A 122,627-nucleotide genomic window follows, 5' to 3' on the forward strand; every position below is an offset into this window, starting at 1 on the left:
TCGTCCCCAAATTTCAGAAGGGTTGTTGTCCTCTTTTTTTTTTTTTTTTTAACATTTTTTTTATTTATTTTTGGGACACAGAGAGACAGCATGAACGGGGGAGGGGCAGAGAGAGAGGGAGACACAGAATCGGAAACAGGCTCCAGGCTCTAAGCCATCAGCCCAGAGCCCGACGCGGGGCTCGAACCCACGGACCGCAAGATCGTGACCTGGCTGAAGTCGGACGCTTAACCGACTGCGCCACCCAGGCGCCCCAGGGTTGTTGTGTTTCAAAGAACATTGTGTCCTTTGCCTGGCCCCGGGGTTGGAAGTGGCTGAATTGAGTCTAACTGCTTTCTCCTGTGGCAGTGTGTGAATTCCTTCCTCTTCCTTCCAGCTTTGCATGGGCTCCTTTGGGGGACAAAGAGGCAGTATTGGCAATGCGACACTGTTGGCTCCTGATGGGCAAGGGTGCAAGATGCACGGGGCCCCAGGGGAGGGCTTCTTCTCCCCTGGCTTCACAGTCTAGAAAGATCCCCCAGGGGATTTTATCTGAGCTGGCAGGAAGATTATAAAATGTGTTGTTTGCTACCTCATTTGGGATTTTTTTTTTTAAGTGCAAAGGAGAAGAAAGATTATTCGAACTACCCAGAAATAACCATTTCCAACCACTTTAATGTAAGTCCTTATAGTCTCTTGTGTTCTCTAAGTAAAGCATGTATTGCAGTTTCTTATACTGGGTAGCTGAGAAATTGGCCTCCCCAAGAGGGTGTGGGTTCTGACGTCTGTGCAGAAGGTCTTGGCATGATCGAAACACGAGGCCCAACACCTCTCCTGCCTTTTTCTTCCTTTGTGTATCATGAACTGGCCCAAGCCAACTATTGGCTGTTTTTGTTTTTGTTTTTGTTTTTCCCTTTTGTTTTGCTAACATAGTGGCAGCCTCCAGCAGTTGAAATTGAATGGGAGTTATATACCTTTATCCCAAGAAATTTGCTATTGGGTGTGCCTTTCCATGGAAATAAGTCCTAGACCAAATTCTGCCCTGTGTTCAAACATCTGCGAATAAGAAGACACCCCTCCCCAACCCCACCCCCGCCGCCCAATGGCCATATACTTTCTTCTCTAGTTTGAGAAGTTCCCACTCTTTGCTCAGGTACAGCCACCAGCACCTGGCCTACGAGATCACTCCAAGGTACACACAACACCGTGTTGAGGGCAAGACTCTGTGTTGAGGAGCAGTGGAACTTTAGACCTTGAATTTTATTGTTGTTTTAGATATAACTTTACATATGACAGTTACAAACTTTACAAACCTTAAGTTTAATCTCCATGAATTTTTACATGTGTATCTATCCATGAAACCACCACCCAAATTAAAGTCCAGAACACTTCCAGTGCCCCAGAAAGTTCCTCCCGTTCCTTCCCAGTCAATATCCCCCTTCTCTAAGGGGGTAACTACTGTCCAGACTTCTTTTTTTTGTTTGTTTTTAATGTTTATTTATTTATTTTTGAGACAGAGAGAGACAGAGCATGAACAGGGGAGGGTCAGAGAGAGAGGGAGACATAGAATCTGAAGCAGGCTCCAGGCTCTGAGCCGTCAGCACAGAGCCCGATGCGGGGCTCGAACTCACGGACCGTGAGATCATGACCTGAGCCGAAGTCGGTCGCTTAACCACCCAGGCGCCCTGTCTGGCCACTTCTATGGCCATAGATTAGTGTTGCCAGTTCTTGAACTTCATATGATGGACACATACAGTTTGTGATCTTTTGAGTCTGGCTTTTTTTTTTTAACTTTTATTATTTATTTTTTAGAGAGAGAGTGCGAGCAGGGGAGAGGCAGAGAGAGAGGGGGACAGAAGACCCAAAGCAGGCTCTGCGCTGACGGCAGTGAGGGGGCTCCAACTCACGAACCGCGAGATCATGACCTGAGCCAAAGTCAGACGCTCAACCGACTAAGCCACCCAGGCGCCCCTTGAGTCTGGCGTCTTTAATTCAACGTTATGCCTCTGAACTCCATCCTTGTTTTGCATGTAGCTGTAGTTTGCTTTGAAGAGTATTCCATTGTACAATTTGTCCGCCCTCCTGCTGGTCTTGGGTTGTTTCCGGTTTGGGGCTCTCACGAATAACACTGCTGTGAACATTCTTGTACATGATGTTTTGTAGACACAGTGCCCATTTCTCCTCAGACTATCCCCAGGAGTGCTAGGTCACGGGGGTTAGCTTTAAGCATTTAGCTCTAGCTTAAAGTTTATGTGTTAAGCCTTAGGAGTTTCTCCCAGTTTCCATTGGCTGCTCTCCCACAGCAGTGTGCGGGGGGGTCCAGCTGCTCCACACCCTGGCCGACACTTAGCACCGTCAGCCCGTGGCTTGGCCCTGGAGGGGTTTGTTGACAGGCTCCCTGAGTTCTATACAGTTCTATATACAGCTGTACTATACCCCTGCTGTACAGCCCTACTTTGCTAGGTCCTTTTCCATCAGGGAACCCATGTCTCAGTGCCACACAGATGCCTGCACCGGCTCTTTGTGAAATAAGGCACCTCTAAGTTCAGAGTAACACAACCCTCCCTGGCCCTCTCCTCATCCCTGGCTACTGGGCTGGGGGGACTGAGCCCAGCCTCGGGCCCCCTCCCCTCTCTTACAGACCCAAGCCTCCAGGGACTGAACTGGTATCGTGTGAATGAAGGAGGTGCGAGCCCGTTTTGATGTCCTTGAGGGGAGGATCGGAATGGGGGTGAAGAGAGCCCATGTGCTGTTAACTGTCCTTCGCGACGCAGAAGCACATTTCAGAGTCATCGAGGATGAAGGCTCAGAAGACCCTGAAGCGACTTCAAAGGAATTGCTCAAATCACCGGTGGGGAGAAGGTCTGAGCTAAGACGGCAGGGTCAGGGAAAGAGACCTGAGGACACCTTGTTTGGAGACAAAAGATTGCAGAGCCAGAATTGACTTGGGCAACTGTCGGAAGGTGGCTCTGTCCTTAGGGGCAAGACAGTGATCTGGTTCTAGGCCTGAGCTGTGGGATGAGGACACAGGCCCCCCTGGCCCGTCCGAGGGGTTTCTGGCTCCAGGTGCGACCCTGGGCACACAGGAAGTTTTTGGCACCCAGAGTCTGGCCAGTGTTCTTCCTGCTCCATCCCTCCACCTTCCCTCACACCCTCCTTTTCCCTCCCACGGGCCCCCACCCCGTTTCTCTGTCTTCAAATTTTATTTTTTAAAGCTTATCCATTTATTTTGAGAGAGAGAGAATCCCACATGGGGCTCGAACCCATGAACCGTGAGATCACGACCTGAGCCAAAACCAGGAGCCAGATGCTCAACCGACTGAGCCACCCAGGTACCCCTCAAATTTTATTACTTTTAATTTAAGTTGGTTTATGTGATTCAAAGTTAAAAAAAAAAAATTCTTTTTCTATTTTTGAGAGGCAGAGAGAGACAGAGGGCAAGTGGGGGAGGGGCAGAGAGAGAGGGAGACTCAGAATCCGAAGCAGGCTCCAGGCTCTGAGCTGTCAGCACAGAGCCCAACGTGGGGCCCGAACTGATGAACCATGAGATCGTGACCTGAGCAGAAGCCGGACGCTCAACTGACTGAGCCACCTAGGCGCCCCGTTTATGTGATTCAAAATTTTAAAAATCCAAGGAAGTTTGTCATTCCTTGTCCCCAGTCTCCCAGTTCCCCTGCCAGAGGCAACCAGTTTTGCCAGTTGCATGTGGAACTTTCCAGACAAACATTAATACCCTTGTCCGTGCACGTGCTGGTGTGGGTCCCTTTGTTATACAAACGGGAGCAAACTGTTCACACTGGCCTAGGCCTTGTTTTAAAAAATTTTTTGTTTTTATTAAATATTGAGCAGATGCAAAAATAGCAGTTATACAATAATATATAAATTAAAAAATCCACCGCACAATAAGCCACCTGGGAACTGCCACCTGTCCTAGACAAAGAAGCAGAACTTCTAACATCTCTGTGGCCATTCCCACCCCGCCTTCTCTTTCCCCAAATACTACTCTGCATGTTATACTTGTCATGCCCTTTTTTTTCCTTTATAGTCCTGCCATATGTTTAAATCAGCACACTGTTTATTTGTTTGTTTATGTGTTCATTCATTTAATTTTTTTTTTTCTTGAGAGAGAGAGAGAGAGAATCTTAAGCTGAGCATGGAGCCCAACTTGGGGTGTGATCCCACAACCCATGACCCAAGCTGAAATCAAGGGTCGGATGCTCAACTGACTGAGCCACCCAGGCACTCCAGCACACGATAAATATTGTGTAGTGACTCACCTTTTTGATTTTGAAGAGAAGGAAGTACATTGCATGCAGCCTTGCACAACTTGCTTTGATACCATCCATGACTATGATCCTGAGATTCAGTTATACTGATATGCATGGCTGTTGGTTCATTTCCTTCATTTCTAAAAATTTTGGGGGGGCACCTGGGTGGCTCAGTCGGTTAAGCGTCCGACTTCAGCTCAGGTCACCATCTCGCGCTCCGTGAGTTCGAGCACCGCATCGGGCTCTGTGCTGACTGCTCAGAGCCTGGAGTCTGCTTCGGATTCTGTGTCTCCCTCTCTCTCTGCCCCTCCCCCGTTCATGCTCTGTCTCTCTCTGTCTCAAAAATAAATAAATGTTTTTAAAAAACAATCTTAAAATTTGTTTTAATGTTTATTCATTTTTAAAAAAAAAATTTTTTTTCAACGTTTATTTATTTTTGGGACAGAGAGAGACAGAGCCTGAACAGGGGAGGGGCAGAGAGAGGGAGACACAGAATCCGAAACAGGCTCCAGGCTCTGAGCCATCAGCCCAGAGCCTGACGCGGGGCTCGAACTCATGGACCGCGAGATCGTGACCTGGCTGAAGTCGGACGCTTAACCGACTGCGCCACCCAGGCGCCCCTTCATTTTTTTTTTTAAGAGAGAGAGAGAGAGACAGCGTGAATAGGGGAGGGGCAGAGAGAGAAGGAGACGCAGAATCCAAAGCTGGCTCCAGACTCTGACCTGTCAGCACAGAGCCTGACACGGGGCTCGAACCCACGAACCGTGAGATCGTCACCCGAGCTGAAGTTGGACGCTTAACCGACTGAGCCCACCCAGGTGCCCCTGCAAGCCGGTTCATTTTCACTCTGTATGAATTCCATTGTGTTCAGATAACGGCATTAAGTTTTCATTGTACTATTTAAGACATTTGGGTTGCTTCCAATTTTTTGCTTCTAGGAACAGTACTGGTGTGAATGTTGTTTATTGTTTCTTTTTTGGTGTGTATGTTTGGGGACCTTGCTGGGGACTTGGGTACAGATCTTCCTTGGGCAATTTGCAGGATCCTAGGGAATGCACCTTGTCAACTTCAGTAGATAATGCCAAGCTGTCTTCCAGAGTGGTTGTATCAATTCACACACTTGCCAACATGCTTAAGAATTCCCTTTGCCCCACTTCCCCGCCAACACTTGGAATTAACAGTTTTGAAAAATTTCCAGACTGATAACGTGTAAAATTATCACTCAGCATGCTTTAAAATTTTATTTCCCTGGGGCACCTGGGTGGCTCAGTCGGTTAAGCACCCAACTCTTGATTTTGGCTCAGGTCGTGATCTTCCGGTTGGTGAGATCGAGGCCCATGCAGGGTTCTGCACTGACAGCAACAGAGCTTGCTTGGGATTCTCTTTCCTTCTCTCTCTGCCCCCCTCCTCCTCTTTCTCTCTCTCTCTCTCTCAAGATAAATAAACAAACTTAAAAAAGATTTCCTGATTATGCACATCACATTTTTTATTTAAAATCTATTTTGGTGACTGTTCCGTATCAGAGCAATGAGAACTTCTTCCTCCTTTCTTGGGCTGGAGAGTGACCTATCAGATGAAAATCTGACTGATTTGACCAATTCCTTATTGAGACACACGGAGTTGGCCACAGTGTTTCCCAGACAATTCCGCAATGAATAGGTGTATGTTGGTGGCAAAGTGTTATCTGTTCGTGGAGGAGTCTGTGTATTTTTCTTACACAGGAACGTCCTGAAATGTTTAGATGAAAATGGAAGACCGTTTTTGCTCACCTCTGGCACTGTCCCTATTTCCAGAAAATTCCCTTCATTCCCTGAGTTCCCCAAGGTGGGAGCCGTCTATGCCCTGTCTTGTTTCATTGCACTGTCTTTTTCCTCAGATGATGATGTTCATCTTCCCCCGCCCTACCCCCCCGCGCCCCGCCCTTCCCTCTGCACCAACCCAGAACCATCTTGTTGGCATCTACACTGCCACCCCCACCACCAGAGAGATTACTCAGGGACAGTCCCTGCCCCAGCATCTCCTTCTTATGACCATCCCTGTCTCAGAATTAGTATTCCTTGACGGGCTGGACTTTGCTCGGCCCTGATGGAGAAGAATAGAAACTAAGAGAGTAGATAGTCTCAAAGGGGTCGGGGCAGCACATACACAGAAACAACCAGCGGGGCTAGGATGGATTCCAATCCAACACCCATCAGCTATGATACCCTGAACAAACCCCCATGTCCCTGAAGCTCACTTCTTTATAGAACGGGGACAGTAACATGTCTCTGGGGCTCAGGGCACCGTGGGGCTGATGTTTACAAAGCACCCCACGGTCAGGCCCCTGTGAGTCATAGCTCTCTTTGTTACCGAGGATACTTCTAATTCAAGGAAGCCATGGTGGTGCTATTTTAGATGCAGATTCTGAGTCTGAAAGTACTTGGAGGAAGGGGGAAATCAGAGGGCCTTCCTGGAGGAGGAGATATTTGTGCTGGATCCATCAAGACAGGCATCATTTAGACAAGTGGGGAAACCTCCCTTGAGGACGAGATCCTTGAAATCCGAAGCGTGGAGAGTGAAGGTGGAAAACGCTTGAGGAGGGGTGAGTGATCTGGGGAGAGACACGGAGTGTAAAAGGTGTGGGACCGAGTGCTGGAGATGTGGCTGGATCTCCATCTTGGAGGCCTCAAGTGGGCAAGCGAGGTCCTAGGGAGGACTCAGGAATCTGAGGTGTACCTACTAGTCAGATGCACGCTGTCATGTTTGAGAATTGCTGTTTTCAACAGAGTAAGGGGCTGCAGAGCAGCGTGAAGGGGTGTGGGGCTCAGTAGAGCTGATCCCTGTTACCAGAGAGCCCAGCAGCCTATCTGCAGGGTTTTCCTCTGGGAGGAAGAATTGTATTGCATTGGACTCAGGACACTCTCCTCGCCTCCCAGCCCCACACACCCTCTGCTTGGACCTGGTAGCCCGGAGGCACAGAGACTCCCTGGGGCTGGGTGCCTGGGGCATTGCATGTACCCTCCAGGAAGTCTGGAAGCTGATCTGGAGAGTGGGAAGCCCTGGCTGGTGAACCGGCTACAGCAACCATTTTCCGTCTGAGTGCTTTAAACTCAGCCCCAGTCTCCCGAGTCCAGGTGGGTTACACCAGGAGGTGTTACCACATTATTATGCCCCTTTCATGCAGGAACGGAGCCTCAAAGAGGTTGAGCGGCTCATGCAAGCTCCCACAACTGGGAAGTGGTGAAGCTAGGATTCATGCCCGGCTCCCTGATTCCACAGCCCACACAGTGTTCCTCACCCCACCCCCTCCCCTGTACATACTGCATTTACAGGGCCTCCAAAATCAAAAAGTGCAGACGAATATACAGTGATACTCCTCTCCCTACCCTTCCTAGAGACAATTAACGGGACCATGGGACTCGTTTCTTATAACTAGTTTTAGCATCTTCTGTGCCGATATAAATAAAAATATTCCATAGATACTCTCCCCTGCTTCTTTGAACAAAAAATGGTAGCATCCTACATACTGCTTTGCACCTAGGTTTTTTTTTTCCTCACTTAGTATTCTCAGCAGTCTTTCTACGTCAGTTCACAGAGAACTTTTCTTTTCTTTTCTTTTTTCTTTTCTTTTTTTCCCTTTCCTTTCCTTTCCATAGGCTCCATGCCCAACATGGGGCTTGAACTCACGTCCCTGAGATCAAGAGTCACATGCTCCACCGACTGAGCCAGGCACCCCTCCTTATCCTGCTTTATAGCCCATATATACAACCCCTGCTCATTTTGGTGGGTATTCAGGGGGCTTCTGAATTCATGCTGCTCTAAATCATTCTGCAGTGAACAGCCTTGAGCTCAGGTCATTTTCCATGAGCAGGAATATCTTTTGGGAGGAGCTCTTGGAGGAGAATTACTGACCACACTCAGCACCACCATTGTATTCTCCCCAATTCTGCTCATAGGCTTAACAATAAAAACACTTCCTCCTGTAACCTGACCCCTCTAGCATTTTCTCCCATAGACTCTGGCTATCTTTTGGGTGCTTCTTGGCAGGGGAAATTCCACGGGCCAAATTCTGAATCTCCGTGCTCAGCGCGCAGGAGGCAGGCACTCAACACAGTGAGCCGCATACACTCCTCCAGAGAGTCACCACTTACCTTCGTGGAACCTTTCCTCAAAGGGGATTGATCGCTCCCCTTTGCAGGTGGGCAAGCTGAGGCTCAGAGACACCAGGCGTGCCCTTGGGTGCACTCGGCTGGGGCTGGGGCCTCGGAGGCTGAGGAGGAACTAAAACCCAGGGCTCCTCACGCCCAGCGGACTCCCTGACCTTGGCCCACACTGCCTCCCAGCGGCTCTCAATGAGTGGAAGAAGGACCCATGTCTCAGCTCTGATCTCTGGCTGGTTTTCCATGCAGAGAAATAGGAAGGATGCGGGGCCTTCCAGGCCTGCTTTTATTTGCTTGTTTATTTGCCAACAGAGATGAGAAAGAGCAGAATATCTAGCCAACATTTTTTTTAGTCCTCCCACACTCCAGGCTAATCTCTCTGCATATATCCGCTCATTTACTTCTCAGAGGCGGAAGGGGTAGGTGCTGTTATGACCCCCCGCTGTCCGATGCGGTGAACTGAGGATGAGTGAGGAGCGGGGCTGGGATTTAACACCGGGCAGAACCCAAATTCTTCACTCCCCTACACCAGGGCCTCTCAGTCAACGGCTTTCCATAGATGACACTCCTAAGTTATCATTATAATTGCATTATTGCATTATTGCATTATTGCATCATTGCATTATTGCAAGTTTCTGTTGGAATGGTGGCTGCCTCCTTGGTATTTCAGGAGAAGCAAGAAGACCCCTCACGCCTGAAAAAGAAAACACCTTCCATCAGCTTAGGGCTGCTTTCGATGGCACGAGTAGAGCTCTGTCTTAGGCTGACAACTTGGATCCTGGACGAAACAAGACTCTCCCAGGTACTTCCCCACCCTTTAATGCTCAGGCCTGCCTTTCGTGACAGAAACAGCTCTCTCCCTTCCTGTAGGTCTTATAAAAGCAACAGAGGACTTCCCGAAATGTAACATTAAATTGCACTGGTAAATATGTCCTTATAAGCTCTGCCACTCACCGCTATCAGTTTAATGGATTACCTGAGGGTCTTAGCTCCCCGCTTACTGTCCTCTCTCCACTGGTCCTGCCACCGTGCTCGGTGCTTTCGTCTGTCATCCACTGATGTCCTGGCCTCCCCGTTCCCTGATTTCCTCTCCTGCAATGGCTCAGCTACTCGGCCCCAAGGTCAAGCCCTGCGCCCTCCGAAGATCCCATGTTCAAATTTCTTCCTAGCTCCTTCCTTCAAGCCTTCGGCTCCACGGGCCCCACAGTCACTGACTCACTACCTTTTCACTGTCCCCTTCAAGCCCCGCCTCTCCTCCTTTCCCAGCCTCAACTCCCCAGTTAGTCACTACGGCTTTTTCTTTCTTGCCTACACCTCTCACATCTCAAGCTTGCTAGATCCTAGTCACTCTGCAAAATCCCCACCCAGTTAAATCCAGGTCTCCTGCCCCATGGTCCTGGGTTCTCTGCTACTGCTATGTCACATGCAGTCACTTGCCCAGCTGTCCTTACCCCTAAAAGAGCCAGAGAAAATGTTTTGTCTATGCCACACTCAAGGCTCAGATGAAAAATGCTGTCTGTGGGGGCGCCTGGGTGGCTCAGTTGGTTAAGCATCTGACTTCGGCTCAGGTCATGATCTCACGGTCCGTGAGTTCGAGCCCCGCGTCGGGCTCTGTGCTGACAGCTCGGAGCCTGGAGCCTGCTTCAGATTCTGTGTCTCCCTCTCTCTGACCCTCCCCTGTTCATGCTCTGTCTCTCTCTGTCTCAAAAATAAATAAACATTAAAAAAAAAAAAAAAGAAAAAGAAAAAAAAGAAAAAGGCTGTCTGTGGAAGAGACTGAAGGGTCCTACGGGCCTCCATCAAATGTGAACACAGTGCTCCCTGTGGGGCAGACTCACGGTCCTTGGCTCTCAGGCCACAATCTCTCATCTCACCCCCACAACAACCCCCCCCCCCCCAGGTAGGCACTATCATAATATACCCCCATTGCATGGAGAGGGAGACTGAGACGCAAGGAGGTTACACAGCAATACACTTGGGAAGTGTCAGAGGCTAAATCCAACCCTTGTGTGATTCAAGAGCCTATGCCCATAACCTTCACTCTCCAGGGTCTTAAATGTCACAGCCAAATGACTTTTCAATTCCAGCAAACTCTTCCCCCCACAGTTGTGAGTCCTGTGGGCAAAAGGAACTTGACCTTCCTGAAACAGGGCGTGGTGCGGGTAACACGGGCATTGCTGGTTAAGTCACCTGCCGGCTGCACTTTCAGCCCTGAGTCAGAAGGGGAAGTAGACCAGGAAAGGGGACCGACACCTACCGCGTGCCATTTTGTGCCGGGGGCTTTCTGTACACGAGCCCCGCTTGGTGGGTTCCCACAGCTAGTCCATGGTGGAAGGGGGATTTGAATCAGATACATTCTACTCTATCAAGAGGCTTCCCAAGGCTGTGTTATAGACACAGACGTATTTACACACCCCAAGGAAGGCATTTCTGGGCCATGAGCTTGGAGTCTGAAGTGATCTCAGGAAGTCCCAGCTGAAGCTCTGAACTTCTCCTTTCTCTTACGACTTGAGAAACAGAAAATAGTGTGCAGACTAGAGTCTCAGATGGGTCACTGATACCTTTCCACTGAGATGGGTAAAGGAGTTTGGACCAACTCATCACCAGGTTTTTTGATTCCAAAAAGGAAACAACTTGTTCTGATTTGCCCAACCCTAAGTCCAATAGTTATTTTTTTAACTGAATTGTCAACGGGATCCCAAGTTTGGCAGTTCGTCTTTTTAAAGATCAGTGAATCCATGAGATTTCTAAATAGAGGCAGCGCACTGTGGCAGAGGGAAACTGCGAGTCAGGTCAGGACTCCTGGGGCCTGGACCCGGCTCTGCCCTGGGCTTGCTGGGTGACCTTGAGCAGGTTACCTGCCATCTCTGGGCTTTGGCACCATGAAAATAAAGGGCTTAGTTCTAATGAGCTCTCCAGTGCCCTCTAGACCTAAAGCTCTAGGGTGGGAACACGGGCTCTAGACTTAGACACTGGAGTTCAAGCCCCTATGTTATCACTTATTAGCTGGTAAGTGAACAGGTTGGACAGGTTGTTTAACTACCCTGGGATACAATTGCTTCATATGTAAAACAGATTGATCAGAACTTTGTCATGAGGTTGCAAAGACTGAATTAGAAAATTCATGTAACTCGTTTGGCCTAGGGGCCGGCATGAACAGAAGATGCACTCAGACTGGTTTGGCACAACAGTGATGGAGTTTCTTTCTGGGTGGTGAAAAATCAACAAAGAGCCAGATCATGAAAATCTGAAATTCCACCAGTAAACATTTGTTGAGCACAGATTTTGCACTGGTGGCAAACCCTTTCGGGTGTCTGCCCGCAGAGACTGGAAATCTAGGGACTCTTTATCTTGGCCTTCCTTGAGGCTTGGGGTGGCCATGTGATCCATGGTTTTGCTGTGAAACATCCGCTCCTGGGTGGCTTCTGGGAAAGCTTTTGTGCCTTGAGATAAAGGACAGTCACCAGAGGAGAGTCCCCTCCTCCCCGCCCCCCCTTCTATGTTTTCTCACCTTAACTGTGAATACATTACGCGGAGCAGTGGCAGCGGTCTTGTGACCCTGAGGCACAGTCACAAGGAGAAAAAGCCAATAAGCCGAGCATGTCCTGGCATAAGGCTGGAAAGAGCTTGGGTGCAGAGAAACCAACCACGGCAGCTGCTGGCTGTTAGACTCGTCACTGTGTGAACGCACGAGCGCTGTTTATTTAAGCTGCTGTCAGCGGGGCTTTCTGTTCCTTATAGCTGAGCCCAACCTATCTAATATATCATTCAGCAAACATTTATTAAGTTTCGACTAGCTCTAGGCCCCATTCGAGGTATTAGGTTTACAGGGAGGGAGAAGACCTCTTTAAGGTTTTACAGCCTATTCGAGCAGACAGCCAAATTTTTTGACTGTTTGTTTTTAATGCAATAAAAATGTGAGAGGTGGTACAGTGGGAGTCTTTATATGTTAGCATGAGGGCATGGCGGAAGAACTTGCTTCCTTTCTAGACTGTAAATGCTTTTGGAACAGATGCAGTACTTTGTGTTTCTTCCCAACGCACCTCCAGCACCTTGCCTAGTATGTAATCAATGCTCAATAAATATTTGCTGAATGTGGTAACTGGTAGTGCTATTTACCCTGCACAGAGGATGATCTCACTTTTATCCCCTTTTGAAGTTAGGTGTGGCTGTATGACCTGCTTTAGCCAATAAAATGTGAACAGAATCGATACATGTTGATTGTAGGCAGAAGCAGGTGAGAGCTGGTGTGGATCTCTGTGCTCTATTTGCCCCCAACTGCTGCCCATGGCCATTGAAAATGAACCTGATTCATCAATGGATGAATCATTAACTGAATGAATGAATGAATGAATGAATGAATGATGGCAGTGTTGGAAATGGATTAAAGGGGTGGGAGACCCAGGCAGGGATTTTGAGACAGATACTATTGAGTCCCTGCCCTCATAGAAGCTAACTCTTCAGCCTACTCTCTTCCAAACTCACTGTAGAGTTTGAAAATGCCACATGTGGGCCGCCTGGGTGGCTCAGCCAGTTAAGCGTCCAAATTTGGCTCAGGTCATGATGTCGTGGCTTGTGAATTCGAGCCCTGCGTTGGGCTCTGTGCTGACAGCTCAGAGCCTGGAGCCTGCTTCGGATTCTGTCTGTCTGTCTCTCTCTTCCTACTCCCCACCATCCCCCCCCCCCCCCCGGAAATCTCTCTCTCTCTTTCTCTCTCTCACTCTCTCAAAAATAAATAAAGATTAAAAACAAATTTTTAATGGGGAGCCTAGGTGGCTCAGTTGGTTGAGTGTCCGACTTCAGCTCAGGTCATGATCTCGCAGTTTATGGGTTTGAGCTCCGCGTCCAGCTCTGTGCTGACAGCTCGTAGCCTGGAGTCTGCTTTGGGTTCTGTGTCTCCCCACCCCCCCCCCGCCCCGCCCCCCACCTCTCTCACTGCCCCTCCCCCGCTCGTGCTCTGTCTCTCAAAAATGAATAAACATTTTTTTAAAAAAAGATGAAAATGGCACATGATGGCCTTCCCAGCCTCCCCTGCAGCTGAGGCATGGATGTGTGACTCAATGCTGGCCAGTGGACCCTGAGGGAGCATCTTCTGGAGGGCTTTCTGGAAAGGGGTTTTCTCCCAAACAAAAAGAACAGACTTTCCTCATGATTTAAGCCACTCTGCATTGCATTTTCTGTTACTTGCAGCCAAGAGCAAGCTAAATGATATGGCACCGTTAGCCACAGGACTGAAGGAGTCCACCTGAGAGATTTAAGGAGGCGCAGGGTGCAGGCCTTGGTTGAAGGAATAGAAAGAGAGCTCAGGGAAGCTAGGAGGTAGGATCAATAGGACTCAGTGATTGGGTGCAGGGGTTGGGCTGCAGGCTGTGCGAAATAAAAGGAGTCTGAAAACCCAGTGGCTGATGTCAAGGATCCCAGTGGAGGAGACACGTGCTGTGTGCTGAAGGCGTTGTGAATATACTTTGAATGTAAGTATCATTTAAAATATGGCTACTTGGGGGCGCCTGGGTGGCTCAGTCGGTTAAGCATCTGACTTTGGCTCAGGTCATGATCTCACGGTCCGCGAGTTCGAGCCCCGCGTTGGGCTCTGTGCTGACAGCTCAGAGCCTGGAGCCTGTTTCAGATTCTGTGTCTCCCTCTCTCTCTGCCCCTCCCCTGTTCATGCTCTGTCTCTCTCTGTCTCAAAAATAAATAAACGTTAAAAAAAATTTAAAAAAATAAAATGAAATATGGCTTCTTGGGTGGGAGGGAGGGGAAAGTGGGTGACGGGCACTGATCATAAAAAATCAAAATAAATAAATAAATAAAATGTGGCTACTTAGCATCATTAGGTGGATACACGGTAGGTCATTTAACTATTGTCTTACTCTCAGTTGTTATGAATTTCCAATGCTTGAATATTCAACATAGCGCTGTGGTGAGTTCTTCCGGCCAGAGTTTTTCCTCTGACTTAAGATTATGAGGATAAGTTTCCAGAGATGGAATAACTCATTCAAAGAAGTGAGTTGGAAGCAGTGGACCTCACCCAAGACACAACTGCTATGATTTTTGGTAAATAGCCAAATTGCTTTCCAAAATGGCGCTATGATTCTGAATAGTCAAATTGCTTTTGCAAATTGGTAGAACCAAAATGCTTCTATGATTGCACGAGAGAATGTGTTTAATGTTAAAGTTGCGAGAATGGATTGCCTGACTCAGGAAGAACTGAGTATGTGTGGTGGCTGTTTTCACCTTGGAAGCTGAGCCCTCGCCACTGCTTTTTTCATCTTAGGATCCTTACAGTCAGGGTATGCTGCTCTGATCCTGAGTTCATCTGGTCTGGATACGGGGCTTACGTTGTAAATATTGCTAACTGAGCTAGAAGGCAAAATATTTCCTCTAAAGAACAAAACCGTGGGGCGCCTGGGTGGCTCAGTCAGTTAAGCATCTGACTTCAGCTGAGGTCATGATCTCACGGTCCGTGGGTTTGAGCCCCGCTTCGTGCTTTGTGCTGACAGCTCAGAGCCTGGAGACCGCTTCAGATTCTGTGTCTCCCTCTGTCTCTCCCCCTCCTCTGCTCATGCTCTGTCCCTCCCTCTCTCTCAAAAATAAATAAACATTAAAAAATTAAAAAAAAAAACAACAAAATCGCACCCCTTGGTCAAACAGCTAAACAAAGTAACCGTTAAATAGCCAAGCAAATAATCCAACATCATCAATTGTTAAAAAAACAACAACAACAACAACAAAAAAAAAACCCTCTGAGGTGTAAACAATACTTAAGTTTCATGAGAAATAAATGCTTCTGTTCTTTTCTCACAAGTCCTGAATTATTTTCAATCACAGCTTAATAACATCTTGGCCTTGATCCTCTAATTGATTAGAATGGGCCATTCCAACTGGAGTGGAGTTTAAAAGTCCTTGCTAGGCTGGTGTAAGCACCCGTCTGGCTTTCTAGACCTGGAATCTGTTACCCTGGCTATTCAGCCTTGGGCTCAAGAACCCCCACGGGGGCTTGAGTCCTCTCTGAAGCCTGGCTAAGCAGACAGGAAAGGCTATGCGAACTGGGTTGTCGTATTTTTCCTCCTAAGGGGCAGGACAGCCCTGGGCATTGAGAGAGGAGTACAATTGTAGCAGAGACTGGAAGGGATGTCCGAAGGGGTGGAAGGGACTGACCACCCAGTCTAGTTGGACATCAAATGTCTGCATTATCAAAAACCATGACAGCATCTGAATAATGAATTGGCCACCTTTACCCCCAGGATAGGACTAGTGAAACTCAATATAATAAATATCACTTTATTACTCTGAGCCTCATTTTCTTTTCTGTAAACAGGGGTTTAAAAAAACCTCCAACTCAGCATTGATGTGAAAGCCAAATGAGATGATTATCTGAAGGTCTCTGAAAGCAGATTAAGAAATTAACTAATTACTATGTTTTGTTTTCATTAATGATAACGCAGCTAACATCTATACTGCAACGTATTGTCTGTAGTAGTTCTTCTCAAACTTCGGTGTGTGTATGAATCATCTGGAAGTCTTGTTTAAATGCAGATCTTAGGGGCACCTGTGTGGCTCAGGCCATCCGACTCTTGATTTCAACTCAGGTCATGATCTCAGGGTCGTGGGATGGAGCCCTGTGTCAGGCTCCACCCTGAGCATGGAGCCTGCTTAGATTTCTCTCACTCTCCCTCTGCTTTTCTCCCCTGCTGTGCTCTTTCTAAAAAATAAAAGTAATAAAAAATAAATGCCGATCTTCGATTCAGTGAGTCTGGGGTATGAGATGCTGCTGCTGCTGGTTCACACACCGCATTTTCGGTAACGAGGGTTTGCGGTAATTTGCAAACGTGACATTTTCTAATAGAACATTCCAGACAGGCACACCTGGGTGGCTCAGTCGGTTAAGCATCCAACTTCGGCTCAAATCATGATCTCACGGTTGGTGGATTTGATCTCCCGTCAGGCTCTGTGCTGACAGCTCAGAGCCTGGAGCCTGCTTCGGATTGCATGTCTCCCTCTCCCTCTGCCCCTCCCCCACTTGCACTCTGTCTCTCAAAAATAAATAAACATTAAAAATTTTTTGAAAAAAAGAAGAAGAAGAAGATTCCGGGCAGGCTTCAAAATCCTCAGTTTGGACAGTTGTTATGTATTCCCCTTTTTCGTATGATTAAAACAGCCTGCGGCCTCTAACTTCCTACCGGTGATATAATTGAATGGCACAGATTTAGAAGGTAGAAACTAGGGCCGACACAGGACTCACCTAAGTGTGCTTGACATTTCCAAAGATATTAGTTAAAAAACGATGTGGTCACAGACATTTGGTCAACCTTGGCTTAAGCAAAATTAAGCCAAGTTCTTTACTATAGTGTTACAACTTATGATGCTTTCTTTCTCGTCTAAGTAACGTAAAACCCAAATAGAAATTGCTTGTATAAGCACTTTTAATTTTTCTCCCAATACAAGAAATCAGGGAAGGTCCTAGGTTGGTTAATCCAGTGGCTGACTGATATCATTAAGGACCCAGGTCCCGTCCATCTTCTTGCTCTGCCTCGTGTGGCGCACGGGCCCCACCCTTGCGCTAGCTATCCTCTCGACTAGAAGATGACAGTGGTAAAAGAATCATCACCTCTTGATGCAGCCAAAAAATGGGCTGTTTCTTCTTTCAGTCTTTTTCCTTTGGGGTATTTTTCAGTTCTAGAATTTCCATTATGGTCTTTCTATAGTTTCTGTTTCTCTGCCGAGATGTCTAATTTTTCATTTATTGCCGGTCCTTTCCTTTATTTTCTTTTATGTTCTTGGACGTAGTTATAATCGCTGCTTTACAATGCTCATCTGCTAATTCTAACATCTTGGTCATCTTGAGGTTGGTCTCCATTCAGTGAGTTTTCTCTGTCATATGGGCCGCGTTTTCCTGTTTATTCTAACGTCAAGTAACTTTGGATTGTATCCTGAACATTGCAAACGATACGATGCAGACTCCCGATTCCTGTCGCTCTTCTAAAAGGTGTTGCTTTCTGCGTGCGTTTGTTTCGGTAGGCCGTTGGCGTGGCTGAACTCCCACTTTGCAAACACCGTCTCCCCTCTGGTGGATGTGAGTGGATGGACGTCTATCTCAGTGTAGACCTTTTTAGCCTTAACTGCTGCTTGAAGTCTGTCCTGCACAAGTGGGCTTCAGAGAGTTGTGCAGTCTACATACAGAGTTTGGGACTCCCATTTTGTGGCTCCTTCTTTCTAGGATTTCGCTCCTCACTTGCCAGCCATGTGTTCACCAGAACTCTGTCCTCTCGTTTTTCATGCCAGCACAACTGTGGGCTTGTATTCCAGTTTTGACCGCCCCACATGCACCTGATGGGCATTCCCTCATGTAAAAATTTACAAAAAAAAAAAAAAGAAAGAAAAGAAAACAAACCTATCCAGCGCTATCCCCTTCTTACCAGTGTTGATTCCTCCTCATTACCTGTGTGCTTTGATCACTCTTCAGTGACTTCATAGTTGCTTTTTTATAATTTTGTCCTGTGGATGGTTTGTGGTCCCATGGGAGCTGCTCCGTCATCGGATGCGTGACTTTTTTTTTTTTTTAATTTATGTGTAATTGATATGTAACAGTTTCAGGTATACAACATAATAATTAGGATATTTGTATATATTGTAAAATGAGCCCCACAATAAGTCTAGTTAGTATCTGTCACCACACGTGGTTACAAACCTTTTTCTTGCGATGAGAACATTCACGATTTATTCTCTTAGCAACTTTCAAGTATGCAATACAGTATTGACTATAACCACCATGGTGTATATTACATCCCCAGGACTGGAAGTTTATGCCTTTGAGTCCCCTCACGCATTTTGTCCGCTCCACCCCAGCCCTCCATTGCCTCTGGCAACCAGCAATTGGTTCTCTGTGTCTATGAGCTTCCTTGGGTTTTTTGTTTTTGTTTGTTCAGGTTTCACGTGTGAGATCACATGGTATTGTCTTTCTCGGTCTGGCTTCTTTCATTTAGTACACTGCTCTGAAGGTCCATCCATGTTGCGACGGCAAGATTTCATTCCTTTTGTTCCTAACCTGGTGGCACGGATACCTTTTTGAGTCATTGTTTTAATTTTATTTGAACAAATACCCAGCATTGGGATTGTTGGATTGTATTTTTTGTTTTTATTTTTGTGAGGAATCTTCATACTGTTTTCCATGGTGACTGCACTAATTTACATTCCAAAATACGGTACATCAGAGTTCCCTTTTTCCCACACTCTGGCCAACATTTGTTGTTTCTTGTCTTTTTGATAGTAGCCGTTCTAAGAGGTGTGAGATGCTATCTCATTGATGTTTTGATTTGTATTTCCCTGATATTTAGTGATAATTGAGCGCTTCTTCGGAAAATGTCTATTCAGATCCTCTTCCCATTTTTTAAAAAAAATTTTAACGTTTATTTATTATTGAGAGACAGAGAGAGACAGAGCATGAGCAGGGGCGGGGCAGAGAGGGAGAGACACAGCATCCGAAGCAGGCTCCAGGCTCCAAGCTGTCAGCACAGAGCTTGACGCAGGGCTCGAACTCATGAACTGCGAGATCATGACTTGAGCCGAAGTCGGACGCCCAATTGACTGAACCACCCAGGCGCCCCTCCTCTTCCCAATTTTTAATCAGATTATTTGTTTTGCTATGGAGTTGTATGAGTTTTTTAAATATACATTTTAGATATTAACCCCTTAGCAGATTTATGATTTGCAAATATTTTTCCCATTCCATAGGTTGTCTTTTCATTTTGTTGATGGTTTCCTTGGCTGTACAGAAGTTTTTTAGTTTGGAGTAGTCCCAATATTTATTTTTTCCTTTTGTTGCATTTGCTTTTGGTGTCAAATCTAAAAACCCATCACCAAGACCAGTGTCAAGGGTTCAAGTCTTATGTTCATGTCTTTAATCCATTTTGAGTTAATTTGGGGGTATAGTGTAAGATCGGGGTCCAGTTTCATTCTTTTGCATGTGGTTGTCCAGTTTTCCCAGCACCATCTTGAAGGGACTGTCCTTCCCTCATTGTATGTTCTTGGCTCCTTTGTCATAAATTGACTGTATACATTTATTTCTGAGCTCTGTATTCTATTCCTTTGATCTATGTGTCTGTTTTTATGCAAGTGCCATACTGTTTTGAATACTATAGCTTTGTAATATAGTTTGAATCGGGAGCATGATGCCTCCCGCTTTGTTCTTCTTTCACAAGATTACTTTGGCTATTTGGCATCTTCTCTGGTTCCATGTAAATTTCAGGACTGTTTGTTCCATTTCTATGAAAACTGTATTGGATTTCCTGATGAGGATTGTATTGAATCTGTATATTGCTTTTGAGCCACCTAGGCGCCCCAAGATTTTATTTATTTTTAAGAAAAAATTTTTAGTGTTTTTTTTTTTGTTTTTTGGTTTTTTTTTTTGAGAGACAGAGAGCACAAGCAGAGGAGGGGCAGAGAGAAAGGGAGACACAGAATCCAAAGCAGGCTCTGGGCTCTGAGCTGTCAGCACAGAGCCCAACATGGGGCTCGAACCATGAGATCATGACCTGAGCCAAAGTTGGATGCCTGACCGACTGAACCACCTAGGTGCCCCTAAAGACTTTATTTTTAAGTAATCTCTATACCCAATGTGTGCTCGAACTCACAATACCAAGATCAAGAGTCACATGCTCTACCAACTGAGCTAGCCAGGCGCCCCTTTAGGATTTTCTGTTATAATATCATGTCATCCTGGATGCATAATTTTTATTAGTGTCTCTTTAAAAAACAAAGAGGGCTTTCTTAGAATCCCCCAGCGGATTTCTTCTGTCTCATTGGCCACAATTGCGTTCTCCTGCTCTTTCTTAATCCCCCTTGTTCTGGGACTTAGTTGCCCTGAGGGACATGGTTGCCCTGAAGAGGGTAAACAGATTTAGGGTTTGATTAGCTAGGAATAAGGGAAGAATCTCTATTAAGCAGAAAAGCAAAGGAAATTGCCACCCAGGACTTTTCAGAGCCTTTAATATGAAGGTGTGCACCAAGTTCTTATCCCCAATCTCATCTGTGGTATTTCTTTTTTTTTTAATTTTTTTTTCAACGTTTTTTAAAAATTTTTTTTTTCAACATTTTTAATTTATTTTTGGGACAGAGAGAGACAGAGCATGAACGGGGGAGGGGCAGAGAGAGAGGGAGACACAGAATCGGAAACAGGCTCCGGGCTCTGAGCCATCAGCCCAGAGCCCGACGCGGGGCTCGAACTCACGGACCCCGAGATCGTGACCTGGCTGAAGTCAGACGCTTAACCGACTGCGCCACCCAGGCGCCCCTCAACGTTTTTTATTTATTTTTGGGACAGAGAGAAACAGAGCATGAACGGGGGAGGGGCAGAGAGAGAGGGAGACACAGCATCGGAAACAGGCTCCGGGCTCCGAGCCATCAGCCCAGAGCCCGACGCGGGGCTCGAACTCACGGACCGCGAGATCGTGACCTGGCTGAAGTCGGACGCTTAACTGCGCCACCCAGGCGCCCCTCATTTGCGGTATTTCTTACACTTGTCCATTTGATTAAGAAATCCTTTACCCACAGAGCACATATCAGAACTGCGTCCTGTAGGGTAGACTCAGCACACTGGGCTCAAGTGGAAGCAACAGGTTTCCTGGGCCACCTTCTGGTTACGACGCTCCGTGTGCTTCACTGCAATGACAGACTGGGCACTGGGTTTTATCAGCGTTCTCAACTCAACAAATGTTTGTGAACCGTGGCGATGGTTCAGACCAAAACCTCCGAACCGATTGCAGGAATGAACACCCCTGGTGGCAGAGTGAGTGTTTATCAATTTTTGAAGCAAGATTCCTGGAAGGTGGTATCTTGGAAGAAATTCCAGGGAAGTGAGTCTTTCCTTGTAACCACAGCTGAATGGAGGGCCCAGGACTTGGCTCTGATAATTATTTAAACTAAACTAAGCTGAGGAAGGGGTGATTTTCCTGGATTTACCGCTTTGCGGGTTAGCTAACCCCTGCTGCTGGGGAACAGCTCCCTTCAAACCATTGATTGTCCTAAAAAAATGATTTAAAATATGTTTTAAAACACCTCCACAGGGGCGCCTGGGTGGCTCAGTCGGTTAGGTGGCCGACTTCGGCTCAGGTCACGATCTCGCGGTCCGTGAGTTCGAGCCCCGCGTCAGGCTCAGAGCCCGGAGCCTGTTTCGGATTCTGTGTCTCCCTCTCTCTCTGACCCTCCCCCATTCATGCTCTGTCTCTCTCTGTCTCAAAAATACATAAATATTAAAAAAAAAAGCAAAAAAACAAAAAACCTCCACAAACTATTGAAAAGATGATACAAAAATACAAGTCAGGACCATTGTAAAGTAGAAAGATCCCCATCACCTCACCACATAACAGTTTTTGTTGTTACAATCCCTTTCCACACGCCACATTTTTATGTACTGTTTTTCCTTGATTCTAAAATACCATCAATGTTAAGACTTAGCATCCGTTTACTAAAAGCATTTTAGGGAAAAAAAAGAAACCACTGCAAGAACCTATTAAGGATGTCCATTGACCACGAGACTCATTCTGATATCAGGGACTTTAAAATGTAGGGAGCAAAACCCATACCTTAGAATTGAGGAATATAGTAGGAAAAAATTATGGATCTGTTTTACTTTGCTATGTACCATCAAGTGTTTTATTTTACTTCTCTCTCTCTCTCTCTCTCTCTCTCGAAGTAATCTCCACACCCAACGTGGGGCTCGAACTCACAACCCTGAGATCAAGAGTCGTCTGCTCTGCTGATGGAGCCAGCCAGGCACCCCCTAAACTTTTCTTTTTTCTCTTTCTTTCTTTCTTTCCAGCAGGTATTTGAAATTATTTGATTTTTTGAATTGGAAACATTCTCAGATGGCTCAACATTCAGAAGGTACAGAAGAATTGTCAGTGACTTGTCCCCCACTGCTCACCTCTCTGTCCCCTCCCTACCGGCCCTCAGTGTTCTCAGTCTCTTGTGTGTCATTCACAAGCATTTTATGCTTATAATTGAGCGTGAAACCTTATATTCTCTGCCCCTTTTCTGACACAAATGGTAGCTTATTATACTCCCTCTTCTGAGCGTTGCCTTTTCAGTTAACGAAATATCACCAAGATGGATCAACATCATGTGCAGCCTATTTTGTTTTCTTTTGTTTTTCTAAGACTACATCGTAAGCGTAACTCGATCTTTCTGTATAACTGCAGTAATCGTCCTTTTCAACGACTGTGTGGTTTTGTGGGGTGACTGGACCACATTTAATAATAACTCCCTGTTGTCCAACACGCAGATCATTTCTAGTGTCGCTATGACAGGGGACGCGCTGTGACCATTTACTCATTCAACAAGTACTTTGTTGACAGCCATGAATTGTGATCCTCCTGTGTACCCAAGTGCTTTCCCCTAAGGGGCTGACAGGCAAGCAGGTGGAAACAAATAACAGCACAGAACCGTTTCTACTCCCCGGGGAGCCTCTGAGCACCAGTCTAGGTTCCCACATGGGGAGCACAGAGAAGGATGATGGACCCACTCGCTGTGCTGGCCAATGTAAATGGACAAGTTGGCTTACAGTTTACTCATCAGGCTTGTGAACGTGGTTAATGTTCACCCACGACAGACGTGTCTGACAGACATGTGCTGACCCTGTCCTTGCCAGGGCCTCAGCCACGGTGAATTTACAAAGGTGGTAAATAAGGAAAGAAGAACAGAGGTTAACGCTTCATGAGCATTTACTATATGCCAGGGCAACCCCCCCATGGGGGTAAATACAATTATTTTCCCATTTTATAGATAAGAAAACTAAGGCACAGAGATGTGAAGTAACATGTCAGCGGGCAGCGTTGCAGCTGTGATTCGAACCCACAGAGCCCGGGCCCCTCACCAGCTACACTGCTCTGCCCTGAAAGGAGCAGCTGGGTTTAACCCTGGCAGCACTTTTCGTCTTTGTTCTATGACTGCTGACCTGATTCCTTTTCCTTCTTAAATCTCCAGGGTAGGCTCAAGTGCCTTTAATGCTCGTTTGCAGGCTGAGCATTTTCCTACTTTGAGCATGGCTTTTCTTCCTCTCCAGAGAACTGCCTGCCAGGAGCATTGAGCTGGGGGCTCCCCTCCTCCACTGGGGAAAAGGGTGCCTCTTCTCACCCTGCAGCCAAGCAGCGCAAGGTGGCCCAGACCTCGGGACTCAGACAGCCCAAGACTGCAGGGACCTGGGTGGATCCTCCTGCTCAGACCTGCCCCGACCTTCCATTGTCTTTCCTGTGTCCCCTCCCCCCCACATCTCTCAGTGCCCCATCCCCCTCGTCTCTCAGACAACCCCCCTGTCCCCCAGACAGCGGCGGGTCTGAATCTCATCACCCGGCTTGCTCTCTGCTGGGAGCGCTGCCCTTCCGACCCAGCTCCAGAACACATGTAATGAAACTGTCCTGCGGATGCCCAGTCTCCTGCCCCATTTCTAATAATTCAATTTCATCTCCGCTATTGGAACGAGAGGCCCTCTTCACCTCGGAATATTTCAAATGCCAAAACAAATAGCAACTTACAGCAAATGGGACCATCCACAACGATACTGCTTTGTTTACAGGAATGGAAATAACAGTGAAAACAGCACAAAAGATTGGCAATGAAAAATGGGTTTCCTTGCCGCCCTCAAACCCCGGTCCCCCTCCTCCAAAGTAACCACCCTCAGTTTTATTTCTGAAATGTTACATGCGTGCACAGAGAATCTTTTTTTTTTTCTTTTCAACATAAATGATAGCATACTGTTTGGATCCTTGGTTTTTTATTTTCATTTTCCCTACTTACTAATATATCTTGGAGAACTTTCCATATGAGCACATCCAGATCTCCCTTATTCTTTTCTGTGGCTGCAGAGAATTACATTATATGACTGTGCCATAATTCATTTAGCTAGCTTTCTTTCCACTGATGGATATTTAGTTACTTCTAGATTTTTGCTATTACAAATGTTGCTGTATTTAACAACCCTGTGCATATATTTTTGGGGACTCTTGTGAGTATGTCTGTAGGATAAATTTCTACAAGTATTTATTTTAAAATAGATGGTGCCAAATTGCCCACCAGACTGTAGTTTTTCGACGGAGACTGAACCGATAGCTTAGGCTTGATGGTTAAATCATTTAAAATAACCAAGATTCTATTTTATATGGGAAAGCATTTTTATGACTTCAAGCCACAAAAACGTAAATCATAAAGGAAAAAGAATGATACATTTTAAACTTCTGTATTGTAGAGACAGCATAAAAAAATTAAGGGGTGCCTGGGTGGCTTAGTCGGTTAAGCCTCCGACTCTTGGTTTTGGCTCAGGTCATGATCTCATGTTGTCGTGAGTTTGAGCCCCGCATCAGGCTCTGTGCTGACAGTGAGGAACCTGCTTGGGATTCTCTCTCTGTCTCTGTCTCTCTCTCTCTTTCTCTCTCTCTGCCCTTCCCCCACTTGCATTGTCTCTGTTTCTCTCAAAATAAATAAACTTAAAAAAAATTTTTTTAAGTTACAAGTCACAAACTGAGAGAGGCTATTTGCGACGCATTTAATATTAGCTAGTATTCGTACCGACATGTATTCCTTACTGACAAAAGACATATACTGCCCCCACCCCCAAAGGAAAAAGGCTAAGAAAAAGCAATTCAAAGAAGAGGAAACCGGATTGACCAAGGGATGGATGAAACGATGCCCAGCCTCACAAAGAACCAGGAAAATGTCAGGTGAACAATGAGATAGCGTTTCACATCACTCAGATTGGCAATTTTTAAAATTCTGGTAATACAAGGGAAGCAAAGCAATTAGATCTCTTATAAACTCTCAGTGGGAACGTAAATTGGCCCAACCATTCTAGAGAGCAATAGTCTGATTGGAGAAGTGCCCTCTGCATTAACTCTATTTTCTTATTTTGTATATTCTTGTTGCTCTGGCCTGTGTGGCATCCCTGACTGAGGAGAGACTGCCCACGCCCCCAAACCCCCAGGGCTAGCCAATTCGAGGAAACACCTCTCCTATGCCAACAAGCAATCGCAAGCCCACACTCCGACCCACCTTCTCCGTGGGCTCCTATACTCCAGGAGGCAATATTCTCTGCCCTAGTCACCCAGGGCCAGGGACCAGACAGCTAAAAACCACTCCTACGGTCCACAGCCCCTGACATTATTCAAACTAGCCAACCCAAGCTTTTCCTCCCACCTGCCTTGTGTTTCTGGCAGAAAACACAGGAAAGGCTCTGGGCCCTGCCTTCCCCTTATCCCTCTGCTTCCTGACCAAACCCGTTGCTTCCCCAGGTGGGCCTGCATGTGCCCTGGTCTCTGGAAATGTAAGTGCAGCGTCACCCCCCACCCCCGTCCCCCTGCCACCCCAACCACTGGTTCGCTGTCTGTGGTTTCAGTTACCAGTGGTCGACCACGGTCCGGAAGCAGGTGACCGTCCTCCTGACGTATTGCCAGAAAGTCAGTGGTAGCCCGGCGCTGCGTCACAACGCCTGCGCCATTTTCCTCGCGGCATCTCCTCATGTAGGCATCTTGTCATCTCACACCAGCCCAGGAAGAAGGGTGAGCACAGCATAGTAAGATATTTTGAGAGAGAGACCGCATTCACAAAACTTTTATTATGGGATTTTGTTATAATTGTTTTATTATCGTTGTTGTTAATCTCTTACTTACTGTGCCTAATTTATAAGTTAAACCTTGGGGCACCTGGGTGGCGCAGTCGGTTAAGCGTCAGCCAGGTCACGATCTCGCCGTCCGGGAGTTCGAGCCCCGCGTCGGGCTCTGGGCTGATGGCTCAGAGCCTGGAGCCTGTTTCCGATTCTGTGTCTCCCTCTCTCTCTGCCCCTCCCCTGTTCATGCTCTGTCTCTCTCTGTCCCAAAAATAAATAAACGTTGAAAAAAAAAAATAAGTTAAACCTTATCATAGGTACGCACATACAGGAAAAACATAATGCATAGAGGGCTCACTACTATTCAGGGTTTGGCGGATCCACTGGGGGGATCTTGGGGCTCATCGCCACTGTTATGGGGAACCACTGTAATAGAAATCTGCTTTCAATGGCATTGGGATCTCCCATCATCACTCAGTCCCCTCCATAAATTCAGATACACCCATACCAAGACCCGAAAAATTCCCATACCTTACAGAGGGAGATGTACACAAGGGTGACCACTTCAGCATTGCTGTTATAGTGAAGTGTTGGAAATGACCAGAATGTCCGTCAGTAGGAGAATGATAAATATGTTGTCCCACGGTCCCATAATGGGTTACCCAAAAGCAGCGAAATGCAAAAGACGAGAACCGTGTGTTACAACCCGAATGAAAATGGCAAATCGCAGAATAAATCAATGGGTTTGCTTACGTGAAATTTAGAAACATTTATGAAACAACAGTATACATGGTTATAAATCATATTTGTGTAATAGAACTATAAAAACATGGAAGAGAGAGATTCTGTCCAATGTGGGACCTGGTTTCCCGTGGGAAGGAGAGTGGGGCGGGGGGATAAGATTAGGAAAGAGGGGAAGGGTTCAAAAGGAGGTTTCAACTCTATCTGCGATATTTCGTTTCTTGAAAACCAAACAAATATTTGACTGAGATGTGGTGAAATGTTAAGATTGTTCAATACGTCTGGTAGGTCCTTGGATACTTGCTCTTCTATTTTTGGTATTTTATGTTGGAGCTATTTCATAATGGGAAGATATGATTTAGGCTGCATGAATTATCTCAAGGTCATATAAAGGACACCGTGACACCATGCCAGCAAGCTCTGTCCCCAACTCCCTTGTGTCACATTTTTGTCCTCTCTCCCTCAGCCTTAATTTTAAAAATTGCTGACTTTTTAGAAAAGGTGTGAACCTTTGCACCACACAGAGAATACAGCTATAGTCGATCAAGTATCCAGAAATCAAGCCACATGCATCAAAGTGTTAGATGCATGTTTGATGCGTGTTAGAGCCCTGTTTGGTTAATTACCAAGAGCCCCACTTCATTTTCAGGAGGAACACCGGAGAGAAAAATATTCTACTTCTTCTAACAAAAGTCATTGGCGATAAGCAGTTTCTAAAAGGTATTATAAAAATTTCCTGAAAATTTTTAAATTTTTCAGAATTTTCACAAATCGAGATGATTTCATCTATCATAACAAACTACCTTAAAGTATTTCTTCTTGTTTTTACTAAAAACCCATGGCATATTTTATTTGTTCTTTTCAAGATCAAGTTTACATTTTACTGGAAATATTTAATAGCCCTTGCATTAGCCATGAGGTTTTTCGCAGCAACTATCAAATCAACAGTGGCTTAAACATTTGAGATACCCAGTTAGCTGGCATAATAGAAAGGGTACAAAATGGTTGGGGGATAGGTATAGTCAGTCAACAATCTTCTCATGGACTCAGGCTTTTTCTTTCTTTCTCTTTTGCTATCCTCAGTGTGGTAGCTGGCCTCCAGACTGGCCCTCAACAGTTCCCACGTTGGTATTCATATCCCTCCTACACTTTACCAGGGTTATCAATGTGGCCAATAGAATATGATAGAAAGGATGGCATCGCTTCTGAGATTAGGTTATAAAAAGACTACAATCCCCAACGTGAGTTCACACTGTTCTCTTTCTTTCTCTCTCTCTCTCTCTCTCTCTCTCTCACTTTCTTGCATCTCTCACTCTGGGGAAAGCAAACTGTGATCCTGTGAGCAGCCCACTGAAGAGATCCATGTGGCAAGGCATCAAAGCTTTCTATCAATAGCCAGCAAAGAACTGATGCCTACCAACAACCATGAGAGTGTGTTTGGAAGTGGACTCTCCCACCCCAATGACCCTTGAAATGACTGCAACCCTGAGAATCAGTTTAACTACAACCTCATGAGAGACCCTGGGCCAGAACCACTCAAATAAGCCATTTCTGGGTTCCTAATCCTCAGAAGCTATGTACAATCATAAATGTTACTTTAAGAGATTAAGTTTTGAGGTAATTTGTGACACAGCAATAGATAATGAATAAAATCCATGTGTCCACCATGTTTCGCCTGATGGGCACAAGATGGCTGCCACAGCTCCAAACATCACATTCTCACAGGGCAGCATCTCAGACAGGAAAAATGGAGGATGGAGCCAAAGGGGCTTTCTCTCTGTACCTTCTTCCTTCACCAAGGAGGAAAATACTTCCTAGGAGCCACTAGCAGATTTCCCCTTACTTCATATTGACAAGAACAGGATCTCATGATTGTTTCTAGATGCAAGGGTGGGGGAGGGGGGTGGGCAGCGCACCGGGAAATCAAGTATCAGGTCTTTTAGCTGCTTTATAGGGAAGTGGCCAAAGAACAAGTGGCCCGGGAACGACTGTTGTGGAGCAACAACAGTATCTACCAGCCCTGCCCACGGTTGCAATCTGTCTGGTTGTTTTCACCCGGCACCCTTAGCTTTTTCCTTCACACTCTGCGTTCACTGTAAACTGGAAAGTAAGTCTTAATCAGATTCGGGTTAAACATTATCGGCAAGATTATTCACGGGCGATGCTGTGACCTTCATACTCTCTCGCCTCAAGAAACAACCAAGTCTCTTCACTAAAGAAATATTTTACAACATTTAAGCAGAGGGCGGGGCATCATCAGTGAAAGGCTAACTCAGTCTCCCCGCTGCCTTTCTCCCCGAGAGCCATGTCCTGGGTGGCTTCACACATTTTCTACGAATGGGAACTGCAGGTTCTTCCATAAATTCATTTGGGGTCATCTTGACGGGATTGTGTGCGGTAAGCAGTCTCCTCTTCCTGCCTGTGATTGCCCCCGGGGCTGATGAGTCACATGGGCCGTGCTAACTTCGCTCAAAACACCTGAGAGGATTGTGAGCTGACCTGAAAAATGAGGCGCAGAAATGTTGCAGTGGGATCCTTTCTTGACGTCGTCCACTTGGAGTTCTCGGGGCTTTCAGTATAACGTCCGGAACAAGGGGAAACGAGATGAACCTTCCCAGTGGTTTGACTCCGAGGCGCAGGAGAAGATGCGAGAAGCAGTCCGCCGGGGGCAGCACTGGGGGAACACGTTAGCAGCGCCCACGGGGCCTCCTCGTGGGCTATCCTGACTTTCTGGGTTGCCCGTTTGCAGAGAAGCTGTGCTGCACCTGCCGGGGCCTCCATCGTCCCCGGCAGGTAAGTGCCCTCAGCGAAGACGACAGCCCGACCCAACAGCCAGGCCGGGGCGGTCTGGAGCCAGGTGGGGGCTCCTGGTGCGGGCCCCAGCCTTCCCGAGGCCTCGCAGCCTGTGCAGAGCAAGGTGGTCTTGCTTCCTGCTTCCTTGGGGATGGCAACATGATTCTGGAAGGAGACCACCGGCCCGAGATTGTCTTTCTTCAACGGAACCCTGTGCCAACCTCCAAATGCTTACCCTTCTCTCCTGCCTCAATGGCAGGGGTCTCTGCCCCCTCTCCGGAGCCTTCCCTTCCCCCCTCTCCCCCTCCAGCTCCCTCATCGTCTTGTCCTCTCAGACACGTCTTCAAGTGAACTCAGTTTCCCCCGCCCTGTCCCAGTCTCCTCCAGTTAGGCAAAGGCCGCCCTACCCCTCCCGACCCCCAGGCTGAGAACGAGGCATCAGCAGTGACCCCTCTTCACCCAACCAGTCACCTGGTCATGAGAGTCTCTGCAGCGTTGGCTTCATCACCTCGTCTTCCTTCCGCTTCGGCGCTGGCCTGGCCACCAACATCTCTAGGAGGATACAGTGCTGTTCTCCTTCCCCACCCTCCAGGCCTGGTCTCACTGCCCTGTCCGAGCCCACTGCCAGCTCCCGAAGGTCGAGAGTGGATCATGCCTCCCTCTTCAGAGCCCACGTTTCTATTATGTTATCTCCCAGATCCATCTGTTCCAGAAGCCTCCACCCTTACCACCCCTTAATAATAGCAGAGGTACCACGTGCCAGGCATTTTACAGCCGTATCTTTAACCTTTATAGCCACAGCATAGGTACTATCGTCCCTTTCACAGATGAGCAAAACTGAGGCCAGGAGCCTCACACGCAGGTCACGCTCCCTATAAATAGCAGAACTGGGAGGGGGCGCCTGGGTGGCTCAGTCGGCTGAGTGTCCGACTCCGGCTCGGGTCATGATCTCGCTGTTCGTGAGTTCGAGCCCCGCGTCGGGCTCTGTGCTGACCGCTCGGAGCCTGGAGCCCGCTTCGGATTCTGTGTCTCCCTCTCTCTCTGCCCCTCCCCTGCTCGTGCTCTGTCTCTCCCTCTCTCTCAAAAATAAATAACCATAAAAAAAATTAAAAAATAAATAAATAGCAGAACTGGGATTCAACTCGTGTCGGTGTGATCCAAAGCCCTTCATCCTGGGTAACTGCCCTCCATCACGCCCTTTCCGCCTTCTGCGGGGAGTTTGTACTGTTCCTTGCCACTATACCTTCCCTCTTCCTCCCAGTTTCTTCAAATCCCCCCACCCCAGGGGTCCACCGCATGGCTTCTCTGGTGGGTCCAGCCCACGCTACTCACCCTCGGATCTTAACTTCCCTGGCAGGAATCTCAGCTCTGCGCAGTTTGGTCCTTAATTATAGACTGCCGTGTGTGCTTCTCTGGCTGTTTCACGTTGGCTTTGCCTTATTCCCAAGAAGCCTGCGAGTGTCTGAGTTCAAGGATGGTGCTTCTACACACTCCCATCCCCCGGGCCCCCCACACAGAGCTGGGTGCGCAAATACTCAGTGGAGCTGACCTGGTTTTCCAGGAAGGAGGCAGGGTCTCCATGTTCCGAAAGCTGGTTGGACTCCACCTGTCACGTCCCGCCATCCTGCCCACCAGCGGTAAAGCCTCGCGTCCCTCTGTCTGTACTCACGGGCGCACACGTTGTCCCTGTTACAACACACAGTTAATCAAAAGGTCCCTTCCCAGATGGAGGAGACAATTATATATCTGGAACTATCCACCCAAGAGAGAAAACTTCCTCCTAACTGAATCCGGGGTGTTGCCCTCATTGTGGATTCCAGTGTGGATCCGTGGGGCCACGAGTTGGTGGGGGTTCCCTGGGACAGGGGGAAGCACTGACAACGCATCCTAACAGAGTGTGGAGCCGGGCTGAGCGTCGAGTGGGGGACTTGGTGTCTCAATGCTAATTCTGGTCCTACCACTGTATGGTCTTGGGTTGGGGGGAGGGGAGAGATGTGATTTTGCCACTTTGCAGCTTTGTGGTATCCTAGGCAGAGAAATCTGTGGGCTGAGGAAGGGCCCTCCTCTCCGGGCCACATTACACAGCTCCAGAAGGGGCATGACCGATGCTCCCTGGAGCCAACCTTGGTCCCCACGCACCACCTCCTTTGCCCTCTGGGCTCCAAACACCTCTCGGCCCTGACCCCAATGCCCCCCTGTCTGGCCTCCCAAGGCTGTTCATTCTCGGGGCTAAATTTGGCCCTCTCCAACTTATCATCAGAAGAGCACACGGTATGAAGCTCCCATCACTTAGAATGTCTAGATTTCAGGTTGACTTTTTTCCTGTACACTTAGGAGACAGCATGGAAGTCTGGCGCTTGGTGAGAGGGTGCTGAGCGTGAGTGGGTCAGTGCAGGGCTGGAGAGGAAAGGTGGGGAGAGATGCTGAGGTGGTGATGGGTGGGGCCCTGAAGCCTGACTTCTCTTCCTTTACAATTTTGCCCGTGGCCAGTCCTAACACGTGAACAAACACACACGGTCTTGCATAAGAGCAATAAAAACAATTGTGTAACATGCCTTGCGTGGCCCGTAGAGCCTGGAGAAGGAGCCTGGGGAGGGGCGATGCTGTCGGGGGGCACGGGTGGAGTGAGTGGGTCCCCCTCAAAGACCATAGCCAACCTGCCGGCCCTGCCCCTGTCGGGGAGGGGACACCATCCTCTTGGAGGGAGGCCAACACATAATTCCTTTGCTGCCGCAGCGTGTCAGAGACACCCTATGATAACCATCAGTGGAGGTTTTGCAACTCAGTGTGTGAAGCCTCCTGGGCTGAGAGCTGAGCAGTGCCTGCCTCTTTGGGATGGCCCTGGTGGCAGTTGCCGGTCTGCTAGCTGAACGCAGCACGGGACAAGGGCTGAGGAGTCTGTGCCAGAGATGAACCTAGCCACACAATGAAGCCAGAGGCGCGCTCGGAGGTCCAGGACGCCGCTCGCACATTCGGGGTGCCTTCTGCCCCTCGACCTGGGCCCGAGACCTTGTACCAGCCTTTGGGACTGCCTCCCGGAGGAGCCCGACAAGCCCAGGCGGTGGCTGCCTGAGCCGCCCGTGAGTGTCCCAGCCGACCCGGGAGAGACGGCCCCACTCTAGGCTCCGGGCCGGCAGGGGAGCTTGGCCCTGAGTTCCAGTAGGACAGCAGCCAGAGGCAAGCACTGAGGGGCCAAGGAGATGGAAGAACAGGTGTTCAAGGGGGACCCAGACACTCCTCATTCCATCTCCTTCTCCGGCAGTGGGTTTCTCTCCTTCTACCAGGCCGGGGCCGTGGATGCCCTTCGAGACTTGGCCCCCCGGATGCTGGAAACGACCCATCGCTTTGCCGGGACGTCGGCGGGGGCAGTGATAGCGGCCCTGGTCATCTGCGGGATTGAAATGGGTAAGGCCTTGGTTCTGGGTTCCCTGGGGGAACTTCTGAGCCCTTTCGGAGAAGGCGGCATTCAAACAGGGGACCCGAGTGATATGAGAGCACAGGTCGTTTGAAGATGGGGGAAAGAACGTTCCAGGTGGAGGAGCGGCCAGGGGGCCAGGGAGTAGGGGCGAGGAGAAGGGGGTGGGGGTCAAGGCTGGAGAGGCAGGCAGGGGTCAGATGGTGCACCCGTGACGCCACGAACTTGGGACAAACTACTGAATGCTCTGTGCCTCTGTTTCCGCCTCTGTAAGGTGGAAATTCTGTCTCGTACCGAATTCCCAGTGTCATTAAAGGATTAACTGAGCTAGAGGCACCGGTTTATCACAGAGTCTGACACATGGGAACTGCTTGCTTGGTAAGCATCAGCGACCGGCTGGGTTTTTTTAAATGTTTTTATTTATTTTTGAAGGAGAGAGAGAGAGAGAGAGAGAGAGACAGAGCATGAGCGGGGGAGGAGCAGAGAGAGAGGGAGACACAGAATCTGAAACAGGCTCCAGGCTCCGAGCTGGCTCGAACCCACAAACTGCAAGATCATGACCTGAGCCGCAGGCAGATGCTCAACAGACTGAGCCACCCAGGCGCCCTTACCCGGCTGGGGTCTTTAAGGAACCTCACTCAGCTGCTGGGCAGAGTGAGTCGGAGGGGGAAGGGAGACCACCGTTGTGTCTAACGAGGGATGAGCACAGCAGGTGGCTGGGTGATGAGGACAGTATGAATGGGTTCAGGATACACTTTGAAGGTAGAGCCAGTGAGCCTCATAGAAGGCCCAGCTGCATTGTGTGAGGAAAGCAGGCCGGCGGGACTGCCTTCCCCTCCTGGGCGCCTCTGTGCTTGCTGAGAAGTCTGTCTGTCTTCCTTGTAAAGAATAATAGTAACGCCCATCTACTGAGGACCTCTTATGGGCAAATCACTTTTTCTTTCTAGTATTTCACAAGCAATTAACTCTTTCTCACTGCACAAAGCTCGAACAATGCAAAAGTAAATGGAGTTTTGTTTTGTTTTGTTTTGTTTTGTTTTAAGCCTCCCTCCTGTAGCCAGTGCTAAGGGCTCTGCTTAGATCCTTCTAGATCTTTTTTTTTTTTCTCACTTAAAAAATTTTACATCCCAGTATAGTTCACATAGCATGTCACATTAGTTCCAGGAGTACAATACAACAATTCAATAATTCTGTACATGACCCAGGGCTCGTCATGGTAAGTGTGCTCTTTAATCCCCCCCCCCCCACCCTCCTCCCCTCTGGTAACCATCAGTTTGTTCTCTATAGCTAAGAGTCTGTGTTTTGGTTTGTCTCTTTTTCTCCTTGTTTGTCTGTTTTGTTTCTTAAAGTCCACATAGAAGTGAAATCATGGTATTTGTCTGTCTCTGACTGACTTCTTTCGCTTAACATTATACCCTCAAAGTCCATCCATGTCGTTACAAATGGCAAGATTTCCTTCTTTGTTTTGGCTGAGTAATTATCCATTCATCAATAGGTGAACGCTTGGCTGCTTCCATAATTTGGCTATTGTAAAATCACGTAAGTATAGGGGTGCACCTATCTCTCTCGAATTAGTGTTTCCGTATTCTTTGGGTAAATTCCGCAGCCGTGCTATTGCTGGGTCATAGGGTAGTTCTAATTTTTAAGTATTTGAGGAAGCTCCACACTGTTTTCCAGAGTGGCTGCACCAGTTTGCATTCCCACCAACAGTGCCTGAGGGTTCCTTTTTCTGCACATCCTCACCAGCCCTTGTTGTTTCTTATTTTTTTTTTTTTAATTTTTTTTTTCAACGTTTATTTATTTTTGGGACAGAGAGAGACCAGAGCATGAACGGGGGAGGGGCAGAGAGAGAGGGAGTCACAGGATCGGAAACAGGCTCCAGGCTCCGAGCCATCAGCCCAGAGCCCGACGCGGGCTCGAACTCCACGGACCGCGAGATCGTGACCTGGCTGAAGTTGGATGCTTAACCGACTGCGCCACCCCAGGCGCCCCCTGTTTCTTATATTTTTGATTTTAGCCACCCTGACAGGTGAGGTACTATCTCATTGTGGCTTTGATTTGCATTTCCTGAGGATGAGTGAAGTTGAGCATCTTTTCAGGTGTCTCTTGGCCCTTCATCTTTTTTAATGCACAGAGACCTCTTTGCAGTGTCACAGTTAATGTTTCAGTCACCACAAATGGACCCTAGAACAAGCCTTCAAAAAGCGGCGGGGTGAGAGCCCCCACTCCCTCGTCTGATAGTCACAGAATTCCTGCCCTTGGAGACATCCTGCCTCTGGGATTCTGTCCCTTTCTGTGTATCTGTGCCACTCACCTGCTCTGTTGCTCCCACCCTCGTCATATCTTTATTGCAACTTCTTAAATACACCGTCTGGGAGAGTAAGTGGTGTTTCCGTCCTCTGGCATTCAAGGACTTGTCAGAACTCATTCGTTTCAATCAGGAGAGTAGTTCAAGGAGGAGTGAGGTGCATGTGGGACTTACCCTCGCCATTCAGCAGCATGTTTGTGAGGTTTATTATCTCACGGCATTCCAGTCGTCTTCATTCAAGTTAACTGCCGTGTAATTTACTAGCACTTCCTTTATATCAGGCACCGTTCTAAGTCTTTGGCATATCAACCCACTCAGTCGTCACAACAGCCCTCTGAGGTGAAAACTATTATTATCTCCATTTACAGAGGAGGAAACCGAGTCACGGGAAGCTTAACTAACTTGCCTAAGGTGATACAAGCAGTAGATGGTACAGCTGGATTAGAACCCACGCTGACCCAACATCTGCATACTCGTCTTTTTTTTTTCCTTTTTTATTTTCATTGAAGTATAGTTAACACACACTGTTACATTGGTTTCAGGTATAAAACAAAGTGATTTGACAAGTAGAAATACTCTATGATCTGGTATTCCACTACTGACTGTTTACCCAAAGAAAATGGAAATTTCTCTTTTTTTTTTCAATATATGAAATTTATTGTCAAACTGGTTTCCATACAACACCCAGTGCTCATCCCAAAAGGTGCCCTCCTCAATACCCATCAACCCACTCCTCTCCTCCTTCCACCCGCCCATCAACCCTCCGTTTGTTCTCAGTTTTTAAGAGTCTCTTATGCTTTGGCTCTCTCCCTCTCTAACCTCTTTTTTTTTTTCTTCCCCTCCCCCATGGGTTTCTGTTAAGCTTCTCAGGATCCACATAAGAGTGAAACCATATGGTATCTGTATTTCTCTGTATGGCTTATTTCACTTAGCATCACACTCTCCAGTTCCATCCACGTTGCTACAAAGGGGCCATATTTCATTCTTGCTCATCGCCACGTAGTACTCCATTGTGTATATAAACCACAGTTTCATTCATCAGTTGATGGACATTTAGGCTCTTTCCATAATTTGGCTATTGTTGAGAGTGCTGCTATAAACATTGGGGTACAAGTGCCCCTATGCATCAGTACTCCTGTATCCCTTGGGTAAATTCCTAGCAGTGCTATTGCTGGGTCATAGGGTAGGTCTATTTTTAATTTTTTGAGGAACCTCCACACTGTTTTCCAGAGTGACTGCACAAGTTTGCATTCCCACCAACAGTGCAAGAGGGTTCCCGTTTCTCCACATCCTCTCCAGCATCTATAGTCTCCTGATTTGTTCATTTTGGCCACTCTGACTGGCGTGAGGTGATATCTGAGTGTGGTTTTGATTTGTATTTCCCTGGTGAGGAGCGACGTTGAGCATCTTTTCATGTGCCCGTTGGCCATCCGGATGTCTTCTTTAGAGAAGTGTCTATTCATGTTTTCTGCCCATTTCTTCACTGGGTTATTTGTTTTTCGGGTGTGGAGTTTGGTGAGCTCTTTATAGATTTTGGATATTAGCCCTTTGTCCGATATGTCATTTGCAAATATCTTTTCCCATTCCGTTGGTTGCCTTTTAGTTTTGTTGGTTGTTTCCTTTGCTGTGCAGAAGCTTTTTATCTTCATAAGGTCCCAGTAGTTCATTTTTGCTTTTAATTCCCTTGACTTTGGGGATGTGTCAAGTAAGAAACTGCTACGGCTGAGGTCAAAGAGGTCTTTTCCTGCTTTCTCTTCTAGGGTTTTGATGGCTTCCTGTCTCACATTCAGGTCCTTTATCCATTTTGAGTTTATTTTTGTGAATGGTGTGAGAAAGTGGTCTAGTTTCAACCTTCTGCATGTTGCTGTCCAGTTCTCCCAGCACCATTTGTTGAAGAGACTGTCTTTTTTCCATTGGATGTTCTTTCCTGCTTTGTCAAAGATTAGTTGGCCATACGTTTGTGGGTCTAGTTCTGGGGTTTCTATTCTATTCCATTGGTCTATGTGTCTGTTCTTGTGCCAATACCATGCTGTCTTGATGATGACAGCTTTGTAGTAGAGGCTGAAGTCTGGGATTGTGATGCCTCTTGCTTTGGTCTTCTTCAAAATTACTTTGGCTATCTATTCGGGGCCTTTTGTGGTTCCATATGAATTTTAGGGTTGCTTGTTCTAGTTTCGAGAAGAATGCTGGTGCAATTTTGATTGGGATTGCATTGAATGTGTAGATAGCTTTGGGTAGTATTGACATTTTGACAGTATTTATTCTTCCAATCCATGAGCATGGAATGTTTTTCCATTTCTTTGTATCTTCTTCAATTTCCTTCATAAGCTTTCTATAGTTTTCAGCATACAGAGGTTTTACATCTTTGGTTAGATTTATCCCTAGGTATTTTATGCTTCTTGGTGCAATTGTGAATGGGATCAGTTTCTTTATTTGTCTTTCTGTTGCTTCATTATTATGCACACTCATTTTTTAAACCACTATGCTTCTTTTTGTTGTTGTTGTTTTTAAATGTTTATTTTTGAGAGAGAGAGAGAGACAGAAAGAGAGCGAGTGTGGGAGGGGCAGAGAGAGAGGGAGACAGGATCCGAAGGGGGCTCTGCACTGACAGCAGAGAGCCCGACACGGAGCTCAAACTCATTAACCGTGAGATCATGACCCGAGCCAAAGTTGGACATGTAACCGACTGAGCCACACAGGCACCCCAGAAATATGCTTCTTCTTGACAAAGCAACGTCAGGGAGTACAGATGCCGGTTGTGTGGATCCTGGGGTCAGGGAAGTCTGTCTGAGCAGGTCGAATTTGTGCACGGACCTGGAGCCGGTGAGGGAGCCAGCTGTGAGAATATCTGGGGAGAGCATTCAAGAAAGAGAGACAAGGGACTTGTGCAACATCCCATCATCAGTTAGAAGCAGAACAAGAAGGAGAACTCCATTTCCTGAGCATCTTTACCTGAGGACTCCTTTCTTTGAGCATCTTTACCTCTTTCCGTATATATTCCATTAAGAGTATATCATGGCTCACTTAGCCATTCCATTGATGGAACAGTCAAGTTTGTGTTATAAACACGTCAGTGAACACCCTTCTTCGTGTCTCTCATGCCCACATCGAATGTTTCTCTAGGACACGCATTCCCATTAACGTTACCAGACTTGACTAAATCATTCTCCAGCAGCATGTGCGAGTTCTAAGTTTCCCACAATGTCGTCAATTCCTGGTATTGTCAGACCTCAAAGTTTTAAGTCAATCTGATGCATGTGAAAATATATCACATTTTATTTTGCTCATTTAATTGTCATATCCTGATTGGTCGTAATGTTAAGCATCTCTGTGTATTTCCTGCCCACTTGTGTGCCCTCTTCTGTGACTTACCTGCCTGCTTGTGAGCTTTTCCTGTTTGTTTGTTTTTTTTTCCTACCATCATCTTGTTCTCTTTAACTTGCAGTCGATGTTCTCTGCACAGTCAGCACACGAATTCATGTGCCAGTTAGACATTACAGCCCTTTTATTCCACTCCGTGGCGTGTCTTTTTATTTTAGGATGTCTTTTGTCGTTCAGAAAATGTCACTTTTAACACAAATGTTTCAAACTTTGCCTCTTATAATTTCTGTTTTAATATCTTTACTTTGTTACAATGGTTTCTTCTACATTTCCTCTCAAAAGTTCTGAAGGTTTTTGCTCTTTCGTTAATCCATTAAAAAAAATCCTTAATTCTATTTTGTGGCTGGTTTGAGGGAGAAATCAAAGTTTCTCATTGTTTCGCCGTGGGAGAACCAATTTCTCCACACCATTTACAGTCAACCCTCTTCACACTGGTTTGAGATGCTGCCTCTGGCTTACTCAAGCTTCGGACTCTCAAGAGTCTGTCCCTGGCGTCTCTCTTCTCTCCCACTGGTGAATTTGTGCATTGCTGCCTACATCTCACTGTTTTCATCACTGTAGCCTTATTATATATGGCAACGCCTCTCCTCCTCTGCTCCTCTTCCGATTTCTTCTTCAAATATTGCCTCTGTTATTCTTGACCCCGCTTTTCCCCTTGCGAAAACCTCTGTTGGGATTTTAACTGAAATTATATCTTCCCATTTGTAAATATAGTCTCTCTCTATTTCTTCTGGCCTTTAATGCCATTCAATAAGGATTGTGTATGTCTTTATTGAATTTATTAGTTTTTGTTTCTGTGAAATACGGGTTCTTTCTTCCTATGGCATTTTCTAATCTAATTGATTATTGCTGATATAAAGGAAGGTTGACTGTTTTGACATATTGAGCTGGTTTTGAGCAACCGTGCGAACATTCTTAATAGTTCCAAAAGTCTGTTGGTAGATGATTTCATATTTTAGGTACAAATAATCACTGTATCACCATGTAACCGGAGGTTTGTCTCTCTTTATTTATTTACTTTTTGTGTGTGTGTGTGAGTTTATTTTTGAGACAGGGAGAGAGAACACGAGCAGAGGAAGGACAGAGAGAGAGGGAGAGAGAGAGAATCCCAAGCTGCCGTTGGGTCCATGCTGCCGTTGCCAGGCTCGATGGGGGGCTCAGCGGAGGGCTTGAACCCGCATGCCGTGAGATCATGACTGGAGCTGAAACCAAGAGTTAGATGCTTTACCAGCAGAGCCACTCAGGTGTCCCTGAGGTTTGTCTCTTTTTTAGAAAATTCTTCAACATGTGGCACGCGGGGCCTCTCTCCTCCGGGTCACATTCCCTCCTCTTGTTATGTTTTGTTCCTGGGAAAGCCGAGGCAACAGGGGGTCCATCTTCTGGAAATGTGTGCCAAGCTCTGTGATAGGACCAATTTGGGGTACATGAAAATGTTTGTAAAACCACTTAGCACAGTGCCTGGTTTTCATTAGTGATGCAGCAAAGGTCTATGTTCATTCATTCATTCATTCATTCAACAAGTGTTTGCTGAGCCTATGCTAGGCTCTACAGAGGACACAGACATATAACATAAAATGAAACTCTGCCTTCACCCTCAAGGAACTTATTTATAGTCTACTCGGACCTAAGGGCAGCCAGCAGGTAGGTATAACACAGGAGAGTTCCAGCTGAATGTCAGAAAATTCAAAGGCATAGGAGTGCAGAGGAAGGGGGCAACGTCTCCAGAGATGCCTCGTGGAAGTGGCATCTGAGGTGGTGTCTGAAAGGTGAGGAGAGAGGCACCTGGGTGACTCAGTCTGGTGAGTGTCCTGCTCCGGCTCAGGTCATGACCTCATGGTTCGTGAGTTCAAGCCCCACATCGGGCTCTCTGCTGTCAGCTCAGAACCCTCTTCGGATTCTCTCTCAGCCTCTCCTCCTCTTGTGCTCTCTCAAAAACAAACATTAAAAAAGAAAATGGTGGGGGCGCCTGGGTGGCTCAGTCTGTTAAGCGGCCAACTTCGGCTCAGGTCATGATCTCGCGGTCCGTGAGTTCGAGCCCCGCGTCAGGCTCTGTGCTGACAGCTCAGAGCCTGGAGCCTGTTTCAGATTCTGTGTCTCCCTCTCGCTGACCCTCCCCTGTTCATGCTCTGTCTCTCTCTGCCTCAAAAATAAATAAAACGTTAAAAAAATTTAAAAAAAAAAAAAAGAAAAGAAAATGGTGAAGAGAAGTTCTATAGGTAGGGGATAGGTTGGGCAGGAGCCGGGGCTTCTCGTGAGGACCTCAAATTGCATCACAACAGTAACACAGCAGGGCGGAGGGGAAGGGGATACCTCCAGGGAGTGGTGAATGGTGCAGGTTGACTGAGGTCAGGGGCCACGTGCAAGTGTCAGAGAAGCGGCTTTGGGCTCAGCAAGAGTTGTCCAAGATGGGAAAGGGCCGCTCCGGAAGAAGGGAGCACCAGCCCTCTGAGAGACCCACCTGCCTGCCCGATTGCTGCTCCCGTGGGTCCCCTTTGTTTGGTGCAGTCACAGAGATGACCTGTAGACCCAAGGTCTCCAGATTCCCAGACTGAAATGCACAGGGAGAAATACTGTTTATGTTATAATCTCATGTACATGTAATTCTAAAAAAAAAAAAAAAAAAAAAAAAATGATAGAATGCCATACTCTAATGTCATAATTTAAATATTCTCTTCTAGTCATTAAGACAGTCTTCCCCTCAATTGCACATTCAGATCACCCGGGGAGCTTTTAAAATGCCCGCTGCCCATGGGGCGCCTGGGGTGGCTCAGTCGGTTAAGCGTGCAACTTCGGCTCAGGTCCTGATCTCTCGGTTTGAGTTTGAGCCCCGCGTGGGGTTCTGTGCTGACAGCTCAGTGCCTGGAGCCTGCTTCGGATTCTGTGTCTCCCTCTCTCTCCCCCTCTCTGGTTTGTGCTCTGTCTCTCTCTCTCTTTTTCTCAAAAATAAAAACAAACGTTAACAAAAATTTTTTTAATGCTCACTGCCTAAAGCAAATTAAATCACCATCCTCCTGGGGCAGGGGCGGAACCCAGGCACCAGTGTCTATCCAACCCCCAGGGGATTCCAGTGTGCCGCCAGGGTTGAGACCCAGTGAACTTTGGAAAACTACCTCCCTAAGACTCTGTGAATGTCTGACCAGGAGGCAGGGGAAATGGCTGGAGCATTTTGTATGGAAACCTGTAAAATGCCCATCACAGTACTGGCCTAATGAAAATTCTCTGTCCGATTATTAATGGGGAATGGCTTTTTCCATTCAATTTCCATCCGTTCTAGAACATTTTAGTTATCTCCAAAGGAAACCCAATATCCCTTAGTTGTCACCTCTGAATTCCTACACCACCACCACCCCGCGCCCCCCTCCAAGTGCCTGGCAACCGCTAATCTACTTTCTGTCTCTATAGATTTGTCTACTCTGGACATTTCCTATCAATGGACTCACACAATGTGTGGTCTTTTGTATTTGGCTTCTTTCATTTAGCAGAATGTTTTCAAATGCGTCCATATTGTCACATGTGTGGTTGTTTCATTCTTTCTCTTATCCAATATTCCATTGTGTGGATATAACACGTTTTATTTATTTATGTATTCACCAGGTGATATACATTTGGGTGTTTTTACTTTGGGCTATTATGAATAATGCTGCTATAAAAATACATGTACATTAAAAAAACTTATTAATAACTTTTTTAACAAAAAAAAATTCCAAACATGTTGGAGATAGGACAATATCATGGACACTCACCACCCACCCCCCCCAAGCCAAGAACCCATCCTGTAACTTCAATAGTTATCAGCATTTACAACCTGGGTCTCGTCCAGAGCCTCCCCACCCAGCTTTGTTTTGTTTTGTAAGTTGCATGTAGCCTCACCAGGCTTTGTTTTTTACATGAACGTCTCAGACCATGTATCTCTGTGCAGAGAAAGACTGTGAGTCTGAGGAAGCCCAGGGGCACGGAGGCGGGTCAATCTGCTCACACAGCACAGACTGTGGGGGCAGGCACCTGCTTCAGTGGCTGTTACGCAGCATCTCCTAGTGGGTGAGAGGAGGGACCATGAGCTCATCAGGTGGCTTTGTTTTGTCCTCTAAAAGTAGTTATCTTCCTGGGGCACCTGGGTGGCTCCGTTGGCTAAGCATCTGATTCTTGGTTTCGGCTCAGGTCATGATCTCAGTTTGTGAGTTTGAGCCCCATGTTGGGCTCTGCTCTGGCAGCGTGTAGAGCCTACTTGGGATTCTCTCTCCCTCTCCCTCTCCCTGCCCTCCCCCCCCCCCACTCAGAGTCTCTCTCTCTCTTTCTCTCTCCCTCTCAAAACAAATAAACAAACTTCAAAAAAATTTTTTTAATTATTTTCCAAGCACTGTCATGCTGCCTTCTCAACCCCCAACCTCTGCCCCAGCCCCCACCGCTCCAAACCCCCAAACCACTAAATAAAATATTAAAAGGGTGGGACTCTGGACCAGGGCTAGGATTAGGAAGCTTTTCTTTTCAGTCCCACGGTACAGAGTCTCAGGATGAGTCATATCCCTGTGCCTTTGCTCCAGTTGTTCCCTCTCTGAGGAATGCCGTCCCTTCTTCTCTCCATGTAACGTCTCCCCATCCTCCAAGGCCTACCTCAGACATCACTTCCCCTGAGAGTGAATCTTGATTTCCTTCTTGCTCCCACAGCCAGAGAATAGCCCTTACCTCAGACGCCAGAATCCCCATGGGAAAGAGCACCTGATTAGGCATCAAGCCCTCTGGATTCTAAGAACCAAAATGTCCTAGAGGCAGATCATCAGCCTAGCTTGCCACACACATTGTTTTCACCTGGTCTTTCACGGTAGGGTTCAGTAAGGAGGGAGGTGGGGTTCAAACCAAAGCTGGTGTGATCCCAAGGTCTAAACTCTCTCCACCCTTCCTTTCCCCCTGGGCCCAGGAATCCACTCAGCAGTGAGTGACCTTGGACCAGCCATCTTGAGCTTAGCTCAGTGGCTGTACAATGGGAGAGAATCAGGCCTGCCTTCCCCTCTCCGTGGCCTGGCTCTGGGAATCACAGTGGTTCCTATGAATGAGCTTTGCCAACTAAGGGGTTGGTACTATAGTTGCTTTGGTTGGGATAGCAGAGGCTTCAGCAAGACAGAAGAGCATTGCTCACTTATGTGACCTTTTGCACTCCAGCCTCCCAAAGCTAGTGTGGTGGCTCCACAGAGTTAGGACCAAGCTTCCTTCCATTGTGTTGCCTACAGTCCAGTAGGGCTCCCCATGATGTCTTTATTCCAGCTAGGTGGGGAAGCAAAAGCGGAGGGCACACCTCCTCTCTTTAAGGGCAGGCCTTGGAGGTGACACACATCATGTCACCTTACATCCCATGGATCTGCACTTAGTCACGTGAAAAGGAAACTGGGAAATGTAGACTTTATTCTGGGAAGCCACGTGTCTGGCTCAAAACCGTAGGTTCAAGTCCCAAGGAAGAAGCGGAGAAGGGATGGTGGGGACAATTAGCAGTCTCTGCCACAACGACCATAACTGGAGGGAGACATGGCAAGTCTCGGCCTGGGACCAAGACCCTGACTCCATAACCACCGGGCCAAGTCCATTCTGTTGGCTGGGAGGGCCTCAGCTCCGAACCATCAGTAGGCTGCCCTCCGGGCAGCTGAGGGTGTGAGAACCTCAGTCCTGCTACAGGGCCCGGACGGTGCAACACAGCAGCCATTACACCCTCTACCTAAAATGGCCTTCTGGTTTTCTCTGGAGAGATGTCACCTTCTTCCAAGATACCTTCCTATTTTACCCCACTGGATCTCTTTCCATGATCTCTCATTTGCCCATACAACCTGTCTACCTGTTCTAGCACTTGATGGTAGACGGTCTTAATGATTTCGTTTCGAGGGCTGTGTCTTGTTTCATCAACTAGCTGGTTGAGCAATCTGAGATGTTATGAGTCCCGTGGCTCCACAAACTGCTTGTCAAACAAGAAATGCTTGATAAACTCCCGATGATTGCTGGCTGTTGGCAGGCATGACGTTGAACGTGTTTTTGCAATTTCTATCTTGGAGTCTACCTGACTCTTAGATAAGTTTCTGCATTTATGGAGCTGATTAGACTTATAATACTAGAATTTCATAGAAGGAAGGTCAGCGAGTCCAACTTTTTCATTGTACAGATGATTGTATTTAGACTTTGGGAGAGAAAGTAACTGGTTGGAGGTGGACCTTGCTTTGGCCAATGTTTTCCAAACTGTGTTCCGAAGAACCCCATGGATCTATGAGAATAGGGGAGGTTGAGGGGAGGGAGGAGCCAGGGAACAGGGAGAGGACACACACAGAAGCCCTGGGACCTCTCCCCAGCTTCAAGAACTATAGTCCCGGGGGCGCCTGGCTGGCTTAGTCGGTTGAGTGTCCGACTTCAGCTTAGGTCATGATCTCACAGTTTGTGGGTTCAAGCCCACATCAGGCTCTGCGCTGACAGCTCAGAGCCTGGAGCCTGCTTCAGATTCTGTGTTTCCCCTCTTTCTCTGCCCCTCCCCCACTGGGCTCTGTCTCTCAAATATAAAGGAACATTAAAAAAAAATTTTTTTTTTGAAGTATACTCCTGCTATTGTCCATTCTTCTTAAAATTTCATTTAGAGGAAGGTTCCATTTATTTATTTATTTTTAAGTTTGAAAGCCACCGTTTGAGTCTAATCCACTTAGTGTGCAGACAAAGAAGTTGAGGACCAGGATCTGGCTGAATTGCAGTGATAAAATAGACCAGTCATTGATTCATTCCAGGTTCCAGCAGTAAACAAAACAGCCGTCTGCCCTCGTGAAGCTGACCTCGTCTTGATGGAATAAGCCATGAATAACCAAACACATAGAAAAACATCAGCGTGCATGCTCCAAGGAGAAAATAAAGCAGGAGAAGGGTGTGGCAAATGATTAAAGGGTGGATTAAAGGGTGAGGTTTCAGGTGCACTGGTCGGGGGAGGCCTCTCTGAAGTGGAAGGAAGGGAGGAGGAGCCACGTGAGCTCAGAGAAAAGAGTGTTCCCGGCTGAGAGCCCTGAGGAGCAAATGTGCTTGATTCTCAGAAAGGAAGGCCCTCTGTCCTTCTGCACAGGAAGTGGGCTTCCAAAGGCCCCTGCAGAGCACATGAGAGCACCAGAGGGACCCTGCCCCACATACATGGCACGGCAGGACCCTTCCACGGAGATGGAGTCCACTACAGGTGTCCTGGTCTCCCTCCCACCTGCCATGCCAGTGACCAAAGGCCTCCTGGGGCCCTGGAGCCAAGGCTGAAGTTATTGTCATTGGCAGGTGGCCACGTGTGTTCCAGGCGGTGGGCCTCAGGAGCCTGTACTGGGAGGACAAGACCACTTTGTGAGAACCTTGGCCCTGGTGACTCCTTTCTTGGGTCAGTTGAGGAACAAGACCCCCGGGGGTGGTGGAGAGTGCGGTTCCCAGGAAGGAGGAGGTTGGGGCTGGCTTTCCGGCTCTGCCACTCATCACTGTGGGTCCTTGGCCGGCCAGTGACCTGCCTCCCCTTTCGGTTTTCCCATCTCTAACTTGGGAGTGCGAGCACATCCTTTAGCCATTACAGTGAGGGAGAAGGAAGTCATGGTGTTCCTGGCACAGTGCCTGGCAAAACAGGTCTTTGATGAAGGCATGTTGAGTGAAGGGGAGAATAAGTACAAAGAAAATTCTCTTGAAATAGAAAAGCATAGGTGAAGCAGCATTTTTCACATTTCACCGAAGAATGTCCTAATGAACTTATTAAACTTATTGAAACAAAGATTACTACCTGGGTAGCTTATTTGGTGGAGCATCCAACTGTTGCTTTTGGCTCAGGTCATGATCCCAGGGTCATGGGATCGAGCCCCTTGGGCTCCACGCTGAGCATGGAGACTGCTTGAGAGTCTGTCTGTTTCTCTCTCTCCCTCTCTCTCTATTAAACAAAACAAAACAAAACAAAACCACACACACACAAAGATTACTAGACTCCGACCTTGTCCAATTAATTTTCTTTTGAGAGAGAGAGAGCGTGCGCAAGTAAGCACGAGCAGGGGAGGGGCAGAAGGAGAGAATCTCAAGCAGGCTCCAAGCTCAGCACAGCGCCCAACACGGGGCTCGACCCCATAACCCTGGGATCATGACCTGAGCCGAAATCCAGAGTCGGACGCTCAACTGACTGAGCCACCCAGGCACCCTTAATATTTTTAATATTTTAATTGTGAGCTCATCTGTACAACGACTTAGTGGTTTGTTTTTGGTTTTTTTGCAAATTCTGTGTGGGCTGGGCAGTGACAGGACCCAACTGAGCTGGTTTGCCAGGCCCTGGCCAGGCATCCCTGGGTTCTCACCCACTCAGGATCAATTTTCATGGTCATTACTCTGGTAGGCTGTGTCAATGCTAACTGTAAACCACATGTAAGGCAGGCTTGGGGGGCTTTGAATTTTTATGAGAGACTATCTTTTCGCCCAGAGCCCTGGGCAGAGATAAGCTACTGACACCTTTCACTGGTCCAGCAGTTATCGGAGTGTCCCGACTTTAAGGGGGGGTCTCAGTGCCCCTCACACAGCCCAGGACTACCGCCTCTGCGCCGCCAGTGTCTGGTCTGATAACTACATTACCAGCTTTCTTCTCACGGCACTGACTTTCAGTTCCTTCCTTTCTTCCCCTTCTTTCTGGTGAGTTCACCTGTGTCTCACAATTTTATTTTACATCCGGCCCTCTGTCGTCATGGTTATTCCTGAAGCTGGAAAGGTTCCTGTGCTGCTGCAGTGGAAAGTCTCCCCAAAGTTCTTTAAGACCAGAATGAGAACCTCCATTTTTTCCCGTGCGTGCCTGTGTATGTGTCCCCGCGGGTGTCGCGCTTGCACGCGTGCGTGTGATGTGCACGTGTCCCAGATGGAACCGGGAGTTCAATCCCGGCTGCTGGGTGCGCTTTTGGAATCAAAATGTCTTCATCAGAAATCATCCCCCGAGTTACTTATCTGCCCAAGATGGCAGCACGTCCCGTTAAAAAGTACTCTGCCCTGATTCATGTCTTAGTGTCACGCTATTAACAGCTATTTATCAAGCACTTAGAATGTGCTCAACGCCTTGCATGAATTATTTACTCTCATCTTGTCACAACCCCACGAGGCAGACACTGTATTTCTACCCATTTTAGAAAGGAGGAAACCCATTTTAGAAAGTATTTGGAGAGATTAGCCAACTTGCCAGGGTTTATACAACAAAACCAAGACTGAGCTCTCGCTTCGTTTCTACCTTCTCTGTCCTTGTAAATCATGAGCTTAGGTGTTGCTTTGCAAGCGACTCTACAGCTTTCCTGCCAAACTCTGTGGCTAGGCGATCCTTTGCACATTGGTTAAGAAAATGAGATCAAATGACATGATAGTGCAAAAAGGACTTTTTATAAAATGCTGGAAATGACATCACTGCATGGTGGTTGTAACTCGTGCTGCCGTGTTGAGATCAGGATCTTTTAACTCACTCCAAGTAACGTGTTTGATCAACCAAGTGGATAAAAGTTCTTTTTCCCCCAGTCTTCTGGACTCTTTTTTTTTTTTCAACGTTTATTTATTTTTGAGACAGAGGGAGACCGAGCATGAATGGGGGAGGGGCAGAGAGACAGGGAGACACAGAATCCAAAGCAGGCTCCAGGCTCTGAGCCCAGAGCCCCACGAGGGGCTTGAACTCACGGACCGTGAGATCGTGACCTGAGCTGAAGTCGGACGCTTAACTGACTGAGCCACCCAGGCGCCCCTGGACTCTTAAGTTGAAGAGAATTGAATGGCAAATCTGGTAAAACTCTTTGAATATGTTGGTTACACCGTAGAAACATCTAACAATTTGCAAAGCAACTCAAGGGGGTGACAGCCTGCAATCCGTCCCCCCCAACATCAGCAGGCATTAACTGAGCCCCTGCTGAGTGGCAGGCACTGTGTGCCTAATAGTCGTGGTCATCTGTGTGTGTGTGTGTCCTTTTTTTTTTTTTTTTACTTCAATTATAATAAACTTTTTTTTTAAATTTTTAAACTGTATTTAAATCCAAGTTAGTTAACATACAGTATAATAATGATTTCAGAGTAGAATTTAGTGATTCATCACTTACATATAAACACTCTGTGTTCATCCCAACAAGTGTTCTCCTTAATGCCCGTCACCCATTTAGCCCAGCCCCGCCCCCACCTCCAGCAATCCTCAGTTTGTTCTCTATATCTAAGAGTCTCTTATGGTTTGCCTCCTTCTCTGTTTTAATCTTATTTTTCCTTCCCTTCTTCTATGTTCATCTGTTTTTTTTTTTTTTAATTTTTTTTTTTCAATGTTTATTTATTTTTGGGACAGAGAGAGACAGAGCATGAACGGGGGAGGGGCAGAGAGAGAGGGAGACACAGAATCGGAAGCAGGCTCCAGGCTCTGAGCCATCAGCCCAGAGCCTGACGCGGGGCTCGAACTCACGGACCGCGAGATCGTGACCTGGCTGAAGTCGGACGCTTAACCGACTGCGCCACCCAGGCGCCCCTATGTTCATCTGTTTTGTTTCTTTTTTGTTTTAATGTTTTTTATTCATTTTTGGGAGACAGAGAGAGACAGAGCGCTAACAGGGCGGGGGCGGGGACGGGGGGAGCCGAGAGAGAGGGAGACACAGAATCTGAAGCAGGTTCCAGTGTCTTACTGTCAGCACAGAGCTCAACACAGGGCTCAAACCCACAAACTGTGAGATCATGACCTGAACCGAAGTCAGATGCATAACCAACTGAGCCACTCAGGTGCCCCCTGTTTTGTTTCCTAAATTCCACATAGGACTGAAATCACATGATATTTGTCTTTCTCTGACTGATATCGCTTTGCAAAATACATTCTAGTTCCATCTGTGTTGTTGCAAATGGCAAGATTTCATTCATTTTGATCATTAAGTAGTATTCTATTGTGTGTGTGTGTGTGTGTGTGTGTGTACCACATCTTTGTCCATTTATCAGTCAACGGACATTTGGTTTCTTTCCATTTTAATTCTGGAATATTGCTAGATTTACAGAAAAGTTGCTGAGGTTGTACAGATAGTGTGATATGTCCTTCACCCAAGTCCCCCCTAATGTGAGCGTCTTCATAACTTGATACGCTTGTCAACACTAAGCCATCAACACTGGTACATTATTATAACTATAGATTTTGCCAGTTTTTTCTAGTAATGTCTTTCTTTCTGCCCCAGGATGTAATCCTGGATTCCTCGTTGCATTTGGTGGATCCATTTCTAAACCAATTCTAAACCAATTCTACAGGGAAAACAGGCAAACAAACAATAAACAAACCTCCAGATCAGTTTGACTCCCACCTGACTCAGGAGTTGACCTGTTGCTCCAGCTCTGCCCTCATGAAACCACCCTGTAAGGAAGAATCTCCTTCTTGGCCCCAGCTCAGGGCCTTGTGCCCATCGATGTGGGGGCAAGAATTAGGACCAGGCTTGACAGAGAAAATTGCCCTGTGGTTTGCTTTCTCACAGCTGGAAAGATTCCTGTCAGTGCAGTAGAAAAGAGGTTCTTTGATCTCCTTCTTCAGCTCATCATTCATTCATTCACTCATTTATTCATTCATTCATTCATTTTTTAAGTTTATTTATTTTGAAAGAAACAGAGAGAGAGAGAGAGAGAGAGTAGGGGAGGGGCAGAGGCGGGGGGGGGGGTGGGCAGGGTAGAGAGAATCCCAAGCAGGCTCCACACTGTCAGCGCAGAGCCTGATGGGGGCTCCAACTCAGGAACCTCGAGATCATGACCTAAGCCGAAATCAAGTCGGATGCTTAACCAACTGAGCCACCCGGTCACCCGTCATTCATTCATTTTTAAAACGTGTTTATTAATTCTTTCAGCAAACATTTATTAAGTTCCTACAGTGTGCCAGGTACTGAATTAAGTGCCGAGGGCATAATGGGGAACAAAACAGAAATAGTCCCTACTTGTGGAACATTAAATAATTTACTTATTCATTCTTGAATACCTTGAATACTAAGTGTTCAACACTGTGCTAGGCAGTATGGGGGGAAGGATATTCTTAATACAGGCCTTGTCCTCAAGGGATGCAGCCGGCCAGAGACACAGGACAAGCCACTCAAGACAGCCTGATATAAACGGTGTGGACAGTAAGGAGAGGCAGAGAGCTAAGAGCGAGGGTGAGCAGGGAGGGCTTCAGGGAGGGGGCCCAGATCTTAAGCTGGACTTAAGGGTGAGGTCTGTATGGTCAAAAAAAAAAAAAAAAAAAAGATGGGGGGGGGGCTTGGCACCTGGCTGGCTCAGTCCAAGAGCGTGTGGCTCTTGATCTCAGGGTTGTGAGTTTGAGCCCCAGGTTGGGTGTAGAGATTACTTACAAATAAAATATTATATTTTTTAAAAAGTGCGTGTCGAAGGGAAGTAAGCAGGATTGTGCACTTGTGTTTACCCAGAAGAGTTGAGACAGACCGCCCCTGAGGAGGGGCTTCGGGTGTGGGGATAGAAGAACAGATATTTGAAGGTGTGGTTTGGGATCTGTTGCTCTAAAGGGAGCCTTCCTGTCTCCCGGGGACATCTGAGCCCTTAGGAAGTGTGCCTAAGCTAAGTCCCAGAAAGGCAGATCCCAAGAGCCTTCGTGAGAACCACCCCCTTGCCTCACAGTGGGAAGCAGAGGCTCTGAGAGACAAAGCGGTGGAAAGAACACAGGCTTTGGAGGCCTAGCTTTGCGGCTTTCCAGCTGTGTGCCCTTGAGCAAGTTACTGGTGAGCCTCTGTTTCCTGCGGTATAAAGAGATAACCCTAGTACCTACCTCAAAGGAGTTGTGAAGATTAAATGAGACAATGAGGCCTCAGAGCCCGGCTCAGCACCAGAAAGTGCTAAGTGTCAAACGTGGTAAGTGTCATAAACGAGAACACTGTGGTCTCAAGAGAACTTCAAGACTCCCATGACATAGATTAGACATTTAATGAAAATAAAATGTATTTGGAGAGCTTCAAAAAAAAAAAAAAAAAGACTCCTATGACATGGATGGAGAGAGCTGACTCTCCAAAGTCTGGGACAGAGGGGCAGTGAATGTCTCCAGTTGGCAGAAATGAACTTGCGTTACCGTGGTTTGGAGAGAGGGAGACACAGGTGTTCCTCCGCAGTGGCACCCTAATTTGAACATCTCTTGAATGAGGAGATATTCAGGGATGGCCTTTTTTCTGTTTAGCAGAGACTCACTTGGAGGTCTTTTGACCCTGCTCCCCTCCCCACCGCAACACACACAGAAAACAAAACAAAACAAAATACAAAGTAAAACGAAACAAAAACAACTTTTAAGACTAGGGGTTGACAAGTTCACAGCTCTTGCACTACCGTAGGGTCCCCTCAGTAGTGCAAGGGGAGTCCGTAGGGTGGGATAGGCCACAGCCTGGAAAGGGGACAATACTGGTTTCTACCTTGGAGCAAGATCCCAAAGAGACTTCTGGTCCACCACGGAAAACAGTCAGAGAGAAAAGAGCAGAGGCAACGACCCTGAGAACATTCTGAGGTTCCAGAGAACTTTCTAGATACATTCCCTCTCTGCCTGTTTTATCTCCAGTCGATCAGTAGATCCTTCAGTGACAAGTCAGGGAGATTGCGCCTGGATTCTGGGAAGAGGCACACAGGGGCAGGGTGAGGCCCCAGTCCTGGAAAGACCCCCATGGGTACCTTGACAGGAACCCAGGTATGAACCGCAGGAAGGCACTGCTGTTTCCATGGCAACCTGATATAAGCTGATATGAACTTTTAAAGCCAATTTAGTAAACTCTTCGGGCTAGAAAAAGGTCTGTGTGAAAGATTGTTATTATCCGTAGAAGAGTATTGGCTTTGAGGTTTTGTTTTTTTAAGTGCTTACTAGGTCAGAGTGGTTTTGCCTTTGGCAAAAGCCTGTAATGCATTCAGAACAGAGTAGAAAAATGTGAATTTTCTCACACATTCTAGTTCCAGTTTCTGTTAACATAGACTGTGGCCTATGGGATAACCATCTTTATTCATTTCTCTGTCCATCCAACCATCCAACCATCCAGCCATCCAGCTGGATTTATTGAGTGTCATCTTTATCCTGGGCTCGATTTCTAATTCGTAAAATAAGACGATTTCGTCTGGTTTCGTATTTTGACCTAGGCTCCTAGAATCTTCGGCTGCTTTCAGCAGCCTCCTTCCGGGGGGGGGGGCGGGGGGGGAGGGGGCGATTGGGCAGGGTCTGAGACCCCACCTGGCTTCAACCTAGAGAACAGCCCTGTTTCTAGCTGTTGTATATATCGGATTTCCGCTTGAGGTTTCTTTTGAATAAAGGCTCCCCGACTGAAAAATCGCTGCCCCAGAAGGTCTCTCTGGATCTTCCAGTGGCCACGCTGCGGCTTCAAGCCAAATCGTTTTTCAATCAATGCCCCTGCCGTGTGGGGTATGGAAATAAAAAGGTGACTAAAACCAGGGTCACTACCCCTCAGGGGCACGCTGTCAACGTGCAGAAACACTGAGATCGCAAGTGCGAATGGGTAAATGACTGTTGTTAAGATAATAGGAATTTTTTATTATTATAGTGCAGTCGGGCAGTCAGGATACACCCACGGGGATAGGCAGCCTATAATTCAGCCTACAATTAGGGACCAGGTAGGAGCTGCACACTCGCAGGTGCTCCGTGCAGGGACTCCGAGAATTGCAGGGCTTTCCTGGGAACGCAGCTCTGCTCGCCGCCGCCGCCTCCCCTGGGGCTGCTGCGCCGCCCGCTTCCCCCCTGCTTACCGCGCCCGCTGCTGGGAAGCACGGCCGGCGGCGAGGGGGGGGGGGAATGGGGGGCGCCTGGCGGTGATTGGCTGAGCCGGAGGTTGTTGCTAGGCTACCAGTCCGCGGGAGACGGAGGGCGCTCAGTCCCATCCTCCACCGCAGATCTACCCCGCGCCGCCGCAGACCCCATCCGGGCACCCTGCGAAGGAGATCCCCAGCAGTTTAAGTTGTCGGCCGCCACGTGCCCATCTTTCCAGGATTTTTCACTTAGCAAGAGGCCGTGTGGAGGAGGGGAAGAGAAGCGGGTTTATTCTCGGGGCACCTCGGATAAGCTGCTTCTCTCTCTGGACCTCAGTGCCCTCCTTCGATTCCTGAGGTTCATTCATTTATTCATTATCCATGCATGCAATCATGTTTATTAAGTGCCTACCGTGTTCCGGGCACCATATCGGGCGCTAGGGACGAAAGGATAAGCCAGATTGAGACCATCCTTGGTCTCACAAAGAGATGGGGGGGGGGGGGGGGGGAAGAGGCATTAGATTTAAGCAAATACATAAGATAAACATATCTTATTCCTTCCTCCTCAGTGATACTTCTAAACCCTGCCCCTTTTCCCTACTAAATCTGTAGAGCCCCCCAAGTTGGCAAGAGAGGGAGAGAGTGTGGATAGCCACAGCACATTACAGCTGACCTAGCACCTTACTGCACCCTGAAACAGAGGCACACTGTCCCGTCTCCACAGTGTTTTTACTTTGCTCCTTTGCATCCAAAAGTGAGCCTGAGCCCACCTCGATAAAGATGTGGGGGCAGGGATCATTGTGCCCAGTTCAAATGAGAAAGCTGAACGCCAGAAACATCAAGAAGACTTCTCCGTGGTCACAAGGAGAATTCCTGGCGTAACTGATAGTGAGCAAGTACTATGTGCAGGCACCTAAAAAGCAATCTGCCTCATCACAACCCAGTAAGGTAGTATTATTCCCATTTTATAGATTCTAAAATTGGGACTGGAAGAACTTATTTGACTTGCCAGTGATGGCCCAGATAGTATGTGGCAAAGCTGGGATTTGAACCACATCTCCCTGGCTCCAAAGCCTGCGCTCTTTCCAAGAAATGGATCTGGTCCTAAAAAGAGTAAAACGACTCTCTGAGTGGCTAAGACCCGGAGTAGCTTCCAAATGCCCTTCAAAACCTCCCAGTCCCAACATCTTATGTATTTATTTTTCTGTTGAAATTCTTGGCACGACAGATGCATAAAATTTGGTCAATTGGCCACAGTTATCAATACCGTTGACCCTGTTATCTATCCGTCTCTCTGGGATGACCTTGCTTTCAGGCTTTTACTAGGTAATTAAGTCAAGTAGCTCTTCCCTGGGAGCATCTCCAATGCTTGCTTTTCCTCCCTGTCAGGTTTTTATGTTTCTTTGTTCACATACTGAATAAATATTGAACACCCATCATGTGTCGTGGGCACTTGCTTGGTGGGCAAAGGTGAGTATGGCCCATCCCTTGTCCTTGAGGAGTTTCCAGCTTCTAGCAAAGGTTTCTGGAGGGCCTTCCGCAGGCGGGGTGCAGTGATAGGCCTTAGAGAGGCGAGGACCATAAGGATCTTCCCCCAAAGAATCTTCTTCTTGGCTTGGGAGACAGACTGCACTTAGATAATAAAAGGTGCGAAAGGAGGTGGGAGGAAGCAGAAATGAATGTGGCAAGTGTGGGCTGGGGTGGGAGAGCCAACCTTGAGTTTCCTGTGGTGCTGCTTTTAAATCCCATCTTGCTGTGGTCAGTGTGGGATACTGTGTCTCGGAGCCCAGCAGCCTGCAGCTTGGAAGGAGGCCTTTAAATGGGAGAAGGTGCTGGAAAGTACAGAGATAAAGAAGCAAGCTAAATTTATCCCTCCTCCCAGCATCCAGCAATTGCTATGCTTAACACTTGACTCTCTACCAGCAGAGACTTGTTTAACCAGAAGATTAGTTGCTTCTCTCTCGGCTGGGAAAAGAGGGAGAAAGAAGGGAGAGAGAGACAAAGAGAGACAGAGAAAGGGATGGTCAGAGATGTTGACGACAGGGACACACACAGAGAGCCCTCGAAAAGGAAACAAGGAGAGGCAGAGATAAAGGCATCCTTTGCTATACAGTCCCAATGCGCAGCAAGAAAGAAGGTTAAACTGGGCACCCGAGTGGGAGAAATCAGACAATCTCCTGTCCCCTCCTTCCCTGGCTACATGATTCTGGCTTGAGCACTGCTGATTTCTAGACAGCGCTATTTTCAGATGTCAGTATATTGGAGAGGTCTATACTATTTCTATTATCTCGGTCACTGCTTTGTCCCTGTCACCCATCGCCACTCATGAAGAGCTGAGAGTAAGCTGTAAATGGATAATACACAAATGCCATGATTCAAATAAGCATTGCAAGATGAAACATGCCTGCCTTTGACCTAGCATTCCCACCTCTAGGAATTTATCCTAAAGAAAATAATTAAGAACAAGACGTAGGCGCGCGCACGCACACACACACACACACACACACACACACACAATTAGCATGAGATTCTTCACTGCAGCATTGAAAAGCAAAGAAACATAGAAAAAGCAAAGAAACAAAATAAATAACCGACCCCTACTGGGGACTTCCTCGGTAAATAATGGCACAACCTTACAATAGCTTTCCACGCTGCGTGTAAATTGGGTTATAAACAGGTACTTACTGATGTGGAAAGACACGATTTATTAGGTCAAAAAAACCCAATCAATTACAAAATAATGTATATTGTATGACTCCATGTATGTATTCTTATAAGGAGAATGCATGTAATAAAATATATAATCCGGGAAGACATAAACTAGATGTTAATCTCTGGTTGGAGGGATCCCAAAACCCTTCAATTTTTATCTTTTTGCTTCTCTGCATTTTTCAAAATTATTTTTTTCCACGAGGAACATGTGTTTCTTGTGCAATGGGACCAAATTTTCTTCCAGCAGTCCCAGTGAGCATCTCCTGCCGGGAGTTCAGGTGTGGGGGGGCAAGCTCAACCAAGGGTTCCTGGCCCACAGGCATTGTGGGAAAGGCCACCAACCCATGCAAGGCCACTCAAGCTGCTCATTGAAATGGCATACCTCCACCCTGGTTTGCCTCCCCATCCTGACTGGTCTTGTGGGCGAGAACTCTGGGACCTAGCCTCTTAGCGTCCAAATGCGCAGTCACTTCACAACTACTGGTGAGCTGGCCATCGCCCTCCCTTGAGGGAAAACGCTGTTGGTACAAGTTGTTGGCACATGGTAAAGCCAGCCTTACCAAAACTGCAGGGCCTTCCCACCTGTCGGGAGCACCCTCCCCTGTAAGAGGGTGACAGCTACGATGCTCTGTCGCTCAGGTCAGTCCCTACTACACATATGCAGCTGTGACTCTGGATGTCGGTGGGGGGAGGAAAAGAAGGCTGTCACCATGGCAACCCAGCTGGCTCAGCCTCTGGGATCAGTCCAACGCCCGGGGGAAGAAGGTGGGGTTTAGAGTGGGAGCAAACACTGCCTGGCTCTCCGACCTCAGACAAGGCACTTAGCTTCTCTCTGCCTCAGTTTCTACATCTGTAAAACGATGCTAAATCTCTTTATCCCATCCACCTCCAGGATTAATGGGAAATGATCTGAACTGTAAAACATGAGGGTGTAGAGAGTCCTGAGCTTTGGTTTGTCCCTAAATTGCTGTGTGTCACTTTGGGCAAATCACTTAACCTCTCTGTGCCTCAGCCGCTCTATTTGTAAGTAGGAAAATAATATCCACCGCGATAACTCCCCAGATATATTGCTGGGCACCCCCCCAAGAATCTAAGAATCTCCACGTTGGAAGGAATCTTAGCACTCACGCAGGAATCTCTTTGATAAGTCCTCTGACTGAGGTACTTGCCCCATCTCTGCTTAATTACCTCCAGAGCCAGAGAGCTCGTGACTGCCCAACTTCCCAAATGCTATTTCTGCTTCCGATTTTGCCAGAGGGTTTGCACAGGGTAGACATTAACAGCAACTGGTGAGTAACAGGTACAGGCCCGGCTCTAGAAGCTTGTGGCTTAGTGGAGTGGGAGCAGTATGGGTTCTGGGGTCTAGGTTAAAATCTGACTGTGCACTCTCCAGGGAGTTGACCTTGGGCCAGTTGACCTTGACCGATCTCTCCGAACCTCGGTCTCCGGATCAGTAAAATGAGGTTGGAAATACCCACCTCATGGTGTTGCTGTGAGAATCGGCAAGATTGCAGTTTCTTTTTGAGCGGACAAGGCTAACGTCCCCAGGGGAATTCTGGAGACAGGTTACACCTTTCTCTGCAATCCCCTGAACAACACGTCTGCCCTCCAAACCCCATCTCGCATGGGTAGGTCCTTATGCAACCTGTTCCTCCCAGAAGGAGGGAGAAGGTTCCTCTCCCCATCCCGGAGACCTGGCCTTTGTGCTCCACACCTCAGGGCCTTCTCTCTCTCACGCCTGTACCAGGGGCTATAAAGGGAAGATGACGCAATCGTTTCAAGACAAAGTTCGCCTCAAGGCCAGTGCCCCTTCCCTGCTCACAGATTTAGTGGGCACTAAGCAAGTGTCACAAGGTGTCACTTGGTGAAGGCTTTCCACCGTATCAGTGTTTTAAGAGGAATCTCACCCAGGGCTAAAAGCCCCTAAGACCCCAGAAGAATGCAGTCTGGTGGTAGATTTCCAGATGTGGTGACTGGACGCCAGAGAAAATAGTGCGGGGTAGGAAAGCGGTCCCCTGCCCTCGATATGAAAGGAGGCAGGATGCCTGGGTCTAGTTCTGCCATTGACTAGCCGTGGACTCTCTGGGGCCAGTGACTTCATTCTTCGCGCCTTGTTCTCCTCCTGTGCAGAACGACAAGCCGACTCCGGAGACCGGCCCTGCTTCCAAATTCTAGGGTTTCCCATCTGTTGGAGACGGCGTGAGGTGGCATAGTCATCAGCGACCCCTCTTGTCCAAGAGCTGCTGACCGCGGGCTCTTCTCTGCTTCCTCCACAGATGAGTACCTCAGGGTCCTCAATGTAGGTGTGGCCGAGGTGAAGAAATCCTTCCTGGGACCCTTGTCCCCATCTTGCAAGATGGTGCAGATGATGAGGCAGTTTCTGTACAAGGTCCTGCCTGAGGACTCCTACAAGGCCGCCACGGGGAAGCTCCACGTGTCCCTCACTCGGTTCACAGATGGAGAGAGTGTCGTGGTTTCAGAGTACACATCCAAGGAAGAGCTCATCGAGGCAAGGGGCGGGGCCCAGGGTGTGGGGGCGGGGCCCAGGGAGTGGGGCCCAGTTTGTGGAGACGGTCCCCCATTCTGTCGCCTGTCTTCCAACGGCCCTTGATAAAAAGGTTGAATTATCACCCAGTGGGGCATCACTTCGGAAAGGGCACTCTGTGCACTGTCTGATGCTCATTAATACAAATTTCAGTCATGAATGATTACTGTTGGACAGCGCTGTGGGTCTGCCCAATTTTCAGGACAAAAGGGTTAAGTGGCCTCTTCTCCGGGCCCCTCCCTCTGTCCCATATCTCCACCCCCTTCTCCTCTCCTGAATACAAGGCCCTGCCACCCATCCTCACAGCCCCACACTGGCACGGCCATGATCGTGGCCGTGGGGGAATGAATAGGCCGTGGCTGTGGACACCTCCTCCACCTACTTCGTGTCCCCCTGGGTTTATTAGCACTCAGCTCTTCAAGACTTTTCTCTCCAAGCCCTCTTCTATCAGCTCCACTCTTACTCATGTCAACCAGAGCAAACCACAGAAAGCAGGCCTCTGTGCCTTTGCACCTGAGGTGCTCTGCCTGGGATGCCCTTCCCTCCTTCCCAGCTCACTTCACCCGCTTGACAAGACTCTAGCTGCTCTTTCTGGGTACGTTCCATCATCACCAGCCTGCCCCACCCTCCCCTGGGTTGGATACTCCTCTTTTGGGGCCACAGTGCCCTGGCTCATCTCCATCGCGGCACCTGTCTCACCATGTACTGTCATTAGTAAATGACATGCTTACTCTCCCTCGTTGGGCATTCGTAAGGGTGGGCGTCTCACCCTCCTTTGATTCCAGAGCCTGGACCTGGCCACACATACATGAATGGTTGTTGGGTTCCACTGGATTCGTGGAGACATGGTGCTAGAAGGGACCCTGGAGGTCACTGAGGCGGCTCCCTCTCTTTAAAGCTGGGATATCGGGCCCTGACTACCTAGTAGGGTAACGAGGACCCAGCTAGTTAGGGCCAGGCCAGGAATTGAACTTGAGGCTCTGCTCCCCAGGGCAGTGCGTCTGCCTTGGATTTAAGAAGGGCCAGGATGGTGGTGGCCCAGAAGCCTGCTGGTGAGCCCTCCCAGCCCACCCAGCTGCCAGGGTGTCTCAGCCCTTTCTCTCCCCACAGGCACTCTACTGCAGCTGCTTTGTCCCCGTGTACTGCGGCCTCATTCCTCCAACTTACCGGGGCGTGGTGAGTGCTTCGGCATGGGAGGGGGTGAGCCAGGACCCAGGGGTGCCTCGGGTCCCTACGGCCCTCATCTGGGAGGGCTGGGGGTGGTCTCAGGATTCAGTGGAAAGACCAAGAGTTGGAAAGATTCTTGTGTTTTTCTACTTAGAATTCCCAGTGTAGACGGATTTCTGGGGCTTTGAGATGAACTTCCCCTCCATATATCGGGCTTCACTCTGGACCCACCAACCCATTATTGAGCCTGGCTAGTCAAAACTCCATAGGCTTGCTGGATTTTCTCATACTTGACAGAGAATGTAGGATACAGACCCTGTGACATTGGTACCTGGAACAATGGGGACCTTTAACGTCATCTAGGCTAGTGCATATGAATCACCCAGGGAGGTCTGGTAAAATAATGCAAAATCTGATCCACTAGACCTGGGGCCAGAGACTCTGCACCTCTAACCGGCTTTGGCTGATGCCAGTGCTGCGGGTCCAGGCCCCACACTCCGAGGAGGAGGGTCTAACTCATGCCCCCTTCTCATTTTATATAGAAAGAAAATAAGACCCAGGATTCAGCTAGTAGATGGAGCACATGTTACATGTCAGCTGGGTACTTCCCAGGCACCCCAGAGAGTTAGAGCCTCAGGATCTGTGGTCCTGTGTTCATAGCTGAGGAAACAGAAGCCCCAGGAGGGAAGGGAAGTGTGGTGGCTGGTGGCTAGGCCATGATCAGGGGTGCCCTGGAGAGTGCTGAGGATACCTGACCTAAAAGAGGGAGGCAGTGTGGACCCACTGCGGTCTGGAGAGACCTGCACGGACCCACCTTGTGTTCACCTTCTCAAAAGGCCACGGGAACAGGCTCCATTCCCAGGGCCCCCTTCAACAGTTGAGTGGTTCAGGTGGGGTAGCCTGGGAGGGGAGGTGTATGGAAGAGCATTTGCTCCTGCTCTATCCAGAGTATGGAAGGCCTTCTCCCCACAGAGGCCTGGGAGCCCCACCTCAGCACCACTGAGATGGCTGTGGGGACACAGTGTAGGGACAGAGCACTGGGCTGGGAGTTTGGGGGCCACCATGGACACGCCACGCACCCACCTGGACCTGGGTCTCAAGGTTTGTCCCAAGGGACCCATTTCCTGGGTGTACTCCCTGGGTGGGGAAGAGGACCTCTGACCCCAGATGAGCATGTATCACTCTTCCTGCCCCCCATAGCGCTACATCGATGGGGGCTTCACGGGCATGCAGCCCTGCTCCTTCTGGACCGACTCTATCACCATCTCTACCTTCAGCGGGCAGCAGGACATCTGCCCCCGGGACTGCCCTGCCATCTTCCACGACTTCCGCATGTTCAACTGCTCCTTCCAGTTCTCCCTGGAGAACATCGCCAGGATGACCCATGCCTTGTTCCCGCCAGACCTGCTGGTGAGAGGACAGACGTGGAAGGGAGGAGGACTGGGAGAGGGGGGCAGGGACTGGTGGCGAGGCCTGGGAGCCAATGGGGCCCACACAGCTCCATCTACGTCTCCTTAAACTTCCTTCTAAACCTGATTCCTGGCCTTGCCATGAACCAGCTATGTGAATGAGACCCCTAAGTGCTCCCAGTCTCAATTTTTCCCCCCTGTAAAATGAGATATGTCAGAACTGCTGAGAGAAATGTCACCTGAGCGTTTCCCCTCTGACATGTAATGTAGGCATCAGCCACGATGGCCCATGGGCCAAATCCAGCCAGCGTCTTGGTTTTTGTTTTTATTTTTCAATTTCCAAAACTGCTCTAAAAAAATAAATATTTTTTTTTTACTGTTTATTTATTTTTGAGAGAGAGAGAGAGAGCATGAGTGGAGTAGGGGTAGAGAGAGAGGGGGACAGAGGATCCAAAGTGGGCTCTATGCTGACAGCAGAGAACCTGATACGGGGCTCAAACTCATGAACCGTGAGATCATGACCTGAGCCAAGCTGGATGCTTAACCAACTGAACCACCAGGTGCCCCAAAAATAAAGTTTGTTTTAAAAAATTGTTTTTTTTATCACTTACAAAATACATGTCTTTCTTCAGCACAGAAGTGTGATCCTAGAAGCAGGCATCAAGCTTTACTCATTTCTTTGACTATACTCACCGTGTCTACAAAGGGCATTGCTGATAGAAGGTTCTCAGTAATTGTTGTTTGAATGATAACTCCTCTAAGCCAGTTTTGTGACTTACAGTCTAATTATTATTTACAAAACTCACACTCAAAACACTATTATGCTTAGCCAGGCTATGGATACACAAGATATTTTATTAATCCGATTGATTCTTTGTCCTCCAACTGTTGCATTAGGAATTCTAGCATCTGCCTTATACTAGTTTATCCGTAAAGATTATGTCTACTTAGTTTCATAAAAGCAATCCACACATAGGCAGTTCAAGAAAGATGGAACAAATGCATTGTATTCATCAGAGCCTCTGGAACTCATGTTTCTGCTTACAATCAGTACTTCCATTCTCAAGGTGGCGTGGGTTTTATTCTGGCCTGTGAGCTCAGAATAGGCTTTCCATTTTTCGAGCATTGTAAAGGAGAAGAAAGAGAAGGAAAAGAGTAAGGGGAAGGAGAAAGAGGAGAAGAGGAAGAAGAGGAAGAAGAAGAACAGGATAGAAAACAAGAAGAGGAGAAGGAGAGGAGGAGAAGGAGGAAGAAACAGAAGAAGCAGAGAAAGGAGGAGGGGGAGAGGGGGAAGAAGGAGAAGAAGAAGAAGAAGAAGAAGAAGAAGAAGAAGAAGAAAGAAGAAGAAGAAAGAAGAAGAGGAAGAAGAAGAAGAAGAAGAAGAAGAAGAAGAAGAAAGAAGAAGAGGAAGAAGAAGAGGAAGAAGAAGAAGAAGAAGAAGAAGAAAAGAAAAAGAAGGAGGAGGAGGAGGGGAAGGAGGAAGAGGAGGGAGAGGGGGGAGTGGAAGAGGAGGAGGGAGGAGAAGGAGAAGAACAAGAAGAACGAGAACTAGAACATAAAGACAACAAGAAGAGACAGAGACTATCTGTGGCTTCCAAGCCCAAAGTATTTACTATCCAGCTCTTTATGAAAAGGCTTTGTGAATAATGTCATGTAATCCTCCAGCATCCTTTGCAGTAGATATTATTATTATTATTATTTCTTATTATTATTCCCATTTTAAAGGTAAAAAAACTGAGGCTGTGAGAGGTTGTATCTACACAGCCAAGAAGTGGCAGCACTGGAATTTGAACCCAGTCTCCAAACTCTGTTCTTCATATGGCCCAAATGCACCTTCTCTGGTTCTATTAGAAACATCTCACCCTCCCCTGCCCAGGAGAAGTTGATGATCAGCTGTAAATGGTTTCACAAACTAACGCACCATCACTATGGACGCATGATCAGGAACTGCTCCCCACTTCTTAGCAGATAGTGAGGGATGGGATGCTGGATGGGTACATTTTGAAAAGCTCATCAAATAAAGCTCAAGGGCAATGAAAGTAGCTTCTTTGGGTGAAGGGACGTCGTCTGTCTCCCTTGCTGCAGCCTTAGTTTTTTCTCCCGCTTTCCCTCCTCGCAGATCCTGCACAACTACTACTACCGAGGGTACGAAGATGCCGTGTCCTACTTGAGGAGGTTGAGTAAGTGCCAAATGGGGCCCCAAGGAAGGGGTGGGTTGGGGGTGGGGCAAAGACAGGAAGGGAGGGGCAAAGACAGGAAGTAGAAAGGCTCAGTCGAGGAGGCTTCCCCTCCACTTTGTGAACTAGAGATGCCCTTGCCCAGGAGTTCCCGAAATGGGTGCGGGGATCCGGTAGCTTGCATTGTCCGGGCCAGAAATTGGGATCTTCATGGAAAAGTGCTTTTTAGGGTAACTGCGGGGTCAGTGGATAGGCTTTTGTACAGGCATGTTTCTGGATTTAAGAACCATGTTTAGGAAAACACATAGCTCGCATCTTCCTGGAGGGATTCCATTTTCGTGTTGTTTCATTTTATATTCTTTCCAAGACAATCGTACTGTTAATGTAGAACTAGAAATGACTAGTATATATTTGTGTAAGACTCCAAGTGACTTATTGATCAACAAATGAGAGGGAAGAGCCTGTGCCCTGTGTTGGTTTAGCAAGTGTGGTTCCTACACTTGCGCCTCCTCCGTGCATTCTTGTGTGGAAGATTCCAACGGCGTGTATTACACACGCTAACTCCATGAAGACCGTGGCAAACATCTTTGATAAAAGGAAAGAAACAAGACTTTTTTCATACTTAGAATTGTGCCCATAGGACATATTTCCAGAAAAAAGGATTCCTGGATCAAAGGAAGTGTTTTTTCCCCCCGCGTTGTCATATGGTCTTTGCGATTGTCTTTTTTGGCAATTGTGTGATATTTCATCGCAGTTGTGCAGCAAATTTTGATCATTCCTTTGAGTTTCCAAATGTTCACTATTATAGGGAATGCTGCGGTGAGCTTCTTGTGTACATACTTAAAAATATATATATTTTAGGAGCGAGATTAAGGGATCGAACGTGGGTTTTTTTTTTTTTCCATAGGATGTGTTGACTTTTTTTCCTTCAAAGTTGCTTCCTGCTTTCCCAAGTTCCCCTTCTCCTGACTTTTTCCTTTCTCCTGGGGCCATTCTTCCCGCAAGGGGTAGGAGAAGCAAGAGAGAAGGATGGAGGTAACATGGGTTCTGGAGGCAAGGCCTGGGCCAGGATTCTCACTCCCCCCCTCCCCACCAGCTGTGTGAACTCAGGGAAATCACTTGCCTTCTCTGTCCTGACTCCTAATCTGTAAAGAGGGTTAAATCCTGATTCCTGACCCGTACTAACTGTGTGACTTTGAGCAGGTAATTCATCTCCCAGCACCTCATCTTCCTCATCTGTAGAAGGAGGCTGATCAGAATTTTATTCCTAGACACAGTCAATCCAGCCCACTGACCCTCTGACCTTGGAGACACACACCTCTTCTCAGCTCTCTGCAGGACAGGCTCCCCCTAGCCCTGACTCTTCTCTGACAACTTCCCCGCTCCACATTTACATGGGTGACAGATGTGAGGACTGATTCCCAAGTGTCCAAAAGGAGGACCACCCAAGGGGTGGAGATGGGTCTCACCTACAGAGCCTCAGGAATAGGAGGGGTTGGCGAGGGCCTAGGGTCCTTCCCACCACCAGCTGGGGAGCCCCTTCACTCTTCCCTCTGTGATGGTGTGTACTAGGGGACTTGGGGTTGGGGGATCCCCTGATCTGGGGCTGGGATTTTAGAGCAGATACCAGTCCCTGCCTCAGGAGACCCGTCTACACCTCAGCAGCCTGGCTGCCTATCTCTCCCCTAGAATTTCCTTCTCTTCCTCTCAGGGAAAGCCCTGGGGAGAGTTATGAAGTGCCTTGCTAAGCATCTCTGGTTTCCTCCACTTCTCAGTAGTCCCTCTGCCAGCCTCTGGGAGGAACCCAGAGCCATCGCCCCCTCCCCCGGCCCCATCATTTACATGATGGTGTAAACGGCAGTCTCAAAGCCAAGGACAAGACTCAAATAGTAGCATTTCGGGCATCCGCTAAAGAATTAGGGCTGTGTGTGGAGCATGGCGGGTTTTCCCAGAGGTCCTGGAATCACTCCAAGTGGGAACAGGCACAACTCATAAGGAAGAAAATGCCTCGTGCCGGCTATGATTTCTGATCGCTTTTCCAATTTGCCAGTGTTGGCATGGCTTTGTCCGTGCGGCCTTCAGCTCCACCCCTACATCCTCTTGGGTGTGGTGGGGCTGGATTTTCCTCTCAGCACCAGATGCGAGCAGGAGGTATGACACATCCTGAGAAATCGTGGCTGGTGCCCAGAGCCACACTCTTAATTCCCACCTGCCATCTGGGAACAGAAAAATGGGAGTCCGCTCCAGCCTTCCGCCCTGCTGGTTTCTGGAGAGGGGGTCAGCTCTGGCAGCAAGCCACACCCGCGGTGTCGCCCTCAATGCCTCCACCCGCCTCCTGGCATCCCCCTTTTCCGCCCTCCTAAGGACTCACATCCTCCTAATTATTCCTGCTGCCAGGCGAGCTTCCCTCTCCACCCTTGGCCTCCCCCAGCAGCAGCCTTCTGCCAAAGGGAAGGGCACTGCCTGCTGGTGTGCTTGAAAATCCACATTCCCCACACAGACGTGTGCATGTGGGCGTTGAGTGAGGTTGGAGCTCAGAGGATGCCCTGTCTAAAATATCCATCTGGCATCCGGGCGTGCCTGGCCAGGCTGACCGACTCCCTCCCTCCCTCCTTTCCTTTTTTCCTTCTTCTCTTCTTCCCTTCCTTCCTTCCTTCCTTTCTTCCTTCCTTCCTCCCTCCCTCCCTTCCTTCTTGGCCTTCTTGCTTCTTTGGCACCTTCCTCCCTCTCACAATTTAACTTCTCTCTCTCTCTCTCTCTCTTTCTCACACACACACACACACACACACACACACTCGCACACACACACACTTGTGAAACCAGCACCACAGTCAAGAGAGTGAACCATCATCCATCATGCCCAAAGTTTCCTCCACCTCCTTTGTGACCCCTCCCTCTTCCCCCCACTTCCTGTCATTATACACATTTCCAGTATGGACTTACAGTATGGACTCTTTTTGGTCCGCATTCTTTCACTCAGTATAATTATTCTGAGATTCATCGTGTTATTGCATGTATAAATGGTTCATTCCTTTTTCCATTCCATTCCATTTATGAAGATACCACAGTTCGTTTATCCGTTCCCCCATTCATGGACATTTAGGTCGTATCCAGTTTGGGGCTCTCATGAATAAAGCTGCTGCGAATACTCATGGAGTCTTAGCACAAACGCATGCTTTCATTTCTCTTGGGTTAATACCTAGGAGTGGAATGTCAAGGTGGTATGGTGAATGTACATTTAATTATAGAATTCTATATACATATAACCAGGGTAAACACACATAGCATAGAATTTACCATCTTAACCATTTGTAAGCAGACAGTCGAGTAGTGTTAAGTATATTCGCATTGTACAACCCATCTCCAGAACTTTTTTGTCTTGCAAAACTGAAACTCTATACCATTGATCAACAACTCATTTCTCCTTCTCCAAAGCCCTAGAAGCCACCGTCCTATTTTCTACTTCTAGGAGACTGACTACTTTAGATACCGCGTGTCAATGGAGTCATACAGTATTTGTCTTTTTGTGACTGGTGTATTTCACTCTCATAATGTCCTCAAGGTTTATCCATCTTTACCTATCAATGAACAATTTGGGTTGCTTCTTCCTCTTGGCTATTGTGAATAATGATGCAATGAACGTGGATGTGCAAATAATCTTCGAGATCCTGTTTTCAATTCTTTGGGACGTATACTGACTAAGGACGTATACCCAGAATGTATGTTTAACTTTTTAAGAGACTGCCAAACTATTTTCTGAAGTGGCTGGACCATTTTACATCCCCACAGCAGCGTATGAGAGTTCCAGTGTCTCCAAATTATCACCAACGCTTGAAATGGTCAGTCTTTTTAGTTTGAGCCATTTGATTGGTTGTGTGGTGGTATCTTATTGTGATTTTAATTTGTATTTCCTTAATGACTAATGATGTTCAGCATCTTTTCATGTGCTTATTTGCCATCTACATATCTTCTTTGTCGAAGTGTTCGATTCTGTTGGTCGTTTCCCACTATTTAAGAATAGTTCTAGATTCACAGAAAAAATATGAAAATGGTATGGACAGCTTCCATATACTCCTCATTCCCTAGTATAATGTCTCACACCCATGAGATGGTACATGGAAAATTTGGTACATAGTATAGTGTAGTGTTTACAATTATTTCACTAATATTGATGTTATTATTATTTTTTTTTAATTTTTTTTCAACATTTATTTATTTTTGGGACAGAGAGAGACAGAGCATGAACGGGGGAGGGGCAGAGAGAGAGGGAGACACAGAATCGGAAACAGGCTCCAGACTCTGAGCCATCAGCCCAGAGCCCGACACGGGGCTCGAACTCACGGACCGCGAGATCGTGACCTGGCTGAAGTCGGACGCTTAACCGACTGCGCCACCCAGGCGCCTCTTGATGTTATTATTAATTGAAGCCGTATATTCAGATTTCCTTCCTTTTTAACCTAATGTCTTTTTTCTGATCCAGGATCCCCTTCAGGAGACCACATCACATTCTGCCATGGTGTCTCTTTAGGTTCCTTGTATCCATGACACTCTCTCAGACTCTCCTTGTTTTATGTTTGTTTTTCATGTTTATTTTTGAGAGAGCACAAGCGGGGGAGGGGCAGAGAGAAGGACAGAGGATCTGAAGTGGGCTCTGCGCTGACAGCAGCAAGCTCGATGTAGGGCTTGAACACACGAACCGAGCTGTGAGATCATGACCTGAGCCCAAGTCAGACCCTCAACCGACGGAGCCACCCAAGTGCCCGACTCTTCTTGTTTTTAATGACCTTGGAAGATTTGAGTACTGGCCAGATATTTTGTGGAATGTTCCTTAGTTGGGGTTTGTCTGATGTTTTCCTCATGATTAGACTGGGGTTCTGGGTTCCAGAGAGGAAGACCACAGAGGCAAAGTGCCGTTGCCGCCACATTATATCGAGGGTACATACATGCTATCCCCATGGCATATCACCCATGATGTTGACCTTGCACTTGTCTGCAGTGGTGTTTATTGGGTTTCTCCACTGTGAAGTTGCTCTTTTCCCCCCTTTCTATACTGTGCTCTCTGGAAAGAAGTCACTATGCACAGCCCACACTTAAGGGGTGAGAGTTAGGCTTTACTTCCTTGAGGGCAGGGAATGAGGGCAGGGTATCTACATAAATCTCTCTTCTTGGAAGATTTGTCTCTTCTCCCCTATTTGTGTACTTCTTCAATCGCTTGTTTGTTTCAGTATGGACTCGTGGATACTTATTTTATTATTTGGGTTATTTTTCAATCTTACTTTATTTATTTTGCTACTCACATTGTTCCAGCTTTGGCCATTGGAAACTCTTTCAGTGGGCCCTTTTGCCCATCTAAAAATTGAATTGTTTTATTTAAAAGCTTTTATATATTCTTTTTTTAAAAAAGGAGAATGGATAATGATTTATTTCAATTGGTACAAAATACTACAAAAATAATGTATATTTTTATAGTACATAAATTTGGAAAGTACAAAATCGTATAGAAATTATAAAACTCAAACTCAGGATAGGGTATGTAGGAAAGATAATGGGAACATAGAAGGCTTCTTCTATACCTGGAATAGTATATAGTTTTTGCTTTTTCATTTGACAATAATTTAATAATTATTTAAATGTTTAAGAAATTAGGAGCACTTGGGTGGCTGAATCGGTTGAGCGTCTGACTCTTGATTTCGGCTCAGGTCATGGTCCCAGGGAAATGCCCTTTATTAGAAATATGACTTTCAAATATTGTCTCTCAGTCTCTGATTTCTCTTTCCAATTCCTTAACAGTATTCTGAAAAGGAGTTTTTCATTTTGATAGGGCCCTTATTATTAATTTGCTTCCTTTATGAATCATGCTTTTGGTGTCTTACCTAAGAAATCTTTGCCTTACTCAAGATCACAAAAATGTTTTCTGTTTCCTTCTAGAAGTTTTATAGTTTTTTGGCTTTTCATTTGTGTCTATATTCCATTTGAGTTAATTTTTGGATGTGGTTCAAGGTATAAAACAAAGGGGTTTTTTTGTTTTTGTTTTTGTTTTTTTTGCATATGGACATCCAGTTCCTCCAGTATTATTTACTGAAAAGACTACGCTTTCTCTAATGAAGTGACTTTGCACCTTTGAGTAAAGTCAGTTGTCTATACATGTCATGAGTCTAGTTCTAGACTGTTTTGTGCCATTGATCAATTTCTCTGTCTTTATGTCAATGTCATACTGTCTTGATCACTGCAGCTTTATAATAAATCTTGGTATCAGGTAGTCTTAGTTCTCCAACTTTGTTTTGTTTGTTTTTTTTGTTTGTTTTTTCAAAGGTGTTTGGTATATTCCAGGTCCTTTCCGATCCCATATGAATTTTAGAACTAGCTTGTGGATTTCTACACAAAATACAGTCGTGCAATACTTGTCTTGTCAAGCCATTCTCTCCTCCTCTGTAATCACCACCTCAAGACTACCCCTCTCCCTGATCCCCAGCAGAGGGATTTGTATCCAAACAACTTCACAGAAAAAAAACAAAGCTAACAGAGGGAAGTTCTCTCAACTTTGCACTACCGAATATACAGACTCACCCTTCTCTGTCTCCCTCTTTCCTCGAAAGTTAAAGGAAGCAACCCTCTTCTTGCCTAAAACCCACACCCTGCCTGTGCTCAGACCCCTTCACCATCTCAGGACTCTTGAGTCATCCATTATTCTATCTCTCTTTTATATATCGAACCCCCACCTCTCGACTGGATTCTTACCAGCAACTTTCTTTGGTCTACAGAAAGTCTACATCTTTCTTGCCTGTTTTAGAAACTTGGCCTGGGTTCCGCCCTTCCCCCTCTCCTCGCTCAGTCCTGACTCCCTCTTGTTCTCACTGTGCTTTTCCTCCCTGGGCAATCCCTCCACAGCCACCAGCACAGCTGCAGTTACCATTCATAGATGAGGCTCCCAAAGGTACACCCTCACCCTCACCCCTTCTCTGAGATCCAAACCCATGTATCCAACTGCCCATTTGTCATCTCTCCTTGGACATCTTTAAGGCCCCCTAAAATCCACATGTCCCCAAACAACCTCATAACCTGTGCCTTCCTCACTGCTCCCCCGACCCATCCCCTCCATGGTCACCCTCTCAGCAACCAGCGTCCATCTGGCTGTGCAAACCAGCTACCTCCTCTCTTCCTTCAATCAGTCCAGTGCCAATTCTTATTTATTTTACCTCCAAAACAGAATCTTCTATTTCTTTCTATCTCCTTCCAGGTGCAAGCCCCAAACACCTCTCCAGAGCAGCCTTACAGGTTTCCCTGGGTCCCCTAGGCCCTTCTCAGTGAGTCTTCATTCAGTAGCCACAGTGATCTCGCCAAAGCCAGAGGTAGTGCAGCATTGCCCCACCTATAAGTCTTTCATGGTCTCCATGGAAACCAAGGGCCCTCAACGTTGTCTACAAGCATGGTCTGGCCCCTGTGGCCTCCTCAGACCTATCTCTCCCCACAGTGCCTCCACCCCGGTTCTAACCACACTAACCTTTCAGGCGCTCCTCATGCCCCCTTGAACTTGTGGCATTTGTGTGTGCTGTTCCCCCTGTTGGAAATGCTCTTCCCCATCCATCCTGACCCCCACCTGGACCTTCACTCGCCCTTCAGAGCTCAGCTCAAATATCACTTCCTCAGGAAAGTCCTCCTGATTAAGTCCTCCCTGCTTCCCTGTCTGCTAACATCATGTTTCACTCTTACCTAGAACTTGTCTTGGCTACAGCTTGAGATTATTTGGGGGGTCAATGCCTGCCCCCATGCTAGACTGCACACTCTAAGAAGTCAGGAACCATCACACTGTTTTTGTCCCCTTCATTCCTCAATGCCTGATATAATGCCTGGCACATATATAGATGCTCAATAAATACCCATTGAATAAGTGAATCAATCCACAACCAAATAATATAAATTTGAGTAAGTAAAGAAAGGCCATTGAAAAGCACTAATCCTGCTTATGAAAATAATTTGGGAAATCCCTTTTTGCAAACACCATGCTGATGCCAGGGGTTAGAAATGCCACCTGTGACCCCATGCTGTTGTTTTCCTAGATGATGCTTATCTCAATTCTCCCTCCAAGAGAGTGATGTTCCCCCGCGTAGAAGTGTACTGCAATATAGAACTTGCCCTTGGCAATGAGTGCCCTGAAGGCAGCCAATCAAGCCTCCAGACAGAGGAGGAATCCATACAACTTCACGCACAGTGGGCTCCCAAAGAGGAGGGAAAGGACGGCCATGGTCCACTTGTGTTCTCGCCTGTGGAGAGACCTGAATCCACACATGAGCGTCCTGTAGAATCACCTGTTTCACCAGCTGGCTCTTCATTTGAGCAGTCACCTGCCACTGCGCTGGCCTCATCACCATCACATTCTCCAGATGACCTGATGCCTGCATCACTCCCAGCTGTGCACTTAGCACTAAGCTCAACACCTGTCCAATCACAGCAGCAGGTACAAACGACTGGATCACCACCAAGATCCCCACCCTCCCAGTCATCTGTGTCACCCAGGCCACCGGCTGTAGTGACATCTCAAACATTGCCCCAATGTTCTCCTTCAGCGTCACCTACACAGCTACGCGTGGAAGACCTGGGCCCAGAACAGCCCCAAGGTATGGACACTTCTGGCTTCTCACAGAAGAAGCCAGAAGTATTTCTTATGTCTGGAGCCCCTTGGCAAATGTGCAACAACATGGTAGCTGATAACCATTGCTTTAGAGGGGTGCAGTGGTGACGTGAGCAGTTAGCTTTAGAGGCTTTTCCTGTTTTGAGGATAGGCCACCACAAGGGGACAGTGTTCTTGACATTTGTTCAGGTTTTTAGTCCAGTGATTTTCAAAGGTTGGTCAGAGGCCGTGACAGCAAACTCATCACCTGGGAACTTGTTAGCAATGCAAGTTCTCAGGCCCCACCACAGACCTACTGATTCAGGGAGTGGGACCCAGGTATCTATATTTTTTACAAGTCCTCCAGGGGGTTCTTTTGAGAACCATGTTTGAGAAGAGCTGTACCAGAAGGTTTTTATTGTGATAGCCACTGTGCTGGGGGAGGGCTACTCAAAGAGTGCCTTGTGGACCAATGCTGGTCCCCAAACTATTTGTTACTAATTTACAATGAAATGAGCAGAGGTTGAAAGTAAGCATTTAGGACTATTTTTAGCAATAAATATTGTCAGGACATCCAAGAGCTTGGTCATTTTCCTACTAATTCATTGTATTTCACAAAAGTACGAGTTCCATTATGGATTGCAAAAAAAAAAAAAAAAAAGATTTTTAAAAACTGGTTCTTCACAACTAATATCTTCTACAGACAGCTTGCAAAGTACCGCTCTTGAGTCTTCAAAGATGAAGAATTTTCAGTTCCTCACTCAAGAGATCTCCCCTCCAGCAGAGGGGATGACAGAGATACCAGCCTCAAAAATACAGAAAAAATTAGTAACTGCTACATCACTAACAAAAATGGAGCGTGGGAGGTAGTCAAGTAGTCATAGAGATTAAGATCACTTCTGGGGCGCCTGGGTGGCTCAGCAAGTTAAGCATCTGACTTCAGCTCAGGTCATGATCTCGCAGTGAGTTCCAGCACGGCATCAGGCTCTGTGCTGACAGCTCAGGGCCTGGAGCCTGCTTCAGATTCTGTGTCTCCCTCTCTCTCTGCCCCTCCCAACTCGTGCTCTGTCTCTCTTTCTCTCTTTCAAAAATGAAGAAACATTTAAAAAAATTTTTTAAAAGATCGCTTCTGTCTGAGGTAATTGATTAAGGAAATGCTTCTTGGAGGTGACAGGTGAGCTGAAATGAACAAGATTTTGATGATCATGGTTTGTGAGACAGGATGGGGCAGAGTAGAATGAGAAATTCAGATTTTGTTTATTCTAGATGTTCAGTTTCACAGAAGGAAAGTGCAAGGAACATTCAGGATGAAGAAGATACCTGTTTGGCTACTGTGGATGGTCTGTGTGGGGGCAAAGGGAGAGGTCCCCAAATGATGGACTAAAGCCAGCTCATAGGGTCTCCATGGTCCATCCACCAAACTCCCATATTTATTAGGGCAAACATTAGCACAGACTAGCATGACAGTTTCCTTCTTGGCATATCTGCCCCAAATCAGGGGTACACTTTCTCTGGAATAGATTTGACCCTTTTAATCACAGTAAAATACCAGGACCTTAAAAGTAAGAAAATTGGCCAAAGTGTTTCACATGCTGTCTTACATGCTGTTAAATTAAATGCATTTGTTTTATGTTATTCACACCCGTGTCCAAAGATAGCCATCTTCAGGTAGCCTGGGCAATCCTGGGCCCTGAGTTGGCATTCCTTGCTCATGCTGGGGGTAGACAGAGGGGACAGACAGTCCAGTGCTTCTGAACTATGGGCCATTTTATCCTCAGGAGACATTTGGCAATGTCAGGAGACATCTTTGATTTTCAGCTAGTGGGTGACATCTGGTATGTAGAGACCGAGGATGCTGCTGAACATTCTACAGTGCAGAGCCTCATGATGAAGAAACATCTGGCCCTTACATTCAGTAGTGCTGTATAGTTATGGTCTTCAGCTGGGCCTCAGTAACAACAGCCTAGGCCATCTGTGGGAGATGGGCAGAAGGGAGCCTCTCAGAGGTTAGTGTGATCTGTCATTTAGTGGTGGCCATGTTGCTGTTAGGGGTGAAGGGGTTGCAAAATGTCCCAGGAAAATCCATAAACACAGGAGCTGCAAATAGATTTGGGAAAGCCAGGGATATCCAACGAGACCCCAAATGGAAGAACTTCAAGTGGAGGAACTTAAATATAGTTTACATTATTTTTATTTATACATATTACAAAATTACACAGTCATCTTCATATATTATCTATCCCCATACTCACAGAAAATAGGAAAAGAGCTTTCTTAAGAACAATGGTCATGAAACTATTAATATTTTCTTTTCCATTAAAAAAGAAAAAAAGCTTTACACATAGCAGGTGATGGAAGGTTCAGGCCCCTACGGGGGATTTTCCTGAAAACTTGCCCTAACACAGTTGCTTTTTTGTGAGGGGATTGTTGATAACACTACACCAAAGGTCAGTATCCATCCTGTCACAAGATGCCACTGCCCTGGGTCTCTGTCAACATGAGAATTTGAGATTAAGAGAGACGTTTACTGTTTCTGGATACTCTTGCTTACTTTCTATTGTTATTTCAAAAATGACTAAATACTCCTCCCCGTCCACGCCTTACTCACGTCTCCTCGATTTTTGCTTTTGTAGCTCCCCTTGCCTCTTCAAGTCGGAAAGGTGCCATGCCTGTGGTTAACGTGAAGGAAGCCACCAACAAGCCCTATGCAATGTAAGTTTGCCTTTAACTGGGGACACATTCTTTCCTTTGGCCAAGGAACGGGGGGCCTAGCTGAGTGAATTTTTCCTTCTCTTTAGCTGCCCTAGGAACACTGGGATCCTTTTCCAGTTTGTATGATTACAGTCCACCCCTTTACACTTCTCTCTTCTTCAGTGGGGGCAACGAGTGGGAAATGAGCTATTTGTGCTCAATGTAGCTTCTCCAAAAGCAGCAGGAGAATGTGCAGCCCCTCACTTCTTACTCTCTGGAGCCAGCTCAGTTCAAGAGAGCTAGCAGGCATGTTACATCCTACCCTGAGGTAGCCCCTGCACAGTATGAATTGAGGGACTCTATCAAAGGCCTTCCTTAATCCAAATTATTTTCTATCAGCATGGTAAGAGGGCTAATATTCCTATGTTGTAGATTGTCCCCAGAAAATCTTTTTTTATAATGCACATCAGTTGTCTGGGTTGTGTAACGTGTTCTCCATTATTACCTTTGAGGTCATTCTGAGAGGGCCTGAGGATTGTTTTTTTTTTTTTTTCTTTTTTTTAGGGACCGCATTACCCAGTCTCCCTCGTTGGCTGCTTGCCAATTGGGCTGGCCATTGTCAGGCACCAGCAGGAGATCAGAGAGTGGGTCAAAGGGTATCTTTCCCCTCCCCTACCCTAATCCCTCCTCCCCTGGGGCAGCTCTGGCAGAGGCTGGGGTTCTCAGGGCCACAGTTGCAGGTATTGAGAGAGCAGGTCCTTCTGATGTTCCCACTCCATATCATATCAAATATATTAAAATGTACCTGCTTCTCACATTAAGTATAATTTTCATTATGAGACTTTTGGGGGGCACCTGGGTGGCTCAGTCAGTTGAGCATTCGACTTCAGCTCAGGTCATGATCTCATGGTTCATGAGTTCAAGGCTTGCATCGGGCTCTCTGCTGTCAGCACAGGGCCTGCTTTGGATCCTCTGTCCCTCTCTCTCTCTCTCTCTCTGCCACTCCTTGATGTCTCTCTCTCTCTCTCAAAAATAAATAAACATTTTTTTAAAAGACTTTTTGAAAGAGTTTGCATAAATTTTAAAAATTTGTGCTTGGGCATAAACTATGCATTTTTGTTCACATGGTTTAAATTTTATTGCATTGACATATAACTGTATAAGAGTTTGAGTTTCCATTGACTGATTGGCATAATGTTACTTAAATAGTCATTGATTATAAAATAAATGTTTGCCGTGGAACTCTGGTGTTCAGCCAGGGTTAAAAACCATAGCATTGGTGTGTCTGTCTACCTTCTGAGCTGGAGCAGGGCCCTGATGGTGGGGAACACAGGACAGGTTATTAACAAACCATTTGCTTCATCTCTCACTCAGGGACAACCCTGCCGAAGACTCAAGTTGGATGAGCAAAATATTCAAGAAGAACAAACAAAAAACAAATGGCACTAGAAAAGGCTTCCCAAGACATCCACGGTCCAAAAAACCAGGCAGCAAAGCGCAGTGAGTGTGGCTAATGTTTCTCAAATTGTCTGGGGAGGAAAAGCTTTGGGAACAGTCTGCAGGAAGATCACAAGGAGTAGGGAGGAGTCAGTAAGAGCGGGAGGGTTAGGAGCTGGGCTTTGGAGTCTGACCCACCCAACAGAAAATCCCTGGTCGGCCGCTATCTCACTCAGTGAGCATGCCTAGGACAAGTGGTCTATCTGAGCCTCTATTTCCCAACCTGTAAAATAGGGATGATATTGTGAAGCTTTAATGAGGTCAACATGTAGAGTGCTTTGCTGCAGAATGCAAGATGTGTAATTAGCACTCAATAATTTAGTAGATATTAGGGTTATAGGCAGAGGTTAACTAACTACCATCTCAATAGAACTCTACTGAAAAAACAAACTAGACAGTTGTGTGACCCTGTGACCCTCAACACGTAAAGATCCAAATTGTTGCCAAGCTACAGCTAAAAGCCCTAACCATTTTAGGCCTGTTTGGTATATATTTTTTAATTATATTATATTGTCATTGATTCCATTAGTCAACCTTTATTGAGCACCTAATAGATACCAAGCACTCTACTTGTCTCTGGAGATAGCGAATGAATTAAACTCAATCCCCAACTTTTAAGAGTTTACCCCAAAATTGAACTTTGAGCTAAAGACAAGAACGAAGTCTTAATTTTTTACTGAGCCATAACATTTTTTAAAAGAGACATGCATATATACATATACACTTGCAAATGAAAAATGCTAGCTTTTGTGGGTTTTTTTTTAAAGTTTATTTATTTTGAGACAGGGAGAGCACAAGTGGAGGAGGAGCAGAGAGAGAAGGAGAGAGAATTCCAAGCAGGCTCTGCACTGTCAGTGCACAGCCCAATGCAGGGCTCGATCCCATGGACCATGAGAACATGACCTGAGCTGAGATCAAGAGTCAGATGCTTAACTGACTGAGCCACCCAAGTGCCCTGAAAAATACCAGTTTTAAACACAAATGAAGCCAGGAATCATCTACAACTATTTTACTGGATTATCAAAATATTCTCTGAATGGGACAGACCCACATTGCTATCTAATTCGCTTCAAGCCTCCATTGGTCAGAAAAATCCCCAAGTCATTTTAAGTGACATCCTTCCGTGTTGTTCCTGTCCCAGATGGGATCCCTGGGTAGGCAGAGAGATTATCAGATAGATGAAGGTCAAAAGCTCAGTCCGGCAGCAACAGGCCCACCTTGAGGTCTGGGCAGTTAGGTACTTGGTGGGTGGTGGGAATCAGTATGGTGGGGAGGAGATTCTCAGAGCTGCTGCAGGAAGTGGGGCAGATGCATGTGTCACTTTCTGGATTAAAGGATGGGCGGGGAGGGTGCAGGACCCAGCAGGCCATTGGTGATCCTTAGGGGTCATCGGTTTAGTGTGTCCTGGGATTAGTCTCACTCTGTTCCTTGGTCTTCAGCCTCCAGATTTCTTTGACTTTTGAGGGTCCATATCTCTGTCTCTAGCAGCTCAAGGTCAACTTTGGTCATGAGAGCATAGGCAGGTCTGCTGTGGGGGTAGGGAAGCTTCCTCGGGGCTGGGAGTGCCATCTGGAAGCCAGACCCAGACTTGGGTCCCTTCATTCCAGGGCCAGGCCTCTTCCTATACATTGGAGCAGTGGAAACTGTGTAACTCAGCGAGCTCTACCTTGGCCGATAAACTTCTAGGATTCAAGTGCCTTTATAAAGCAGCAGCCTGTGATAAAAACAAACAAAACAACATTCACAGCTGTGGGAAATACTGTTGTCAGTAGGTCACACATTCCGTCTGCGTTGTTCCTTTATAGAACAGATTATGAAACTGCCTGGAAGCAATTTACCAATTGACGGTCTTAAGCAATTCCATGCAAATCCATACTCTGAGCTTCAAAGACCAGGGTAGGGGGTCAAAAAAAGATGCTCGAAAAGGTTAGGCATAGAGGAGGAGCAACCCAGAAAGAGAGGAAATCTACAATCACAAGTGACATTGTCACATCCATGGCCTAGTCCCGTGCAAACTCCTGATCCCCAACTGATATTCCTCCCAACAAACAGAAGAGAGGCTAGAATAAAAGCTATAGGGTAAGGGGCGCCTGGCTGGCTCAGTCGGTAGAGCATGTGATTCTTGATCTCAGGGTCTTGCGTTCAAGCCCCACGTTGGTCCTAGAGCCTACTTTAAAAAAAAAAAAAAATAAGTAAGTAAAAGCTACAAGGTAGATGTTCCATACGTTAATATCTCTCTCCTTCTCTCTCACTCTCTCTCCCCTGTGTTTTTTATTTTATTTTATTTTATTTTTAATTTTTTTTTTCAACGTTTATTTATTTTTGGGACAGAGAGAGACAGAGCATGAACGGGGGAGGGGCAGAGAGAGAGGGAGACACAGAATCGGAAACAGGCTCCAGGCTCTGAGCCATCAGCCCAGAGCCTGACGCGGGGCTCAAACTCACGGGCCGTGAGATTGTGACCTGGCTGAAGTCGGACGCTTAACCGACTGCGCCACCCAGGCGCCCCTCCCCTGTGTTTTTTAAATCAGATGTTCAAGTTCATATTCTGGTGCTAATTGTATTAGTCAGTTATTGCTGCTACGATAATGCTATATAACAAGCAATGCCCCCCTCCCACACACACTCTCAGTGGATTATAAAACAAACGTTTATTCTCCTCTTCCATAGTCCTGTGAGTTGGCTGGGATGCTGCTGCTTAGGTTACAGGGAGTCTGGGGCATGGCTATGTATATGTATCAGCCTAGCTTTCCACTGCTAGCCTCGTCTCTCTTCCAGTAAGAGTTCAGTGGTCATCTGATTTGGGTTGTGTAACTGGTCTCAAAGTGGCAAGAGGGGTTGAGAAATCCAGGGACTGCCTCCAGGCTACAAGTGGAAAAGGAAGAGGTCCCTCTTGCTCATTGCTGCTCACATCCTCTCAACTGCTACCCATGCTGTCAGACTCCTCCAATTTCTACCAGTAGAGAGCCGCTCCTTTGAGTTACTACGGAATTTCTCCCTATTCAAATGTGAACGTAATGTTAATAGCTAAAACTTCCAGAGTAGTTATTATGTTCCAGGCATTGTGGCACCGAGAGGGTAAGCAACATGTCCAAAGTCACACAGTAGGTAGGCGGCAGAGCCAGGATCCGAGTCATCTGTCACCAGCGTCTTGGGGTTGGTCACTGAGTGGTAGAAGGAGCCCCGGAGTGAATCGGAAGTCACGGGGCCTAGTCCCAGTGCCTCCATTTCCTCGAGAGGGCAAATGATTGGCCAGGGTCACACAGCGCATGGAAGGGGCCTTGAAACTCAGGTCTTTGCAGAGCCCCCTTTCTGTCTCACTTCTCCTCACATGGGCTTTCTTGGCTTCTCACATCCAGGTCTGCTCCCGGCCCACTCGACTTCTCTCTGCTCTCCACGTCCGAGACAGTTTGGGTCACCTACAGGCCTCATCCCAGATCCAGGAATACAGCTACAGGCCGGATCCAGGAATACAGCTGCCCGGAGGTGTGGAACTGCCCAGGGTGACCCTGGAAGCCAGGCACTGCCTGCTCTGTCCTGGGATGCTGTCTGCCCAGTTTCCTTTCTGACCCCACCTGCCTCTTCCTGGCCATAGTCAAGGCCAACACTAGCCCATATATTGCCTTGTGCACTGGGAAAACAGTACCCTTTCCTGGAGAACTTGATTCCCGGCTGCTGGAAGATTGTGATAATATACTGGTTTTGTTAAAACGGTTGACTGCCGCCTGCTAGAAAGCTGCACGAATGACGTACAAAGGTACAGAACTGTACAAATAACATGCAGAAAACTGTACAAATAGGCCACAGCATGAATACGTCCACGAGATGCTTACCCTTTGTCTTAGCAGTGTCGCCTTGTACAGTGTGCAGCCTGCACGACTGAACTCAGCGCTCTGGAGGCCACTCCACTTCTTTCCCCTTCCTGCAAAACCAAATACTAACCAGACTTTTGTAAATCAAATGATGTCTCAAACACCCCTATCAAGTCCTGCTCTGTCAATGGAATTCTCCATTTGCAAAAGACCCGTGTAATTATAAAGCGGGATCTGATAGCTGATTTCTGGTATAAATTGAGATTTCCGATTTCTATGCATCCAGTTGGCTATCATGGGGCCTGGCTACTTGCATGGGGCTGCCTGAGGCATTTGAAACTGTGAAGGATGTTCTCAGTGGAAATAAGGGGAGGAACGTCCTAGATGAGGGACTTAGAAATGATGAATCTCTGTCCTTTTTCTAGGAAACTGTGAGCCGAGAGAGAAAACTTGAGCTGGAATGGGAGAGAACCTGATGACCCCACGGTAGAGCCTTCTCCCCAAAGCTCTCAGATGCAGTCCCCTCACCCTATGCCTTCTGGGGACCAGGTGTTACCCACTACCAAGCCTGTTGGTGTGGAGAGTCCTGATTCCCCTGGGCGAGCACTTCCTTGTCTAAACATCCTCCCGGCCCCGGCCTGACTTCGCTTCTTTGACACGGGGCCATGTCAGACCCCGGCCTCCCAGAATCTAGTCTACAGGGCCAAACCCTTGCGGATCGAGTGGTACTGAGCCACGGACGCACCTTCCTCTTTCCCATCAAGAGATCAGGCTCTTTTGCTTTGCTTTGTTTTGTTTTTAATTCTCTCACTCTCCCAAAGGCTTGACTTAGAACCACCGGACTCTGCCTCAGCTGCTCCCTGGAATCACTCGTGGAGCTGATCCGGCACGAGGTCATGATAAGCTCCCCAGGGCTTGTGTGGTGTGGCTGTGTGAGCCAGCCATCCTGGACTTCCCTGAGTCCTGGTGTGGTTGTAGAGGACACAGAGGCCAAACGTCCCTTCCCCTCCCATCCCCCAGCATGAGGGCAACACGAGAGCAGACCCTGTCTGCTGTTCACCCCTCAGTTAAAATGTTCCACAGCAAAGACTTCAGCCTCAATTTTTCCAACCCAGCCAGAAAAAAATTAGCCCCGCTGCTCACTGGAGCGTGGATAGCTTCCAGCCCCAGCCAGGCCCAGTAAGGAAGCCTGGGCTGCCCACGGCCTCGGATGTATTTGCTTTGCAAATCCTGGAATGCAAACCCCAGAGGACTGGGTGGAAGACAGCCCTGAGCTTGGTTGGGGCCTCTGGAGGATGCATGCAAATTTTAGCCATGGAGGGCAGGGGGCTGTGGCAAGAGGGCCTGGAGGAGCCTACATCTAACAGGACCACGTCAGGGAGCAGGAGTCCACACAAGCTCCCTTTAGAACATTCTGCCAGGAAGAATCTAACTGTATCTTTGAGAAGCTGGGAAGAATCAAATCTCCGGTGTTCTTGCACCCTCTTCCTACGCCAGGTCTGTGGCTCAGACCAGTCAAGGGGAGCGCCCTGGGGACCATGTGGGGGCGGAGAGACAAGTCCACGGCGGTCCCCTAGCCTCTCCCCCAGGAGTGGTCTTGTGGTTTGCAGGCGGGCGCGGCCAGAGCCCTTGAGACCTGTGAACCAGGGGGGCGGGGGGGGGGGGGGTTCAGGCTCGCACAACTTGGGAATGCTTATGCCCTGCTGTGCAAGGGGGAACTGAACGTGACCTTAACTGTTGTTTTACCTGAAAGCCTGTATTCAGAGCCCAGATGCCCTTCTGTTAGAGTCAGGTTACAGTTAGAATCAATAAATTCCTGTGTATATTTCCCTTCATTTTTCGTGTGTCCCTTTTCCCCATTAGGAGGCAATTAACAGAATTGTTCTTGCGTTGGTTTCAGGGCCGCTGGATAAAATACAGGACATCTTGTTCAATTTGGATTTCAGAGAAACAATGAATAGTTAGCATGAGTATGGCCCCAGTATTGCTATTATTTGTTGTGTATCTGAAATTCAAATTTAACTAGGCCACCCATATTTTTATTTGCTAAATTCGGCAACTCCAATTAGTTCCTTTCTCCTTATCTTTCTTTTTTTTTTTAAAGCCAATACTAGTGGATTGGTTTTTGATGTGTCAGTCACTGTGGTTCGAAATTGGAGGTCTCACTGGTGTGGAGGTCAAGGGCAGAGCACACTCTGGTTTTCCAAACAAGCACGTCCAAATGACCCCTGAGGCTCTGCCCTCCCTGTAACTCAGCTAACATCCCGAACTCAACCAGGTCTTGGCTGACCCCATTATCTCTGACTCACTGGGCCTCCTGACTTCTCAGGGTCAGAAATTAGGTTAATTAATGTCACTTACCCACCTTTTGAAAGCGATTCGAAGCAGCAGGGTGTCCCATGCACCTCGGTGCTCTTGAAAGCCTCTGTGGTGTGAGTGGAGGGAGCCCCACCCTCACACAATGGTGTCCCACGCTCCTACATTCCTACTGGCATGAGATTCCCATAGCTAGCGAGGTCTACGAGCATCCCAAGGGCAGGGGTCGTGCCTTCTGCGTTTGTTTTTTCCATAGAGCTAGATCAGACCTGGCACATAGTAAATGCTCAATAAGTATTGGTTGGGAAAAAGAACTAATGGATTAGACAACAAGGAGAGGCCCTAAAATGGGGGTTCTGGGAGCTGGGTCCTGGCCTGGTTCTGTCTGGAGGTGGTTACGTGACCTTGCAGGAGGCACCTGCCCCTTCTGAGCTTTTTTCATCTATGAAGTGAGGCGCTGCCCTCTTCTGCCCTCCTCAGAGCATGACAGTGAGGCTTCAAGGGTTGGAAGCGGAAAGTGGTTTGGAAAGAAGACAAGCTATGCACACCAGAGGGTCGCCCTCCCCGGGCAGCCCCTGGAAAGACTCCTGTGTTATCTGAGAGAGGGGAGAGGAGGCCTTCGATGCCTTCCAGCAGAGACCACATTCTCTGGACCAAAAGGCAGACACTGTATTCTGTCCATTTTTACCCTGGTTCTGAATGGCCAAAATTAGAGACTTAGTAAAACAGACGGTGTAGAATCGAGACTGGCCCAGATTTTCCTGGACATATAATTAACTGTCATCCTAAGGGTCCCAGAGTTGTAGGATGTCGGGTCCAGAGGGCAAGTATCATGTCCCTGACATCCCTCAGCCTGTGGGAGGCTGGACTAAAACCCAGGTCTCCTGATGCCCAGGGCACTTCATTACTGTCTTAGCAAGTTGGCGCTCAAGGACGGGACACCTGGGGAACAACCAGAGAGGGCCCCCAGGCGGGGACAAGAGGGCGGACCCTCACAGCCTTGCAGGCGCCAGACTGGCCTAGTTGGGGCGGGTGGGCTCCCGTCTTGCCACCACTGCGAATAATCCAGATGAGACCTTTGTGCAAATCAATTTCTTTATTTGCTTAAATAACACAGTACAAAAATGAGACTCAGATGCCAGCATCGGGAACTCATACCAAATAGTCACATAGCTTAAAGAACATCATTCTAAATAAGAAACCATGTACAGAAGGTTCCTGACCCTCATGTCAGACCTGGTTCTGATCCTTACCTTTGGGGGCCGTGTTCTTGAACACTGTCTAAACGAAATCCATAAATAGCTCACCTCTCCCCCACCTCCTCCGAAGCAGCAATAAAAGAAAATGACTTTCCGGAATATGCTTGGTTGAACTTCCTAAAACTTTGCCTCAGGTTTGAGGCCAGTCCCATCTGAGTGCCCAAGGCCTCTCTGCCCTAGGTTTCACCCCTCTCCCCAGCCTTACCCCACAGAGATCAGTGAATGTTCAATATAGCAATAGAGTATCTACCAAGGGTAACAACGGTGAGTCCATATTTTAACACCCTCTCCCCTATGACCGTATGTTCCAGGCAGTGTCCAAGGGCTATGTGCATAGCCCTGTTGGGCACGCGTGCACATAATGGACATGTGGCAAATTGCCCATGTGAGCCAAGCTGTTCAAACTATTCAGCTTTGTAGAAGGCAGAGCCTCCAACAGCCCACACTTCACCTTTGTGCAAAAATAAAAAGGAGCCCTTTCTCAAGACATTTTACTGCCATCAGGCAGAAACCTATTATCATAAATCTACAAATCTACAATGTCTAGGAAGTGAATAGCACTTCCTGGGGTATGGTGTTCTTGAGCAGTGCACGTCCGTGCAACCATCCATGGCAATCCACCTTAAAGTCTTCCCTCATTTCCTGAAAACTACCCAGATCATAACTATAATAACACCATACATGGACAAGGCACTATGTAATTTTCAGAACTCTTCACATTCATCTTCTCACTGACTCTTGGCAAGGCATGATATGGGAGAGGTGCAAGGCATCAGCTTCACTTCTCTGAACAAAGAATTCTGGGACACAGGCGTGGAAGGATTCTGAGAGGCCAGGGATCCCCAATCCGCAGGTCTTCTCTATCTGAGGCCTGCAGACTTCCTGAGAGGCGTCTACAAATCCATATGGGCATTAAGTACCATTGGTGCACTGAATAAATTATTTGTTGCATATAGATGCACATCTGTTTAAATGCATGAATCCTTTGGGCACTCTGGTGAGAGACGAAACAAAAATTTATTTTAAAAAACTACGACTCATTTGAAATTAACATTTTAAAAATGCCAGCAGCACTTCCACGTGATAGTGGGGCATGATTTGGGCCCCTGTGGAGCAAGAAAACACATGAATGTGAAAAGGGCACATACGTCGGTATTAGGGTTAGCCCCAAAATGCAAAGGCTTGAGTCAAGGTAGCTCCCCATTTCCTCCCTAAACCCCAATTTAGAGATAGAATGACTGGTTCCACAATTCCAGTGGAGGACCAAGGCCTCCCAAGGAATGCCTGGCAGGATTGCCTGGATCTCAGGAGCGATCTCAGGAGCTCTCTCCCTCATTCGTTCATGCATCCAATGAGGACTTAAAGACTGTCTCCAGCTCTGTGGGGTGTATTTGGCCACAGAGTGAAAGCACCGACGGCCCCCCTTTGGGGAGATTTCAGCATGATAGAGTCAGAAGGGGTCTGATGGGTCACATAGTCTTGCCCAGAATCCAAGGTCTGGAGAGGAGGGCACACAAGTACAGGGTCTCGCAGCAAGTTTGGGGCAGGTCAGCCGGCGGAGCTCTGGTCTCCCACCTCCCCAGCTCCTTCCGTTAACATGGCCTCCGCCTCCAGTTAAGAACGCTTTGTGTATCTCAGTCTCAGAGAGCCCACAAGGGCTCAGGGACACAGGTGGCCATCCACTCTCGTCTTCATTCATGTCTGTGAAGCACTGGATTGGGCTATCGTGAGGCATCTTCAGAGGCTCCTGGTCAAAGCCGCCATTGTTTGATAGCTCAAGGGAACTTGAGCGCAAAGCACAGCTCTTAATCTGGACTCTGGCTCTCAGGATTTGTGATGTTCTGGGAGGAGAAAAAGAACATAGGTTTTAGCCATAGCCCAGTTACTTGTGGGTCCTACTCTAGTAACAACAGGCTCCTAATTTAACGTATCAACACAGCACATCAGCTGTCACCTCTGGACCTTTACTCACTACCTCTTGCCTGCAGTGCTCTCCTGGCCCTTTCTCCCCCTCTTTCTCCTCACCATCCTCCAAGGGCAAAAATCTACGCCTTTTGACATAGATTTTGGGAGGCTTCCAGGACCAATCACTTCATTGGCCTCAGCGACCACTAACCCGGCATTTTGCTGATACTTAATTTTGTCATCAGTAAACATTCTGTCTTTTTCTATAGCAGAACCATCCTCAGGCTCTCACGGCACCTTGCACAGCTAGGCACGGTGGAGGCTCTTAACACCTTTTGGTTAAATGAATGAATGGATGGATGAGTGAATGAATGGTTAGTAAAACCAGGAGATGGAGTTAGGGCCACCGAGGATATCAGAACTGATGTTTCTATAATGTCTCTCACAAAAACTCCATAAGCTACTGCCTAACCCAACCTAGAGGGCAAATTCTCCATAATAACCCCATATCTGGGCAAAGAAAATAAAGCTGAGGAAAGAGAGGTCAAAGGTCTTAAGGAGCTTCCACCGGGAAAACAAGCCAACGTAGAACTCAGCAGGGGAGGGGAGAGGACGGTAAGAGGATCCTGTTGGGATCTTGGACTTGTCTTTGCTTGTGCCGTCTGGCTCTTTCTCACCTGCTGGGCCTCCCTGTATGGGAAGTGGGTGTAACCGGTGTGGCTGTAGCACAGGCCCATGAGGCTGAAGACGGCGTGGCTATTGTTGCTGGCAAATTTGTTGGTGAAGCCAAAGGCAAGCTGGTAGGGTGTCTTGGTGAGGTTCCTGCCCAGCTCAGGAGAGCGGGCTTTCTGGCTGTGCAGGGTGGCTGCCAGCTTCCTGAGGGAGGAGTCCGAGACCTTGTAGAAAAACCTCTTGAAGCTGGGATGTCGCCTGATCTGGAAGCAGAAATGAAGGCGGGCCGTCAGTGCTGCTGGCAGGTAGCCCCCTTCCCCCAACTGCCCCCCGCCCCTTCAACGCCACGAGCCCAGACTGGGCTGGACACCTCCCGTCCCTGGGATGAGCTTCCTTGTTAAATGCTTCCTCTAGCCTCTCAGAATCTGTTCTGCGAGGTTCACCTCCAAGCAGCAGGACACGGTGGGGGAAAAAAAAAAAGTGCAGGTCTTTGTATAACGGACGCTTCAACGGCATTTCCTCGCTCTGTGACTTCTCTGAGCCTCTGTTTAGTCATGTGTTAAATGGCAGGAACGATACCCCCACCCGCACGCAGTGTTGTCGGGGGAAGGGGAGGAAGTGAGCCAGCTGATGTCAAATGTCTCACGCAGAGTGGATGTTGGATGAATTTTCGCTCTCACTTTAAGTCGCCTCCTCTCAATACCTAAGTGTCCCAGGTTGCGCTCCCCCAGAGACGAGGGCTCGGGTGCAGGTAGTGATGCTGGGAAACAGCGATGGGGGAATGGAGATCTGGGGTCGGAGGGGAAGGCAGCCCACGCAGACTGGCTGCTGAGCGTGTTCCTCACAGGGCTCTCCGGGAGCCCGCGTAGAGCACACTCCTCAGAGTTAGCCCTACGAGGGGCAAGGGGCCTGAGTTATGTATACACCAGCTTCCATGAGCCATTGGCTGAGGGCTGCTTCTCGGGAGGTGGGGGGCGATCATTCTGGCCTCCCACGTGGGTGGTAAAATGGTTCTAGGGGCCGGTCCTCAGGCCAAAAGATGCGGGTGCCGGCAGCGGCGAGGTGGGCCGGCGTGCACTGTGGCGGGAAGGCGAGGTACCCACAGCGTCCGCTATGCTCATGACCCGTCCACGGCCTGTGCTCATCTCTGCCACCTCAGATGCGATCTCTCTTGCTCTCTCCAAGGAGACTGTGAGGTTTTCAGTCTATCTGTGAGGCCACAGGCTATCTAGCAGGAGAGGACAATCTAAAAGCGTGGAAGGAGAGGTTGAGGGACATGCCCAAGGTCACCTGGATGCAGGGATAGGGATTGAACTCAGGCCTCAGCCTTGGGGGTACCGAGCACTCCTCACCTGCTCCCCCAACTGGCCATCCACTTCTTGGAGAAGGGCCACCAGATTCTGGATGACCAGCTCCTCTAAGGAAAACAAAGAAGGATTCAGGGGCTGTTGACAGGTTCCGCAACAACACATCCATCACAGACGGCACTTTGTCTCTAAAGCACAGCACACAGATTCGTTTCGAAGGGCAAAGAAAAATCTTCCCCGAAACTGGGGCTGGAGAGTGAAAGCTTTATCTGAGTTTGTTGTATAGAAACTGAAAGGATGTCGGCCAGTTGAGCGTCACCTCAGCTCCATTCGACAGATGGGGAACCTGAGACCTCCCAGTGTCCCCGGTCCAGGCTACAGAGTGGCGTGGTCAGGAATGGGAGCGGGGGCCCAGAGCAGCTCATCAGAAAGCAGGGTGGGGGGGGGGGGACGCCACAGCCACAGATGCCACAGGAACACACCCACCGGTCCGGGCTGTAAAGGGCCACACGCACGCGGCTGCCTGCACCAAGACCTAATCGCAAGCATTCAGGATATTTGTGGGCCTTTTGTGATCAACTGTTGGCAGCTTGAAATCAGCCACGGTGGGAATATTTACATCACAGCAATCTGCAAACGCTACAAATCAGGGCTCCCCTCCTGCCCCCGCCCAACACCCACCCTCAGCCTGTTTGCCAGTCCGCCACTGGTTATGAGACCCAGGGCAAGGCAGGAATTGGATATGAAACATTCAAGCAAGCCCACCGAAGTTACATCCCACCGAGCAGACAGGGTTCTCTACGAGAAGAGAACTCTCCATCTGCAACTCTGCCCCAAGAGCCCCCGTTGAAAGGCCAACCCTGCCTCCTCCCTGCCCTGCCAGTGTCTCCCCAGCCTTCCCAGTCTCTACTGGAATTCAGCCTGTGAGACCCATGCAAAAAGAAGCCCTAGGCCAGCTGACCCAGGAGAGAGCAGGGTGTATACTAACTAGATTCGAACACTCCGTCTGGCTGAGGTCCCGCCTCTGGCTGGTGACTTCTGGTCTGGGAGGGCGCGTCGGAGGATCCCACAGGTGTCTCTTCTGCAGGCGAGGACTCCTGGAACTCGACATCTTCCAGGTCTGAGGGCAGAAAGGAGATGGTGTGAGTGTGTTTTGTGCCTGTTTCAAATCCACAAGTCCATCACGGGGTCCAGGTTCTGACAAGAAACCATCCAAAGACACTGGCACCAGACGGGGTCCTGGTTTCCCAGGCTCCTCAGCAAGCCCGCAGCCCCCTGGGCCCGCCTCAGAGGCGTTCACGGGGCCTTCTTTACCCCCTCTGGAAATCTCATTCCTCTTTTCTGCCCCAGCCCCCTCTGCCTCCTCACAGTCCGGGAGGAAAGAAAGCAGGCCTGCCAAGATCCCCCTAAATGAGCCCACTTCCCCGTGACTCTGTGAGGCTTTACTGAATCACTAAGCCTGTCTGAACCTCACTTTCTCCATCTGTCGAATGGGAATAACAAGACTGAGTTCACCAGGCTGTAAGTGGGCTGAACGAGATCCCATGTGTGAGCGTGGCATGCAGTAGGCACTCCATAAATGTCAAGGGAATCACTGTATACCTCACACTTGGCAGTGGTGAAAAAGCAGAGGCCCAGACCATATCCTACTTCATGAGACCCGGGTCTGTGTTTCCTCCTTAGCTTTCGGGTGAGTCTGATGCCCTTAAGCCAATAAACCGATGTGCTGCTCTCACACTGCATTTGTTGTTGTTATTGTTTTAGTGTTTATTTATTTTGACAGAGAGAGAGAGAGAGAGAGGAAGAGAGAGAGAGCATGCACATGAGCAGGGGAGGGGCAGAGAGAGAGGGAGAGAGAGAATCCCAAGCAGGCTCCCTGCTCTCAGCAGAGCCCTATGCGGCCCTCGAGCTCATGAACCATGAGATCATGACCCAAGCCGAAATCCAGAGTCAGAGGCTTAACGGACAGAGCCACCCAGGCGCCCCAAACGGCATTTGTTTTTAAGTGTTGGTGTGTTTTTGTATGGGTGGAGGGAGGGCATGTGTTGTGGGTGGTGAGTCCAGCTGGCAGCCAGCGGTCCCCTCCTCTCCGCAGCCCTCCCACACCTCCCTGCCCCACTCGGAGCCGAGAGCAAGAGAGTCAAGCCTGAAGCAGAAGCCACGAAGCTGGCCAAGCCCGCCCTGGAGGAGGCCTGGGGCCAGAGGCAGCCTCTGTGACCATGGCCACGCGGGGCCTGCTTACCGGGGCTGTTGGAGGTGGAGGGCTGATGGCCCCCCACACACAGGGGCAGAAAGCTGGGCCTCTTGGGCGGCCGGGACTCCGGGCTGGCAGCACCTGCGGCCCCCGCTCTCCTGGGCTCCTTGGGGCCATGTCTCTTATAAGAAAAGGCTTTTCTGAGGCTGGACTTCTTCTCTTGGGATCTCCTTCTGTAGGCTGGGGACAGGTTTTCTACAGCCACCTCTGGTTCCTGGACTCGAAGCTGTTGCGGGGGAGATGAGAAAAACTGAGCCAGGGCCCCGACCGTGAGGAGATTGTGAGTGAGCCGGGGAAGGACACCAGCACCCCCTGAAACAAACTGAGACCCGCTGGGGAGCAGAGGGTGCGGTCTGGCCAGAGCAAGAGTGGCCGGCAGCGATGGGGGTGGGGGTGGGGGCTTGGGGAAGGAGGAGTGACAGGAGCCAGGCTCTGGAAAGATGTAGCATGGGGGAGGGCAGGGAAGTTATTATGCCAGGCAGGGGTGGGGGTGCTCATAGTGAGGGTCAAGATCTACGTGGGGAGTGTCTTCCTCACCTCTCCCCCCTGCTCTTCCGCATCCTGGAGTAGGGCAATGATCTTCTGGATGAATTCTCCTAAAAAAGAACAAAACGTTTGCTTGCACTTTAGTATGGAGCAAAGCATTTCTACGGTCAGTCCTCACTTCCTGAGGCCCAAGTGGCTTCCTGGCTGATTCTCACAGGTCTCCAGGTGCTAATGAGCTTGCACTTATTGGGTGTCCCAGGCCCTGGCCTGCGGACACCTCAGACTCCACGGAAGTGGCCTGAGGGCAGAGCTGCAATACGTTCACTTCTCCATTGGTCAGCGAACACCCAGATGTGCCACTTTAAGTGTGAGGAAAATAACTCCACACTTAAGCGCGGAGGCCGCTGCCTCCAGGAGAAGGCGCCTCAAGGCCATGTGGAAAGGCCTGGTCCCCAAAAGTCCCCTCACCCAGCACCGTCCTCTTCTACTTAGAACAGGGGCCCTTCTCAATTCCCCTTCAAGGCACATTTTCTGTGAAAAGCAGGTAAGATAGGATGGGGAGGTTGGGTGGGGGAAGTAGATCTTCGAAAGTATCTTCAGGGGCGCCTGGGTGGCTCAGTCGGTTAAGCGTCCGACTTCGACCTAGGTCATGATCTCACGATTCGTGAGTTCGTGCCCCGCGTCAGGCTCTGTGCTGACAGCTCGGAGCCTGGAGCCTGCTTTGGATTCCGTGTCTCCCTCTCTCTCTCTCTCTCTCTCTCTCTGCCCCTCCCCTGCTTGCGCTTGGTCTTTCTCTCTCTCTCAAAAATAAATAAACACTAAAAACAATTTTTTTTTTAATGAAAATAAAAAAAAATCATGGGATTGAGCCTTGCATCGGATTCTCTTTTGGAAATTTGCTGGGGATTCTCTCTCTCCCTCTCTCTTTCTGCCCCTACCCTACTCTCTAGCCAGGGTAAGGGGGTAGTAATAGCATCAGCAGCTGCCATTTGTGGTGTTTCCCTCCTGTGGCCCCTACCCACCGCCCGCCCCCACCCCCCCGCCAGCCTCTCAATTTCTCCCCAGGCTACAGGGCTACACAACCACAACAATAATAGCAGTAAATGGCAGGTAACATTCATTAGCTCTAAATAGCTTATTAACTGCTCTAACTGCTTTATCAGCATTAATTCCATTAGCGCCTCCGAGGACTCTAGGATCTAGGAACTGGTATTACCCTCATCTCGCAGTTGAGGACGCTGAGACCAGAGATGAAGTAACTCATCCAAGTTCACACAGATGGAAGAGGTCAGAGTCCAATACAAACCCACGCCCTAAAGATCACATCATCTACAGAGCCCTTGCCACGGGCCAAGGCTTTCCTGGCATGGCCTGTGCCGGCCTCACCGAGGAGGGCGTCCTCACTGTTGTGATTTTACTGCTGAGGCTCACTTCGAGTAAGACAGGGGTCTGTGCTCTGGACCCCACACTGCCCCTTCCCGGCCTGCGGCCCCCAGAGGAAGTCAAGGCCAGGTTACTGCCTCTCTCTGGGTCAGTATGGGGTCAGGCCGGATGATTTCCGACGGGTGTCTGAGAAAAGGAGGGGGTACTAACTGAATTCCAAGGCTCTGTTCGCCTGCAAGTCCTCTTCGGGTCCCTGGCTCCCTGCTGGGGTGGAAAGCTCCAAGGGACTCAGACCCCCGCTGTCTGTAGGCAGGACCTCTTGGACTTTGGGTTCCTCCGAGCCTGAGAAGCAAGATGAAATGGCGGGTGTGTTTAATCAGGGTGAGGGTGTTAACTAACACACAAGTTAGAAGAGGTTCCAGAGTTCACCCCATGGCTAGATCATGCAAAGGCCTTGCTGGGACAGAGGTGAGCTGTGGGTCAGGGTCAAAGCTCTGATGTACTGGCCCAGACCTAGCTCCCTTGCCCCTTTGCACCTCTTTACAACTGGCTTTCCTGGGCTTTGCCCTCCTCTCCTCCCTTCCCTGGCAAGCTCATCCCTCTGGCATCTTGGCTTGGAGAGTAAATGCCTGATTCCATGGCACGAAGTAATGCAGCAGGGCCAGAATCCCCCTGCATGAAGGTATCTCCAGTTGTGGCCGGAAATTCCACCGCGGGGGCTCCTTTTTAAAATGTAAATTCCCGGGGCGCCTGGGTGGCGCAGTCGGTTAAGCGTCCGACTTCAGCCAGGTGACGATCTCGCGGTCCGGGAGGTTAGGCCCTGGGCTGATGGCTCGGAGCCTGGAGCCTGTTTCCGATTCTGTGTCTCCCTCTCTCTCTGCCCCTCCCCCGTTCATGCTCTGTCTCTCTCTGTCCCAAAAATAAATAAAAACGTTGAAAAAAAAAAATTAAAATGTAAATTCCCCTGGCCAGGCTAAGCGGCTAGGCTGTTCCTCCCTGGCACCCAGGATGATCCTTTCTCTCTGTAGCTCAGGTTCCATCACTGGTGGGCCACAGAACCTTGAACACATTTGTTTTACCTCCCCAAGCCTCAGCTCCCCCATCTGGAAAATGGGGATAATGATACGGCTATGAAAACTGGTTGAGTATAGACACACAGTAGGGAAGTGCCTTATTTTACAGGTGAGGAGACTGAGTCAGGCACGGAGATGGGGAATGAGGTAGAAAGTACAGGTCGGAACTCAGGCCTCCTGCCTCCCAGGCTGTGGTTCCTTCCTGCACAGCTGCCCCCTGTCGGGGTACAGCAGCTGAGGCTGTGGAGAGATGCGGAGGGCTAGGGGATTCCTCGGCACAATTTCCACGGGGGGCTTAGCTGGACTGCCCAGAGAGGTCTCGTGTAGGGAGGTGACCTGCTGACATCCCTTTCTCCTCCCTACTGCCCTCCCCACGCTGCTCAGAGCAGAGCAAAAGTCAGAACTAGGAGGGCGGCCCTTCCAATGGCCGATTCCAGCCCCGCAGAAGGTTCCAGAGCTGGAGGCAGCTGCAGTGTTGCTATGGTAACCCTGAGCCTGCTCACCAGGGCTGCTGGAGGTGGAGGGCTGATGGCCCCCAACACACAGGGGGAGAAAGCTGGGCCTCTTGGGTGGCCGGGACTCCGGGCTGGAAACGTCTGCAGGCCCGGCTCTCTTAGCCTCCTCAGAGCCATGTTTCTTATGAGAAAACGCTCTCTTGAAGCTAGACTTTTTCTCTTGGAATTTCTTCCTGTCAAATGACACTGGAATCTGTACAACCACCTCTGGTTGAGGAGCTTGAAGCTGCTGTGGGAGAAATGAGAGAAACCGTTGGGTCGGGCCCTTGACCTTGAGGAGAGGGGAAGGCTCTCTGAGAAACAGCTAAAGAGCAGCCAAATGCTTCGTGGTGGCCCCAGGTGAGGGAGGTGACAGAGCCTAGAGCTGGGGAGCACTGGGCAAGCGGGCCTTGAGCAGGAGGAGGAGGAGGAAGCAGCGAGCCCCCCGGTGGGAGGGGGGGGATGGAGGGGGGTCTACGCAGACCGTTTGCTCCTTACCTCTTCCTCCCACTGGTCTCCCACTTTTTGGAGGAATTCCACTATCATCTTGATGATTTTATCCTCTGGAAAAAAGTAAATGCACCCAGTTAATCTTTCTAGATGCCCCGAGAACTCTTTCTAATGACTGTCTTGAACTTCTGAGATCAACTGAGTCTCTATTAAGTGAGGATGCTGTTAGGCCATGGAAGTGGCGAAAAGCACCATGTCCCAGGAGCTAGTCCTTCTGAGAGAGGCTTGGGAGATCCACAGGGAAAGGGCGGGAGGCCAAAGCGCAAAATTTTACCCAGGCAATTTCAGGTCAGTCCTTCAAGCATTCAACCTGTGACCCCATTATTTCCTCTGACCTTTACGGATTTGTAAATATCTGCTTTGGGTTCGGCCAGCCGTGTGACCTTGAGTAAGTCTCTTAACCTCTCTGTGCCTTCGTCTCCTTCCCTGTGAAGTGTGAATCATGATCCCTGTCCCCGCTTCCCTCAGCAGGCTGTCAGGCCATCAAGGAACTCTGCTTGGAGATACTTTACAAGGCTAACGCTGCAAAATTCCGGGAGGGGAAATGGTAGAGACCCAGCGACACCAAGGTGCAGGGCAGAGGGACCCCAGCAGGCCTGACACGGACAGCCTGCCACATGGATGCCTCACACCACATCTTTACAGAGAAACCACAACCAACATGAATGGTTTTCTTTGATATCCCGGCTGACTGATCCAAAGACAATAGGCCCAGAGTTGCCTCTGCTACCTGCCAGCTGATACGTTTACAGAAAAGGTTTGTTTAAGGCTCCCTGGTCCCTGGACTGCAGATTTTTTCACCCCTCACCTCTCTCTCATTTATAAATCCCGCTTGGCTTTTGTTCCTTGTCTCAGTCTACCAGCTGACTTCTCTCGTCTGAAAAAACAGCATGCAAAATAAACAGCCTGCAAAATAGCCAACTAAATGCCTTTTAGTTACTCTCTGACAGATGCATAGATGTTTGACATCTCTTAAAATACGCCCCTTCCTTATAGGGAATCAGATTAGTAGAGCATTCATTATCGATTTTATTAGGGGCAATAACAGCATTGTGGTTGTGCGTGACACTGTAGTCATTTCTCGGAGATGTGTGCTTACATATTTAAGGACGAGGGATCATTTTCCTTAAAATGGTTCAGCCACAAAATTACACACGCACACAATTCCGAAGCCAATATTGGCCTCCGGTCGACGATTGTGAGTATAGGCGTGTGCGTAGAGCTATTCCACGCTGGCATCTATTTAAAAATATATATAAGTTCTATATTCCTCCATATCACATTCCTTCCATAAATCTCAAAAGACTAAAAAAAGTCCCATGCTCATTAACACATAAGGCAGGAACATTTGCCAGTGGCCGTTCTAATTCCTGAGACTCCCTTCTGTGAAACTCTAAAATAAGTAAATGTGACCAGAAGCGCCAGAAGGAGCAAGATCAGTACATGCATTTTGAGAGGGACCATCCAAGGTGCAAGCAGTCATCCAGAACAATCCATCTCATTTGGTAACAGCCCCCTCCCCAGCTGCGGGGCAAGAGGACACTAAGATGAGGACTCACGGTCAAGCTTTCTGAGTTCCTCTTCCGGCCGATGACCTGTGGCTTGAGAAGAAACCTCGGATGCTGCAGGACCCCCAGCTTCAATGAGCAAGGACTGGTGGAGACCAGAACCTTTCCCACCTGGAAGAAAGATGAAAGGAAGCGTATGTGTGGGGGATGGGAGTAGTGGCATCAGTGACATTTTTCTGACTTTGTTCGTGAGCACAATAAAATGACACAGAATTCACAGCAGGATGGGCTGCTGCAGCCAGCACTAGGCTTAACCAAAAAGAAAAAAAAAAAAAATCAGAAACCTGCCAAGGTTTCCATCTGAAAAGAGGTGGCATCAACCCAGACATGCTTCTCATTAAGAACAGGGAGAGTTTTGAGAGCTACAGGGCAAAGCTCTGTCTCCCTCCAGGTGCCTGTGGGGCATTCAACCCCAGGACCTGAAAGTCAAAGAAGAAAGGCACCTTGGGAGGTGGGGGGGGGGGGGGGGGGGTCCAGCTTCCTTATTTTACAAATGAAGAACCAAAGGTCTCTGAGAGGGGCACCAGTCTGTTCAAGGTCACAGAGCAGGTGTATCCTGGAAATAGCCAAGTATAGATCCGGCCTCCAGGGCGGATGGCTCTATCTACTTCTCTGGCCCCATCCCCAGTCCTCGCACAGGGATCAATGCTGGGGGCTAAGCTTCCCCCCCTCACCTCCCTCCCTGCCTTCCCATTTCTCCTTGGTCTGTGCTCCTTCAACTAGAGTACTTAACAACAACAGCTGCCACTTAACGGAGCACCTTCCGCGTGCCAGCTCTGGGCCACGGCTACCCAGGAGATAGCAACTGTTATCATCTCCATTTCATGGACGAAAAAAAAATATCGAGGCTCGGGGAGGAATGTCGCCAGCCTCAGGTCACACAGCTAATGAGTGGCGGAACAGGGGTCTGACCTCAGGCTTTCAGCCACCGTGCTGTTCTGCCTCAAAGAAATTTCACGGTGGTGCTGTCCCTGATGGTTGTCCCAACTTCCACGTCCCCTCTGTTGAAAGGTTTGAGGAGTCAGCTTAGAGTACCCTAGCCCTTGGGGTTGGGGCAGTGAGGTTACCAGGCATGGTCTGCTCACCCTTGGGTGCTGGGCCCAGGTCAGCCTCCTCAGGGCGTGGGGCGGCAGCCATCTTGGGCAGCCCTATCTCTTGGCCTTCGGCCTCCTGATCTTGGGCCCCCTTGGTTTCCTCAGCAACATGTTTCTTGTGACTGTGTTTCTTGCGACTGGCCTTCTTGTCGTGGGCTTTCTTCCTCGGAGCTGTCTCCCCTGGTGCCTCCGGGGTTTCTGCAGGCTTGGGGAGGCCCTCCTTCCCTTTTGCCTTCCGGCTGGCCTTTTCTTTGGGCTCTTCCGGGCCTGTCCTCAGGAGGAAGTTCATCAAGGTCTTCAGCCACCCCTGCTGGCCCCGTCTCTGGGTCTTTTCCTTCTTGGTGTCCTGTGGCAGCCTCTGGTCAGTGGGAAGAAACTCCCTGGTCTCTTCCAGGCTGGGGGCTGTGGCCGTGGCATCCTGAGCTTCCACAGACTGAGCTGGGCTCTGGGGACATCTGCTCCCATTGCTGGCTGCCTGGTGAAGCATCCTCCTGGAGGGGGTAGTGGGCAGGGAGAAGCACCGGCGGACCTTCTTGGGGCTCTGTGACCTATCCAGAGACCTGGCTCTCCTCCCTGACAGATGCTTCCTGGGCTCCATTGCACTGCAAACAAAGCAAACAGCTCCCTTACCGGAGACCTACCAGAGACGTGGTGGCGGGTTACCAGTGCTGCCCCGTGCGCCGATCCACCCTGCCCATCAATGTGAGTGACATCAGCCCTCAAAGCTGCTGTCTCCATTAAATTCCTCAAAAGCCCTGGGAAGGAGGGCTATCCTTGTCCACGTTTTCCAGAGGAGGAAACTAAGCTATGGGAGGTCATGCCCCAGACGTCACAGCTGGTCTATAACTCCCCTGGGGCCTCCAGAAGGAGCAGGACCTTACCAACACCTTGGTTTTAGTCTGTGGAGACCCGATTGTGGACTTCGGACCTCCAGAACTGAAAGATAATGAATTCGTTTTGTTCCAAAGCCTCTGAGTTTCTGGTATTTTGTTGCAGCAACAATAGGAAGCCAGGGGCCAAGTCCTGCCCCTGGGGACTCTGGGCAGCTCATGTGCCAATGTCCTCATCTGCAATATGCCTGAGACCTGCCTGTCTGTCTCACAGGCCGTTAAGAATATTTCACAAGACAGTTCGGTAAATGGCAACTCTACTCCTCCAATCGCTTGGGCCAAAAATTTGAAGTCACCCCTGACTCCTTGCTTTCTCTCACTCCCCACATCTGATCCATCAGCAAAGACTGTTGGTTCCATAAAGCACGCCCAGACCCCGACCTGTCTCCCCAGTTCCTTCAACACTGCCTGAGTCTAGCCCCAGGTCTGCTGGCCTGGACTACCATAATCACCTCCCAACTGGTTCTCCTCCTGTCCTCTCATCCTCCTTCCAGATTCTCCCCTCAGAAGCCACGGGGCCTTTTCCAACCTAAGTTGGAGCACGTCACTCTCCTGCCTCCAACAGCCCCCCTTTCACTCAGAGTCAAAGTCAAAGTCCTTATAGTGGCCAGCAAGGCCCTGTACAACCTGGTCCCATTAGGCCTCTCATCACTCACTCTACTCACACAAGCACTCCTCGCTGCCTCAGGGCCTTCACACTGGCTGTTCCCTCTTTCTAGAACATTCTTATGGTTTGTTCCCTTGCTTCCCTTCAGGGCTTTACTGAAATGTCACCTTCCCAGAGAGGTCCTCTCTGTGCACCCCTCGTGAGCACATACTCCCCACCTGTACTACGTGATGTTACGCAATATCACACCTTGGTGTGTGTCATCGTTTATTGTCTGAGTCTCTCTCCCTTCCCTTTGTCTGTTTTGCTAGGTCTTGTATCTTGGGTGCCTAGAACAGCTCCCGGCACATCACTAGCACTCAATAAGTACTAATTCAACAGATGAATACATGTACTACACAAACATTTAGTAAACTGTGCAATATATAGGGTATCTTTCGGTGTGTAGTTAACCTACAGGAAATGTACATGAGAGCAGCAGGGGCCTTTCATTCTCCATCCAGAAGGAAGCAGCTGCCCATGCAAAAGACAAAAAGAACCATCTCCTCCTGGGCAGCATTTTAAGCAGGCCAGGATGGGAACAGTGAATTTCATTTGTGTGTCTTTAATCTGAAACTCCCGTGGCTTCCCAATTTTTCCAAAGTTGTTCAGACCCCCTTTGCCCTTTGGTGGAAGTTTAAAAAATTTTTTTAAAAATGATCTTGAATCCCAAATCTGAGCCCCCCCAGAGTTTCCCGTGGAGTTCAGACACCTGCACTGCCTATTCTAATTTGTAATCATCGCCTCATCATGCATTTACTAAGTATTATTTAGCGTATTACATATTCATGTATTATGTATTTACATCGTGTCTCCTGCGTTTACCGACTAATTCATTCCTTTAAAATGTGCTCGGTTACATGTCCAGCTTATAGGCAAAACCAGCAATCTATAATTGCAATTTCAGATGTTCAGGGATCCATGTGAATATGAGGACAATCCATAAAGAGAGAGAGGAAAAGCATGGGGAAATACAGAGAGATTTGAAGGTGACTGTAACATTCGGGGAGTCTTCCCTCCTTCAAGCACGAGTCTGGGGGAGGAGGGGCTGCAAAGGGCGGCCAGAGGCCAGTGGGCAGCAATAGACACACGCGGACAATCTTGGAGGAAATGAGAAAATGGGCTGGGGAGGAAGCAGGCAACTTGGAAAGCTTTATTTGTTGTTTGATGTTCCTTAAAAGGAACATTTGAGTTACACAAAAACTCGTAGCACGACATGTCTGTACCTTATATGGAAATTAACTAATGCTCTTGAAAGCCTTCGGAGGCTGCCTTACGGTTGTGCTTTCAAAATACCGTGTAGGGTGGGGTAAGCCGAAGAAATCATAGAGGAAAATATTCTCTTTCTTCTCGTTTATGTCTTTCAACAAGGGTTTAATAAGCACACACTAAGTACCAGGAATTATGGCCGGTGCTGGGGATAACGAACCAGACACAGGTTGTGCCCTCAGAGAGAATGCTCTGGTCTTTTTCAAATGGGCACCCCAGTAAGTGGTGGTGACGGGAATGCTCTATTCTGTCTCTCTCTTTAGTAGCACATGGTCTTAAGAGAAGATAAATTTAGGTTGAAGCTCTATTTAATTTAAGATCCAAGTCAGCGGGGCCAGAAATATTTACTGAATGGTGTTAGGGTTCTCTCTCTTTTTTCCATATATTCCTGTGGTCAGGGCACAATGGGTGGGGTTGGCAGAGAAGCTGTTCGATCACAAAGCCACCGAACCAGCAGAACACAACAGAACACCCTAGTCCGGCTCAGTCCCTCTTCTTCATATGCTAACTTGGCTCCGGGGTGGGGGGGGGGGGGGGGGACATCGCGCAGAGGGTCGAAGCATCCTTCCCAGCTACTGGGAAAAGAGGCGCAGTAATCTGTTTAAAAGCTGTCATTGCTATGGAAACGGTTTCCACCATGGCTGATGGCCGCAGTAGCGTCCTCTTGCATTCAAAGGACACGCCGCTACTTGCCATCAGAGCATCAGTACAATGCCACCAGGCAGTGGTTTCTTTCTTAATGTTTTCTCCAGAAAACTGCCTTGATTTGGCCACCCCTTCCCTGGAACCACCGTGCCCTGTGCCCAGAGGGAGGGAGCAGTAGTTGCAGCCGCCCCAAGGGCTGGAAGAGGCTGTAGCCATCGGAGCGTTTCCCCAGACAGACTCCAGGATCTCCCAAGGCCTCCCGATTCCAAATCCAGGGACTCTTCCCATGCCTCGTCCTTCCTTATTGGGGGGGGGGGGGGGTACTGCAAGGGGGGGGCTGCAGCACTGGATACCGTGTTCACACGCCCCCTCCGTGCTTCCCGCAACTCTTCCCCCTCCAGGCGGCGGTGACCCAGCTCAGCCTGCTCTCCCCCCTACCCCTGCTCCTCCTCTGGAACACTCCAAAGATTCTGTCTGCCAGCACCAGCCCCAGGAGTTGAGAGCGTGTGGCTTGCCAAGGAGGCCAAGCCCACCCACCCCGGGGGAGACACCCTGGAAAATCCTCCCTTTGGCCAGCGTGTCCTCAGACTTTTAAAGCCCTGCGAGGATTGTGTTTGCACGCGCACACGCGTGCTCACACACACACACACACACACACCCCAAATTCTATGGGTGCTGAAATTAAATCTTTGCGGACTTTCTGACTAAAATTCCGCCGATCCAGAACTCATCAAAGCAAGACCTCCTCCTTCCTTCCTCTTTTTACGTGTGTTGCACCCCAGCTTTGCCTGGGCGACCACCCACATGCGCCCCGTCGGGGAATTTCACCCTGTCCTGGATGCGCTTCCAGACCCGTAACCCTGAAACTGCAGCAAACCGTTGCCGCACGGAAACCCAACTGCTCTCGTAAACTCGTTTATGGCCTTGGCAGAAAGCGGACTTCAGAACAAAGTCCAAGTCTGCTCAGGAACACCCAAGTGATGGGCAGATCACGGGACTTCTGATAAGACGTGACACAGGCCAGTGACGTGTTAAAAAGAACCACCACCCACCAGAGAAAGCACACGGGGCTGACCTTGAGTGACTGTGGAGCAGGAAGTTTTCTGGGGTTTTTCTAAGCATACTGACACTTTTGTTTTCTTTTCTCAGTTATACACTGACCTCACCCGTACACCATCCTCCAGTTTATTCATCCGACTACATTATCTCTAACTGCTCTGGCGCCAGTTCACAGGGATATTCTGCGGCCCCGCCTCTCCACCCCTGTGCTTCACACAACAAATGTTTAACAAATAGCTGGCCCCTCTGAGGGAGGCATGTGGCACCCACATGGGGGCCCAGAGTCTCCACCCACAGACACTCACTGCTATAGACTGAATGTCTGTGCCCCCCCCCCCCCCCCGCCAGGTTCTTGTATTAAATCCTCAGGCCCCAGTGAGATAGTATTAGGTGTGAGGCCTCTGGGAGGTGATTAGGTCACAAGAGCAAAGCCCTCATGAAAGAGACTGGCTCCCTCCCCCCTTCCACCACCTAAGTGCACTGAGAAGCTGACTGTGAACCAGGAAGCCCTCACAAGACTCCAAATCTGGGGTTCCCTGGGTGACTCAGTCGGTTAAGCATCCAACTTTAGCTCAGGTCACGACCTCCTGGTTTGTGAGTTCGAGCCCCGCATCGGGCTCTGGGCTGACAGTGCAGAGCCTGCTTGGGATTCTCCCTCTCTCCCTCTCTTTCTTCCCCTCCCACATGCGTGGGCACACGCGCGCGCTCTCTCTCTCTCAAAATAAAATAAATTTATAAGAAAAAAAGCACTTAAAAAAAGGGGGGGGCACCTGGGTGTCTCAGTCGGTTAAGCATCCGACTGCAGCTCAGGTCATGATCTCACGGTTCGTGGGTTCGAGTCCTGCGTCGGGCTCTGTGCTGACAGCTCAGAGCCTGGAGCCCGCTTCCGATTCTGTCTCCCTCTCTCTCTGCCCCTCCCCTGCTCACACTCTGTCTCTCTCTCTCTCTCCCTCAAAAATAAATAAACATCAAAAAAAAAAAAAAAACATTTTAGGGGCACCTGGGTGACTCAGTCAGTTGAGCCTATAACTTCAGCTCAGGTCATGATCTCACAGTTCATGAGTTCGGGGCCCGCATCAGTCTCTGTGCTGACAGCTCAGAGCCTGGAGTCTGCTTCGGATTCTGTCTTCCTCGCTCTCTGCCCCTCCCCCCCCCCAAAATAAATAAACACTAAAAGAAAATTTTTAAAAACACCAACTCTGTTGGCGCCTTGTCCTTGGACTCACAGCCTCCATAATTGTGAAGAAATAAAGGCTTGTTGTTTGAGCCCCCAGTCTATGGGTCGCTGCAGCCTGAATGGGCTCACATATTCTTGTGTCACAGAAGCACACCCAACACACATAAACCTTTGTGGATTCATAACACCGTGTAGTTTTCTTGCCCCAAATGCAAGGGAATAATTGAGCTCATTTGCCACACACCCCTCCCCCCGCCCCACTCCCATGTCTACCTCCAAGTTCAGAGACAGGACCTGAGCCTGCCTGGTTCCCAGCTGAACCAGACAGGCTGGCAGTGGGAAACTGAGTCTCTGAAGGGTTGAAAGACCTGCCTGGGCTTCCACAGCTGGGAAGCATTGTGAGCTGGGGCTTGAATCCACCTCTCTGGATTCTGAATCCTTCCTTCTCTCTCCTACACCCGGTGGCTTTCCGTAAATATGAACACACACACAAGGACTTAAGGGTGAGCAAGCCTGCTTTCCACACCAGTGAAGATAACCACGTCTACGCATAGGCATGCCGTCATCTGTGTACATGGAGTCACAGGTCTACGTGTACCTTCGTACAGACACCTGTGCCACACAGGCAAAGATTGTAAACCCTAGGCGCGGCTCACAGACCCCTGGGCTGGAAGCCAATTAGTAGGCTGAAGGATCAAGGGCTGTACCCTGAGGTCACACTTACTTCTCATCGGCCCCACGGACACTCCAAAGTCCCGGAGTAGGAGTTCTGTCCAAGTTCAAAGCCTTCAACCTGGGCTCCCACAATGATGTGGGTCCCACCCACAGCTCACATCCCCCACATACAGTGTAGAGAGGGTCTTCTTGGGAAAGACCCTCCACCTCCACTGGCCAGACTCAAGTGGGGGACAAGGCTGTCATCTCTTCTTTCAACACTAGACCCATCCTCTACCCACGCCCACCTCTCAGGTGTTCGATGGTAACAATTCAAGGTATTCTTTCTCCTTTCTGGGGCTCCTAATAGGCTCTGAGCGCCAGAAGGGACCTGGAAGTATCTAGCCCCACCTCCTGCATAGGAGTCTTTTATGCCACATTCCCGCAGGGCAGACTGTTGGAACATTTCTTGGAGTGGGAGCTCACCACCCTTCAAGGCAGAGCATTCCATTGTCAGCCAGCCCAGATTTTAAGGAAGCCCTCCTTAAAGCTAAGCTCAGCTTAAGTCACCAGCGGCCGTCCTGCCTACCCCTGAGGGGAGGCCGTGTCACCCCTTAAGCAGTCTCTGTTCCAGTCCATCGACCCCATCACCCCGGTATCTGGGCACCTCCTCTGGATATTCCCCTGCTGGTCCTTGCCCACTTCAAAACGTGACGCCTAGGCCAGGACAGAGGCTCCAGCCAGGGCCCAACCACGGCAGAGCATGGCGGGACCTCTGCACGAAGCCTCAGATCACAGGGACATCTGAGCAACCACATGGCACCGTTGGGGGGCCAGCTCTGCCCAGGCCGACCTGCAGCATAGAGGGGTGGACTTTGACCATCTGCCTGTTCCTTATTGTCGCTGCCAGGCACACTTATAGCTGGTGCCCATTTTCCAAAGGTCGGGCATTTGCACGTCCTGAAGATCTTTCGAAACCCAAAAGAATGAGCTCCCCGACGGCGGAACTTCAGGCGCTATGATACACCGTGGGGCAGACTTGGGCCGGTGCAGTGGGGCCCTCGTTGCCAAAGCTGGAAACCTCCTAAGAGGACTAGACTGCGTTCTGCTGATGCCCCATCCTGTCCCTACCCCATTGTGTCCTTTCTCCAAGACCACAGGCAGTGCAATGCTATAATCCCCCCTCAAATCCCTGTCAGAGCAGCAGGCCACCAGAACTCTTCACAAAATCTTCTTGTCCTCGGACGAAATTCCAAGAACGTGATAGAAATCGAATCCAGCCATGGGTAACAATAACACCTCCTGCTTATGCAAGGTTTCCCTTCACTATGTACCTTCACATAAAGTCTACGACTTGACCTCTACAGCACTCAATAAAGAAATGAGCAAGAGTCGGGACACTTGGGTGGCTCAGTTGGTTAGGCGTCCGACTTCGGCTCAGGTCATGATCTCACACTCCGTGAGTTCGGGCCCCGCGTGGGGCTCTGTGCTGACGGCTCAGAGCCTGGAGCCTGCTTCCGATTCTGTGTCTCCCTCTCTCTCTGCCCCTCCCCTGCTCGCGCTCTGTGTCACTCTGTCTCTCAATAATAAATAAACGTTAAAAAATTTTTTTTTTTAAAAAAGAAAGAAATGAGAAAGAGAGATAGGTCATGCTGCTCCCATTCGACAGATGAGGAAACTGAGGCTCAAGGAAGTGAAATTCCTTGCTCGGGGTTGCTGGGCTAGTAAGTGGCAGGGCTGGGACTTGAATTCAGAGCTTGTAAGTCCGGCTGAGATTCCTTCACTGAAGTCTGCTCTTTCTAAAGATGAGGACACTGAGGCCTAGAGAAGGCCCAACAAGCTGGAGCAGAACTGGGGTTAGACTCAGGGTTTGAGTCTTGGGTCTGCTCTACTTTTAGGACCCCCAAGATGTCTACCCACTACTCCGGCCCCCTAAGGAGAGAGTATCGTCCAACGAACCTCAGACCACAGAAGTCGCTCTTTTCTGTCGCAGGACACCTTCGGCCAGGACCTCCAGACCAGGGGGTTCTACGTCGGGTACCCTCGCATCATCTGGGTCCGCTCCCTGTCGGCTGGAAGTCGTATCGAGGGGGAGTCCTCCTCACTCTCCCAGGAAGGAGATGCCACTATTGCCGCTGTCACTTTCCAGTGTTTCAGAAGATGCTCTGGCCCCGGTCCCATGTGTATATATCCTAACTTCCAGGAGCTGAGCTCATGGGCAGCCAATCCAGAGAGCCGAGGGCCAGTGCACGCCAACCTTGGCCAGTTACGGCCCCGTCCCGTCCTATCACGGGGCTGCTTCCTGCTCTTCCAGCGATAGGAGGCTTACCTCAGCTAGGAGAAAAACTTGACACTTCCCTATCACACCCAAACCTCAACAAGAAACCAGTGCTCAGAAAAAAAACAACCTTAGACCTGGCTGGAGGAAGGCCAGTCCTTGGAAAAGAAAACAAGTCCTTATGGGGAACGCAGGTGGCGGGGGGGGGGGGGGGGGGGGGGAGGGGAGAAGGACGAGGTAGTTTTTATCACCTCCACCTTCAGTTCTCTCCAAATAGAGAAGGCTCTAAAAAGAAAGGCCACTGAATGCAACACATCCATCCTTTGAGCTGGAGGAAAAACTCAAAAGGAGGAGTTGATAAGGGGCACGTTTTCCAAATCCCACCATCCCTGGATAGAGTCGCCATGAATCTTGACAGAACATCTTAAGAAGTCTTTGGGGGGTGTGTGGGGGGGGTGCCTGGGTGGTTCAGGCGGTTGAGTGTCCGACTTTGGTTCAGGTCATGATCTCACAGATAGAGAGTTCGAGCCCCGCATCGGGCTCTGTGCTGACGGCTTGGAGCCTGGAGCCTGCTTCAGATTCTGTGTCTCCCTCTCTCTCTGCCCCCACCCCACTCATGTTCTCTCTCTCTCTCTCTCTCTCAAAAATAAATTTTTTTTTAACATTTATTTATTTTTGAGAGAGAGAGAGAGACACGGAGCGTGAGTGAGGGAGGGGCAAAAAGAGAGGGAGACACAGAATCCGAAGCAGGCTCCAGGCTCCAGGTCGTCAGCACAGAGCCCGATGCGGGGCTTGAACTCATGAACCGTGAGATCATGACCTGAGCTGAAGTCAGACACTCAACCGACTGAGCCACCCAGGCACCCCAAAAGTCTTTTTTTTAAGTTTATTTATTTTGAGAGAGAGAGCATGCACGAGTGGGAGAGGGGCAGGGAGAAAGGGAGAGAATCCCAAGTAGGCTCCACACTTGGGAGCCGGCAGCGAGGAGCCCAATGTGGGGCTCAAACTCATGAACCGTGGGATCACAACCTGAGCCAAAATCAGGAGTCACTTAACCGACTGAGCCACCCAGGCTCCCGGAACATCCTAAGAAGTCTTAAAACTCCATATGTTCACTTTCTGTAATGCCTGAATTTCTTTAGAGAGTTTATAATGTTTATAATAAAAAGAAAAAAGGACACTAGCTTTATTTAAACAAAAGCAAAAATTGTCAGCGATCCAATTTTGGATCATTGTCATGGGGAGGCATCACCAAGTACATATTGAAAGCACTGCACTTCAGAGGTACGCAGACCTGGAACCATATGTCAGCTCTGTGACCTCCAGTGGGGGACACGATGTCTCTGAGTTTCTTATTCAAAAACTTAGTCACCTCAGAGGGTGATCGTAAGGCTAAATGTGATAATGCTCCTAAGGAAAAGAAGAAAATATAGCGCCAGGCATTTTTCTCTGTACTGTCTATTAGGAATGCCTAGCACCTAGTAAGTGCTCAATAAAGGGCCAATATTTTATTACTGGTAGCACAGTTATTAATATTTCATTCATCCTGCCACCAAACAGATTTTGGATCCAGCTATGTGCTGGGCACTGTCTCAACCCTGAATTTAGAGGATTTATTAGCTCAAGAGCTGACCCAGGCTTCAAACAAGGGTTAAATTATATCCCTCCTATACACACACTATTCTTTTCGTTTGTTTAATGAAACTACATTTTCTTAGCCATGTCCTCCCGGCCCCATCTGCATCATACATGCTCTTTCTTATTCAGAGGTGAATAAGTACACCCCTGCCCCAGCCCTCATGGTGTTCACAGTGTAGTTGGGAAGAGAGACGCACAGAAGAATCATACGCGGAGGTGGAAGGGAATGGGGGGATCATTTCATGGGTACAGAGTATCCGTTTGGGTAGACGAAAGAGAGCTAGAGATGGATGGTCGACTGGTTGTTCAACAGTGTGCATGTACTTAATGCCATGGGGGGCCATAGACTGAAAAATGGTTAAAATGGTACATTTTAAGGGTGCCTGGGTGGCTCATTTTGTCGGGCATCCAACTCCGGCTCAGGTCATGGTCTTGCGGTTCGTGGGTTCGAGCCCCGCGTCAGGCTCTGTGCTGGTAGCCCAGAGCCTGGAGCCTGCTTCGGATTCTATGTCTCGCTCTCTCTCTGCCCCTCCCCTGCTCACACTCTGTCTCTCTCTCTCCTTCAAAAACAAATAAACATAAAAAAAAAAAAAAACCACCCATTTTAGGGGCACCTGGGTGACTCAGTCAATTGAGCGTCCGACTTCAGCTCAGGTCATGATCTCACGGTTGGTGAGTTCGGGCCCCCGCATCGGGCTCTGTGCTGACAGCCCGGAGCCTGGAGCCTGCTTCGGATTCTGTGTCTCCCTCTCTCTCTGCCCCTCCCCTGCTCACACTCTATCTCTCTGTGAAAAATAAACACTAAAGATTTTTTTAAAAACCACACATTTGAAACATGGTAAATTTTATGTTAGGCATATCCTACCACAATTTTTTTAAAAAAGCACATGGAAGAGCAGGGGCAGAGTCAAGGGGGTGACGTGCACCAACTTACCCTATGACCCAGTAAGTCCATCCACAAGTACATACGACGCCAGGTTCTCACAGAAGGGAGAGCTGTCCCAGGGCCATTACGGGCATCTCTAATCAGGCAGAGGGGCAGCCTAGCCCTGTCCCTGGTGCCCGTCAAAGACCAAACCTCGGCGGGAATCTGTGGACAGACACTGGCAGCGGCCCGTGGCCGGGACCGGCTCCGCGATGTGTGAGCCTTGGTGCCAGATGAAAACGATGGGCCCCCTTGTTCAAAAAGTGCTCATTATTCCAAGACAGAGACGGCGGAGCATGAAACCCACTGCAGGCCTTTCTGAGTGCCAGCCTTGTGCCACTGTACAGGTCACAGGGCCACGGAGGGGACTCTGATGGGGACAGTTCCCAATCCGTGTTATGAGGAAAGTAGAAGGGAGGGGGGAAACTGAGACAGAATAGTTTTTGAAGACTGTATTTAAATATAACCTAGAGAGGGGGCACCTGGGTGGCTCCGTCGGTTTAGCGACCGACTCTTGATTTCGGGTCAGGTCATAGTCTCAGGTTCATGAGTTCAAGCCCCGAGTCACGCTCTGCTCTGCGCTGACGGCCCGGAGCCTGCTTGGATTCTCTCTCCCTCTCTCTCTGCCCCTCCCCTGCTCATGCTCGCTCTCTCTCTCCAGCTTATAAATAAACGCTTATAAGTAAATACATAAATATAACATAGAGAAAAGCGCACAAATCATAGCCACTGCGAATTTTTACGAAGAGAATGAACGTGTGGAACCAGCGCCCAGATCAGGAAACGGAACCCAGCACGTGCTTCTCCCCGGTACCGCTACGGGGACCTCTCACGGTTTACATTATTTTGGCCCGTTTCGGGGCACGGGAACCAGGCTGCATGTTTGTTCACGTCTGGCTTCTTTCTCTCTAGTGCAGGTTTCAGCCCCGCTGCGCGGAGCCACGTTTGTGCGTTTCTCAGACTGACAATACCAAGTGTCTGCGAGGATGCGGGGGGGACCAGAACTCTCATGAGCTGCTGGAGACCGTGGAAACTGATGCGACCACTTCGGGAAATTGAGGAGCAACGTCTCCGAAAGCTGGACAGACACCCACCCCTCCGGCGGGGGCACGTCCGTTCCTAGATGCAAACACAACAGAAACGTGTGCGCAGGCTCCCCCATAACGACACTTACAAGAGGGCTTATAGCAGCACTATTGGGTAACAGCCCCAAACTCAAAACCTTGAAAGTACTCCAAGGCCCTGTAACAATAAAATGAACAACAGTGACATATTCACAAAATGGAGAATTTTCTCCCCCCCCCCCCCCAGCGAGAGTCTACCTAGTTGTTTTTTCAGAAAGACTATTTACCCTCTGCTGTGGCCTCCGTATGCAACACGGGGACACAAAAGATAAACTTAGTCTCCAGCGAAAATTAAGGTATTGATTTAAGAGGGGCAGGTAGAGGAGAGTGCTCTAGTTTCAGGAGCCAAGAGAGGGGCAGTTCTGAGTGATGTATTTAAAGAAGAATTTTCTTTTTTTTTTTTTTTTTAATTTTTTTTTTCAACGTTTATTTATTTTTGGGACAGAGAGAGACAGAGCATGAACGGGGGAGGGGCAGAGAGAGAGGGAGACACAGAATCGGAAACAGGCTCCAGGCTCCGAGCCATCAGCCCAGAGCCTGACGCGGGGCTCGAACTCACGGACCGCGAGATCGTGACCTGGCTGAAGTCGGACGCTTAACCGACTGCGCCACCCAGGCGCCCCTAAAGAAGAATTTTCATGAGAGGCGCTCAAATCTGTCTGGGGTTAGAATCCCAATTCCCAGAAATCCAACTGTCATCCCAGCAAGATAATTTGCCTTATGGAAATGGTGATTCCCGGGAGCAAAGAGCACGAGATCGAGGACACGCCCTCCTTCCCAGGGGCACACCCTCTGCCGGGAAGCCACCAATTCAAAGTCCAGCTCCAGCCCTGTGTGGGCCCTCCACTCACAGAGCTTCCTGGAAAGACATCTTCTTTGCCCTCAGTGAGAGGTACCTGGACACTATGACCTCACATTTTCCCAAGCCTGGTCAGGGACCAAGGACCAAAGTCTTCTGGCCTCAGAATTTCTTTAGGCTTCTGCACAAAATGACTGAATTTAGGTGCTGGGCCTTAGTGCTCCATGAATCTCCATTCCCATCTGTTCTCCCCTGCCTCAGTGACTCTTCCTGTCCTCTAGTGGCTCCGAGAATCTCCCCATCCTCAGTTGTTTCTGGGTCCCCACGGCAAGTGGGCAACTCAAGGGACCATCGTGATGGCATGGCTTTGACTTTGGACAGAGCTGTGCTGCAGGCCAGCTCCTCGCCTGTGGTGGGCATACCAGTAATAGTAACAACAACAGCCGTTTGTGCAATGTTTACTGTATGTCGGGACTCGTACTAAGAGCTTTTACGTGTGTTATTTATTTTTGTCCCCACAACAAGGTTTATAAAGTTGATATTGTTATTTTATAGACCTGGAAAGTGACACGCAAAAACACAAAATGTTTAAGGGACATGGTTAAATGGCAAAAGAAAACCTGTCAGTCTCCAAACAGGTCATTAACCGTGGCCCCCTAGTGTTCTGAACCTCAGTTTTCATAGCTGTGCAATGGGAATAAATGATACCTACCGACTTGGCAGAATTGCCAGGAAAGTTCAAGAAGGTGATTCTCATGAGCACCTCACCTGGGGTTCATAGTAGGCATTCGGGCAGTGGCGACACTGGGTGTAGAGGAGCCCACGATGAGGTCTCAGCTGAGGGGCTGTGGACCACACCTCTCTCACCCAACTTGTGTTTAACCTAACGGTGCTGTGGGAGAGAGGCCAGCTGACATAATTCCCTGCACTCACCCTCCTGGGGCTCTGGCCAGCCTTTCACCCTCTCTGTATCAGTAACGAGCACCCTTGGTCAACAATGTCTTATACCTTGGCTCTCACCTTGGCTCTCCTGACATTTGGGGCCAGATAATTATCTGTTGGGTGGGCTGTCCTGTGTATGGTAGATCCTGGCCTCTACCCCCTAGATGTCAGGAGTCATCCCCTTTCTGGTAGTGAAAACCTAAAATGTCTCCAGATATTGCCAAATGTTCCCTGGAGAGCGAAATCACCCCCAGGGAAGAACCACTGGCTTAAGCAATGACATGTAATGATCTTAACCAACTGGGAGTCCCTGAAGGGAGATAGTTCCAGGTTTGGTGCAGCAGCTTGATGATGCTAACAAGGACCATCACCTCATGATCACAAGATGGCTGCCACAGATCCCACTGTGCCACCATCACATTCGAATTCCAAGGTAGACAAGAGGATAAAAGTGATGGTGTTCTGTGAGGCTTCACCTTTAATGTGAAGAGTTTCCCCAGACACTTCTCAGCAGATCTCTTCTATGTCTTGTTGACTAAAACTGGTTGTGTGTCCATCCTTAGCTGCAAGGGAGCCTGGGAAATGACTAGGCAGCCAGGGAGAAGTGGGTAGGAAATGATGTGAGTCCCCCCCTGACATGGCGCTATGGGCACTCTTCATACCTGTGAAAATTATTTTTCTATCTGCTTTCCTCACTTCACGACAGGGACCTCCTCAGGTTTTCCTCTGTGTCCTCAGAACTTAGTGTTCAGCACTGAGAAGGTACTCAGTCAATGGTCATTGAATGAATGAGTGAGTGAACCAATCAGTCAATGATTTCTCCTCCCCTCTTCTTTGCTTGTATCACTAAGAGCCCTATGCAGGCAATTATTTATTCACATGCAAACTAAACTTGGCTTAACTACAAACAAGCCCATAATGCAAACGATAATGCAAACATCTCCCAGTTCCTTCAACAAGCAGGGATCCTCTGGTCATCTGACTTGCTGTTCTCTTTGCCCAGAATATTCTTCCTGCCACCTCCAACCTCCCCTCCCCCATCTTCACGCGGCCAGCTCTTTCTTACTCTGTAGGTGTCTGCTTACACGTGACCACCTCCTTGAGCTTTCTCTTATCTCCCCAGTGTGGCTCAGAGACCTCTGCTATATTCCCCTGGAGCCCCCCCCCCCCCCCCCACTCCATGTTGTCTCATCCTAGGAATTGTCACCCTGGGTTGTGACTTCTCCCTGGTAGGACAGTAATTGCCCATGGAGACCAGAATAGCACATTCTTCACTAGTAGGTTCTCCATAAACTTTTGTTGATTAAAAAATTTATACCAGGGTTTGGCAAAGCTTTTCTGTAAAGGCACAGATGGTGAATATGTTCAGCTGTGTGGGCCACAGGACCTCTGCTACAACTACTCAACTCTGTGAACAGAGTGAGTGAGAAAGCAGCCATAGATAACATGTAAACAAATGATCATGGCTCTGTTCCAATAAAACCATATTTATGGGCACTGAATTTGAATTTTATGTAAGTTTTGCATGCCATGAAAGACTATTCTTCTAAAAAATCTTTCTTTCGACCATCTAAAAATGTAAAATTCAGGGGGCGCCTGGGTGGCGCAGTCGGTTAAGCATCCGACTTCAGCCAGGTCACGATCTTGCGGTCCGTGAGTTCGAGCCCCGCGTCGGACTCTGGGCTGTGTCTCCCTCTCTCTCTGCCCCTCCCCCGTTCATGCTCTGTCTCTCTCTGTCCCAAAAATAAAAAATAAACGTTGAAAAAAAAATTTTTAAAAAAATGTAAAATTCAGGGCGCCTGGGTGGCTCAGTTGGCTGAGCACCTGATTCATGGGTTCGGCTCAACTCATGATCCTGGGGTCACGGGATCGAACCCCACATGGGGCTTGGCGCTGACAGCGTGGCACCTGCTTGGGGTTCTCTCTCTCCTCTCCCCCTGCCGCTCTCCCCCACTCCAGCTCTCTCTCTAAAATTAAAAAAAAAAGTAAAAATCATTCTCAAAAGCTCTTGGGCCATACAAAAACAGGTGATAAGCCATAGTTTACCTACACTAATGGATACTGAGAGTCACATGCTTTGGGTTTTCCAGGTCACTCTCAGGGATACATCAGAGTCACTGACAGCAGTAATATAACCATATTTCTTAATATCAAGCAATAAATTAAACTTAAAAGTATATCATATGACTTTGCCATAACATCCAGTAGACTGTGTTTTAAGAAATCAAGGACAATTTAAGATTAAGAAACTGTTACTGTCAGGGAACCATGTCAGCGGGCTTAAACAAAATTGACAGTTTCTATAGGCAATCCCAATGGGGATTTTTTTTTTCAAAAGATGGATTTTTTTTAAAGTTTACTTATTTATTTTGAGAGAAAGAGAGGGCATGTGCAAAGGGCAGAGAGATAGGGAGAGAGGGAGAGAATCCCAAGCAGGGTCTGCACCAGCAGCACGGAGCCCAACGTGGGGCTCGAACTCACGAATGTGAGATCATGACCTGAGTGGAAATCAAGAGTCTGATGTTGAACTGACGGAGCCACCCAGCAGCCCCCTGCCAGGGGGATTTTTTTTTTAACTAGGAGGCGATTTCTTTTTCATGATAAAATTATTTATCTTAAAACATATCCAAAATATGACTTAGATCAATGAAAGTAACCACTGAAAAAAACAGTGCTTTGGGGCGCCTGGGTGGCTTAGTCGTCGGGTGAGCATCCAACTCCTGGTCTATGCCCAGGTCATGATCTCACAGTTGGTGGGAGCAAGTCCTGCATCAGGCTCTTGCACTGTGCACAGGGATTCTTGGGATTCTCTCTCATTCTCATTCTCATTCTCTCTCTCTCTCTCTCTCTCTCTCCTCTTGTTCTCTGCCTCCCCCCCCCTTTCTCTTTCTCTCTCTTTCTCAAATAAACTTTTTTAAAAAAAGAAAAAAAACGTGGTTTTTTAAACTGGGTTTCATGTGTTACACGACTCTGAAGCACTGAATGGTAGTGAAGCGATGGGGATACCGGAATTTCCATGGTCTGCTGCAGATAGGGGGCATGTGGACTGGTGTCCGTGGTACCAGGATGTAGCAATTCTACTCCTAGAAATTTTCACACGGCTCTTTAAGGGCATGTGAACAAAGGGGCTGCCGCAGCACTATTTGTGGTAACAGAGAGTTAAAAGATCCGGGGAGGAGGACAGATAAAATTCTTCTACACCCTGAAGAATTATTTCCACAATTAGAGGCATCTGATTGGAAGAACAAATAGCAATATGGAAGCATCCTAAAAATGTAGCGTTTGGCGAAAAAAAGTGAGAAACAGAATGAGATGTACCAAATAACACTATGGAAATGAAGAAGATAAGCAGGCAAAGTGACAATGCTGGGTTTGTAAGAATACATGGGAAAAGATACACATTGAACAGACGAGCAGGGTTGTTTGGCAGAGGAAGGGTTAGTTTGGCAGCGGAAGATACACCGGGGATAAACACACATAATACAGGGGCACCTGGGTGGCTCAGTCAGTTGAACGGTGGACTTCAGCTCAGGTCATGATCTCATGGTTCGTGGGTTCGAGCCCCGCGCTGAGCTCTGTGCTGACCGCTCAGAGCCTGGAGCCTGTTTCCGATTCTGTGTCTTCCTCCCCTGCTTGCACTCTGTCTCTTTTTCTCTCTCTCAAAAATAAATACACATTAAAAAAAATTTTTTTTAAACATATATAACACATGCCAGAGGGGGTCTTACAGGCAAACGATGTACCACGAACTGTACCTGAGGGCCAGGTAAAACAAAACAAACACACAAGCAAAACGAAAATAAGCAAGAAGGACATAAATCTCTCCAATCTGCACGCATCATTACACGATAGTGAAATATCAGAGGTATTTCCAGTTGAAACCAGGAAGAAAAGAAAGAGCCAATTATCTCATAATTGCTGAACGTTGTTCCGGGAATTTCTGACCAACACAGCAAGACCCGAGATGGAAATAAAAGTTATACATAAAAGGTAACTAGGTAGGTAGACGGATAGATAGATATAGATGCAGACACGCACATACGCATAGATACAGATTTTATCAGCTTCCAATGTAGCCAACTTCTGCCCATGGAGCCACTTAAAAAAATCTTTTCAAATATCTTGTCAGGTTTCAGCCAGGATGCACAGTGAATATTCCTGGCAGTATTTAACAACGCCACGGACCCAAGGGGCATTCCCCCAAAGGCTGTGAAAGATGATACCTGCCAAAGATCCAAAGCCGCTCTCCAAAGGTAGTTAAATAAATGAAAGACTTAGACGAGTCCCCCTGGGGCTGGCAATAGACCCTGCCTGCAAATGGGCTGCAGCCCACATTCCTGTCCGGCCATATTTGGGGACCTCCAACATGATGGTTGCCAAGTTCTTAGGACACAAAACAAGACAAGAAAGTAACAGCTACCCAGGAGGAAAAAGAATCAATAACCAATGGATTTGGATTTGGAAAGGAAGAGACAATGTGAAATTTGATCTTCGTCTCTCAACTGAGCAGGGCAGAGATTCGGGAGAGCTGACCCTCGTGAGAATTCTTACCTTTTGCTGGCTGTGGCCAGCTTTCCTACAATCCCATCGACAGGATCTAAAGCAAGTGGGGTTTAAAGTATGGCGTGTGTGAGGCGCCTGAGTGGCTCAGTGGGTTGAGCGTCTGACTGGCTCAGGTCATGATCTCACACTTTATGAGTTCAAGCCCCACATCAGGCTTGCTGCTGTCGGCACAGAGCCCATGCTTCAGATCCTCTGTCCCTTTCTCTATGCCTCTCCCCGCCTTGTGCTGTCCCAAAAATTTAAAAAGATAATAAAAAAATTTTTTAATCCCAAAAATCAAAAAAATAAATAAATATTAAGTACAGGGTGTGGCTCTGGCATCTAGCCAGAAATTGGCAAGATTTCCCATTAACTTTATTTTATTTTTTTAAGTTTATTTTGAGAGAGAAAGAGCAAGCTGGGGAGGGACAGAGAGAGAGAGGGAGACAGCGAATCCCAAGCAGGCTCTGCGCTGACAGCAGAGAACCCAACGCAGGGCTGGAACCCATGAACCATGAGAACATGACCTGAGCTGAAGTCGGACACTTAACCAGCTGAGCCCCGCAGGTGCCTCTCCATTAACTTGCATTTTAATTTCCCTTGACCGTTTAAATCGCTGGTAGCAGTTTACCAGAAAATCCCTCAGATCCCGTCAGCCCACGGGAGGGGTCTCTTTGAGGGGTCGACACGGGGGCATCTGTAAGACCACCAACAACCGACTTTTGTTTACAGTACTGTGGTCTCTTCAGAGTGGAGACCAATCAGACGAAGGAGAGAAGTGGGAGGGACGTCAGTCTCACGGCCTTTTGTGTTAGGTACCTCATGCCTTTAATTTTTCATTAGCCTTTTGCAATGAATATTTCAATAAAACTGTTTTGGAAATTTGAAGCCCTCCGGGGGCTTCTGCATGCCAATTAAAATAGGTGTTCCATGTCCCATTCTGTTTGTTTGATTTGGGAGCCCTCGCTTTCGGATGCAAGTTCTTTTTGTTTTTGTTTTTGTTTTTGTTTTTTTAGAGAGAGAGAGAACGCACAAGCAGGGGAGAAAGACAGAGGGAGAGAGAGAGAATCTTGAAGCAGTCTCCACACTCAGGCAGCACAGAGCCGACTCGGGGCTTGATCCCACGACCCTGAGATCACCACCTGAGTGACATCAGGAGTCAGACGCTCAACCAACTGAGCCACCCAGGTGCCCCTCGAGTGCACTTTTTAAATGAATGATCCTGTCTAATTGGAACATTTCTCATAATGTCTGTTGTTCTAGGTTGTCTTCCGTGAGATTAGTCCATGCACATGAAGAGAGACCATAATTGTTTTAACACGGAACCAACCATAGTTGCGAAGGAGGCATCCTTTAAGCCATCCTTAAGCATTTAGATGACTGGGATCCCATTTTTGAAGTTTTCCTGAGAGCAAAGAAAAAAATCTTAGATTGCCTAGGGGACATGCCCAACTGGGGTTGACTTTGGTTTTGTCTGACAGTGTGCCTTTCACGGGATTACTCCTTTCTCCTGGCAGACAGCCTCTGCCCTAGTTATCTGACCTGTGCCCAGGTGTCCCTCATTGCACAGAATTTTCTTGCTGGTGGCCAGGGCCCTACCGTGAAACTTGCTCATCCATGATCACCTTATCTTTACCCAACAGCCTTGTGCTTCAGAGATGGCTCTTTCTCACAGAAAGGCAGCATGTGCTCTAGCAGCATCGAGGTGCTCAACCCATGCCCATCGAGTTTAGTTTAATCTTGCTCTCAGGAAAACTCACGAGTTTAAATCTAAACCAAGCACATTCTAATTCATAAACCAAGCACATTCTAAATTCAGAAACCAAGTGCATTCTAAATTCAGAAACCAAAAGAGTACTCACCAGAAGGACAATCTGTCCTTATCCAAATCCAAAAAAAAAAAAAAAAAAAAAAAAAAATCAGAGAGCTCAACCAAAAGGAGAGAGCTCGAAATCAGAGAGGAGACTCACAAAACTAGAAGCAGAAGGCCACTCGTGAAAGCGTTGGGCTCAAAGGGCTCAGTGCAGGCGACTTTCTTGATTCTGAGGCTCTTCTTCCCTGGGGCAGGAGGGTCATGGCTTTCCGATCTCACTTTTGACACCATTGAATGTCAGCCTAAAGAAGGAGGTCAACTGAGGCAACTCAAATTATCAGAAATTTGAGTTTATTTTGGAATAGCAGAGGAATTGCAATTCAAGAAATATATGCCTTAGCAAGCTTCGGGGGAGACCGCTGAGGGCTTGGGATGGGCTGTATTTCCAGTCAAGGAGCACATAGACAGGAGGTGCAGCCAGAGTCCAAGCTGTGGGTTTCATTGGCTTGAGGATAGGGAGAGATTCTTGGCAGATGTTCATGGATTAGGAGATAAGTCTTGGTCTTCTGTAAGTCTGGCATTTAATGGTTCTTAATTTCTGTTTTTCTGAGGGTGCATGTGTGAGATTCTCCATTTCATATCCTTTGGTTCTATTTTAGATTGAAATCCTTTCATAGTTTAGATACAGAAAGGCAATATCATGATCACTTGCAGAAATATAATTATACAGCCAAAAAACTGGGATCAGTTGAAAATTTTTAGAATTAATAACACAAAAGAGCCTGTGTGCAAAATAAATACACACACAAAAAGTCAAGTTTTTCTAGTTAATGTTATTTATAATATTTTCTATTTACTATTTAATTTCTATAGAACCAGCTAGAAGGTGTGATGGCAGAAAACACTGCAGCCACAACAGCAGTGTATGAAGATTGTATGAAAAGAAAGTACAAGATCTATAAGCAGTATAAAAGATGTGAGAAAATACAGAAACATCCATATTCTTTTTTATTTTAAAAAAAATTTTTTCAACGTTTTTTATTTATTTTTGGGACAGAGAGAGACAGAGCATGAATGGGGGAGGGGCAGAGAGAGAGGGAGACACAGAATCGGAAACAGGCTCCAGGCTCCGAGCCATCAGCCCAGAGCCTGACGCGGGGCTTGAACTCACAGACCGCGAGATCGTGACCTGGCTGAAGTCGGACGCTTAACCGACTGCGCCACCCAGGCACCCCATATTCTTAAAAGGAGAGCTTATGAAATAAAACCTCCAATTCTCTGCTGGTTAATTTATAGTTTATCATGGTTTCAGCTAAAATTCAAAAGAATTTGACAGAATTGGAATTTAGAAACTGGCAAATTTTCCATGGCTATATTTCACTGGAAAACTTACAGTAAGTTTACTGCAAAATTTTTGGAAGATAAAAATAACTGAGATTGGGGCGCCTGGGTGGCTCAGTCGGTTAGGCATCGGACTTCGGCTCAGGTCATGATCTCATAGTCAGTGAGTTCGAGCCCCGCGTGGGGCTCTGTGCTGACAGCTCGGAGCCTGGAGCCTGCTTCCGATTCTGTGTCTCCCTCTCTCTCTGCCCCTCCCCCACTCATGCTCTGTCTCTGTCTCAAAAAAAATAAACATTAAAAAAATAATAACTGAGATAAAGAAGGGACATTTTCTCTGCCGGCTGTTAAATGTATTATAAAGCTAAAGAAGTAAAACAAGACTTTTGTTTTGTCCAAGAATTAATGGACAAATCAAGCAGAAAAAAATAGATCGCTCTGAGACCATTCCAAGCAATATATGAATTTTATGCATGAGAGAGCAAGCTCACAAACCAGAAGTGGATTATACAGCAAATGGTGTTGGAGAAATTAGCTGGGAGGTGGGGAGGTTCAATCCACACTTTATACGGTGGTATAAAATAATTTGCAGATGGGGCACCTGGGTGGCTCAGTCAGTTGAGCAGCTAAGCTTTGATTTCGGCTCAGGCCCAGGGTTGGGCTCTGTGCTGAGTGCAAAGCCTGCTTGGGATTCTGTCTTCCTCTCTCTCTCTCTCTGCCCCTCCCCTGCTCACCCACGCATGCTCTCTTTCTCTCAGAGTAAATAAACATTTTAAAAGATGAAATAATTTGCAGATGCATTAAGGCATTACATGTAAAAATAACGCCACTTAAAAAAGCTGAAAAGATAAGTACATAATTAAATTTGAATGAAGGACTTTGTAAGAATAAAAATCATTATTTTTGGCTGGCTGGCTCCGTCAGTCAAGCATGTGACTCTTGAGTCATGAGTGCAAGCCCCACATTGGGCCTAGAGCTTACTTAAAAACAAAACAAAACAAACAAACAAACAAACAAAACACAATGAGAAGAGTCATAGAAGAAAAGAATGATAGATTTGACTTAGTCAAAATGATAAGACTTCTGCAAATCAAAAACACTCTCAAAGCTTAAAAGGCAATCAACCAAACTAGGAAGAACTATTTGCAACAAATGATACAGGCAACGGGTTACTCTCCTTATTTTCTAAAGGATGAAAAATGAATACAAATTGAAAGGTAATCCGTAAACACATAATACACGTTGAACTTCACTGTTAATGTACAGTTACACCTTATATACACTGTGTATTTCCATTACATATGTTATGACACATTAAGTAGAAAACTCGGGATATAAAATTGCACATGCAGAATAATGTAAGTGATATTAAAGCATGCACGTGGGTTTTTTTTAATGGAAATATAATCACTTCAATATTTTAACTGACTTTCATTTGGAATGGAATTGCAGGTGATTATTTTTTTTTCTTTTGCCAAATGTTCCACATTTTCTATAATACATGTATTACTTACAGGGCACACTTTTTAATGTTTATTTTTTTAAGAGAGAGAGAGAGAGAGAGAGTATCAGGCAAGGGGCAGAGAGACAGAGGAGACACAGAATCCAAAGCAGGCTCCAGGCTCTGAGCTGTCAGCACAGAGCCTGATACGGGGCTCAAATTCTCGAACCGTGAGATCATGACCTGAACCGAAGTCAGACACTTAACCAACCGAAGCCACCCAGCCTCCCCTATATGCTCCATTTTTTAAAATTAGTTAACAGTATTTTCCTGGCTTGGTCCCCCCACCAGGCAAACTATAGAAATGGGTACCCACTTCGGGAAAGAGGGTGTTAGGGGGGGATTCCTGGAGTATCTCACTCAGCGACAGCTTCCAGGTTGCCGTGCCCCATGGAAACTTCCTTCCTGTCCACCCAGGGCCTCAGACACGCTGCCCTGGGTCTGCAGGCCAGACCTTCTCTGTCTTGATCCTACTCCCAAAGAGAAGGCCACGTGGTGTCTCCAGACACTGAACAAACCCAGCTCAAGCCTTCCCATCTGAGAGCGTTGGCGGGCATTCCCCACCAGCACGAGGAGGCCAGGGAGTGGACTTTGGATTTCCAGAGGGGAGGAGGGGAGCAGAGGGGAGGAGGACTTTCGAGAAGGCCCTTGCTCCTCAGAAGCTGACCACCGGCCCCAAAGTGCCCATCTACTTCCCCTTCTCTTAAGCGCCCTGGTGTCTTCTGCAAAAGGGCCCCATTATGCCCACCTTCCAGCCAGGTCTGAACCGGCTGAAAGGCTGCACCTTGGCTCCAGGAGCTCTTTTGCAAATATGAGATCATGCAAATTATGAGAGAGAGATTTGCGGCACGCCGTGACCAATCCCAGCAGCCAGAAGGGCAACGAGAGCAGAAGCAACGTCCCTCTGTCTCTCCCTCCCTCTCGTTCTCGCTCTCGCTCTCGCTGGGTCCCTCTCTGTAGTGAGTTGAATATTGACCCCCCCCCCCCCCCCCCCCCCCGAGAGGATACGGCCAAGGCCTAACCCTTGAAACGTGGGAATATGACCTTATTTGGAAAAAGTCTTTACAGATGTAATTGTGTCAAGAACCTCAAGATGAGATCATCCTGGATTTAGAGGGGGCTCTGAATCCAATGGCAGATGTCTTTAGAAAGACAGATTCGCTGGGGCGCCTGGGTGGCGCAGTCGGTTAAGCGTCCGACTTCAGCCAGGTCACGATCTCGCGGTCCGTGAGTTCGAGCCCCGCGTCGGGCTCTGGGCTGATGGCTCAGAGCCTGGAGCCTGTTTCTGACTCTGTGTCTCCCTCTCTCTCTGCCCCTCCCCCGTTCATGCTCTGTCTCTCTCTCTCCCAAAAAAAATAAACATTGAAAAAAAAACTTTAAATAAAAAAAAAAAATTAAAAAAAAAAATAAAGGGGCGCCTGGGTGGCGCAGTCGGTTAAGCGTCCAACTTCAGCCAGGTCACGATCTCACGGCCCGGGAGTTCGAGCCCCGCGTCAGGCTCTGGGCTGATGGCTCAGAGCCTGGAGCCTGTTTCTGATTCTGTGTCTCCCTCTTCTCTGCTCCTCCCCCGTTCATGCTCTGTCTCTCTCTCTGTCCCAAAAATAAATAAACGTTGGAAAAAAAAATTAAAAAAAAAAAAATAATAAATAAATAAATAAATAAATAAAAGACAGATTCGCGAGTCACGGAGGTACATGTGCATCTACAAACCGAGGAATGCCAGGGCTTGCTGGCAACCGCCAGAATCTAGGAGAAAGGCGTGGAATCCATTGCCCTCAGAGCCTCCAGGGGGAACCGACCTGCTGAAACCTTGATTTTGGATCTCTGGCCTCTTACAAAAGAATGTTTCTGCTGTGTGAAGCCCCCAAGTCTGTGGTAGTTTGTCACAGTAGCTACAGGAAACAGATACACTCTCTTTCACACCCAGCTGTTCAGCGATCTGGGTCTCCAGGTTCCGGAACCCCCACTGGAACTCTCATCCAGGCTCAGGGTTCATCTGCCCTTCTCCTCCGAGTCAGCAACCCACTGGAATATTCCCCTTCCTGCTAGAAGGGAGCACTCAGAAGCACCCTGAGTCGATCACCTTGAGGGTCCTGCAGAAGGGTGCATGCCGGACAAATGACAGTACCGTCCTGCCACTTTCAAAGTGTTCCCTTCATGGCCCTAAAAAATAAGCAAATACAATGAGCTACGAGGAAAAATAATTAATGTTGAAATTATAAAAATGCAAAACCAGTACCAAAGAAACCAAAGCCTAGGCAAGACATTACTCACAGGTCTGTCTGCCCTTATGACAAGGTTCTTAGTCAGCTCTGACCTTCCCACTAAGTTCAAGGCAGGACCAGGTTTTCACCTGCAGGTGCTGTCCACAAGGTGATACTTGAGGGCCTTTCTGACTGCTTTGGAATTCCCTGGGGAATTTGATCAGATATTAGGATCTTGGATACTAGGCCCAAGCTGGAATAAGCCACATTTCAGGGAAGAGGCAGGATTTTACACTGGCAAAATAAGGAAGATCACTTCACTCCCACCAGGGAACCCGAAACCAAGCAGTCCAGGGCAGACTTTGAAGGTCTTATCTTATCAAAACAAGAGCCCCCTGACGGGCAGGGAAGCCTGTGGGCCAACTTTGCTGGGGGCAAAGCAAAGAATAATGTACGAGAATAAATGTGTCTGTGTGTAACTTAATACACTGGAGGCCACTGGCCACGTAACACCCCCCCCACACACACCTTAGAGATAGCCATTGTTTTGAATAAGCCCTTCTGGGATCGTTTTTTAATAGCAAATACCATAGCATCACATAATGCTATTATTACATTCACAGATAGGAACATCTAGGATACACCGTTTCACAACTCGTCCTTTCTTTCTTTTATTATTTTTATTTTATTTTATTTTATTTTGAGGGAGAGAGAGCGAGCACGTAAGCATCCACACAAGTGGAGGAGGGGCAGAGAGACAGAGGGAGAGAATCCTAAGCAGGCTTCACGCTCAGCACAGAGCCCGACGGGGGGCTCAATCCCACGACCCTGGGATCATGACTTGAGCCGAAATCAAGAGTCCAAAGCTCAACCGACTGAGCCACCCAGGCACCCCCCAATCGCCCTTTCTTGTTAATG

The 122,627-nt window shown here is 48.2% G+C and overlaps 2 protein-coding genes across 3 annotated transcripts; one reads left to right on the forward strand and one right to left on the reverse strand.

Moving 5' to 3' along the window:
• The first annotated feature begins 32,200 nt into the window (after nt 1-32,200).
• PNPLA1 (patatin like phospholipase domain containing 1) lies at nt 32,201-81,779 on the forward strand. Of its 2 annotated transcripts, none has more exons than XR_007152252.1 (10): nt 32,201-32,915; nt 58,315-58,547; nt 59,694-59,759; nt 60,951-61,160; nt 63,279-63,339; nt 71,394-71,951; nt 74,578-74,656; nt 75,200-75,279; nt 76,010-76,135; nt 79,492-79,618. XR_007152252.1 is itself a non-coding variant. In XM_047859308.1 (10 exons), the coding sequence occupies exons 1-10, from the start codon at nt 32,711-32,713 to the stop codon at nt 80,418-80,420; spliced, it is 1,716 nt and encodes a 571-aa protein (XP_047715264.1). In that variant the 5' UTR covers nt 32,201-32,710; the 3' UTR covers nt 80,421-81,779. The 2 variants fall into 2 exon arrangements, 1 of the variants encoding a protein (XP_047715264.1); XM_047859308.1 differs by lacking the exon at nt 75,200-75,279 and adding an exon at nt 80,370-81,779.
• Nucleotides 81,780-84,109: 2,330 nt separating this feature from the next.
• On the reverse strand, nt 84,110-96,809 carry BNIP5 (BCL2 interacting protein 5). The gene is made up of 11 exons (XM_047859764.1): nt 96,257-96,809; nt 95,163-95,282; nt 93,592-93,656; nt 93,103-93,343; nt 91,737-91,868; nt 90,195-90,253; nt 89,646-89,883; nt 88,392-88,523; nt 87,449-87,513; nt 86,102-86,359; nt 84,110-85,360 (listed from the first exon to the last, which is right to left on the reverse strand). The coding sequence occupies exons 1-11, from the start codon at nt 96,750-96,752 to the stop codon at nt 85,325-85,327; spliced, it is 1,842 nt and encodes a 613-aa protein (XP_047715720.1). The 5' UTR covers nt 96,753-96,809; the 3' UTR covers nt 84,110-85,324.
• Nucleotides 96,810-122,627: the final 25,818 nt, after the last annotated feature.

This window comes from Prionailurus viverrinus, chromosome B2 (assembly GCF_022837055.1).
Source record: "Prionailurus viverrinus isolate Anna chromosome B2, UM_Priviv_1.0, whole genome shotgun sequence".
Taxonomy (NCBI): Eukaryota; Metazoa; Chordata; class Mammalia; order Carnivora; family Felidae; genus Prionailurus; species Prionailurus viverrinus.

Bases quoted from the DNA above. Each gene is read 5' to 3' on its own strand.
- PNPLA1 (XM_047859308.1), top strand. From the start codon at position 32,711: ATGGAAGAACAGGTGTTCAAGGGGGACCCAGACACTCCTCATTCCATC. The intron at 59,760-60,950 runs GTGAGTGCTTCG...TGCCCCCCATAG, and splicing joins CTCCAACTTACCGGGGCGTG to CGCTACATCGATGGGGGCTT. The intron at 76,136-79,491 runs GTGAGTGTGGCT...TCTCACATCCAG, and splicing joins AAACCAGGCAGCAAAGCGCA to GTCTGCTCCCGGCCCACTCG.
- BNIP5 (XM_047859764.1), bottom strand. From the start codon at position 96,752: ATGCTTCACCAGGCAGCCAGCAATGGGAGCAGATGTCCCCAGAGCCCA. The intron at 95,283-96,256 runs GTGAGCAGACCA...TCTTTCTTCCAG, and splicing joins CCTGGGCCCAGCACCCAAGG to GTGGGAAAGGTTCTGGTCTC. The intron at 85,361-86,101 runs GTGAGAAAGAGC...TTCTCCTCCCAG, and splicing joins CATACAGGGAGGCCCAGCAG to AACATCACAAATCCTGAGAG.